Source organism: Ochotona princeps, chromosome 27 (assembly GCF_030435755.1).
Source record: "Ochotona princeps isolate mOchPri1 chromosome 27, mOchPri1.hap1, whole genome shotgun sequence".
Taxonomy (NCBI): domain Eukaryota; kingdom Metazoa; phylum Chordata; class Mammalia; order Lagomorpha; family Ochotonidae; genus Ochotona; species Ochotona princeps.
In genome coordinates, this window is record NC_080858.1 from 404368 (window position 1) to 548546 (window position 144179).

Below are 144179 nucleotides of genomic sequence, written 5' to 3' on the forward strand. Positions count from 1 at the left end.
TTAGAAAATTGACAAACAATTCTATGGAGAATCATTACCAATTCTATTTCTTCAGGATGAGAATTGTCTTGTATTTTTTTTCTATCAGCTAAATATACTATGAAATTAGGGCCTGGCACAGTAGCCTAGAGGCTAAAGTCTTCATCTTGAAGGTGCTGGGATCCCATATGGGTGCTGGTTCTAATCCCTGCAGCTCCACTTCCCATCCAGCTCCCTGCTTGTGGCCTGGGAAAGCAGTGGAGGATGACCCAAAGCCTCGGACCCTGCACCCGCGTGGGAGTCCTGGAAGAAAGTTCTTGGCTCTTGGCTTTGGATGAGTGCAGCATCGGCAGTTGCGCTCACTTGGGGAGTGAATCATTGGATGGAAGATCTTCCTCTCTGTCTCTCCTCCTCTCTGTATATCTGACTTTCCAATAAAAAATACATACATATATACATATATACATACATACATAAATCTACAAAAAATAAAACTATGAAATTAACAGTCCTTAGAAGATTTATTTATTTATATTGGAAAGGTAGATTTGACTTACAGAGAGGAGAGACAGAGAGCAACATCTTCCATCCACTGACAAATTCCCCAAATGGCCACGACAGCTAGAGTTGTGTTGATCTGAAGCCAGGAGTTAGGAGTTTCTTCTGAGTCTCCCATGCAGATGCAGGGTTCCAAAGACTTGAGCCATCTTCCATTGTTATCTCAGGCCATAAGCAGGGAACTGGATGGGAAGTGGAGCAGCCAGGTCATAAACCAGTGTCCACATGGAGAACCAGCACATGCAAGGCAAGGACTTTAGCCACCAGGCTACCACACCAGGTCCAATAATGTATCTTTTTTTTAATTACTTATTTTTATTTGAAAGGCAAATTTTCTACAAAGTAGGAGAGACAGAGAGAAGGTTCTATCCACTGGTAAAATCATCATATGGCTGCACTAGCCAGAGCTGAACTGAGCCAAGCAGAGGGCCAGGGACTGGTTCTTGGTCTTCTACTTGGTTGCAGGGTCAAAAGCACTTAGGCCATCCTATGCTGCTTTCCCAGGCCATAAACACGGAGCTGGATTGGAAGTCGAGCAGCCAGAACATGAACTGGTGCCCACATGGGATGCTGGCATCACAGGATGGATGCTTAGCCAGATGCACCACCATGCTAGTCCCATGCTCTACTTTCAACATAGCTCTCTGCTAACGTGCCTCAGAAAGGAGAAGATGGCTCAGATGCTTGAGCCTCCGCTTTCATGTGGGAGATCCAGATAAGGTTTCAGGTCTGGTTTTCACCTGACCTAGCTTCAAACACTGTGATCATTCAGGCAGTCAAATAGTAGGCAGATGATCTCTCTTGGCATCTCCTCCTCCCTGTAACACATTCAAATAATTATTTGAAATGTTTGTAAAAAAATACTCAGTATCACTGGTCATCAAGATATCATCTCAGTGCAATTGAAATGGCATAATAAAAAAGCAATAAGAAACACTGGTGACAAAATGAATTGAGTTTGCAAATATGCAAATTAGTATGTGCATTATGGAGAACAATATGGAGTTTCCTGTAAACCAACAAACAAAAAAACTAACTAAAATTGATCTATATGTACCACTGGTACTCATGTACTGACTATACCCAAAGGAAACAGAATCAGCATACCAAATACTCATTTGCATGCCTATGTTTTTTGCAGTACTATCCACACATCCAAGATGTGAAAACACCCTAGATATCAACGCAGCAATATATCAAAAGCAAAATGGGATGCACAGGCAAAATGGACCACTTAGACATGAGCAACACTTCATTTGCAAACAATGTAAATGGAAATCCCAAAGAAAAATAAGCCAAACAGAAAAAAATATGCTTAAACAAACAATTCTAAAATGCAGAAAGGGTTGGAGAGAAATTAAGTAGGTTGAATATACACAGAAACAACTAGAAGTATCAAGTTCCTAGGTTTCTCAGAAGAGTTGAACACAATGTTTTATGTATTATATACTGAGTATGTCATTTTGAAATATTTATTATTGAATGTATGGTAAGTTGAATAAAAGAACTGGAAAAGACTGCAAACACAAAGAAAACTAAAGGCTAAGTGCTTGGTTTGCTTGCATAAATTATGTATTTCTTTTTCATTTTTATTTTTGATGATGATTGCATGGTATATCAGGGTGGGAAGGATTGAGGATTATGGAAAAGTGGGTGAAATCATTGTTTCCAGATTTTCTATTTCTTCTTGACTCTGGGGGAAGGGGGAAGACGAAGGAGCAAGCCACAAGCAGCCTCTCAAATGTCCCAGTACTCAGGGATGGGGAACGGCCATCTGGTATCAACCCATGGCACCGATGTGCTGCATGTTCTGAGAGTTCGGATCAAGTGGTTTGGATAGTTCTGAGATGCTGTTGATTTTGTCATTGGCTAACAGAGTTGCTTCAAGTCTCCATTCACCCAGATTTTTGCTGTCATCGTTTGCTGGGGTAGTTGTCTAACTTTTTCTGTTCTTCCTCTGCTTTGGTACCAAATGGGCTACCATGTTCTCCATGTGCAACAGGCTCTGCATCTACTGCTCCATCTTTTTAACTCATAGGCAGGTCCAAGGACTTGTGCCAGGTGACCTGAATGCAAACAGATCCCCAGCTGCCAGGGCTCACTAACTTGGCACCCACCATGCAGGAAGGTCAAGAGACTAGGACAAGAACTGAACCCAGTCAGCTACCGTGCCCCTGGGGCTCATGAACCCAGCACCCACCTCGCAGGCAGAACCCAGGGCCCGGGCCAGGTGACCCGAGCCCTGCTGCATCCTCTGTACCCAGGTCTCATGTCCTGTCACTGAACTTGCTGGAAGGCCTGCTCCTGGGACTAATGAACCCGGCACCGACTGACTCCAGGCTGGCATGACCCACCTCACATTAGCATCCACTATGTCTTGCACAGCCTGGCTCAGTCCAGCAGGCCCCAGTTCCAGCTCTTACTGGTGAGTGCTGCAGCCTAGCCCAGTACAGCCAGAACCCAGTCCTAGCCCCAGTGTGAACTGGCTGGTGTTGCACCCTGACTTGGCCCTTTTCTCACTCTGTATTGGTTCTCAGATATGCAGTGGATGTTATGAACTGGCCCAGCCTGGTCTATGCCCAGATCTGACACACATATATGCCAGTGGGTACTATATCCTGATATGATTTGAGTTGCTCCTTGCCTTGGTTCTTTTATTCACTACATCCCAATGAAGGAGTTTCTCAAGCTCCTCTGTCAGGGCTCTTCCCAGAGGCAGATCTTGCACACACCAGTGGGTCCTTGGCCCAGGCTGACTTGGCCCATCTTCTGTCCTGGCAGGAATAGTGGCCTTAATCAGTCCACACCCATTCTGGTTCTTACTATTGGGTGTTGCAGTCTACCCATACCTTGTCAACACCCAGACAGCTTTTGCGCGGCCTGGCAGGGGCAAAGACCTAGCCCAGCCCATTCTACACCCATCCTGGGTCTCATGAGTACCACTGAGTGCTGGAGCGTAGCCCAGTATATTGCTCCCCAGTCCACACCCATGCCAAGGTAGGCTATAGCCAAGTCCAGTCCAGCCTGCTGCCCTCAGTCTGGCTCTCATGCTTACCAGTGGGAACCCCAACCCAACTGGGGAATCCCCTTAGGTACCCAGACAGGCCTGTTCCCATCCTCAGTTCTTAGGCATGCCAGTGGAGACTGCCATTCCACAGGGGTGAGCACACATCTCCTCCACATTCTGCCACCAGACCCAATTCTCTCACATGCTAATTATTGTCATGGCCCATCCTAACTTCACCCTTCCCCTGTTCTAAATCTCACTGGTGGTTAGTGTGATCTTACCCTGTCACATAGGCCCCAGCCTTAGCTTAAGAGTGTGCCAGTGAGTGTTATTTGGTGATGGTTGATGCTAACTACCTAACTACCGCAGCTCAGGTCTGCCACGTGTGCTGGTGCTTTGGACTGGTCTCTAAAGGTCTTCCCATTCCCCCCTCCAAACTACATGGTCTCAGCACCCTTGCTTACCTGAAAGTACAGTGGCCTTGTCTGTAGATGTCCCCCAGTAAGTCATTTCTCTCCTGGATGTGAACTCCAGTGTCTTGCTCAGTCTCACTTGTGTCATAGCCCATACGCCATGTACATCACACGTTCAAGTCCCTAGGGCATGATGCTGCCAGGTGGCCTCTGGACTTTGTCTAGTGCCACTGGTGCCTGGGCAGCCCAATCTGGAGTCATCTCTGCCACTGTTAAATGAGCATAAGCAGGAGGACCCCATGTGTACATCACCTGTTTCAAAAGACTTCTCTGGTCCATAAAAACACATAATATGTGCTCATCAAAGGTTGGACATGTGACCTAGAATATCTAGTGTTCCAAGAATGTCTGTTCTCAGTTTTCAAAAACCCTAGGGACAGAACTGGTGGCTGTTCAAGTGAATTACTGACTTCAAGGTTATAGGATTAGAGTTAGTGCTCTAAATCAAAAGTGGTGATTGATCTTGCCGCTGTTTTAATGGATTAGGCTCAAATATGCCAGTTTTCATAAGGGTCAGTTTCCCATTGGAGCAATAATACAGGAGACATGGCAGAGATCTCTGCCCTTCAAAGGGTATAATAGGCATCTCTGCTTCTTCCTTCCCACTCCAGAAAAAGCTGCATGTGTATTGTTCCTTAGTCTTCTGGATTTTCCCTGCATAGTCTGTAGGGTATAGGCCGTGGGTTTCCAGAACTAACTAGTATAACCTATACAATTCCCTAGAATCCTGGACTTCTGCAGTGTCAGCTGTGATTAGACATTCAGCTGTATACTATTTGGATCCACCGTGTGATCCATCTCTGATCATCCCTAATTCTCCTTTTCAAAACGTTGTTTTTATTTGGGTAGAACTCCCTTGTTAATCTCTATTTTGGCCTGGCAATGTCTGGCTGTTCAATGTTTAGCTGGCCTGAACCTGTCTTCTCACTTTTAAAGAACTGACCTTTGGTTGATCCTGCCAACTTGGGCAGAGCAAGAGCACCTGTTTATACTTTTCTCCCTCCTTCTTTTTAGCTGGCTGTGACTGTTTCAGTTCTGAACACCTCTACATGAAGAGGAAAGCAACTTTAAAGCACAACAGAACTTTGCTTTCATGTGTTTTTGCTTTGGAGGAATTAAATGTAAACAGATAAATAATTTTTACAAAGTTGTAAATTACTAATGTGTTTCCAACCCTAGGAATCTCAGAAAAATCTTGTGTTTTTAAAAGATTTATATATTTTTATTTGAAAGGCAGATATACAGAGAGGAGGAGAGACAGAGAGAAAGATCCTACATCCGATGATTCACTCCCCAAGTGACCGCAACAGCCCGGGATTAGACCCGACGACCATATGGGATCTCAGCACATGCAAAGCGAGGACCCTAACCACTAAGTTATCATGCCAGGCCCCCAGGAAAATCTTTCAAGCTAGAAGGCAAAGCATGTAAGTCTACAGTCAACAAATCTTGCTGAAAGACATAGTTCTCTAATTATAATTACAAATATATTCAGAAAATCAAACTGTGGATTAAGATTATTTTAAATGACCATGATCAAAAGAACAACTCAGCAGTTCACAGCATTAAAAAAAAAAAAAAAAAGGCATAGTTTTCCTGACTATTCTCTTATGTCTTAACACCTACACTGGAAAGCACTACTGATCACAAATGGAGATTAACAAAGTATACATTGGCCCCACTACTTTTAAAACAGAGGGACCAAAATAAGTGGGCAGAGAAGCGATCACAACCGGTCAGGTGAGAAAATCAGAACCTTTTGGATCACAATGACTAGAAGCTCACTTTTGCAAGAATGCAAAAAAAGAGAGAATTTAGATAAAATGGCCCTACAAGGAGACTTCTTGGTGGCAAAAAAAAAAAAAAAAAAAAAAAAAAGCCAGCAGTTTAAAATGAACCAGTGAATTATTCCTGGCAGTGGTCTTTTGTTTTTGTTTTTGTTTTGTGGCAGCAAGAGAGGAGGGGAAAATGAGGCATGTGTCATCTTTAGTACGGAGAACGAATAGAGACCAGACACTGGAAGCTGGTTTCACAGATGCAAAATTGCTCCATTTTTCAACATTTGAGATGAAAAGGGTTAGTGAGCAGGCACTGGCAGATCAGGGAAAAGAGCCGCAGCCACGAGGACACTGAGACACAGAAAGAGAAAGATAGATAGTTTGGAAGACACTAAGTTGTCCTTGCTCTCTTGTACGACAGTCATGCACAAGTTGGCACAGAAACCTTGGCTGCAACAGAGCATGTAGTAGCCTAGTGACTAGTTTCAAAGAAAGTGGCCTGTCTCCAAGAGATAGTGAGGAGACATTTTTGTTTGCCAGAATGCACACAGGAGAAATGAAAAACAACAGCTATTGGAACAATCGACTCAATTCCCCATTTTCCCCACAAAATCCCAAACTGTGGCAACAGGAGTTAATAAATAGCTAGTCTGCTCCATTGATCTTCTTCTCTATTTTTTTGCCAGTACCAGGCTGTTTTGATAACCACTGCCCTATAGTATGTCCAGAGGTCTGGGACTCTGATTCCCCCTGCTAACTTCCTGTTCTTGAGAATGGTTCTAGCTATTCGTGGTTTTTTGTGTTTCCAGATGAACCTTTGAATCATTGTTTCCAGATCTGTGAAGAATGTTTTGGGCAATTTGATTGGGATTGCATTGAATGTATATATTGCCTTTGGCAGTATAGACATTTTAATGATATTGATTTTACCTATCCAGGAGCATGGGATGTTACTCCATCTTTCTAGATCTTGTTCAATTTCTTTTTTAAGTATTTTGTAGTTTTCCTCAAATAGGTCTCCAACATTTTTGGTTAGGTTAATTCCCAGATACTTCATGCTTTCCTTTGTTACTTTGAATGGTATCTTGCTGGTTAGATCTTTTTCCAACTTGGGGCTGTTAGCATACACTATGGCTGTTGATTTTTGTTCATTAATTTTGTACCCTGCCACTCTACTGAAGTCTCGTATAAGTTCTAGTAGTCTCTGTGTTGAGCCTTTTCGCTCTTCCATATAAAGAATCATGTCATCTGCATATAGTGAAAGCTTGACTTCTTCATTTTCCATTTTGATTCCTTTGATTTCTTTTTCTTGTCTTATGGCCTCAGCGAGTACCTCTAGAACTATGTTGAATAGCAGCGGAGAAAGCGGACATCCCTGTCTTGTTCCAGATCTCATACTTACAGACTTAAGGGGAGACATAGATACACACACAATAATAGTGGGAGATCTTAACACCCCGCTAACAACTATAGACAGATCAACAAAACAAAAACTCAACAAAGAAACAACAGAGCTCGTACAAACATTAGAACAACTGGACTTGGTAGACATTTATAGAATTTTTTATCCTAAGACCACAGATTATACATTTTTTTCAGCAGTGCATGGCACCTTCTCCAGGATCAACCACATGATAGGACACAAAGCAAATCTAAATAACTTCAAAAAGATAGGAATCATACCATGTACCCTCTCAGACCACCACGGAATGAAACTGGAAATCAGCAATTCAAAATGCCCAAGGAAATACAGAAACTCTTGGAGGTTGAACAATATGCTATTAAACGAACAATGGGTCAGGGAAGAAATTAAAGATGAGATCAAAAAATTTATTGAAACCAATGAAAACTCTGATACAACATTCCAAAACTTGTGGGACACTGCCAAAGCAGTGCTACAGGGTAAACTCATCACAATTGGAGCTCATGTCAAGGCCCAAGAGAGGCGCCAAATACAGGAACTAACCACACACCTCCAGGAATTGGAAAAGCAGCAGCAGATGAGCCCCACACACAACAGGAAACAAGAAATCATCAAAACAAGGGAGGAAATCAACCAGATAGAAATAAAAAAAACCATACACAAAATCAACGAATCAAAAAGCTGGTTTTTTGAAAAGATAAACAAAATAGACACCCCGCTGGTCCGTCTGGCAAAGAAAAAACAAGAGAAAGCAAGAATTAACAGCATCAAAGATGAAAAAGGCAACATAACAACAGACATTACAACCATTAAGAACATAATCAGAAATTACTACAAAGCTCTGTACTCCAACAAATCAGAAGATCACCAAGAAATGGAAAAGTTCTTAGACTCACACAACCTGCCAAAACTTAGCCCAGAGGCAACAATCAACCTTAACAAACCCATAACTGAAGCAGAGATTGAATCAGTGATTAAAGACCTCCCAACAAAGAAAAGCCCAGGCCCAGACGGCTTCACTACAGAATTCTACAAAACATTCCGAACAGAACTAACCCCAATCCTCTACAAACTCTTCAAAACAATAGAAAAGGAAGCAACCCTTCCAAACTCATTCTATGAAGGCAACATTACCTTAATCCCAAAACCGGGCAGAGATCCTACAGAGAAAGAAAACTACAGACCTATCTCTTTGATGAACATTGATGCTAAGATTCTCAACAAAATCCTAGCCAACAGAATTCAAAAACACATCAGACAGATCATTCATCCAGATCAAGTAGGATTCATCCCTGGAATGCAGGGATGGTTCAACATTCGGAAATCCATAAATGTGATACAACACATCCAAAAACTGAAAAACAAGAATCACATGATAGTATCAATAGATGCAGAAAAAGCTTTCGACAAAATCCAGCACAACTTCCTGCTAAAGACCCTAACCAAGGTAAGCATAGATGGAAAAATCCACAACATAATCAAAGCAATATATGCAAAACCCAATGGAACCCACACAAATACAGCCAAATAATCTTTGACAAAAAGACAACGACAACCCAGGCAAATGGGAAGGTCTGTTAAATAAATGCTGTTGGGACAACTGGTTGACAGCCTGCAGAAACAAAAAGATAGACCCACATCTCTCACCATATACTAAGATCAAATCCAAATGGATAAAAGATTTAAACCTACATCCAGAAACCTTCAAACTTTTGGAAGAAAATGTTGGAAACACACTGCAACACTTAGGGGTAGGCCCTCACTTCCTAAAAAAGACTCCAAATGCAGTAGAAATCAAGACCAAAATAAACAATTGGGACCTCATCAAACTAAGAAGCTTCTGTACAGCTAGAGAAACAATCAACAAAGTAAAAAGGCAACCCACAGAATGGGAGAAGATCTTCGCACACGACTTAGGTGATAGAGGGCTGATCTCCAGAATATACAAAGAGCTACAAAACAACCAAAATGTCAAAACAAACAAGCCACTCAAGAAATGGGCACGGGAAATGGGCAAACACTTCACAAAAGAACAAACCCAAATGGCAAATAAACATATGAAAAAATGCTCAAGTTCCCTGGCAATAAGGGAAATCCAAATTAAAACATCAATGAGGTACCACCTAACGCCAGTAAGACTGGCCCACATGAATAAAAGCACCAACAACACTTGTTGGCAAGGTTGCGGGGAAAAGGGAACCCTACTCCACTGCTGGTGGGGCTGCAGGCTGGTACAGCCTCTATGGAAATCAGTATGGAGAACATTCAAACAACTCAAATACAACATACCGTATGACCCGGCAATAGCACTCCTAGGAATATATCCAGAACACTTGTTTTATGAGAAACCAACATGCACTCCTATGTTCATAGCAGCACAATCAGTAATTGCAAAAACATGGAAGCAGCCAAAATGCCCATCAGCAGACGATTGGATAAGAAAGCTATGGTTCATCTACTCCATGGAATACTACTCAGCTATTAAAAAAGCCAAAATGCAGTTCTTTGTGGCCAAATGGGCCAAACTGGAAACCATAATGCTAAGGGAAATGAGCCAATCCCAAAAGGTTAAATACCACATGTTTGCCTTAATTTAAGATGATATGATGTTATGTATGACAAGTTATGTTATGAATGTTATATGTTGTGTATAAACCAAAATCGAAATGTCAATGAGGTGGTCACAGAAGGTGGATAAGAAATCGCATTTACTTTTAACATATTGGTTACTCATTACTATGTCAATTAATTCCATAATGATGTAAATTTTTGCTGATGGTATGTTGGAGCTTTTAATTGATCGGGATGATACTCTGCTGGCTCTGTCTTCAGACCAGAAAGGGTATACCTAAGAAGCCGTTGAACTTGACTAGACAATAAGATGCTGGATTCTATGTGTTTGGTATACGCTTGCAATGGGGGAATCTCAACTGAACTTGAACTGTGGTTATGCAACAAGGTGGAGGAATCCACCATGGTGGGAGGGTTTGGGGAGGGGTGGGGAGAATCCCAGTACCTATGAAACTGTGTCACATAATACAATGTAATTAATGAATTCAAAATAAAATTTAAAAAAAATAAATAAATAGCTAGAATTCCACACCTCCCCACGTGAATAACAGCCAGGAGATTCCAGCTCTCCAGCCAAGAAAGCCCAGACCTCCTGCTCCTCAGGGTCCTTCAGAACGGGCGCAGAGCATTGTGGGAAATGTAGTCTTTCCCGATGACGTCACCTGCTCCCGGCCATGGAAAGCGTCTGCTGGGTCCTTCTGCGCATATGCCGCACCGCCCACTCCTGACATCAAATGCTTCCCGCTGCTTGGGCTGCTGGGCGGTCCTGGGGTTGGCGTCTGTTGTGGTCCCAGGTTCCTTCGCGAGTGAGGAGGGAGGCCCGCGGCCCTGATGAGCGGCTTGTGGGCGCAGGGAGGTGCGGGTGTGTCCGGCAGCGCTTCCTGGGCGGCAGCCGTGGGATCCCCAGGTGGGGCGCTCGGGGCGAGGTTCCCGGGTCTGCGCCCTGTGAGGATCGGGTCAGGAGACTGCGGAGGGCAGGTCGGTGGGCCCGGCCGACTTGGGGGAGCTGTGTCCGCAGGCTGCGAGGTGGCTGGGGCGGGGGAGCGTGCAGTGCCAGCCCCGCCGCTGCTGTGCAGCCCCTGCAGGGGCGCGGCAGGGCCAGAGAGCCCCGTTGCAGGCGGGACTCCCCAAGGGGCAGTTGGGTTGGTGAAGTTCCTGGTGCAACGGGGAGTCTGCGGGAGTGCGATTTGCTGTAGAGTTACTTTCCAAGGTCAGTGGGTTGCCAGAGGGCGAGTGCAAACTGGAAGTTGGTCCTGTCTTATTTGGGGTAGAGAAGGTGTGGCCAAGTGGGTGCACCTGTAGTTAGTAATCCCCCCCACCCCCGGAAGGAACATCCCTGGTGTCTGAACCTTCACTGGCTCCACAGAAGAGACAGAATGGGCACTCAGAAAGCTGGAGATCGCAGCGCTGCACGGCCCACGCAATTGTTAATCCCGAGACATGTCAAAGACTGAGCGACCTGGAAGATTGAGGCTAGTTGTCATAAATGGGGGATGCGGGTGACTAAGTGGAATAGGCAGGGACCTAGAAATGTGACCTACTTTAGGGGTGTTGAGGGATACAGGGCCTGCCTGCCAGGAGGAGCGCTCTCCAGGGTGTAGAATTCACTTCCAGGCATTCAGTGTTCCCTCATTGTGTCTGGAGGCAGAGTCTTCTCAGATCAGCTATCGCCAAATTTGGCTTCTTGGAATCTGTTACTAATGTTCCCTCTATGCTGGCTGTGTTTGTAGTAGTTAAGGGAAAGCTTGCCAGGCTCTTCTGCCATTTAAGAGGAATTTCAATTTATTCATTTTTTTTTCTTTGAAGGTTTACTTATTTTTATTGGAAAGGTGGATAAAGAGAGAGGAGGAAGACAGAGAGGAAGATCTTCCAGCTAGTGGTTCACTCCCCAAGCTTCTGCAACAGCTGGAGGCAAGAAAACAGGACTCCTGGAGCCAGGAACTGCTTCTGGGTTTCCCACACGGGTGCAGGGTCCCTAAGATTTGGGCCACTTCCCGAGGCCACAAGGCAGGGAGCTGGGACTAGAACTGGCGCCCCTATGGGATCCTGGCACATTCAAGGCCAGGACTTTAACTACTTCTCTATCGTGCTGGGCCCCAATGTATTGATTTATTTTTTATTTGAAAGAAAGAGTTGGAGACCTTCCATTTACTGGTTCACTCCACACATGTCCGCAACAGCTGGAGCTGAGCAAGTCCCAAGCCAGAAGTCCCCTCTAGGTCTCCCATGTGAGTGCATGGGCCCAAGGACTTCCAACATGCACCATTGCTTTCCCAGCCTGTAACCAGGGAACTGGATAGGAAGCAGAGCAGGCAAGACATGTGGAAGCTTAGCCTACTATACCATGGTGTTGACTCCCACATTTATCATTTTGATGTTTCTGTAAAAGAAAACAAGTGTCAGGTTTTGTGTGTTGAGATATGTCAGCATTTACTGTAAAGTGAACCAGCTGAGACTACTGACCAAAGAAAATCCAGTCTTCACTATAGATCTGTGGCTCCACATTTTGGGGTGGGCATGGCTGGGCAATTGGGATGACTAACTGAAGTGTTAGTGTTCTGGTGCCTAGGCTGATCCTGATAGATTAAGGCTGCTTCTGGTAGTCCCTGCTGGCTGCTGCATTCACAGTGCCCGCGCTGACGTCATAGTGTGTGTCCCAGAAGGCTAATGTCTCACTGGCAGCGAAGCCCAGTGTGAGACCACTTTGTGAGCACTCAGAGCTGTGACCGTGAGTGCCATCAAGGCAGAGTGTGTCTAGATGTGAGCAGGTGCTGTTGGGTTGCAGAGGGTTTTTCTTCGGGAAGAGTTGTAATAGAAAGACTCACTTGGATTCCTGGGTGGTTTCTCTGTATTAATAAGGATCTGTGGTTTCTCTAATCCAAGTATATTTCTCTAACATTAGTTTTAGTGATGAGTGTGTTTCTTCTGTTGTTTAAATTATTTAATTGTTTGGGGAATGATCATTTTTGCTGAATGAGTAGGTAATAGGTGTTTTAAGCAACCCAAATCAGTTATGTAGCTAAACTGGATCAAGTTATAGACTTGTGTGTATCGCTAGTGGGGTATTTGTTGCTTTGATTTGAGGCCTAAAAGATTGTTATTCCACAGAGAGGCTTTTCTGTTCATTGTTCCAGCTCATGTGTTGAGTTCTGGGTAAGAACATCTTGAACCACACCACACCAGTCTCTCATGGATATGGTCCATTCTCCTCCACTCCCAAGGATGCTTCCAGAGTTCTCCATGTGTTTCCAAGAAGAGCGAAAAATGTACACGTCTCTGGTGAGCTGTTTACTTATTTTTTGTTTTGCACTGTATTTTAACAACTTGTTAGGGCCTATGAGATAAAATGAAACATTTGAAGTAGGTCCATTTGAACTTTAGGGAGCTGGGCATAAGATGAAGTTGGCAGATAGATATAAGCAGGTTACAAGACCCTAGAGTCTTCCACGTTAGATGCAGATTTGGCTGAAAAGTGTCACACATGTAACGTGACTTGGTGGGAGTCTGAGAAGACAGCATGACACATCTAAAGAAGACTGGCTGGCCCTGAAGTCTTAAATGCCATCTTTTTTGCCCGCAAATCCGATGTTGTGGCAAGTTTTTCAGTGTTAATATGCAAAAGACCATTCTCCATTCTCTGCATTAGAAATGGTTATCGTAATGCTAAATGCAAGTAGAGTTTTCTCAAGTTTCTCCAGTTGTGTGGTGCCGGGCAGCTTTTGAACACAAATGAAACCTGGACTGTCTGAAGCATTCACTGGGCCACAGGGATTTCAGTAGTTCCATGCATGTCTCTGACGTAGAGGTGTGGGCAGGATATATAGTAGACTATTCAAAGTTACGTTTGTTAGGAACAGCCCCGCTGCCTGTCTATACTTAAAAACACCCAGTAAGTCTTATTTAGCAACAGCTTAATTGTCATTAAATCCAAAGACTGTTTATACAGTGCTTTCCTTGAGTCTTCTGCCACTTTGGAAGCTACCTTTCACACTACATGTGGCCTTTCAGCCATGACGTCAGAAAGAAATTTTTGTAGAAGGTCTTATTATGTGCCTGTGTGTACATGCCAGCTGGTGAAACTGCTCTCCGTGATCTGTTTCTGGGATTTCCGTTCGTTCCTGTTGCTTTGCTCTGGAGTTCTTTGCTGTCCCCCTGTGTCTGCTCTCTCCTGCTTCCTGTAGCTCATCCCGGTGTTCCAACCCGGCTCCCATCCTTCTCATTCTGCAGTCCTCCCAGACTGGCTCAACTTTTTGTGGTTTGACACCCCAGTTTCCAGCTGGTCCTTCTTTTCTACCTTTTAAGATCATAGCCTTCATTCCCTGTTAGGTAAGTTTTTGTAGCTATCCAAAGGATTTCTGAAGCTTAACAAATGGAAAATGAAAATTGTATCCTCCTCTTATCCCTTGCAGGTATTACAGATTGAGTATCCGTAGTCCCAAGTGTTTTGGACTGTGAGTGTGTCAGATTTTGGAGTATTTGCATAATTTGAGACTTCAAATGTGTTGGATTTGGCTTTTTAAGATTAGGGATGCTCAGTCAGTGACACAAATTGACAAGAGTGATTTCTTCTGGACTCTGCTCTCTCTCTCTCTCTCAGGAGTGATCTCATCTGATGTCAAGTCTTTTGTGTTTCTCCTTTTATTCTGGTGTTTGCATACAGTGTCAGCAGTACACAGGGAACAGCTGTTGATGCTGCATCAGAAATGTCACAGATGTGCCAGGGTGAGGTCCAGTCCCTCGAAGCCAGGCTTCTCTGCACAGAGAAGCCATTCAGAAATCACTGAGACTTGTTGAACAAGGGGTAATATGCAGTAATAATGCACAGAGCAAAAATAAGATGCAGGTATTTTAATAATGTGTACCTTTTAGTCATATATATTTATACTGATGATTCTGTAAAGAATGTGTTGATTAATTCACAGTTGTATGCTTCCCGCTGTCAGTGATTTGTCATGTTTTCACACTCCTAAAAAGCTGTTTAGATTTTAGTTTATTCCAGTTGGTTAATAAAAACTAGTTTAAGAAACATTTGTTGTTTGTGTGTATGTACAAGTACTATTGAAATGAAGAAAAACTTATTTAAAATTGTAGCATGTACATAAAATGTGCTGTGTTAGCCGTTTGTAAGTGTACAGTTGAGTAGGTTGAAATGTGTTCTCGCATATTTGCAGCTGTCACCACTATCCATCTATAGCATCTTTTTCATGTCACCTGACACTGTAAATTCTAAATCCATTTCTCTAGCCCAATCTTTGGCAATCACTCTGCCATTTGACTCTCTGAGTTTGTCTGTCCTGGGAAGTTCATGTAAGTGGAGTTATGTTAGTTTTGCTTTCCCTAAAATGTCTTTCCACTTCCTTCTCTAGAATGCCACTGGATATAAAGTCAGAAATTGAAGGTTATTTTCTTTTACCATTTTGCGTTCAACTTTTCCTTTTCATCATGTTGAGAGTAGCCGTATGTGCACATGGGTCTACCTGATATGCCATGTGCTGTTTTTCCTTTGGCTGCTTCCTGGGTCTTGTCTTTTACCTTTGTGTTTCAGCAGTTTGTCCCTTGCTTGGAGAAGTTTTCTTGGTGTCCGTCATGACTAGGCGTTATCACACCATCTTGAATCTATGAATTGATGTCTTTCACAAAGTTTTAACCATTTCTCTGCAACATGCATTTCCTAGTGAAACTACAGTTACGTGTATGTTGGATTGACTTCCAGACTGCTCCAGTATAAAGACATTAAGGTATCTCTTGATGTAATTTCAAGTTCCATTGTTTTCTTTTCAGTCTAGTCTAAGCCAACCAGTGAATTTCCCTTTTAGTTTTAACTCTAAAATGTATGTTTTTCGTGCTTGTTTTTTCTTTTCTTTTAGTGTCTGTGTAAAATACATTATTTTATAACTTCATGCAAAGACTTCAGGTCAATTATGAATGACGTAAGAATCTTTTGTGCTACTTGGAATATCTGGGTTAGCTTGGGTTTATTTCTACTTGTTTTTCCACTTGTATTGGAGTAATGTATTCAGACTTCTTTACAATGACTCTGAATTTCATCCTGTAAATTGTAAATCACATCTTTTCCACAGTGGATAGAGTTGGATTGTTTGGGAAAGTGCTTTTTGTTCAGCAAAGCAGTTCACTGGCTGGACTCTTGTTCCAAAATCAGCGTTGGCTTTTTGCTTTTTTGCTTGTTTGTTTTGTTTTGTTCTGCCACTATTATTAGTACCTGTTTCTCCATTTCTTTCAGTTTCCAGTGGTGCTTCTTTCTTTGGTCCTTTTGAGCTCTGCGGCATGTATGTGGTTTAGTCCTCTGTCAAGCATTTCATTGACGTTTAAATGCAAATGTGGGGACTTATGTTCTTGGCTTCTTCCCTTGATTAACTCATCCCCCAAACCCGTGCTTATCTTGCCATCTTTAAATTTTGCCCTCTTGCATTCCAAGCCAGTAAAGCTGTTTATTTCTTTAATCTGTATGCACAATGGTGAGCATTTGCTAGTAAAACACCCACAGTTTTCTAGGAGTTTGTACTTTAAGTATTCTTCCAATTCCGTTTCTGCTTTGCTTATATATTTTTTCTCTAGCTCCTCAAGTGGTCATGCTGTGAATTTTGATCAGATTTGTAAAACTTATTTCTATTTTATTTTGACAAACTTTCCATAGTTGATTAGGGTGCAAAGGGTCAAGAGCTATAGGAAAGTGGGTAAAACCTTTGTTTCCACATTGTTATTAGATCTGGGATAAGGGGAGAGAGAAAGTGAGAAGCCCCACCCAGCCTCCCACCCATCCCAGGTTGCTGATGTGAGGCATGCTCTGAGGGTCCTGCTCAAGTGGTTTTGATAGTCCAACAGTTCTGAATTTCTGCCGATCTCACCATTCCAAGCACGATGAAATCTCTCCAGAATCACTGTCAACACATGGCTGGGTTAGTTGGTTGGTTTGTTCTGTCTTCTTTCCTCTGTTGTGGTACTGGGTGTCCTCTGCAGGCTCTGATGGACTGCCATATCCTCCACGTGCACCTGGATTTGCTGTCTGGTGTTGGGTCTGAGGCTCTGAGGTGGCTCAGCTTTGACACTTGCACTCCGTGGTCAGACCATGGAAGCTGCACTTCTCTTCATGGTTGGGGTTCTGAGATCAGCAGTTCAGTTGGAGGGATTCTGGAAGAAACTTTGAGGTGATCCCACCTGATTCTTGTGTGCTTGCCAGTACAGGGTTCAGCAGAGTCTGTCACCCAAATTAGGTTCTGCATATGCTGGTGGTTACAATTGCTGGGTCAGTTCTGCTTCCAGCCCTATCTTTCACATGAAGCAAAGAGTGTTGCAGCCCAACGTGATTCTGCCCACCACACACTTGGCCCTCATGCAAACCAGTGGGAGCTGCAGGCTAGTCAGGGTGACCTGCAATAACCCCCACCAGAGCTGCTCCCTGCCCTGGTCCCTATGCTTGCTAGTATGTATAGCATACTGGTCCAGTCTGTCTCACATCCTATTGAGCCCTCCTTCATGTCAATGGGCATTGAAACCTAGTTCAACCTAATCAACCCCACTAACCAGCCACACAGAGGCTCTTGGGTGCCATTCTGTCCTGCCACCCCTGTCCCTGTCCTGGTTCTCATGCTCTCCAGTGTGAATGGTAACTCAAGAGCAAGGTGCCCACTGTTTCCCTCCTGGGCCCACTCCCACTCCCGGATCATGCACTTTCCAGGTGATTCTGCAATTTAGATTGACGGTATTAGTCCCCAGTGCCAGCATCTGCCAGCTGGTGCTGTGGCACAGCCCAGCCAACCTTCAACCACTCTGATTTATGTTTGCAGCAGTAGGAAGTCAGTCCAGTTGGCTTTTCCCTGATCTAGCTCACATGAGGCCCAAGGGCTTGGTAGTCCTGCCCGATCTGGTCTGCCCCATCCCAACTCACACTCTCCAGTGGGAGTTGTGTTCCTGCAGCAGATGCCTCACATTTCCCCTGGCAGCTTTACTCCTCCCCCGCAACTTGGTCTTGCGTGTGCTGGTTAGGTGCCATGACCCAGTCTGGCAAGACCTGCCTCACCTCAGCTTTTGCCCGTGGGTGCTGTAGCCTGGCCCAGCTCAGCCCTGTGAGGCCCTATGCCCAATTCCAGCTCAGGTTGGTGGAGGCTAAAGCCTAGCCCAGCCCAGCCGGCACCCAGTCCCAGCCCTCATCTGTACTGTCATGTGTTGCAACCGGACCCAGCCTGACCCACATTCCATTAATGTGCTTGGATTTGCCAGTGGGTGATGTGAACTGGCAGTCCTTGGTTTGCCCCTGATCTGTGCCAAATGTATACCTTTGGGTACCATTTGCTGGCTCTTTCTGGGCTGCTTCCTGTCGTGGTTTTTATACTCATCTGCATGGACTATGTGCCGATGGAAGAGTATCCCAGGCTTGTCTATCAGAACCATTTCCAATGCTAGATCTCACACACACGGGTGGGTCCAGGGGCCAGCCCTACTTAGTCCACCTCCTGATCTAGCAGGAACAATGAATGGCCTTTCCTGACTGGCTTTCAACCCAATCCAGTTATTATTGTTGGGTATCACAGCCCAGTCTAGCCTGGTGCACACACAGACACAGCTCACATCTGGCTCAACAGGGGCAAAAACCTAGCCTAGCCCATCCTACATCTACCTTGGTCCTTATGAGCACCAGTGGGTACTGGGGTCTAGCCAGCCCAGCACACCCAGCCCCAGTCCACACTTGTGCTAAGGTATGCTGTAGCCATATCCAGAGCAGAACATGGCTCCCATTCCAGCCTGAGTGGGAACCCTAACCCAGCCAGGACATCCCTTAGCTCCCCAACTAGCTGTGTTTCCAGTTACAGATCTTGCACTTGGCAATGGTTGCTCTGACCCAGCTTGGCCTAGTCCCTCACCTGCCATGACCTTTGTGTTTGGATGCTGTAGCCTGACCTGACCCAGCCTACCCCAATTCCTTCCACTCACTGGCAGGTGCTGGAACCTGGCCCTTCTCTGTCTGCTCCCCTCCACGTCTCATGCAGTCTGGTATGTGTGACAGCCTAGCTGAGCTTGACCTGTGCTCCTGCATGGTTTCTGCTCTTGCCAATGAAATAACGTTGACTTGCCCCTGCATGGTCACTCCCCCTACACAGCCAACCCACACATCAGCCAACAGTTGGAGTTACCCTGCTCAAGCTGTCCAACACCCAGGTCTGAAACACGTGCTCACCAGTGGGAGCTGTGACCACCAATAGATTCTCCATGTTCTCATGTTCCCCCAATGGTTCACTCCCCGACCCAGAGCTCACTTGTTCCAGGAGGTGCTAGGTTCTTGCCCAGCATACCCTGCTACTCCATCTTGGCATTTATGAACTGGAGGATGTTGTGGCCCGGCCTGCCTCATACCCTCTGGTAGGATGCACATGCAGGTGCTGCAGCCTGGACCTGCCCATGCTGTCACCAGCCCCAGCACCCATGAGTGTCGTTGGGATCCATAGTCATTCCTAGCTCAGCCCATCTCCACACCAACTCTTAAGCTGATCAACAGGAGTTGTATTTCCACAGGGTTGGGCCCATTTATCCCCTGGAGAATCTACCCCCGACCTGGTTCTGCCTTGAGCTGGTTGGTGTCATGACCCTTCCTATTTTGACTCCCTCCTGTTCCAACACTCAGTCAGGTACTGGGATCCAACCCTGCCAGACAGTCCCTCAGCCATAGCTTTTGTGTGGACTGGTATGTGTCAGTCAGCAGTGTTCTATGTTAACAGCCCATCTCAGGACTCCCATATGCACTGGTGAATCAATCTGACCGAAACAGATCATATGGACTCTCCCAACCAAACTCCCAGGTTTCAGTCCCCATTCTTGCCAGCAAGCTCAGTGACCCCATTGCTGGGAGTCACACAGAATTCATCCCTCACCTACATTCACATTGACCTAATCCATTGCTGTCTCTAGGTGCCAATTACGTACCCCAAAAAACCCTAGTACTCATCTCTGGGCGGCCAGCAGGTGGAGCCTGGTGTCCTTTGGGCGCACTGGCCTCCAACAGCCAGGACTCCATCACTGTGAGGTGATGGCGCCCATGGGCCAAGTCACACACATTGGGTCCTACCTGGCTCGGGTACTCTGTGCAGCCACCACACTGCAGAGGGCTCCTTTCACCTGAGATCTCAAGGTTGAACTCGATTAGATTCTATGATTGATTTGCTCAGCAATCATACAAAACCCTTTACCATGATTGCTACATACCTTGCTACATAGTTTGACTGTTTTTGTAACAATCTGTCTTTTCTTGATCTCTCTTGTGTGTCTGTGCTTAGGTTTTCTCTGTCAGTTGCTTCTGATTTCTGTCTTATCTATGGTATGCCAAATCAAGTCTTTCTTCTATGGGAGTAATTCGTACTAGACAGAAATAGGAGTATGGCCTGGGACTCCTTTGTTGCCCTAGTGTTTTTAACCTGTTTCATAGTTTTGTGATTCACAGAGTTCATCTTTGACTAAGAGTGTTTGTCCAAGTAATAGTATCCTCATTTATGAATTGTAGTGTATTTCCGCTGATCTCTTTCCAGCCTGTGCGCCATACTTACCATAACATGTTTTACTTTTTCAAGTTATAAAACCCATATCAGATTAGTATTGTGTCTCAAATAGATAGGAACTTTGAAAAGAGTTTGAAAATCAGAGCAAATAAGTATTGACTTACATTTACTATTCCAATGTCTGTTATTCTTCTGTATCTGCCCAAAATTCCGTCTCTTAGCATTTTTCAATTTGATTTTGGTGTGCATTGATGTGATTATAGTCATTTTTAGAAGTTTTTCTTTTCTGATTGAGAAATCTGACAGAAAAATAGAATCACGTGCACAACAATAGAGAGAGAAAGAGAGAGAGCTCTTCTATCCAGAGATATCTAGAGAAGAGGAGAGACAGAGAGGAAGATCTTCTTCCTGTTGATTCACTCTCCAAGTAGCCTCAACAGCTGGAGCCAAGCCGATCTGAAGCCAGGAGCCAGGAGCTTTTTCTGGGTCTCCCACATGAGTGCAGTGTTCCAGGCTTTGGGCTGTCCTCAACTGCTTTCCTAGGCCACAAGCAGGAAGCTGGATGGGAGGTGGAGCAGCCGGGATTAGAACCAGCACCCGTATGGGATCCTGCTTTTGGATTTTCTATATACAGAATAGTGTCATCTGCAAACAGGGATGTAGTTCTTGTATCCACAATACTCCTTGCTCTTCTACTTATTTTTTCTTTTGCAATTACTCTAAAACTTCCACTGCTGCATTGAGTAAAAGTAGGGAGAGTGTTCATCCTTATCTGGTTCCAGATCTTAAGCAATCCTTTTAGCTTTCCACTAGTCATACAATATGGGTCCTGGCTTTGTTATATATAGTATTTATTAAAATGAATTATGTTCGTTTTGTAGCTCATTTGTTGAGTATTATTCGGTTAAATTGTTCTCTGCATGTTTAAATAATCGTAATTTTCATCTTCATTCATTGCATTCCTGGGATAAATCCCTTTAGATTATGATGGATGATCTTTTTGATGTGTTGTTGGATTTGACTGGTAGTGTTTGGTGAGAATCTTAACCTCTCTGCTCACAAGGTTTTAATTGTGTTTTTGTTGTTGTCATGGTGTACATGTCTGGTTTTGACATTGACCTCTAAATGAGCTTGGAAGAGTTCCCTCCTTTGTTAGTATTTTGGGATATTGTTAGAAGAATGGTTATTACTCTGCTTGACTGACTCTGATATTCATTAGTAATGCTTCTCTGGTCCTGCACTTTGTTGGAAAGCATTTTATAACTGATTCCGTATTGTTCCTCATTGGCCGATCCATGTCTTCTGTGTCTTTGAGGTTCAGTTTTTGTAAGTTGTGTATTACTTGTAGATTTGCCTATCTTTTGGCATGTAAATGTTTCTAATGTTCTGTGGTAGTCTTTTGTTTTTCTGTGTTGTCTCCCTTTTCATATATGTTTGTAGTTATTTGTCTTTCTTTAATCTTTTGAAAAGGCATTCTTGGTTTACATTGTGGTTTTAGTTTCTGTTTAATTCTACAATGAATTTTTAAGGTTGCTTTTTCCCCAAGCTCTCTTTTTAGAAGACTTCTTTTACTTGAAAGAGTTAAAAACAGCATGAGAGACACACACACACACACACACACAGAGAGAGAGAGAGAGAGAGAGAGAGAGAGAGAGAGATTCCATCTACTCGGTTACTTCCCAAGTAATTACAGTGGTGAGTGCTGGGCTGATCTAGAGCTGGGGCCAAGAGTTTTTATAGGTCTCCTGGATGGATGCAGGAGCCCAAGGCCTTGGGCCATCTTTCTCTGTTTTCCCAGGTCACAGCAGATAGCTGGATCAAACCAGAGCACAAGGGACTAGAACTGGTGTCAGTAGGATTATCCTGATGTACTACCACATTGCTCCTTAGAGTTTTGTAATTTCTTTCCTTCTGTTAACTTTGGTGTGGTGGTTTGCAGTTTTCTAGGTCCTTAAGATAGCATTGTCACATCATTTGATATATTTCTGGGTTTTGATGTAGCTGCTTACTGTTATATACTTTCCTTTCAGTATTTCTTTTGCTGTATTCCATAAGTTTTCATATGTGGTAACTATCTTCATTTGGTTGGAGGAATTTCAAACTTTCCCCTTTGATTTCTTTAGTGTTAGCTTCCTTATTCCTTCACTAATGTTTATTTGTTTGCCGTGTATCTGTAATTTTTGAAGTTTCTTTTGTTGATTTCCAGTTTTATTCAATTTTGGGCAGAAAAGATATCTAATGTAAATTTTGAAAGATATATTTATTTGTATTGGAAAGGCAGATCTACAGAGAGGAGAGACAGACAGAGATTCCATTTGCTGGCCCAGCTCCCAAGTGGCCTCAACAGCAGGAGTCAAGCCATTCTGAAGCCAGGAGTCTCTTCTGGGTCTCCCACGCATGTGCAGGATCCCAAGGCTTGGGGCTGTTCTCCTGATGTCCCAGGCCACAAGCAGGGAACTAGATGGGAAGTGGAGCAGCCGGGACATGAAGTGGTGCCCATGTGGGATCCCAGTGCATGAAAGGCAAGGATTTAGCTACTGAGCCTTGGGCTGGGCCCTTCCCAGATCTTGTTAAGGTCAGTTCTCTGGTGATGAATTCATTGTGAAAGATACCCCTTTTGTGTAAGTAGTTTTTCTGGGTATAGTATTTTTGGTTGGGAGTGCCTTTTTTTTTTTTTCTTTCATAGCTTGGAATATATTGTGCTCTCTTTTTTAACATTAATTTTATTTGAAAGGCTGAGTTGAAGAGAGAGGTAGAGACAGAGAAGTATTTCAAGAAATTGTTCACCCCTCCAGTGACTGAGTCAGGCTGAAGCTAAGCACCTGAAATTCCATCCTGTTTTCCATTTCCATGTGGGTGGCAGGTTTCTGAATGCCTGGGTCATCTTCCACTGCTTTTCTGGGCGACTTAGCAGGGAAGTGGATTGGTGTAGAGCATCAGACTCAAGCCAGCACTGATGTGAGGTACTAGCCCAGCAGGCAGCAGTTAAACATTGTGCATTATTCTGTCTCCCCCTACTTTGCTAAGATGGTCTAATATTGGCTCACTTACATGTGACTGGACAGTTTTCTCTTGCAGATTGTAGAATGTTCTTTCTGTTCTTTCTGTGTTCCATTTATGACAGTTTAACTATAATGTGTCACAGGGCATTTTCTTTCTGGCCATGTCTGTTAGGACTGTGTACTGTGATGCTTACTTGCGTCTCTCTCCACATTGGGACTATTTCAGCTTTTTTTTTTTTTTGTGACTAGGTATTCTGTACTGTCAGGATTAATCAAACAGACAATAATAAGATGCTTAATGGAGAAATGCTTTTATTAATCTGCACTGCAGCCATCATCCACATATTCAGGATAGCACAATTTATTTGAGAATACACAGAGTTTTATACCAGAAAAGAACACAGGTGTTGCACAAAAGCTTTCATGGATTCTTTTTTTTTTTTTAAGATTTATTTTTATTACAAAGTCAGATATACAGAGAGAGGAGGAGGAGACAGAGAGGAAGATCTTCCATCCGATATTTCACTCCCCAAGTGAGCCGCAACGGGCCGGTGCGTGCCAATCCAAAGCCAGGAACCAGGAACCTCCTCCGGATCCTCACATGGGTGCAGGGTACCAATGCATTGGTCCATCCTCAACTACTCTACCAAGCCACAAGCAGGGAGCTGGATGGGAAGTGAAGCAGCCGAGATCAGAACCGGTACAAATATGGGATCCCGGGGCATTCAAGAGGAGGACTTTACCTGCCAGGCAATCACAGTAGGCCCAAGAATAATTTTTCTAAGAATTGCTAGCTTCACATAAGAATCCATGAAAGGGGCCCGGCGGCATGGCCTAGCAGCTAAAGTCCTCGCCTTGAACGCCCCGGGATCCCATATGGGTGCCGGTTCTGGTCCCGGAAGCTCCACTTCCCATCCAGCTCCCTGCTTGTGGCCTGGGAAAGCAGTTGAGGATGGCCCAAGGCCTTGGGACCCTGCATCTGCGTGGGAGACCCGGAAAGGACTTCCTGGTTCCTGGCTTTGGATTGGTGCAGCACCAGCCATCGCAGCCACTTGGAGAGTGAATCATCAGATGGAAGATCTTCCTCTCTGTCTCTCCTCCTCTCTGTACATCTGCCTTTCCAATAAAAATAAATAAATCTTTACCAAAAAAAAGAGAGATTTATTTATTTTTATTGGAAAGTCATTCATAAAGAGAAGGAGAGACAAAGTGAAAGATCTTCCATCTGAGGGATCACTTTTTAAGTGGCCACAATGGCCACAGCTGAGCCAATCTGAAGCCAGGAGCCAGGAGCTTCTTCCAGGTTTCCCATGTGGGTTCAAGGGTACCAAGATTTTGGTCCATCCTCTATTGCTTTCCCAGACCACAAGCAGAGAGTTGTATGTAGTGGAGCAGCTGGGACACAAACCAGTGAGCATAGTGGATCCTGGCAAATCCAAGTCGAGGGCTTAACCACTAGGCTGCTGCATCAGACCCACCAGAAATCTTTTCTCAGAGCACATTTTCTTTTCTTACTGATTTTAAAAACAAATCTAAAGGAAGAAAAAGAGAGATTGCCAATTGGCTGGATTGCTCCCCACGTGGCTGCAATGGCAAAAGCTGAGCTGATTAGAATCTGAGAGATTCTTCCAGATTTCTTATGTGGGTGCAGGGTCCTAAGGACTTGAGCCATCCTTAACTACTTTCTTAGTGCATAAACAGTGAACTGTTTGTTGTCATCATATGTGATGCCTGCACTACAGGCACAGGACAATCCTGTTGAGTACCATTCTGATCCCAAGAAAGAACTTTTGACCCCAAAGTTCAGAACATCACAGTTTATAAAGACAAGACTATAAATCGTGAATATTTCAAGGTTATCTCAGGTTGGGCTAAATGTGGAACTACCTTACGGGATGAAAAATTGTTAACTTAGTAACTATTTATGTCTTGGCAGATGGAACTCATTTGTTTTTCTAGTCATGGATAGGCAACCTCACTAGTGGTTCAAATATTGTGCCAGACAGGATGTGATTATCTTATTATCCTCCTAGCATGGCCACAGTTCATGGGTAGGATTGTATCTGACCTAACATGGAATGCCTAATATGAGGCATATTACTTTGCTATCAAAAACTCTGACTTTGCGTAATATGTTTCATGCTACCCAGGTAATTGGAGGCCACTTTTTTGCTTTTGAGATCCATCTAAGCAAACTATGTTGATTTAGAACATGACCCCACTGTGTTAGGATGTTTCCTTGGGGCCCAGTGCAGTGGTCTAGCAGCTAAAGTCCTCACCTTAAACACACCTGAATCCCATATGGGTGCCAGTTCTAATCCCAGCAGCCCTGCTTCCCATCCAGCTCCCTGCTTGTGGCCTGGAAAAGCAGTTGAAGATGGACCAAAACCTGGGGACTCTGCACCTGTGTGAGAGACCTGGAGGAGGTTCCTAGCTGCTGGCTTCAGATCAGCGTAGCACTGGCCGTTGTGCTCACTTGGGGAGTGAGTCATGTGATGGAAGATCTTCCTCTCTGTCTCTCCTCCGCTCTGTATATCTAACTGTGCAATGAAAATAAATAACTCTTAAAAAAAGAAAAGATGCTTCCTTGAAGATGCCAACCTATTCTTTTTCCAATACTTTGAATTGTGTGAATGTGATAGGTTTATAATGCAGTTTTTCTCACTTAGTATCAGTTATCTATTAATGACAAGCAGAAGTACTGCAGATTTTGGCATGAATTCATTTTCAATTATTTAAAAAAATAGAAAAGTTACTTTTACTACTACTACTAACAGAAATTTTGACATGAGTAAAACAAACTAGAGTGCCCAAACACCTGTAAAAAACATCACTTATAGAAATATCTTTGTGGTGGTGGCTCTTGGGGATCCCCTGGAGAGCCAGGTCAGACTCAGTGCTTGGGACCCTAGCCCCAGGTACCACTGCCAAGCAGTGGGTGAATCCGAGGCTTGCCTGGGCCTGAGTTTTCTCTTTTCACGGTAAATACAGTGTGAGGGGATCTCTGCCATTCAGATCCCTGGTTCTGCCCACTGCCACCATCTTGAGGGGGGATGTTTTGGTCAGGTGAGTTTGACCTTGGGGCTTGGGTGGAAAGACCTTCCAGCAGCATAGTAACTGCTGGGGGGTATCTGAGTGGTGGGCGAATTCTAGGGCTTACAGGTACAGTAGTAGAATATGCAGGGCATGAGTAGAAGCAACCCCATGGAAAATCAAGCTCTGCTGTATAGCTTAAGAGTTGGGGTGGTGATAGGATGAGCTAGGTGTGACCTTGGAACCTCCCAACACTCACAGGTACTGGGACCAAGAGTAGGTGGGACAGGTCCAGCCTGCAGCACCCATATGTGCATCCTAAAACAGGTTGTGGAGTAGCCCAGGACACAACATTCACCAGCTCACACAATGACAAGATGGAGGGGCAGGATATGCCTACAAGGACCTAACTCTTGCTGGCATGCATGAGATCTGGGTCTAGGAGTGGGCCGAGTCAGGGAACATGAAAACTCGCCTAGTGGGTCATAACGCCTAGGGCAAGCATGGGGTCCAGGCCTGGGGGTTGGGTAGACTGGGCAAGGTGGCACCACATGTTGGCAGATGTGTGGGTTGATTTTGGAAGGGGGCAGATTGGGCAGGGCCAAGCAGTCTTTACCTCACCAGCAAGTGTGGAAACCAGGCTGGAGCACAGGTCATACCAAGCTAGGCTGTCAGACTTCCTTGTTTGCATGAGCCAGGGATGGGACTGGACTGGGCAGGACCAGGTTCCAACACCTGCCAGCAAGAGTTCAGACTAGGGGCAGGTTGGGACAGGCCAGGTTACAGCATCCAAAGCCAAAGATCAAGACAGGTGAGGAACTATGTTAAGCTGGGTTAGAGCAACCATTGCAAACACAGGATCTATAGCTGGGAACAGGTCTGGTTGGGGAGCAAAGGGGACACACTAGTGGGATGTGGTTCTCATTGAATAGTACAAAAGCCAGAGTAGGGGCTGCGGTCTAATCTAGACATGGTTACAGTGTCCTTCAGCACAAGTGTGGACTGGGTCTGGAGTATACCAGGCTGGGCCAGACTCCAGCATCCACGGTGCTTGTGAGAACCAGGTTAGGTGTGGTACAGACTGGGCTAGATGTCTGCCCCTGCTGATCCAGGTGTTAGCTGTGTCTGCATGTGGACCAAGCTTGGCTGGGCTGTAACACCCAAGAGTAAAAAGTAGAATGGGTGAGGGCTGGTCAGGAAAGGCCACTGTTCCTGCTAGGACAGGAGGTGAACTAAGTAGAGCTGACCCATGGACCCACTGGTGTGCATGAGATCTGGCAATGGGAGAGGTTCTGATGGAGGAGCTTGGGAAACTCCTCTGTCAGGACACAGTTCCTGACGGTGAGCACAGGAACCACGATAGATAACAGCCCAGACCAGGCCAGGGAATGGTACCCACTGGCATACATTTAGCTCAAGTCTGGGGCAAACTAGGCTGAGCCAGTTCATATCACATGATGGCGAAAATGAGCACCAGAATGGAATGTGGGTCAGCTGAGTTGGGTCGCAACACAAGCCAGTACACATGAGGGCCAGGACTGGGGGCTGGCTGGGCTGAGCTAGGCTACAGCACCTACTGGCAAATGTCAAGGTGAGGTTGGCCATGCCAGACTGGGCCGCAGTATCCAACCAGCACATGTGAGACCAATTGCTGTGGTCCGTGTGATGGGTGTGGAAGACAGGAAGGTGTGAAGAGTATTGTTCCATTGCAGGCAGGGCCACAAGGAATTTTCCGCTGTGTGGCAGGGTCCCAGTGGATGTCTCTACGACCACATGAATGCAGCCCCACCTCCCTTTGTATGGACACCAGACAACCCCACTGAGATTTCTGTAATCTATTTAGGCATTGTCGGCCTCTGCGGAGTTAATGTATAGTACTGTTTGGTGTCGATGTGAGCTTGGAAGCTGATGTTGCTGATATCGTTTTTAGCCAAAAGGCCTTTTATTATTGCTGTCACAGCTGCCCCCCATTGACAATATGCTGATCAGGGGTGTTAACTCCCCCTTTGATCCTATGCTAATCAAAGGTATAGCAGAAACCTATGCTTAGGATACTCCTCCCCCATTGACCATATGCTAATCAAGGGTGTTCTGCCCCCAGGTGTGGTGGGAACCTATGCTTAGGGTCTTCCTCCCCCATTGACCATATGCTAATCAAGGGTGCTAAGTCTCCAGGTGTAAGGGAAACCTATTCTTTCCCTCTTTCTTTGATCTTTAGGTCCTGCCTTCTGTGATACATTTCCTCCCTTAGCTGATTCAAGACTAGTTATAGAATGAGGATTGCAGTAGGAATGTGTTACTGATTGATGGGTGCCAGGATGGATGACATCCTGCCTTAGGTGAAACAAATGGCAGAATTATCCTTAGAAACACCCACTTGACCATGACGTAAAAAGTCTGAGCCAGAGTTTGGTTTTGTATAAATAAAGTGGACAGCTTTCTCACATTGTCCACTATGATCATGGAATTGTAGTGGTCCGTCTCTCTTTCTTTGTGCCTCATCCATGCACCCTTCTCAAGTTCCGAACTCAGCTGGAGCTGGACTCTGGCCACCAATGGGGAAGGGGATGGTCAGGTAGGGGGCTGCATTGGGCTCTCCTGCTGGATCACCAGTCACACTGGAAAACACAAGTTGGTGGGGGCAGACCAACTCAGGCAGGGCTACAAACCTGTTGACCTCGTGTGAGCTGGATCAGGGGTAAGGCAGACTAGGCTGACTATTCCTACTGCTGCCTGCATACACCAGAGTGGGTGACAAATGGTTGGATTTTGCTACAGCATTAGCTGGCAGATGCTGGCATGTGGGGTAAATTCTGTCAACTTAAACTGTAGAACCACCTGGAGAGTGCAAGATCGGTGAATGGGAGTGGACCCAGTAGGGAAACAGTGGGCACCTCCATCTTGGGTTGCCACTCTGCCTGGTGATCATGAAACCAGAACTGAGACAGGCATGGCTAGACAGAGAGTGTCACCCACTGGCACATGTGTGGCTGGATAGTGGAACTGGTTGAGTTGAACCAGGTTTCAGTGCCCATTATCAAGTATAAGAGCTGAATGAGATTTGGGACAGACTGGAACAGCATGGGAACCAGGGCAGGGTTGGGCGTTGTGGGGATTATTGCAGGTCCCTCTGAATAGGCTATAGCTCCCACTGGTTTGCGTGAGTTGGTGGGATCAGGCTAGGCTCTAACACCCATTGGTTTGCATAGAAATCAGGATTGGAGACAGAAATGACCCAGCAATTGCAACTACCAGTGTGTGTAACAGACTGTGCCAGACCATGATTTGGCAAGCACACATGAGTCAGATCTGGGATCACCTCAAATGATGTTTCTTTGGGTATCCCCCCCAACTGAATTGCTGGACTCAGAACCCCAACCATGGAGAGAATTGCAGGTTCTGTGGTCTGACCGAAGAGTGCATTGTCAGTGGCTTAGATGGAGCAGTGGACAGCATATCCAGGTACACATGGAGGATATGGCAGTACATTGGAGTCTGCAGAGGACACCTGATAACCATAACAGGGATGGAGGACAGAACAAATTGATCAACTACCCCAGCCAAGAGTTGGCAGTAAAGAACTGGGCAAATGGAAAGTCTAATGTGAACTATGCAAACCAGTGGATTCTAAAGAGATTTCATTGTACTTGGAGTGGCGAGATTGGCAGTAATTCAGAACTGTTGAACTATCAAAACCTCTTGAGCAGGACCCTCGTGCCAGAGTCCAGCTCCTGCTGAGTTGGGAACTCACGAAGGGTGTGTGGATGAGACATAAAGAGGAAAGAAATGGACCACTACAATTTTATCATCATAATGGACAGTGCAAGAAAGCTGTCCAATTTATTTACGCAGAAGCAGTCAAACTCTGGCTCAGACTATTTACGTCATGGTCAAATGGGTGTTTCTAAGGATAATTCTGCCATTTGCTTCATCTTAAAGCAGGGTGCTATCCATCCTGACCCTGTGGTCAGGAAGTTCTCAATAGATGGTGCATATCAATCAGTAACACATTCCTACTACAGTCCTCATCCTACAACTTGATCTTATATGAGTTAAGGGAGGAAATGCATCACAGAAGGAAGGACCTAAAGATCAAGGAAAGAGGGAAAGAATAGATTCCTACTACACCTAGGGGATAATACCCTTGATTACCATATGGTCAATGGGGGCAGCTGAGACAGCAATAAATAAAAGACCCTTTGGCTAAAAAGGTATTAGCAACATCAACTTCACATAGGTAATAAACAACTCCCGCAGAGGCAGACAATGCCTAAATAGATTACAGAATACTCAGTGTGGTTGTCTGGTGTCCTTGCAAAGGGAGGTGGAACTGCATTCAGGTAGTTGTGGAGACATGCGCTGGGCCCTGCCATGCAGCAGGAAATTCCTTGTGGCACTACCTCCAATGGAACAATACTCTTCACACCTTCCTGTCTTCCACACCCACCACATGGACCCCAGCACCCTCGGAGTATGTCCCACTTCAGGGATGCTGGGATGGTGTTGGGTGGCTGTCCTTGATCCTAAAATGCAGAGGCAGTTTGGAGGTTGAGTGTGCTTCTTTCCTGTCTCTTTCCTCCCCCCAGATATAGGAAGGAAAAAAAAGAGAATGTGAAAATGTTGATTTCACCCACCTTCCCATAACGCCCCCCCTTTTTTTTTATTGGAAAGCCGGATATACAGAGAGGAGGAGAGACAGAGAGGAAGATCTTCCATCTGATATTTCACTCCCCAAGTGAGCCGCAACGGGCTGATGCGCACCGATCCGAAGCTGGAAACCAGGAACCTCTTCCAGGTCTCCCACGCAGATGCAGGGTCCCAAGGCTTTGGGCCATCCTCGACTGCTTTCCCAGGCCACAAGCAGGGAGCTGGATGGGAAGTGGAGCTGCCGGGACCAGAACTGGCGCCCATATGGGATCCCGGGGCATTCAAGGTGAGCACTTCAGCCACCAGGCCATGCCGCCGGGCCCCTTCCCATAACCCTTGACCCTTATCACTCTAGTCAGCTATGTAAAAATCACCAAAAATAGAAACAATTAAAGGAAGTAAATGTCTTTGTGAAGCTCTCTTAATTGAATTTGAAATGTAATTCTTTATGACTCACCAACATATCCACAAATCAACCTGAAATATATAGTTTTATATACAGTATGTTGCTTTGTAATTATTTTATAAATGCAATATTTAGTTGAAACATAGATTGCAGAGAGATGAGAGCTATTCCATCACTGGTTGATTCACGCTCAGGGCTCTGCCATGCTTAGTCCGGCAACAGGAATCCATCTAGGTTTCCTGGGGGTCCTGGAACCCACCCACTGTGTTCCAGGCACAATAGCAGGATACTGCATTGGAAGTGATAAATGGCCAGTAGGCATGGACAAGGCATTTGGGGATCAGACGTGATCTGTCCCAAGCAGAAGCCCAACTTCATGTATCATGACATTCACTCCTCTAAGTCTAATAATTTTCTCTGGCTTTTGAAATAACTATTTCATGAGGTAAAGTTTTTTTTTTTTTAAATAAGTTTTTCTTAAGATTTATTTATTTTTATTGTAAAGTTACACATGCAGAGAGGAAAATCTTTCATCCAGTGATTTATTCCCCAAGCGGCTGAAATGGCTGCAGCTGAGCCAATTGAAGACAGGCTCTGGAGCTTGTTCCTGATCCAAAGCCAGGAGTCCAGAGCCTCTTCCGGGCCTCCAACACAGGTGCAGGGTCCCAAGGCTTTGGGCTGTCCTTGACTTCTATCCCAGGCCACAAGCAGGGAGCTGGATGGGAAGCGGGGCTGCTGGGATTAGAACCGCACCCATATGGGATCCTGGTGCATGCGAGGCAAGGACTTTAGCCACCAGGCTACTGTATCGGGCCCAAAAATATTTTTCAAACAATGTTGCTGCCATATTTATGGATTTCCTATGGGCTATGACAAATTAAATGACAAAGTCAAGTGTCATAGAGGGTTTTTAAACTGGGAAGTGTCATTGAAGTCTTATGAACTTTCATTTGGAATAATTACTAACAATCTGTGTAGAATACTTATATCTGTATTTCCTATGTAGGTGTAGACAAAAGAACTCTTGACTGAAAGATTTCTGCCTTTACATAATTTTAGTATAAACTGCAAGCAGTGTTCTAATGGAAATCCTTATGCAGCTCCTCTATAGAATAGGGAAATACTTAATACCCAGTTATTTTGCTGCAGTAACAATTTTAGTAACTGATGTTTTTCTATGGTGTGTTGTAGTCTGAACAATGGTTGTTAAAAAATAAGTTAGTACTTGGCAGTAACATTGTTATTTTTAAATAAGTAATAAATGTTGGAATTAAGCTAACGAGCACTTAATTTAATTAATCACTGCCAATTATTGAAATTGTTGATGCTGTTTCAAGGAAGCCTTCCTGGCACTGTCCTCTGTAAAGCACTATTCTTGCCCAGGGAAGATGATGGATTTTGTGTCCCCAGCCATTGTGTCTGGTTCCTGTCTTGACATTACTTAGCACAATAGGAGCCACTAAGGAGACTAGGAACAAGCAAGACCAATTCCTAACTCCCTCTCCCCACCTTCTCTTGCAGGTGTAGCCCTGCAGCCCACCACATACTTCCAAGACATGCTTTCAAACACATCTTCAGTAAGTTGTCTGTTTACTTCTCAGCTTGATTTACATTGTATTGTAGGGGCTTTATGATGTTTCATAAACTCAAATGAAAAAGCAAGAGGGAAAGAAGGTAAAATTGTCATAACTAATACATTGGGGCGGTTAAAGCTGAGTGAAACTTTCCCCATTTTCTGATGCCATAGACAGACATTATTTACATGATTCAGTTTTTTTTTTCTTTATGTTTGACAATCATCACATGGTTAATTAGGGCACAAGGGTTCAAGGGCTATAGAAAAGTGTGTAAGACTATCATTTCCACTTTCTCTTTTTTTTTTTCTGTATCTGGGGTAAATGTGGAGATAAAGGGAGAAGCCCCACCCAGCCTCCCACTTATCCAAGGTCCTCACTGTACATGATTCAGTTTGAAACTAAAATTGTTAATTACTGTGGAATATCAAGTTTGAAATGATTTTTGCACACCTTATACATGATACAATCAAAATGACTGAGTACCAACCTGACAATAAACGCTCAAGCATTTTATTTGGAGTAGTAAGAATTTCCACATACATATATTCATTATTCATTTTTTTTTGCCTTTTTTGGAATGGCTGAAATAGTGTGATGGCTAATAACATTTGGAGGATATAGTATATTCATGAGCTGCTACAGGGATGTGTGGAGAATGAAATACGCTACATTTTTTGTTAAATATTTAAATAAATCCTATTTATTTACTTATTTAAAAGACTGGGTTACAGAAAGAGGAGAGAGAGAGCTATCTGCTATCTGCCAGTTGTATCTCCAAGTGGTTCCAATGTCAGGGCTGGGCCATGTCAAAGAGAAGAACCAGGAGGTCCAACTGAGTGTCCCACCCAAATACTTGAGCCATCTCCTACTGTTTCCAATGTATGTTAGCTTAGAACTGGATTGGAAATGGGGCTAATGGTAGCTTAATGTGCTGTACCATAATACCATTTCCTACTGCAGGGTGCTTTCTTTTCCTTCAGGATTTTTTAATTTGTAAAGCAGAGCTACTGAGGAAGAGGGAGAGATGGAGATAGATCTGCCATCTGCTGGTTCACTCCTCAATAATTGGAATGGCCAGAGGTAAGCAAGTCTGAAGCCATGAGCCAGGAGTTTTGTCCATGTCTGTGACTTGGTTACAGGAACCCAAGTGCTTGATCCATCCTCCACTTCCTTTCCAGGCCTGTTATCAGAGAGTTGGGTCAGAAGTGGAACATCCAGGCTTTGAACCATTGCCCATGTGGGATGTCAGTGGCTTTATCTACTAAACCACAGAGCTCTCCTTTGTGGCATTATGTTTGCTTTCTATTTGAATGCAGAGCAGTAGAAAAAAGGTGAGAGAGCGATAGAGATCTTCCATCTGTTACTTTACTCCCCACATGGCTACAATGGCAAGAGCCAAGGCAAGCCAAAGCCAGGAGCCACTTCAGACCTCACTCATGGGCAGAGGTGTTGAAGGAATTGAGCCATCCTCTGTTGTTTTCCCAGGGCAAAAGCAGGAAATTGAATTGAAAGTGGAACATGGTACCCAGCACTATAGCCCAGTGGCTAAAGTCCTTGCCTTGCTTTGCCTTGCAGGAGCCATGATCCAATATGGTCACCAATTGGTGTCCCAGCGGTCCCACTTCCCATCAGCTTCCCTGAGTTTGGCCTGGGAAAGCAGTGGATGTCTGCCTAAGGCCTTGGGTCTGCACCTACATGGGAGACCCAGAAGAAGCTCCTGCATCCACTCCGCTCCAGCCATTAACTTCTACTTGGGAAGGAACCAGAGGATGGAAGTTCTTTCTCTCTGACTCTCCTTCTCTCTGTAAAATCTGACTTTTCAATAAAAATAAATAAATCTTTTATAAAAAATAAATAAAAAAGGAACACCCAGGTTATGAACCGCACCCGTATGGGAAGCTCAGTCCACAATGCCACAGTTCATTCCACAGATACTGGCAACTTTGAAAGGAAACAGATTCAGACCGTGAGAACACGTGCTCCCTGCTTCTTTCACGTGATACCCCATACTGGTTCCAACATTGTGAGAATGTTAACATGCTGTCCTTGAGTACCATATTTCGTACTAGTTTCATCATTTTACACTTGCATAAGAAATGCCTAATTTTAGTTTTTCTTTGTGAACATTTGTTTATGAAGGACATTGCAATGGATATAAAGTGGCATTGATTATGGTTGCAATTTTCAATCACTTAATGATAAATCATCCTAAAAATCTGCTTGTTCTAATTAGCCATTTCTCATAAACTTGTTTTCCTTTTCACTCCTTATGGGAGTCTTGCAAAAGGGTTTCATTTAGTACTATTTTTAATATTTTCTTTTTTTTTCTCATTTTAGTTTTTATTGCTTAGTCTTTTAAAATTTTTATTTAACAATCATATTCTTATATTGCAGTGCACAATTATTTCTTTTGAAACTGATGAACAAATTAAATGGAGATTGTCCTGTAACTCTATCATCCATTGACCTTATTAACTTTTTCACAGTCCCAAATATACTTAATATTTCCTAAACAATTCTTAAAACCAGCCCACAGTGAATGTGCTATATATAATGTGTGAATAGAAGCGATTTTGATGATTACAAAACCAAATTGTAATGCCATTGTTAAGATACAATTTGTCAAGTATATTTTCTGATTTTCCTTCTGACTTTTTTCTCTAGGAGAATTTAGAATATTATTTCTAACTTAATTCTATGTGATCAGAGAACAAATTTCTAACTTGATTTCATGTAATCAGAGAAGCTACCTAATGATTTAAATATTTTGCCTTTTAGATCTTCTAGTCTTCATTTGTTTTAAAATATTGTTATTTACTTTTTATTGGAAAGTCAGATAATAGAAGGAGATACAGAGAGAAAGATTCTTTGTTCACTGGTTCAATCCCCATGTAACTGCAACAGCCAGAGCTGAACTGATCTGAATCCAGAAGCTTCTTCTGGGTCTCCCATGTGGATACAGGATCCCAAGTTTTGGGGCCATCCTGAACTGGTCTCCCTTGCCTACCATTATCACCCTGGCCCCAATGATTATACTTTTGACTTATAGTTAAGCATATGTTTTGTCATAGTTCCACAGAGTGAAGTAAAAATATTGTCATTTATGTTTGTAAATGATATTTTTATCAGTTTTTCAGTTACTATAAAATGAATACAAACTTTTTAACACTATTTGTAATTTTTTCATTTCTTATGTGTACTTTGTGTCATGTCTTTTAAGCCTTTGTTTTCAGACACATTTACTTCATAATTGTGTCATTCTGAGGCCTCGTCTGTTATGACATAGTGTTTCTATCTAGTGTGCATACATACATATATATACATACATTTGTATGTAGTGAGCAAATTTTACATATATCAAAAATACAGATTTTAGTTTGTTTTCCTTTTCTACCCTGTTTCCTGCCTGCATTAACTATTCATCTTCCTCTCTACTTTTTACAACAGCATACTTTGATTTCATTTCAGATTCACAATTATAACACTCCATTAGATAAATATATCAAGACATGCAAAGTAGATAATAATAGTAACGAAGAACAAAAACCTACTTTCTGTTCCTCAAGAGCTTAAACAAAGGATACATAAAATACTGACCGTCCAGAACATTACTCTCACATGGGTTACATTTTTTGGTATTAGTGATTAAAGACTAGAGATATTGTTGAAGACTGTATATATTTCTGGCAAATATGATATCCAGTGCCTTCAACAGTTAATTAGAATCAGAGTCATTACAGAGAACAATCGTACAGAATAATACCGTGTAAGATATTTTCATTTTCATTTTACTTTGTGATGTTTTATAGATTGTAAATTCAGCTGTACCCATTCAAGTGGCAACTTAAACATATATAGAATGCACTGTCAGTCTTTCTATGTAGTGATCCAGCACTGAGGAGACATGTGTGTTTCTAGGTGTTGTTGTCATTCGAAGACGTGGTTGTGGACCTCACCCAGGAGGAATGGCAGCACATGAACAATGCTCAGAAAACTCTGTACAAGGATGTGATGCTTGAAACCTATAGCCATCTGCTGTCCTTGGGTGAGTGAAATTCTGTCATGCCCAAACAGAGTATCTTCTGTAGAGTTGACAAACTAAAGAGTTTTGAAAGTTTAGGACTTGATAGGACTAGTATTTGAAGCTGTAAAGAACTTGAACATCTACCTGCCTGAGAATAATTCCTATTAGCCCTTTTGTGACACAGGTCCTGGAACCACGCTTTTCTCCTTGAAGTCCCCAAGTTAGTGCTTTCACAAAGGCTACATTATTTCTCATTAACAGGGTTCTGCATTGCAAAGCCTGATGTGATCTTCAAGTTGGAGCAAGAATCAGTGCATCGGACAGGGGAAAACTCTGTAAACCAGGGTGTTCCACGTAGGTCAGCAAAGAAGGCGGGGAGGATGGTAACATAGTTCAGTACATGTTGGCTGGGAAAGTTTCTTCCCAAAGGACAGCTAGTGTCATGCATGAGACACAGCATTCTATAGTCTGCATGTGCAGGTTTATTCTAACAGTGCTTTCAACTCTTAAAATTTGCCAGCTTAAGGTAAATTATGTGCAACTACATATTGATCTTTTACATGATCCGAACCACTTGAGTCATCATCTGCCACCTCCCAGGATATGTTTTCAGGAAGTTGTATTGGAAACAGAGTAGCCAAGATGAGACAAACTGGCTCTATTATGGGATGTAAGACATTCCAAGCATTAGTTAGAATTTCTGTACCACATTTTCTGCTCTACCACCATCAATTTAAAATAAAAAATTCCAAGTAATTGAAAATTACAAAAAAAGCTGTTATATTAATGTATTGAATGTACACATTTTACTGATGTTAAAGTCTTCTGTATCTAGAATGGCAAGAAACCTCATCAGCTTTACTTGAGCATTTGAACAGAAATACTTAGTTGTGATTCATGGATATGGTTACTCTTTTTTCCTCATTTCAGAGTCCTACAAAAAGAATGAGCTCCTTGAAGCTAATCAGGAAAGTAAAGAAATAATTTTCAGGCAAGTTGTAAACACAGAAAGTATATAATAACTCAAAAAGGAGTCGCATTACATAGATGCCTAATTTTAGCTCTGGCCATACTTGAAACATGCTATGGAAAGGGAAAGGGTACCAAAAAACTTGAGAACCATAATTCCTGTCTTTCTTTTCATTGCACCCAGAACTAGGCATTGGCTGGGGTTGGGTGGGTCGGCCCATGTTTATTCTTAGCCATCTGGTGCCAAGATTCATTTCCATAGTTTCAGTCCCATTTGACAAAAGGCATACCAACCTTGTGAAGTCTTCTCTTTGCTGAGAAAAATCACATGGTTCTGGTCTAAGACCCAGATATCTTACTCATCTTCTATGTTGGGAAGCAGAGCAAATGTACACAGGAAAGCTCTGTCGTGCTTTCTGCAGCTTAGCATGGAAGCAGAAACTGGGATTCAGTTGCAGACAGGACTTTCACTCCAAAAGAGACCCGGTGTATTTAGAATAGGAAAGGGCCAAACCACTTCCCAGAAGAGAGCTCAGAAATGAGGTGCTTCTTGAATGGTAGAGGAAAAGAACATGATTTATTTCAAAATGTGTCTTTTTCCTAGGAATCCTGATGCAACGACATTTGGAAAAGGGCATGCCTCTAATGTACCTGAGAATGGGAAAGCTTTTCATCAGAAGTCATACCTAATCAAACATCACAAAATCCACACATGGGAAAAACCTTATGAATGTAGCAAGTGTGGAAAAGCCTTTTGCCACAAGTTAGCTCTCATTACACATCAGAGAATCCACACAAGGGGAAAGCTGTATGACTGTAGAGAGTGTCCAAAAGCCTTTTGCCAGCAGTCATCTCTCATTAAACATCGGAGAATCCACACAGAGGAAAATCTTCATGAATGTAGTCAGTGTAAGAAAGTTTTTTGGCAGAAATCACACCTAATCACACATCAGAGAACCCACACAGGGGAAAAACCTTATGAATGTAGTGAGTGTCCAAAAGCCTTTTCTGACCCGTCATCTCTCATTAGACATCAGAGAATCCACACAGGGGAAAATCTTTATGAATGTAGTGACTGTGGGAAAGGTTTTAACAGGATATCATATCTAACTGTACATCAGAGAATACACACAGGGGAAAAACCTTATGAATGTAAGGAGTGTGGGAAAGCCTTTTCCCACAAGTCAGCTCTCATAATACATCAGAAAATCCACACACGGGAAAAACCCTATCAGTGCCCTGAGTGTGGGAAAGCATTTTGTCAGAAATCATACCTAATTAAACATCGCAAACTCCACACAGGGGAAAAACCTTATCAGTGTCCTGAGTGTGGAAAAGCCTTTTTCAGGCCATATGATCTCATTATACATCAGAGAATCCACACAGGGGAAAAACCTTATCAATGTAGTGAGTGTCCAAAATCCTTTTGTGGTCACTCATCTCTTCTTAAACATCAGAGAATCCACACATGGGTAAAACTCTATGAATGCAGTGAGTGTGGGAAAGCTTTTCACCAGAAATCATACCTAATCACACATCAGAGGGTCCACACAGGGGAAAAACCTTATGAATGTAGTGAGTGTGGGAAAACTTTTTCCCAGAAATCATACCTAATCACACATCAGGGAATCCACACAGGGGAAAATCCTTATGAATGTAGTGTGTGTGGGAAAGTTTTTGGCTGCGAATCATACCTAAGCATACGTCAGAGAAGCCACACAGGGGAGAAACCTTATGAATGTAGTGAATGTAAGAAATCCTTTTATAATAGGTCAGTTCTCATTTCACATCAGAGAATTCACACGGGGGAAAAGCCTTATGAATGTAAAGAGTGTGGGAAAGCTTTTGGTCACAAGTCAAACCTGAAGAAACATGAGAAAATCCACACACGAGAAAAACCTTATGAATGTAGTGAGTGTGGAAAAACCTTTTCCCACAAGTCAGCCTTCATTACACATCAGACAATTCATGCAGGGGAAAAACCTTATGAATGTAAAGAGTGTGGAAAAGCTTTTGGCCAGAAGTCATACCTAAACAAACATCAGAAAATCCACACAAGAGAAAAACATGTGCAACAATTGTGGAAAAGCCTTTTGCCAGCAGTCATCTCTTGTTAGACATCAGATAATACACACAGGGGAATAATTTTATGAATGTAGAGACTGTGGTAAAGCATTTTACTGGAAGTCACACTTAATCACACATCAGGGAATCTACTTAGGGAAAAAAAACTTATAAACGTGCTAAGTGTTGAAAAGCCTTTGATTAGATACCAGAGAATTCAGACATGAAAACATCAATGTGGTGAGTCTGGTAAACCAATACCAGCACTTGCCTCTCTTTAGGCGTAAGTCATACCTAATCACCTGTCATAAAATTCACACAACACAGGAACCTTTTTAACATGAGCAATATTGAAAAACCTTTTGCTGGCGTACAGCTTTTATTTACACATCAGCAAAATTATGAAGAGTATCATTGTATTTCACAATACAGGCTTTATGGTGCTAAGATATTTCAAATGCAATCTGTACTTGTTCTCCCTTTGTTATGAGTGAAAAAATGAATAAGTTCTGCTTTCATATCTTAAAATTTTAATGAATATTCACTGTATAACACTTGTTTCAAATATCATCTTTTTAATTTTCACTGATCTGATATAGCTTTTATACAATCTACTCGCACATTCTGTTACAGATTAGTATTGGGATCACAACTATTAGTTGAGGTATGTGGCAACTGTAATGCTAAATACTCAGGAATGAAAGATGTATCTTTCATCAGAGTGGAGATTTTCTTGTGATGTCTGGCAAAATGTTGTTCAGTTTTGGCCACTTTGTCTCCTCCTATACTCTTGGAAGTATATCCCAGAGATACGAGAATTATCTGCTATCAGATTGTTGGGATGTGGTAATGGGTAGTGGAATTTATGTGTCAGCTGCCAGAACTACTGCTCAGATTCACACTGATTTCATGTGTCATGGCTTTGCACAGCAGGTTTTTGTTTGCCACTGGATGAGTTGTTTTGCTGATATGAGCTTTGATCTTAAGTCTTTCAACCCTAAAAATAAGCTAGTGTTGTGGCATAGTAGGGAAAGAATCTATCTGAGGTGCTGGCATCCCAGATAATCCCCACTAGTTTGTGTCCTTGCTGGTCCACTTCTAGTTCCTGGAATCTGACTTCATATCAGCTCAGCTGCTGGTGCCTTTGCCGTTTGTAATGGGAACCAATGGATGGAAGATATTTGTCTGCCTCTGTTTCTCATTGTTCCTCTGCTCTCAGATTAAAAAAAATGTATTAAAAGTGCAAACTATGACTGATGTTGATGTAAGTCAAACGTTTAAGGTGAAGCCCATGGGTATGTTTCTCATCTGTGACAGCCTTGACGACGCCCACAGCTTAATGTTTAGGTACAAGGCTCTATCAAACCCAAAATTCTGAGCACCAAGTGCAAGAGAGGCAACTTTTTCTTGAGAATGTACTATGTAGCATGTAGTCAATGCCTTATAAATTGAAGAATGAAGTTTGTGCACTTCTAACTGCTCTCTGCCAGTATTTGCATGGGGCCCCAACATTCTCATGACGAAGATTGAAAATAATGGTCTCTGCAGGCTATCAACCAGTTGTCCCAACAGCATTTATTGAACAGACCTTCCCATTTGCCTGGGTTGTCGTTTGTCTTTTTGTCAAAGATTATTTGGCTGTATCTGTGTGGGTTTCCTTCTGGCGTTTCTATTCTGCTCCATTGATCTTCCTCTCTATCTTTGTGCCAGTACCACGCTGTTTTGATAACCACTGCCCTATAGTATGTCCAGAGGTCCAGAACTGTGATTCCCCCTGCTAACTTCCTGTTTTTCAGGATAGTTCTAGCTATCCGTGGTTTTTTGTGCTTCCAGATGAACCTTTGGATCATTGTTTCCAGTTCCATGAAGAATGTTTTGGGCAATTTGATTGGGATTGCGTTGAATGTATATATTGCTTTTGGCAGTATAGACATTTTAATGATATTGATTTTACCTATCCAGGAGCATGGGATGTTACTCCATCTTTTGAGGTCTTGTTCAATTTCTTTTTTAAGCAGTTTGTAGTTTTCTTCAAATAAGTCTTCTATCCACATCTCTCACCATACACTAAGATCAGATCTAAATGGATAACAGATCTAAACCTACATCCAGAAACCTTCAAACTTTTGGAAGAAAATGTTGGAAACACACTGGAACACTTAGGGGTAGGCCCTCACTTCCTAAAAAAGACTCCAGATGCAGTAGAAATCAAGACCAAAATAAACAATTGGGACCTCATCAAACTAAGAAGCTTCTGTACAGCTAGAGAAACAATCAACAAAGTAAAAAGGCAACCCACAGAATGGGAGAAGATCTTCGCACACGACATAGGTGATAGAGGGCTAATATCCAGAATATACAAAGAGCTACAAAACAACCAAAATGTCAAAACAAGCAACCCACTCAAGAAATGGGCACGGGAAATGGGCAAACACTTCACAAAGGAACAAACCCAAATGGCAAAGAAACATATGAAAAAATGCTCAAGTTCCCTGGCAATAAGGGAAATCCAAATTAAAACATCAATGAGGTACCACCTAACGCCAGTAAGACTGGCCCACATGAATAAAAGCACCAACGACACTTGTTGGCGAGGTTGCGGGGAAAAGGGAACCCTACTCCACTGCTGGTGGGGCTGCAGGCTGGTACAGCCTCTATGGAAATCAGTATGGAGAATATTCAAACAACTCAAATTCAACATACCGTATGATCCAGCAATAGCACTCCTAGGAATATATCCAGAACACTTGTTCTATGAGAAACCAACATGCACTCCTATGTTCATAGCAGCACAATCAGTAATTGCAAAGACATGGAAGCAACCAAAATGCCCATCAACAGAGGATTGGATAAGAAAGCTATGGTTCATCTACTCCATGGAATACTACTCAGCTATTAAACAAAACAAAATGCAGTTCTTTGTGGCCAAATGGGCCAAACTGGAAACCATAATGCTAAGGGAAATGAGCCAATCCCAAAAGGTTAAATACCACATGTTTGCCTTAATTTAAGATGACACGATGTTATGTATAACAAGTTATGTTATGAATGTTATATGTTGTGTATAAACCTAAATTGAAATGTCAATGAGGTGGTCACAGAAGGTGGATAAGAAATCGCATTTACTTTTACCATATTGGTTACTCGTTACTATGTCAATTAATTCCATGGTGATGTAAATTTTTGCTGATGGTATGTTGGAGCTTTTAATTGATCGGGATGATAGTCTGCTGGCTCTGTCTTCAGACCAGAGAGTGTATACCTAAGAAGCCGTTGAACTTATCTGGACAATAAGATGCTGGACTCTATGTTTGGTATATGCTTGCAATGGGGGAATCTCAACTGAACTTGAACTGTGGTTATGCAACAAGGTGGAGGAATCCACCATGGTGGGAGGGTTTGGGGAGGGGTGGGGAGAATCCCAGTACCTATGAAACTGTGTCACATAATACAATGTAATTAATGAATTTAAAATAAAATTAAAAAAAAAAAAAAAGAATATAGGTTAGATACCACATGTTTGCCTTAATTTAAGATGAAATGATGTCAATCTAGACAATAGTACCTGTAAATAACAATATTATTACAAACTCAAACAGCCTGTATCACATGTAATAAGCTATTGTGATGTAACCAATGAACCAGCAATCAATGAGAGTCAGATTGCCTGTAATCTACATCAAAGAACTGAAAAGCCTGATATGCTTTTAATACCCTATGTTATTCCGTAATGGGTCAGGAGAGCACAGAAATCTTCTACCTTCTTAGAGTGTGTGAGGAAGATGTTAAGTATAACCTATCAAGCTTGTAACAAGTAACTTACAGCAAACTCGAATCTGCATTAGACATTAGCAAAAACTGTAAAGACATACAGTGGGATCCAAAGCGATCCTGACAGCCTCTTAACAGGAGGTCATATACACAGAGCAGGAGGGGACCCCCAGAGTGGAGCAGGAGGACAGGAGGAGGCTTGTATCCCAACCATGGAGACTCCTGGATCCTCACCAAAGACCATCAGTATGGGCACCAAGGATTGTATCCCAACTGCCAAGGAGATCACAGGGAATTGGAGTGTCCTAGTAGGCAGAGAACTATGAGGTCAACCATTCCCTATTGGATCTCCCTCATGGGATGGAAGAAACCCAGATCCTTCTTCACAGGATCTAATGTCATCAGAACAACAGCCAGGAGCCCTGAGTGGTCCTCAGAAACAGAAGAACAGTAAACTTCCTTTGGGACTCGGGAGAGGAGCTTTCTCTGATCCTAACTCAGTTCCAACTTTGGCTCCCCTCCCTCTCTTGCAATGACCATCATGGTTGCTCTGGAATCCTCCCCCCCAAAAAAAATTAGATCAGATAAGCAGAGACCAATAAGGAAATCTTAAAACAGACAGGATACAGTCAGGTTGGACTCCCATATACCTAACTAGGTAGGACACAAAGATTAATTACTCACTAAGGTACTGAAGATTTCTCTGCACACCCCTCCTAAAACTGTCCTGCAACTCAATTGTTAACATATGGCTTGTCTGAGGTATAAGCCTGTTTGGACTATCCTAAATTTCATGTAGTTCAATAGAAATCACGCTTGACTACTTTAAGCTGCTAAATATATAAATGAAAATAGACACTAGACAGCTGAATAGTACTATATAACTATTTTAAGGTGTATAGCAGCCGGTTGTATATAAACTAAAATTGAAATGTCAATGAAGTTCAAGTCACAGGATGTGGTTAAGGACTTGCATTTTCTGACATACTGGTTACTCAATACCATGTCAATTAACTTCATGATGTTGTAAATTGTTGCTGAATTGTGTCGGGGCTTTTTATTGGATAGGATGATATTCTGCCAGCCCTACTTTCAGACCAGGGATGGTTTCCCAATGAAACTTGAATTTATCTGGACAATATGATGCTGGACTCCCTGCATGGTCCATGCCCGCAATGAAGGAATCTGACTGGTTATGATCTGTACTAATGTAATAATGTGGAGTAATTCAATGTGGGGGAGGGTTTGGGAAGGGGTTGGGGGAACCCAATAGCCTATGAAGCTGTGTCATAAAATGAAATAAATATAGTTAAAAAAAAAAAACAAAAAAAAAAAAAAAAAAAAAAAAAAGAAACATAGATTGCAGAGAGATGAGAGCTATTCCATCACTGGTTGATTCACGCTCAGGGCTCTGCCATGCTTAGTCCGGCAACAGGAATCCATCTAGGTTTCCTGGGGGTCCTGGAACCCACCCACTGTGTTCCAGGCACAATAGCAGGATACTGCATTGGAAGTGATAAATGGCCAGTAGGCATGGACAAGGCATTTGGGGATCAGACGTGATCTGTCCCAAGCAGAAGCCCAACTTCATGTATCATGACATTCACTCCTCTAAGTCTAATAATTTTCTCTGGCTTTTGAAATAACTATTTCATGAGGTAAAGTTTTTTTTTTTTTTAAATAAGTTTTTCTTAAGATTTATTTATTTTTATTGTAAAGTTACACATGCAGAGAGGAAAATCTTTCATCCAGTGATTTATTCCCCAAGCGGCTGAAATGGCTGCAGCTGAGCCAATTGAAGACAGGCTCTGGAGCTTGTTCCTGATCCAAAGCCAGGAGTCCAGAGCCTCTTCCGGGCCTCCAACACAGGTGCAGGGTCCCAAGGCTTTGGGCTGTCCTTGACTTCTATCCCAGGCCACAAGCAGGGAGCTGGATGGGAAGCGGGGCTGCTGGGATTAGAACCGCACCCATATGGGATCCTGGTGCATGCGAGGCAAGGACTTTAGCCACCAGGCTACTGTATCGGGCCCAAAAATATTTTTCAAACAATGTTGCTGCCATATTTATGGATTTCCTATGGGCTATGACAAATTAAATGACAAAGTCAAGTGTCATAGAGGGTTTTTAAACTGGGAAGTGTCATTGAAGTCTTATGAACTTTCATTTGGAATAATTACTAACAATCTGTGTAGAATACTTATATCTGTATTTCCTATGTAGGTGTAGACAAAAGAACTCTTGACTGAAAGATTTCTGCCTTTACATAATTTTAGTATAAACTGCAAGCAGTGTTCTAATGGAAATCCTTATGCAGCTCCTCTATAGAATAGGGAAATACTTAATACCCAGTTATTTTGCTGCAGTAACAATTTTAGTAACTGATGTTTTTCTATGGTGTGTTGTAGTCTGAACAATGGTTGTTAAAAAATAAGTTAGTACTTGGCAGTAACATTGTTATTTTTAAATAAGTAATAAATGTTGGAATTAAGCTAACGAGCACTTAATTTAATTAATCACTGCCAATTATTGAAATTGTTGATGCTGTTTCAAGGAAGCCTTCCTGGCACTGTCCTCTGTAAAGCACTATTCTTGCCCAGGGAAGATGATGGATTTTGTGTCCCCAGCCATTGTGTCTGGTTCCTGTCTTGACATTACTTAGCACAATAGGAGCCACTAAGGAGACTAGGAACAAGCAAGACCAATTCCTAACTCCCTCTCCCCACCTTCTCTTGCAGGTGTAGCCCTGCAGCCCACCACATACTTCCAAGACATGCTTTCAAACACATCTTCAGTAAGTTGTCTGTTTACTTCTCAGCTTGATTTACATTGTATTGTAGGGGCTTTATGTTTCCTAAACTCAAATGATAACCCAAGAGGAAAGAAAGTAAAATTGTCATAACTAATACATTGGGGCGGTTAAAGCTGAGTGAACCTTTCCCCATTTTCTGATGCCATAGACAGACATTATTTACATGATTCAGTTTTTTTTCTTTATGTTTGACAATCATCACATGGTTAATTAGGGCACAAGGGTTCAAGGGCTATAGAAAAGTGTGTAAGACTATCATTTCCACTTTCTCTTTTTTTTTTTCTGTATCTGGGGTAAATGTGGAGATAAAGGGAGAAGCCCCACCCAGCCTCCCACTTATCCAAGGTCCTCACTGTACATGATTCAGTTTGAAACTAAAATTGTTAATTACTGTGGAATATCAAGTTTGAAATGATTTTTGCACACCTTATACATGATACAATCAAAATGACTGAGTACCAACCTGACAATAAACGCTCAAGCATTTTATTTGGAGTAGTAAGAATTTCCACATACATATATTCATTATTCATTTTTTTTTGCCTTTTTTGGAATGGCTGAAATAGTGTGATGGCTAATAACATTTGGAGGGTATAGTATATTCATGAGCTGCTACAGGGATGTGTGGAGAATGAAATACGCTACATTTTTTGTTAAATATTTAAATAAATCCTATTTATTTACTTATTTAAAAGACTGGGTTACAGAAAGAGGAGAGAGAGAGCTATCTGCTATCTGCCAGTTGTATCTCCAAGTGGTTCCAATGTCAGGGCTGGGCCATGTCAAAGAGAAGAACCAGGAGGTCCAACTGAGTGTCCCACCCAAATACTTGAGCCATCTCCTACTGTTTCCAATGTATGTTAGCTTAGAACTGGATTGGAAATGGGGCTAATGGTAGCTTAATGTGCTGTACCATAATACCATTTCCTACTGCAGGGTGCTTTCTTTTCCTTCAGGATTTTTTAATTTGTAAAGCAGAGCTACTGAGGAAGAGGGAGAGATGGAGATAGATCTGCCATCTGCTGGTTCACTCCTCAATAATTGGAATGGCCAGAGGTAAGCAAGTCTGAAGCCATGAGCCAGGAGTTTTGTCCATGTCTGTGACTTGGTTACAGGAACCCAAGTGCTTGATCCATCCTCCACTTCCTTTCCAGGCCTGTTATCAGAGAGTTGGGTCAGAAGTGGAACATCCAGGCTTTGAACCATTGCCCATGTGGGATGTCAGTGGCTTTATCTACTAAACCACAGAGCTCTCCTTTGTGGCATTATGTTTGCTTTCTATTTGAATGCAGAGCAGTAGAAAAAAGGTGAGAGAGCGATAGAGATCTTCCATCTGTTACTTTACTCCCCACATGGCTACAATGGCAAGAGCCAAGGCAAGCCAAAGCCAGGAGCCACTTCAGACCTCACTCATGGGCAGAGGTGTTGAAGGAATTGAGCCATCCTCTGTTGTTTTCCCAGGGCAAAAGCAGGAAATTGAATTGAAAGTGGAACATGGTACCCAGCACTATAGCCCAGTGGCTAAAGTCCTTGCCTTGCTTTGCCTTGCAGGAGCCATGATCCAATATGGTCACCAATTGGTGTCCCAGCGGTCCCACTTCCCATCAGCTTCCCTGAGTTTGGCCTGGGAAAGCAGTGGATGTCTGCCTAAGGCCTTGGGTCTGCACCTACATGGGAGACCCAGAAGAAGCTCCTGCATCCACTCCGCTCCAGCCATTAACTTCTACTTGGGAAGGAACCAGAGGATGGAAGTTCTTTCTCTCTGACTCTCCTTCTCTCTGTAAAATCTGACTTTTCAATAAAAATAAATAAATCTTTTATAAAAAATAAATAAAAAAGGAACACCCAGGTTATGAACCGCACCCGTATGGGAAGCTCAGTCCACAATGCCACAGTTCATTCCACAGATACTGGCAACTTTGAAAGGAAACAGATTCAGACCGTGAGAACACGTGCTCCCTGCTTCTTTCACGTGATACCCCATACTGGTTCCAACATTGTGAGAATGTTAACATGCTGTCCTTGAGTACCATATTTCGTACTAGTTTCATCATTTTACACTTGCATAAGAAATGCCTAATTTTAGTTTTTCTTTGTGAACATTTGTTTATGAAGGACATTGCAATGGATATAAAGTGGCATTGATTATGGTTGCAATTTTCAATCACTTAATGATAAATCATCCTAAAAATCTGCTTGTTCTAATTAGCCATTTCTCATAAACTTGTTTTCCTTTTCACTCCTTATGGGAGTCTTGCAAAAGGGTTTCATTTAGTACTATTTTTAATATTTTCTTTTTTTTTCTCATTTTAGTTTTTATTGCTTAGTCTTTTAAAATTTTTATTTAACAATCATATTCTTATATTGCAGTGCACAATTATTTCTTTTGAAACTGATGAACAAATTAAATGGAGATTGTCCTGTAACTCTATCATCCATTGACCTTATTAACTTTTTCACAGTCCCAAATATACTTAATATTTCCTAAACAATTCTTAAAACCAGCCCACAGTGAATGTGCTATATATAATGTGTGAATAGAAGCGATTTTGATGATTACAAAACCAAATTGTAATGCCATTGTTAAGATACAATTTGTCAAGTATATTTTCTGATTTTCCTTCTGACTTTTTTCTCTAGGAGAATTTAGAATATTATTTCTAACTTAATTCTATGTGATCAGAGAACAAATTTCTAACTTAATTTCATGTAATCAGAGAAGCTACCTAATGATTTAAATATTTTGCCTTTTAGATCTTCTAGTCTTCATTTGTTTTAAAATATTGTTATTTACTTTTTATTGGAAAGTCAGATAATAGAAGGAGATACAGAGAGAAAGATTCTTTGTTCACTGGTTCAATCCCCATGTAACTGCAACAGCCAGAGCTGAACTGATCTGAATCCAGAAGCTTATTCTGGGTCTCCCATGTGGATACAGGATCCCAAGTTTTGGGGCCGTCCTGGTCTCCCTTGCCTACCATTATCACCCTGGCCCCAATGATTATACTTTTGACTTATAGTTAAGCATATGTTTTGTCATAGTTCCACAGAGTGAAGTAAAAATATTGTCATTTATGTTTGTAAATGATATTTTTATCAGTTTTTCAGTTACTATAAAATGAATACAAACTTTTTAACACTATTTGTAATTTTTTCATTTCTTATGTGTACTTTGTGTCATGTCTTTTAAGCCTTTGTTTTCAGACACATTTACTTCATAATTGTGTCATTCTGAGGCCTCGTCTGTTATGACATAGTGTTTCTATCTAGTGTGCATACATACATATATATACATACGTTTGTATGTAGTGAGCAAATTTTACATATATCAAAAATACAGATTTTAGTTTGTTTTCCTTTTCTACCCTGTTTCCTGCCTGCATTAACTATTCATCTTCCTCTCTACTTTTTACAACAGCATACTTTGATTTCATTTCAGATTCACAATTATAACACTCCATTAGATAAATATATCAAGACATGCAAAGTAGATAATAATAGTAACGAAGAACAAAAACCTACTTTCTGTTCCTCAAGAGCTTAAACAAAGGATACATAAAATACTGACCGTCCAGAACATTACTCTCACATGGGTTACATTTTTTGGTATTAGTGATTAAAGACTAGAGATATTGTTGAAGACTGTATATATTTCTGGCAAATATGATATCCAGTGCCTTCAACAATTAATTAGAATCAGAGTCATTACAGAGAACAATCTTACAGAATAATACCGTGTAAGATATTTTCATTTTCATTTTACTTTGTGATGTTTTATAGATTGTAAATTTAGCTGTACCCATTCAAGTGGCAACTTAAACATATATAGAATGCACTGTCAGTCTTTCTATGTAGTGATCCAGCACTGAGGAGACATGTGTTTTTCTAGGTGTTGTTGTCATTCGAAGACGTGGCTGTGGACTTCACCCAGGAGGAATGGCAGCACATGAACAATGCTCAGAAAACTCTGTACAAGGATGTGATGCTTGAAACCTATAGCCATCTGCTGTCCTTGGGTGAGTGAAATTCTGTCATGCCCAAACAGAGTATCTTCTGTAGAGTTGACAAACTAAAGAGTTTTGAAAGTTTAGGACTTGATAGGACTAGTATTTGAAGCTGTAAAGAACTTGAACATCTACCTGCCTGAGAATAATTCCTATTAGCCCTTTTGTGACACAGGTCCTGGAACCACGCTTTTCTCCTTGAAGTCCCCAAGTTAGTGCTTTCACAAAGGCTACATTATTTCTCATTAACAGGGTTCTGCATTGCAAAGCCTGATGTGATCTTCAAGTTGGAACAAGAATCAGTGCATCGGACAGGGGAAAACTCTGTAAACCAGGGTGTTCCAGGTAGGTCAGCAAAGAAGGCGGGGAGGATGGTAACATAGTTCAGTACATGTTGGCTGGGAAAGTTTCTTCCCAAAGGACAGCTAGTGTCATGCATGAGACACAGCATTCTATAGTCTGCATGTGCAGGTTTATTCTAACAGTGCTTTCAACTCTTAAAATTTGCCAGCTTAAGGTAAATTATGTGCAACTACATATTGATCTTTTACATGATCCGAACCACTTGAGTCATCATCTGCCACCTCCCAGGATATGTTTTCAGGAAGTTGTATTGGAAACAGAGTAGCCAAGATGAGACAAACTGGCTCTATTATGGGATGTAAGACATTCCAAGCATTAGTTAGAATTTCTGTACCACATTTTCTGCTCTACCACCATCAATTTAAAATAAAAAATTCCAAGTAATTGAAAATTACAAAAAAAGCTGTTATATTAATGTATTGAATGTACACATTTTACTGATGTTAAAGTCTTCTGTATCTAGAATGGCAAGAAACCTCATCAGCTTTACTTGAGCATTTGAACAGAAATACTTAGTTGTGATTCATGGATATGGTTACTCTTTTTTCCTCATTTCAGAGTCCTACAAAAAGAATGAGCTCCTTGAAGCTAATCAGGAAAGTAAAGAAATAATTTTCAGGCAAGTTGTAAACACAGAAAGTATATAATAACTCAAAAAGGAGTCGCATTACATAGATGCCTAATTTTAGCTCTGGCCATACTTGAAACATGCTATGGAAAGGGAAAGGGTACCAAAAAACTTGAGAACCATAATTCCTGTCTTTCTTTTCATTGCACCCAGAACTAGGCATTGGCTGGGGTTGGGTGGGTCGGCCCATGTTTATTCTTAGCCATCTGGTGCCAAGATTCATTTCCATAGTTTCAGTCCCATTTGACAAAAGGCATACCAACCTTGTGAAGTCTTCTCTTTGCTGAGAAAAATCACATGGTTCTGGTCTAAGACCCAGATATCTTACTCATCTTCTATGTTGGGAAGCAGAGCAAATGTACACAGGAAAGCTCTGTCGTGCTTTCTGCAGCTTAGCATGGAAGCAGAAACTGGGATTCAGTTGCAGACAGGACTTTCACTCCAAAAGAGACCCGGTGTATTTAGAATAGGAAAGGGCCAAACCACTTCCCAGAAGAGAGCTCAGAAATGAGGTGCTTCTTGAATGGTAGAGGAAAAGAACATGATTTATTTCAAAATGTGTCTTTTTCCTAGGAATCCTGATGCAACGACATTTGGAAAAGGGCATGCCTCTAATGTACCTGAGAATGGGAAAGCTTTTCATCAGAAGTCATACCTAATCAAACATCACAAAATCCACACATGGGAAAAACCTTATGAATGTAGCAAGTGTGGAAAAGCCTTTTGCCACAAGTTAGCTCTCATTACACATCAGAGAATCCACACAAGGGGAAAGCTGTATGACTGTAGAGAGTGTCCAAAAGCCTTTTGCCAGCAGTCATCTCTCATTAAACATCGGAGAATCCACACAGAGGAAAATCTTCATGAATGTAGTCAGTGTAAGAAAGTTTTTTGGCAGAAATCACACCTAATCACACATCAGAGAACCCACACAGGGGAAAAACCTTATGAATGTAGTGAGTGTCCAAAAGCCTTTTCTGACCCGTCATCTCTCATTAGACATCAGAGAATCCACACAGGGGAAAATCTTTATGAATGTAGTGACTGTGGGAAAGGTTTTAACAGGATATCATATCTAACTGTACATCAGAGAATACACACAGGGGAAAAACCTTATGAATGTAAGGAGTGTGGGAAAGCCTTTTCCCACAAGTCAGCTCTCATAATACATCAGAAAATCCACACACGGGAAAAACCCTATCAGTGCCCTGAGTGTGGGAAAGCATTTTGTCAGAAATCATACCTAATTAAACATCGCAAACTCCACACAGGGGAAAAACCTTATCAGTGTCCTGAGTGTGGAAAAGCCTTTTTCAGGCCATATGATCTCATTATACATCAGAGAATCCACACAGGGGAAAAACCTTATCAATGTAGTGAGTGTCCAAAATCCTTTTGTGGTCACTCATCTCTTCTTAAACATCAGAGAATCCACACATGGGTAAAACTCTATGAATGCAGTGAGTGTGGGAAAGCTTTTCACCAGAAATCATACCTAATCACACATCAGAGGGTCCACACAGGGGAAAAACCTTATGAATGTAGTGAGTGTGGGAAAACTTTTTCCCAGAAATCATACCTAATCACACATCAGGGAATCCACACAGGGGAAAATCCTTATGAATGTAGTGTGTGTGGGAAAGTTTTTGGCTGCGAATCATACCTAAGCATACGTCAGAGAAGCCACACAGGGGAGAAACCTTATGAATGTAGTGAATGTAAGAAATCCTTTTATAATAGGTCAGTTCTCATTTCACATCAGAGAATTCACACGGGGGAAAAGCCTTATGAATGTAAAGAGTGTGGGAAAGCTTTTGGTCACAAGTCAAACCTGAAGAAACATGAGAAAATCCACACACGAGAAAAACCTTATGAATGTAGTGAGTGTGGAAAAACCTTTTCCCACAAGTCAGCCTTCATTACACATCAGACAATTCATGCAGGGGAAAAACCTTATGAATGTAAAGAGTGTGGAAAAGCTTTTGGCCAGAAGTCATACCTAAACAAACATCAGAAAATCCACACAAGAGAAAAACATGTGCAACAATTGTGGAAAAGCCTTTTGCCAGCAGTCATCTCTTGTTAGACATCAGATAATACACACAGGGGAATAATTTTATGAATGTAGAGACTGTGGTAAAGCATTTTACTGGAAGTCACACTTAATCACACATCAGGGAATCTACTTAGGGAAAAAAAACTTATAAACGTGCTAAGTGTTGAAAAGCCTTTGATTAGATACCAGAGAATTCAGACATGAAAACATCAATGTGGTGAGTCTGGTAAACCAATACCAGCACTTGCCTCTCTTTAGGCGTAAGTCATACCTAATCACCTGTCATAAAATTCACACAACACAGGAACCTTTTTAACATGAGCAATATTGAAAAACCTTTTGCTGGCGTACAGCTTTTATTTACACATCAGCAAAATTATGAAGAGTATCATTGTATTTCACAATACAGGCTTTATGGTGCTAAGATATTTCAAATGCAATCTGTACTTGTTCTCCCTTTGTTATGAGTGAAAAAATGAATAAGTTCTGCTTTCATATCTTAAAATTTTAATGAATATTCACTGTATAACACTTGTTTCAAATATCATCTTTTTAATTTTCACTGATCTGATATAGCTTTTATACAATCTACTCGCACATTCTGTTACAGATTAGTATTGGGATCACAACTATTAGTTGAGGTATGTGGCAACTGTAATGCTAAATACTCAGGAATGAAAGATGTATCTTTCATCAGAGTGGAGATTTTCTTGTGATGTCTGGCAAAATGTTGTTCAGTTTTGGCCACTTTGTCTCCTCCTATACTCTTGGAAGTATATCCCAGAGATACGAGAATTATCTGCTATCAGATTGTTGGGATGTGGTAATGGGTAGTGGAATTTATGTGTCAGCTGCCAGAACTACTGCTCAGATTCACACTGATTTCATGTGTCATGGCTTTGCACAGCAGGTTTTTGTTTGCCACTGGATGAGTTGTTTTGCTGATATGAGCTTTGATCTTAAGTCTTTCAACCCTAAAAATAAGCTAGTGTTGTGGCATAGTAGGGAAAGAATCTATCTGAGGTGCTGGCATCCCAGATAATCCCCACTAGTTTGTGTCCTTGCTGGTCCACTTCTAGTTCCTGGAATCTGACTTCATATCAGCTCAGCTGCTGGTGCCTTTGCCGTTTGTAATGGGAACCAATGGATGGAAGATATTTGTCTGCCTCTGTTTCTCATTGTTCCTCTGCTCTCAGATTAAAAAAAATGTATTAAAAGTGCAAACTATGACTGATGTTGATGTAAGTCAAACGTTTAAGGTGAAGCCCATGGGTATGTTTCTCATCTGTGACAGCCTTGACGACGCCCACAGCTTAATGTTTAGGTACAAGGCTCTATCAAACCCAAAATTCTGAGCACCAAGTGCAAGAGAGGCAACTTTTTCTTGAGAATGTACTATGTAGCATGTAGTCAATGCCTTATAAATTGAAGAATGAAGTTTGTGCACTTCTAACTGCTCTCTGCCAGTATTTGCATGGGGCCCCAACATTCTCATGACGAAGATTGAAAATAATGGTCTCTGCAGGCTATCAACCAGTTGTCCCAACAGCATTTATTGAACAGACCTTCCCATTTGCCTGGGTTGTCGTTTGTCTTTTTGTCAAAGATTATTTGGCTGTATCTGTGTGGGTTTCCTTCTGGCGTTTCTATTCTGCTCCATTGATCTTCCTCTCTATCTTTGTGCCAGTACCACGCTGTTTTGATAACCACTGCCCTATAGTATGTCCAGAGGTCCAGAACTGTGATTCCCCCTGCTAACTTCCTGTTTTTCAGGATAGTTCTAGCTATCCGTGGTTTTTTGTGCTTCCAGATGAACCTTTGGATCATTGTTTCCAGTTCCATGAAGAATGTTTTGGGCAATTTGATTGGGATTGCGTTGAATGTATATATTGCTTTTGGCAGTATAGACATTTTAATGATATTGATTTTACCTATCCAGGAGCATGGGATGTTACTCCATCTTTTGAGGTCTTGTTCAATTTCTTTTTTAAGCAGTTTGTAGTTTTCTTCAAATAAGTCTTCTATCCACATCTCTCACCATACACTAAGATCAGATCTAAATGGATAACAGATCTAAACCTACATCCAGAAACCTTCAAACTTTTGGAAGAAAATGTTGGAAACACACTGGAACACTTAGGGGTAGGCCCTCACTTCCTAAAAAAGACTCCAGATGCAGTAGAAATCAAGACCAAAATAAACAATTGGGACCTCATCAAACTAAGAAGCTTCTGTACAGCTAGAGAAACAATCAACAAAGTAAAAAGGCAACCCACAGAATGGGAGAAGATCTTCGCACACGACATAGGTGATAGAGGGCTAATATCCAGAATATACAAAGAGCTACAAAACAACCAAAATGTCAAAACAAGCAACCCACTCAAGAAATGGGCACGGGAAATGGGCAAACACTTCACAAAGGAACAAACCCAAATGGCAAAGAAACATATGAAAAAATGCTCAAGTTCCCTGGCAATAAGGGAAATCCAAATTAAAACATCAATGAGGTACCACCTAACGCCAGTAAGACTGGCCCACATGAATAAAAGCACCAACGACACTTGTTGGCGAGGTTGCGGGGAAAAGGGAACCCTACTCCACTGCTGGTGGGGCTGCAGGCTGGTACAGCCTCTATGGAAATCAGTATGGAGAATATTCAAACAACTCAAATTCAACATACCGTATGATCCAGCAATAGCACTCCTAGGAATATATCCAGAACACTTGTTTTATGAGAAACCAACATGCACTCCTATGTTCATAGCAGCACAATCAGTAATTGCAAAAACATGGAAACAACCAAAATGCCCATCAACAGAGGATTGGATAAGAAAGCTATGGTTCATCTACTCCATGGAATACTACTCAGCTATTAAAAAAGCCAAAATGCAGTTCTTTGTGGCCAAATGGGCCAAACTGGAAACCATAATGCTAAGGGAAATGAGCCAATCCCAAAAGGTTAAATACCACATGTTTGCCTTAATTTAAGATGATATGATGTTATGTATGACAAGTTATGTTATGAATGTTATATGTTGTGTATAAACCAAAATTGAAATGTCAATGAGGTGGTCACAGAAGGTGGATAAGAAATCGCATTTACTTTTACCATATTGGTTACTCATTACTATGTCAATTAATTCCATGGTGATGTAAATTTTTGCTGATGGTATGTTGGAGCTTTCAATTGACTGGGATGATACTCTGCGGGCTCTGTCATCAGACCAGAGAGGGTATACCTAAGAAGCCATTGAACTTGACGGGACAATAAGATGCTGGACTCTATGTTTGGTATACGCTTGCAATGGGGAAATCTCAACTGAACTTGAGCTGTGGTTATGCGACAAGGTCGAGGAATCCACCATGGTGGGAGGGTTTGGGGAGGGGTGGGGAGAACCCAAGTATCTATGTAACTGTGTCACATAATACAATGTAATTACTGAAGTTAAATAATAAATAATTAAAAAAAAAAAAGAAAATAATGGTCTCACTCACACTTCCCTAGCCCTACAGTCTTCCTACTCTGGTCAAAATGTAAATGTCAATTTTACAATAATAAACTTTTTACACCAAAATTTTAAAAAGACTCATTTTTTCCTTGTCACCTAAATGTAAATATCATGCAAAGAGTATACAGATGTACCAGTTGGCTTTCTTTTTCTTGAGAATGTTATCATAGAAAGATTCAAAGTGGAATTTGTAAATGAATGTTTCCAGTGATTGAAAGAACCTATAACAATTTTTACTGAAACTTGGATTTTTCCTTGGAAGTGGTGTATGTAAAAGTGTGGTCTGTTAGCGATTATGCATCACTTAATAAAAGAATAAGCATTAACCACCTGTTCTTTTTTTTTTTTCCAAGTATAAAGTCCAGCTATTTATTGTCCAGATGGGTTGAACAGTCTCTTGGGGAGACCATTTCTGGCCCGTTGTTAGAGCTGGCAGAATATCATCCCATTCAACCTAGAGTCCCGACATAACATCAACAGCAATTTGCAACATTATGGAATTGACATGGTTGTGAAACCACCTGTTCTTAAAGACAGAGAGGGATAAAACATGCTTATAATGTGTCTATGTGCTTGTGATGGTTATCAGGTCTCTATGCCACAAGAAGATGATAACCCATTATTGTGTGCTGTTCTCAGCCCCATCACCTCCACCCTGTTTCCTCTACATTGGCAGTTCCCATAGTGCACTGTTCCTTTGAATCTTCTTCCCTGGAAAACACTGGACAGCTGTCAATATTGGAAGGCATCTCATCAGGGACAGTTACACAGCTTCTCCCTTGATGGTTGTGGGGGTGGTCCCTGGGGGCAATGTTTCTCAAAGCATTGGTTTCCAAATCGAAAAGAAAAACCGCAGCCAGAAGCCCAGAGCCTCTTCCAGGTGTCCCATGCAGTTGCAAGGTCCCAAGGACTAGTGCCATCCGCGACTGTTTTCCCAAGACGCAAGCAGGGAGCTAGATGGGAAGCAGGGCCGTGGGGATTAGAACTGGTGCCCATATGTGATCCCAGCACATCCAAGGTGAGGACTTAGCCACTAGGCTACTGTTTGGGCCCAGTCTAAAATACTTTAAAAAGTAATCAATCTGGCTGAACTGGATAAATACTAAAATGTGATTCCATTCATTCACCATGCATTGCTCTCATTTTAACACCTTCACAATTGTCTTTTTTTAAAATATGCATGTGTTTATGTTTGATATATATATAATTTAATTTATTTTGAACGCAAATAAATTATTCAGGGAGAGTGTGTGTTTCCTCCGAGATGTCAGCTGTGTGTTTGATTGGGGTTCCTCTATAGGTCACTTGATTTTTCTCACCTGCACATTTAAGGATTTTATCTTTATGTTCATCTGAGGATAGCTTGATTATCATGTCTTGGTGATGTTTGCTTTTGATTAACTCTATTAGGAGTTCTGTGCCCCTCCTGCATATTTTTTTCCAATTCTTCAGATTAGGACAATTTCCGTTTATTTTCATTGAATAAACCTTTAATCCCAGTTTCTCTTTCTGTACCTCCAGGGATCACCATAGTTCTTACATTGGGTCTTTTAATCATATCTTTTAATTCTTGGGTAGTTTTTTACTTAATCTTAGCTCAGCTTGTAGCTTTGTGTTTGTTCCCCTGTGGTGACAGGAAACATCTTCCAATTTTGATATTCTTTCTTCTGCTTCATTCAGTCTGTTTTTGAGACTCTCCACTGTACTTTTAATTTGCTCCACTCTATTCTTAACTTCTGAAATGTCAGTTTTCATTTGATTCATATCTAGTGTGACAAATTCTTTTAAGTGTTTGCTCTTGTATTATGTACTTCTCATTGTTGGTCAGAAGCTTTATAATATATTTTCTGAATTCTGTGTCCCCCATTTTGTCAACGTCTTTCTCAGTTGACTCTGAGGGTGGTAGAGGTTTTTTCTCCTTTTCCAGGGTGTCTTCATTAACATTCATTGTGCCTCTGCCACTTTTTTTAACTTTTGACATTGCAATCCTGTTTGGCTTTTTCTCCTTAGTGCAGATTCCCAAGATGTATTAGCTATAGGTCAACAAGTTAGTTTTTATGTACAATCGGTGTGCTGGGTTAGGACGATGCCAACTGTTCCAGATAACTGGTTTATCATTGGTGCTGGTCTTGTCTAAACCCACAAGATGACACCCAGTCGCCCTGCCAGAAAGCCAGTGTTGTTGGCCTTCAGATCCGGGGAACACACAGTTCCTGCAGGGTGTGAAGCTGGTGCTGTCCTTCCCATAGGATCAGCTGGATGTGACTAACTTCAAATGCGCCCACTCTGGCATTTGATCCCTGTGCTGTTATCACCGACCCACTGCCAGTCTGCCCTGTGGAGTCTGCAGCTCCTTTCCATTCATTGCTGGGCCAAAGTATTCATCATGATTGGCCAGTCCCAGCCTGCCATCACCTCCTGAGCTCCCCATGCCAACCCAGGCTCCCACCTTGCTGCTGCAAGGGCTGATCTGTGGCCACCACTGGATCCCTGGTTGTTGCTGGAATTTGGATCACAGCTTACAGGTGGCTGGTAGGTTTTCTGTTCCCTGTAACACCTCTCTGCCATTCTTGCCTCTTCCCTGTGTCCAGGGTGGTCTCCAGGTACCTCCTTGTTGACTGCCTGACCCCTATCTTTTTCTGTATTCTACTCTCTGTTCTTTACCTTAATGATTCTCTGTCATCTTGAACATGTCTGCAGCCGTTGCCTTCATCTTGGTTCTCCCCCTACTTGCTTGTAAGCAGATAAAGGTCTCTGAGTATGATATGTCCACTCAAAGTGAATTTACATGGAGAAATAATCAGGAAGTGATTTGAACAAAGATAGTAGATAAATCTTTGGTCAATTTCCATGGAAAACAAAGCAGTTATTGATTAAAGTAAAAAAAAAGCAGCGATTAGCTGAAATAAGCTTAATTAATTCAGGAGTTCCTTACTTAACATCAACAATGGTCAAGGGAGTGTTTCAGAACAGAATTGAGGAGAGAATAACTGCAACAATAAGTTGTTGCTGGAGAGCTCACCCATGAAGACAAACAAGTATAACAATGGTTTGATTCTGCATTGATAAGTTCAGTTATATTTCTGCACCATTCAACTATTTAGCTCATCATAAACTACTTTCCTGGAGAAAATGAGGCATGTGTATTGTGTATTCATGTCAATTACTGTCCCAACCTGCAGGACACGATGCTCAAAACCTGAGGGTGGGCTGGGAATGCTGGGCTGCTGGCCCAATAAGCACACAGACACACATACTTGGTGAAAGAGTGCCAAAGCCCTTTATTTTATTCCTCATATATACCTTCTTATACCTTCTTATACCTCATTATGCCTTCTTCTCTAGGAGAGGAGGAGAAGGGAAGGGGTTTCCTGGAACTAATTATCTTCATCGAAACAGGGAAGGAACTAATCATCTATATTGAAGCAGGGGAGGAACTAATTGTTTGAACAGGAGCAAGGGCGGAGGTTCTGTTCTGCTTGCTTTGCACAGGGTGTTCTTGCCACAATATCCTGCTTGCTGTGGCCCTGCTTGCCCAAGGTAGGTTTTGAAAGGAAGCAGGCTGTCAGGCATGCCAAGTCTAAGGCCCGTAAGTCTGTGGCTCCTAACAAGTTACAGAAATGAGTCCTCCTTTGTCTAAGTTGTCACTTGCTGCATGAATGGTCCATTAAGAAACTGCAGTAGAAGTGCATCGCTTGGAATATAGCAGCTACTTTAATATAAAACAGTTCATTTAAGCAATTGTTCAGTAAATAGGTCTATTATGTTAAAATGTGGTTGTTATTTTTAGCACTCTAAATTCCAGACAAAAATGTAAGTAATGGAGTATAAGTGTTGCTATTTGTACAAGTTCTTCAAATAGTTAAGCATGATATGAGCTTGGGCTTCTTTTTTAAAAATAAGTTGTTAAAGGATACAGAGATGAAAGCATTTGCTCCTAGATGAAGTTAACACAATGATATGATCTACATAACCCCTCTATAAACTACTATGGTATGATAAGTTTCTATTTTCTATGTTTCTAGGTACTTCTATAATCAAATGGAGTGTATTCTTGATTGCCATTTTTGTTTTGCTTTGGATCAGGAATTAAAATGCAAAAACTCAATGTGTAGCTTCTAAGAAATATCTAGCTGATAATCATATAACAAGCACTATTTTCATTTTTGAAGTAGAATTTTAAAACATTCATTGCTGCTTCATTAGTTCCATTATTTGTAAGTTTTGTTTAATTCTTCAAATAATTTTAGTAAAGACATGGCATGTGAAGAAATAAAGAGTTAATGTGTGCTTCAAACATAAACGTGGCCAGAAAAAGCTCACAGATCCTAAAAAGATCTCAACATCAAGAATTTTGGAGGAAGGGACAATATTTACATGACAGTGAAAAAAGTGACTACTACCAGGGTTGTGATGAAAAACCGCTGCAGCCATCCATAAGCAGGGACTGGCTCAGAGCTGAATGGTCTGCACACCACACATAGGAACTTACATTGATTACTTATTTTTTTGTATTCATGTATTTAAAAGGCAGAGTGGTATTAGCAAACAAAGAGATGGCATCTTGTTATTTATTTAAGAGGGAAAAAACAGGGTATGCTGCATTCTATAAAACCTAAACATAAAAGTATGAGGATGGAGTGGCAGAGGAAAGCAAAGCAGGAAAGATATCAGAGCAGGAAGAGGCAGAAGGAGAGAATAGACTAGGAAAATGGGATTGAAAAGGTCCAGCTGGATTCCCTGGAAGGGATGCAGAATTTTTGCACTATAAGAGACACCTACTAGAGTCAGACATGTTCCATGTAAGGTCTAACCAAAGTCATAAATATCCACAGATTGTTGTGCCCAGATTTTGAGATCCCCAGAAATCACCAGGAGTCTGAAGTTGATGCAAGTACACAAGGACGGTTTATTCAATATTCAAGCTTGGCATGTCCAAGCTTGGGTTCTTGGTTGAGCGTGAGAACCGACTAACTAAGTGCCAACACCTCTTACTGGAATACATCCCCAAATAGCACAATCACAGGGCAGTCCACAATAGATTGAAAAGCAGCAATTCACAATAACCTGCAAGGTGAGGAGGAAATACCACAATATCCTTCCTGTTTCAGCTGGACAGACCATGCCTCCAGCAATTAAGATTAACCACCCACATGTGAGCCACATGTAAGATAACCAGATTTAGGTGGGCCTTGATTCATGAAAATTGGAGCCCATTGGTGCTTCAGGTCACGTAGGCCATTTGGCCTGCAAACTCACACAGTTTCATAGTAGCAATGAGCCATTGACAAATGGTTGGGACTTTGATCCTGAGGTTCCTCAGATGAGAAGAGAAATCCTGCAAATGAGGAAGCAACTTTAATTATCTCATTTCCTTTTTTAATATTTATTTCACTTCTTCAAAAAGCAGAGTTACAGTGGAGACATTGAGGGACACACCCCCAACACATATTTCCATTCACTGATTCACTCTCCCAATGAGAAACAACTGCCAGCACAGAGCCAATCTGAAGGCAAGGGGCCAGGAGCTTCATCCAACTCTACCATATGGGTGCATGCATGCAAGATCATTGGCCATCTTCCATTGCTTCTCCAGATATATCAGCAGGGAGTTGACCCATGTTCCTTTCCCTCTAAGTGTATTCATACTGAACTGCTCATCAGTCTCCTTACATTCCCTCCTTTTTGTCTAAGAGAACTCTCTTTGTCAAATGTATTCATCTAGGAAGTCAGAGTTACAGACAGAAAACAACTTTGAAAATGCACCCCATTCGCCTGTTCGCTGTCCAGCAACGATGGACTTGGTGCAAGGAGCCTAGAAATAATACGCTAATAATACATGTGACCTACCGATTAGTAATCAATAGCCAAACTTTATTAGTGGCATCAGACTTTATAGACCAAGGGTCATATAGGATAAGGGAGGAGGTATTGCGCTTATCTACAGAACCCATCGATTTTATTAAAGGGTATTCAGGTTCTCTTTATATTTTTAAATTTTTTTTAACTTACATAGTTGATAAGGGTACAAAGGGTCAAGGGCTACAGGAAAGTGGGTAAGACTATTGTTTCCATGCTAATATCATCTTTTTCTGTAACTGGGGTAAGGGGAGGAAAAAAGTAAGCAGCCCCACCCAGCCTCCTACTCATCCCAGGTCCCTGAGCATCCCAGGATGCTCCAAGGGTCCTGCTTAAGCAGTTTTGATAGTTCAAAAGTTCTGAACTGCTGCCAATTTTGCCATTCCAATCACGATGAAATCTATTCAGAATCTGCTGGCTGACATAGTTTCTTCATGGTTGAGGTTCTGAGATCAGTAGTTCAGTTGAAGCGATCTCCAAAGAAACTTTGTTTGAGGTGATTCCAGACCTGATTCTTGTGTGTTCTTGTCAGTACAGGGTCCGGCACAGTCCGTCACCCCAATCAGTTTATGCATATGCTGCTCATTGCAATTGCTGAGTCAGTTCTGTTTCCAGCCCTGTCTTCCACATGAACTGATGGTTGCTGCAGTCCAGCCCAATCCTGCCCACTTCATACTCGGCTCTCACGCAAACCAATGGGAGCTGCAGCCTATTTGGGTCGACTCCCTCTAACTCCTACCAGGCATGCCCACTACCCTGATTCCCATACTTGTCAGTATGTACAGCAGACTGGTCCGGTCTGTCCCACATCCCATTTAGCTCTCATACATGTCAACGGGCATTGAAGCCTAGTTCAACCAAACCAACCCTACTATGGATGAGCCTCGTCTGGGCTGAAATATCTAACGGTAAGAACCGAAATGGATTGAAAGTGAGTTAGGGAGGCTGGCCCATGGATCCACCAATATGCACAAGACCTGACATAGGAAGAAGTTCTGATGAGGAGCTTGGGAAACTCCTCTTTTGGAACACAGTCCCTACAGGTGAGTGCAGGATCCATGATACGGAGCAACCCAGACCAGGCCAGAGAAAGATATCCACTGGCATACATTTGGCATAGGTGGGGAGCAGACCAGGCTGAACAAATTCACATCATCCACTGGTGAATCTGAGCACCAGAATGGAGTGTGGGTCAGGCCAGGTTTGGTCGCAATACAAACCAGTGCACATAATGGAATGCCAAGAAGAGGTGAGCCTTACCAGATGTGGTTGTAGCACAGGTGAGAACTAGGGAGGGAGAGGGCAGAGCCGGCAGGGGGAAAGTGGGCTCCACTGCTGGACAACCACTTTCACTAGAGAGCATGAGTTGGGATGGGGACAGACCAGACGAGGCAGGGCCTGCAACATTTGTGGGCCTCATGTGAGCTAGATCAGGGAAAAACCAGGTTGGGTTGACTGTTCCTACTGGTACAAGCAAAAAATTAGAGTGGGTGAGGGTTGGTTGGTTGGGCTTAGCTGCAGCATCAGCTGGCAGAGGCTGGCACTGGAGACTTAATCTGTCAAATTCAACTCTAGAACCACCTAGAGAGTGCATAATCCGGGCGTGGGAGTGGCCTGGTAGGGAAATAGTTGGCTCCTCCCTCTTGAAATACCACTCCCACTGGAGAGCACAAAAACCAGGATAGGGACTGGGGTGGCTAGACAGAAAGGCACCCGCCAGCATGTATGAAACTCGTTTGTATATCCCACCAAGTGCTCTTATTTACATGCTATCCACTCAGTTCTCATACAAACGATATCCATTTAGTTATACAAAAGATATCAATTCATTTTCTGTCAGTAGGATGAAAGGTTCGATAGATGTCAACTAAATCCATTTGCTCTAGAGTTTGAATGAGTTCTGTTGTTTCTTTGTTGAGTTTCTGGTTTTTTGATCTGTCCATTTGTGTTAATGGGGTATTAAGGTCCCCCACTATGATCGTATTGGAGTCTATTTCTCTCTTTAATCCCATTAATATTTGTTTCATGTAACTAGATGCTTTGGCATTTGGAGCATAAACATTTATTATGCTGATCTCTTCTTGCTGGATGCATCTTTTGATCATTATATGGTATCCTTCTTTATCTCTTTTGATGCTTTTCACATCAAAATCTATGTCATCTGATATAAGAATGTCTACTCCTGCTTGTCTTACCTTACCATTTGCTTGAAATATCTTTTTCCACCCTTTTACTTTCAATTTTTCCTGATCTTTATTGGTGAGATGCGTCTCCTGTAAGCAACAGATAGATGGATTTTGTTTTTTGATCCAATCCTCCAATTTATGGCATTTAATTGATGAGTTTAAGCCATTTACATTCAGCGTTATTATAGATAAAGAACAATTTGGTCCTGTCATTTTGGCCATGTGTTGTTCTAAATTAGGTCTTGTGTTAGCATTTTGTTGGATGTTCTCCACATTTGTCTTTGTTTCTGATGGTTACTATTACTTTTTTCTTTCATAGGAACTTCCTTGAATATCATTTGTAGGGCAGGTTTAGATGAGACAAAATCTTGAAGTTTTTCTTTATTGTGGAAGAATTTTATTTCATTTTCAAAGACCAAAGAGAGCTTTGCAGGGTAAGTTATTCTGGGCTGAAAATTTTTCTCTTTTAGAATCTGGAATATGTCACTCCAGTCTCTTCTGGCCTGTAACGTTTCCTCTGAAAAGTCAGCTGTAAGTTTAATTGGGGTTCCCCTATATGACACTTGATTTTTTTCTCGTGCACATTTAAGGACTTTTTTCTTTTTGTTCAACTGAGGAGAACTTGATTATCATGTGTCGTGATGAAGTTCATTTTTGATCAACTCTGTTGGGAATTCTGTAGCCCTCCTGTATATTATTTTCTAATTCTTTGCTCAGTTTAGGGAAGTTTTCCTGTATTATTTCATTGAATACACCTCTAATCCTAGCTCTCTTTCTGCACCTTCTGGAACACCCATAACTCTTATGTTAGACCTTTTAATCATATCTTTTAATTTTTGGATATTATTTTTAGCTTGACCTAGCTCTGCTTCCAACTTTTTGTTTGTTTCTTCGTGATGGCAGGAAATATCTTCTAATTCTGAAATTCTTTCTTCTGCCTCATTCATTCTGTTTTTGAGACTCTCCACTGTAGTTTTAATTTGCTCTACTGTGTTCTTCATTTCTGATATATCAGCCTTAATTTGATGTATTGCTGCTATTTCTTCTTTGAACTCTTGTTTGTACTTCTCATTGTTGACCAGGAGCTTTGCAATGAGTTTTCTGAGTTCTTTGTCCTCCATTTTCTCAATGTCTTCCTCAGTTAACTCTGAGAATGGGCGAAGCTTTTGCTCCTTTGTTGGAGAGACTTTAGCAACATTCATAGTGTTTTTTTCTTGTCTTTTCCTTTTGAAATTGTCAATCTGTTTGACGACATCTCTCTGGTCTGTTACCTCAGGTGTATAAATTAACTTTAATATTCAATCAGTACCCTGGGTTTAGGAAACACAACTGTCCTAAATAATTGCTTTGCGTGGCACTGATTTTATAGGCAGGACTGAGCTTATTACCCCCTGCTAGCCAACACGTCTAAGTACCTCCTGAGGTCATCCTGGGCAAACTTGGTGGCCAGAAAGATCAGGGGGCTGTCGCAGTCAGCTCCAGGGACTACACAGACCCCCCAGGCTGCAAGACTATTGCCGTGGGCTCAGTTCTGCGCAATCAACCAACAACACACCCACTCTGGATCTCCACTCAGGGCTCACACCTGCTATCCTGCCACCCGATATGGCTCCAGGTGGAGAACCGCAGCTGCTAGCTTTCAGCTCCAGGTACCACACCGACCCCACAGGGAACAGAACCAGTGCTCCCCTCCACCCCCAGACCAGATCCGCACAAAGAGTCAGAAAGGGGCCCGTGTGCCGTTCTGTCAACTCCGCCCTGCGCCTCTCCACACAAGTCCCCGACTCCCTCCACGTGCAGCTGTTCCCAATCACCAAGCTCAAACTGTCAGGTCCTGGACCACACTCGCCCTCCCAACCCCCCCACACAGACCCAGGCTCCAACCTGGCAGTCACAACGTCCCTGTGGAGGCCACCGGCGGATGTCCAGCCGGCACTGGAAATGAATCGCTGGAGTCCGGACCACCGGAGCCCACGGCCCCAAAGGCAATATTCTCAGAAATAGAAAAGATGATACAGAAGTTCATCTGGAACCACAAAAGACCATGAATAGCTAAAGCTGTCTTGAAAAATAGAAATCAAACCGGAGGAATCACAATTCCAGACCTCAAGACATACTATAGAGCAGTGGTTATCAAAACAGTCTGGTACTGGTACAGAAACAGAGAAGAAGATCAGTGGAACAGAATAGAAATACCAGAAGGGGATCCACACATGTATAGTCAACTAATCTTTGACAAGAAAACAGAAAACAATCCAGGTAAAAAACCTGGTCTATTCAATAAAAACTGTTGGGACAACTGGATAGCAGCTTACAGAATAAAGAAGCAGGACCCGTACCTGTCGCACTATACAAAAATCAGCTCTAATTGGCTCAAGGACTTAAATCTATACCCAGAAACTATTAAACTACTAAAGGAAAACATAGGAAGCACACTCCAAGATATAGGAACAGGGAAAGACTTTTTAGAAAAGACGCCTAAAGCAACGGCGATCAAATCCAAAATGAACAAATGGGAGTATATCAAACTAAAAAGTTTCTTTACAGCAAAAGAAACAATTAAAAAAAAGTGAAGAAACAACCTACACAATGGGAAAAAAAATTTGCATTCTACACAAGTGACAGGGGACTGATATCTAGGATCTACAAAGAGCTTCAGAAACCCAAGGATAGTGAAAAAATAAACCCTGTAGCAAAATGGGCAAAGGAAATGAACAGACGTTTCTCAAAAGAACAGATACAAATAGCTAATAAATATATGAAAAGATGCTCAGGCTCTCTAGCCATCAGAGAGATACAAATGAAAGCCACCTTGAGGTACCACCTAACTCCTGTGAGACTGGCCTACATTCAGAATTCGAAAAACAACACATGCTGTCGTGGATGTGGGGAAAAAGGTACCCTCCTTCACTGTTGGTGGGAGTGTAGGCTAGTACAATCATTGTGGAAATCCATATGGAGAGTGCTTGGAAAATTGCAAATAAACCTGCCATATGACCCAGCAATCCCGCTCTTAGGAATATACCCAACAGAAGTGAAATCTGCATACGAGAAGGGGATCTGTAACCCTATATTCACAGCAGCACAATCCACAATAGCAATGTCATGGAAACAAACCAGATGTGCGTCTAAGGAAGAATGGTTAAAAAAACTGTGGTACATCTATTCAATGGAATATTATTCAGCTGTCAAGAAGAACGATACTATTCTATTCAAAACCAGGTGGTCCCAACTAGAAACTATTATGCTCAGCGAAATGAGTCAATCACAAAAGAATAAATACCATATATTCTCTCTCATATAAAAAAGCCAACATGGAAAGGTAGAGTTCATCAAGTGCCCATGGAGTTCTGATCTAAATATAGATTGCTGCAAGTCAGGTCCCCTGGCAAGAGATGGTGAAAATTCTCTGTTCTAGGCATGTTGACATTTCATGGATGAAGGAACAGCAGAGTATATTTAGCATGTTGTGAACATGAATATGGCAAATTGGCAGTTTCCGTCAGTTGCTGGCAATAGTTTAGAGTGATGACAAATATTATTTTGATTTTTTTCGTGTTATTTAATTATGAGGAAAGTGTACGGTAAGCAGTCCATTTGATGGTTTACTAATTTCCTTGTTGTAGAAAGTCTGAGTTGATTATGTATTTAATATGATAACAATTTGTGTGCTGTGAATTGCATTAAGAGTTATGTAGGGCAGAGATGATGCTTACTAAATGTACAAAATGGATTGATGAGATTAGCCAGTTAAATCTTTTCACCAGTAAGGCACTCAACAGCCCATGAGATATTTATTAAAAATGTCAAGTAAATCCTCTTATTTTTGTATCATAGTGTCAAATAGCAGTAAAATAAACATGTTAAGATCCTTAATCTACTGCTATGTTTCACTGTAAAATTTACCTTTGTTAAAATTTGCTTCTGTTCAAATCTGTTGAGATTGCACGTAAAAGTATCCTAATATTACTTGGCTGGTATTTTCTAATTACTGTATAATATTTTGGGAATGTAAATTTTATTTGAATGTCAACTACAGTTAAGCATGTGCCGTTTGTTTCTCTTGCTCAGGTTTTGTAATTTGATCGAATGTTTTTATTATAGTTTAATAAATGTTTGCTTTAAAAAAAAGATATCAATTCATTTGATCTCATACAAATGTTACCCTATCAATTACAATCCTGTGCACCTGACCTTCTAGGGTAACAAATTCCTTCTACAAATCCCCCTTCTGTGTTTTGTAAATTAGGCCTGAAAGATGTAGCTAGGGAGAACATGCTCTTGGAAGGGCAGAAAATTGGGAGAAGCAATATTATATATTGTACAAGGATGACTTCACCAGGTACCACTTACCCTAACTGCGTATTATCTCATCTAACTCCTTAACATCCTTTTTCCCAGGAGGATTAACCCCAGTTGCTGTCAGGAATAGGGACCAACAACCACTTGGGCTGCTTCATGCTAAAAAGCGGTGGAGAGAGGGGGCCACAATAGCCAAGTATTCTCTAGGGAATAGATCTAGAGGTCTCTGGTAGAAGGTATAAAATAACATAATTTCTCCCAAATTAGCATGTTTTTATTTTTAAAATAAAAGATGCCATGTTTAAATCTTTGTCAGAGCAAACATGGACCCTGAACACCTTAATTTAAGATGTATAAACAACTCAATAAAGGCAACAAAATACATGAAACTTTCCTGATCTGCATGAATAGTAGCCTAAATCTGAGTGGCGCAGGAACAGTGAAAGGATCAACATTAACATCTATCATATATAACAGGTGAATACAAATTTAACATCAAAGTTTCTTTGCAGTTACATCTTGTTTAGCATTAACAGTTTTTAAGTGGTGAAAGTTTTTTTGGGGAGAATCTTAACACATAATATTTTAAACCTTGCAGCTTGTAGTATTCAAGCATGATTTGATAGAACTTCGTGCATTTTAGGATAATCAAAACAGTTTTATAATTCTAACAAGCTATATATTAGCAATTAAAGAATAGAAAAGTCTTAGACAGGTGAGCAGAGAAATCACCAATAATTTAGCAAGTGAGGAATAACTAAACTCTACATTCTACATGGTAAAGACTAGGAAAGGCCAAATAGGAAGCCTGATCAGTAAGGTACAGGCTGAGTGATTATTGGCTAGGTTACCTTTTATTAGTCTCTCTCCATCTGAACTAATTTTGGGGTTCCTGAGCAACCCTAATGGTCAATGTAAGAGAGAGCTTGAAACCAAGGCTGCAACTATGTAAGGACCAGAGAAAGCTCCTCTTCTGAGTCCAGAAGAAAATTTATAATCCTTTTCTCTCTGAATTCCACCTGGGGCTCCTGGCTGTAGTTCCAATGTCATCAGGCCCTATGAGGAGGGTACTGGGCTGCTTCCATTCCTTGTGGGAAGTCTAGTAGGCAATGACTGACCTTGGAGTTCTTGGCCTACGAAGGCACTCAAATTCCCTGTGATCTCCTTGGCAATTGGGATACGATTCTCAGTGTCCATCCCACTGCTTCTGCAGGAAAAGCACTTGGGAGGTCTCTGGGGCTAGGATACAGATCTCTTATCCTCCTACTCTGCTCTGGGGTCCTCTCCTGCTCTGTACACACAACCTCTTTTAAGGGAGAGTCAGAGTTGCTCTTGGATCCCACAGCAAGTTTCTATGCTTTTTTAACATCTAAGGCAGTTAAGAATCTGTTATCTATAAATCATCTGTTACAATCTTAATAAATTATACTTAAAATCTTCCTCAAACATTCTAAGAAAGTGGAAGAATCTGGCAGATTATCTAGGATGACAGACCCCATCTTTTGCATTTCCAGTGCTGCCCAAGTCCACAAAACAACTGGTGTAAATGTTACCTCTCTAATTCTGCTTTTCTGAAAGTCCATTGGCTCCAGCATTGAAACTGGAGAAGCTGAAGCTCTCTGTCATGGCAACTCCCAGTTCCACGGTCCTCATGGAAACACCACAGCTCTTTCTCAACAATTACCCATTGCACAATCCCCACATCTTTGTTAAGGGAAGGCATGAAGAGACCCTTAGAACTCCTTTCATGCCTTGCTCTTTTCTTCTGAAACTGAAGGGCACTTGGAAAAGCTCATGTGGATAACTGGAGTTAGAAGACCAGTGTATTTTGGTGCAGGACAACTTTTAAGTCAAGGCACACTTCCCTCACCCACAATATGCTTTTGTCACCATCATTTTGAAGCATGTTATACTTGTGATTGCTTTAGTTCACCTGCCAAGGCAAATCCCTGCCATGGCAGATCCCTGCCAAAGTTCATCCCAAAAGCCACAGAGACTCCAGAACCAGAGAATTTGGGGTTGGGTTTTCTCCAAGATCTCTCAAACCCTGGAATTTGGACCTGTGGAGTGGTCTGTAGTCAAAACAATCTTTCCATCATTTTTCTGTTCTGGAAGAATCCATATCACATCTTGTCATCTTTACCTAAGAATTTGACCCATTCTTATTCTGATAATTTCAGAAGGGTCTGACACAATGGCTCAATTGCCTAATTCCCCACCTCCAAGTGCCAGGATCTCATATAAGTGCTGCTTCATGTCCAGGGTGCTCCACTTCCCATCCAGTTCCCTGCTTGTTGTGTGGTGCTCTGGCCAGCAGAGCAAGGAACGTGGACAGAGGGTGTCCCGTCCAGCAGGACAGTCAATGGGGTCGCAGCCACCTAGGAGAGAATGAAGGGACAAGAGACACGAAGAATGAACAGCAAGACAGTAGGTCTGATCAAGCTGTCAGTTTATTGATTTCAACTGAGGGTTTTTATATTATTCAGTAACTAAGGCTCAGGGAAAGAGAAACTGGGACGCAAGCCATGGTCTCAAGACCGATTGTTCTTGAGCAGCCACCATATCAACAATAGTAACCAACATATCAACAATAGCATAGGTAATCAGTAACAAGATGTTGGTAAGTACAGCATCAATCACATTCTGAAACAGTTGCTAGGAACAATTGAAGCTAAGCGTGTGATTAGTTTCATAACTTCTTTCCCAAGCATCTAGCCAACCGGGGGTTTTCCACTGTCCCATAGGTCTATATTCAAAATGGCTTCAGTGTGGCTATAGCACATGGTTCCTGACATCTCCCCCTTTTTCTATATATCAATTAAAGCGGCAAAAAGAGAAACGTTCGTGAAGCAAGATAAGCGCTGCCTGTCTTAGGTTCATTCTGAGGGACCCTCAGCTCTTACCCATCTCTGGGCAGCCCTGCCAGTCATCCAGGACTCCCTGTCTTAGGTTGGCGGGGTATCAGAAAGGTGCCTGTCATTTGCTACACGCTTACTAGAAAAGGGGCCATGTAGCAATTCATACCTGGAGCATGTATTCCCCGGCAACGCTGCCGTGAATGACAGCCCTGTTGGGAAACACTGCTCCAACCGCAAATGGCCACATTACCTTAGACTAACTGGTTAGAAGACTGGAGCCGCGCATTACAACGTGGGGGTTCACTTCTTGAGGAGTCAGGTTTCTCCAAACACAATCTATCTTCTAGAGCTAAGCGGTGATAATATGCTTGAATAGGTTTAGAAGCTAAATTGTCAATTTGCTGCTTTATCAAATTAGTGAGTTTAGTAAATGCCCAGGGACCAAAGGAAACTAAAAGCAATAATCCAACTAGGGGCGCCAATATAGTGGGTAATAAGGTAGTGAGCCAGGGGGATAAAGAGAACCAATTTTTATACCAGCTTTCCTCTTTTTCCCTTTCTTGTTTTCATTTTTTAAGGCCTTCACGAATCTTTTTCATGCTCTCTTTTACAACACCTGTTTTATCTACATAAAAGCAGCATTCTTCTTTAAGGGCGGTGCATAGGCCTCCTTGCTGCAAGAACAATAGATCTAAGCCTCGGCGATTTTGTAACACTATTTCAGCTAGGGAGGAGAGGGAGTCAGATAAATCATCAATGCCTTGTTGTAAACGTTGTATTTCCTCATCAATGGTGGAACGTAGCTCGGCATACCGGTTCTGGGAAAGAATGAGAGAGGAAATGCCGGTGCCAGCGCCAACAGCAGCAAGTCCTAACAGAACAGAAATTGTAAGGGCAGTGATAGGCTCGCGCTTTGAACGGGAGAGGGAAGTGGGATTGGATTCCCACAGTTGTAAAAATTCCTCAGAGGCATAATAGGACAAGCGAGGAACTAACTGGACTAATATACAAAATTCCTTATGAAATGAAAAAACCTGATAGGAAAGGCAGGGGGTGAGACTGCTGGTGCAGGCCCACCAAGCATCACTGGGGGGAAGAAGGTATTGAGAATGGGCTGCTGCAATAATGGTGGAATTACACAAATAAGAGAAGGAATCTAAATGGGGGGATCTATGGGAAGTAGTCAAGCAGAGACCTAAACCAACAACCTGGGTTAAAGACATACCAGACCAATCGCTGCTGGTCCACCTGCAAGAGGAGGAAGAGGTGGAATAATAAAAAACATCAATTAAGGCAATACCTTCATAAAATGGGGGATGGGCATTTGTGCAAAGCCAACAGTCATTCATAAATTCAGGTGAAGACTCATTAACTGTTAAGGCGGTTTGGTTAACCAAGGTCAAAATGAGATTGTTAGGGAGGAGGGCAGGGAGATTAAGACGTAAAGGAGGAGATGGTGAGGGAGGCAGGGAGTGAGAAATGACAGAAGATGGGAGAGGTTGAGGGGTTGGGGAAGGAATGGGAGGTCGGATTGCCAGGGTCCGTGCAGTAGGTGTGAATGACGCAAAGGTGTGAAGAGAACAGCTCCCTGCATGGCAGGGCCCAGGGAGCTTCCAGCTGTTTGGCAGGGCCCAGCGGATTTCTCTCTGACCACCTTGATGCAGTCTCACCACCCTTTTGCATGGACACTCAAGCACCCCACTAAGAATCCTGTAATCTATTGAGGCATTGTTTGCCCCTGTGAGATGGCTTTGGCAAATAATATCAGCTTGAGAGTTAATGTTACTGATAATGTCTTGGTGAGTGAGCCTTTAACTGCACACAGGAGTACAATCAAGCCCATGCTGTTTCCAGACACCTTATTGTGTACCTACCCATTGCCATAAAATCTGGCCTGGACATTTAGCATGCTTTCTGGGAAATGGCTTGATAAGAATTTTACAAACTAATGGAAATGATGGGAGTATGGGTTAAAACTGCCATGACAAAAAATATAGCTACTGGGATCCTAAAAGCTATCTTGTTACTGGGACCCTAAAAGTTATCTTGTTACTGTGACCCTAAAGGCTATCGTGTTACTGGGACCCTAAAGGCTATCCTGCTAAAGCAAAAAATATAGTTACTGTGACCTTAAGGGTTAGCCTTTCCTTGCAACTCTTTAGAACATAGAAACTGCAGTTGCTTTAGCTGCTTTCATAATTTCTAACTAGAGGAAATATAGGCTGATTTCACTAACATCACAAAGATATACTTTTGATTATTGTTTGATCACTTATGAGGTTGTAGAACCTGCAGTTGTAGAGGAACTTAATGTTTGAAACCTTTTGTCTCAGATCTTTGTTTTTTTCTCTTTTGATGTATTCCTCACATTAAGTGATGGTTAAGTTGTAGAATAAGAATTGTAGCAAGAGTGTATTACTGAATAAGATGTGTTGCCTACTGAGAAATTCTTGGCTGCAATGTTGGAATGGATAATGCCCTGTCTTAAGGTGAAACAATTTGTAGAATTATCTTTGGAAACACTCACTTGTCCATTGTAGAATTGAAACTTATATGGAGTAAACTTGGCTCATTGCTAATTACAATTCTTTCTGCCGTTATAACTCTTGCTTTACTTGTTCAGATAACAAACTGTGTGAGCTTGCTGACCTAATGGTATTTAGTGCCAATGGCCCATAATCCCCATACACCAAGACCCCGGACTTACTAACCCATACATAATTCAAGGTAGGGGCCTGGTTGTCACAGGTGGTGCCAAGGTTAGAGCCCAGACCTGAGGAGAGCGGATGAAGACTGACAAACCAAGATAAGCAAGGAATGTGGGACCCTTCCTCAATCGTTTCTCAAGAAGTTGTAAATTGTGCCCCCCTGAAGCTATGTCAAAATGCCCCTAAAAGAAAACTTTGTACTGCTTCTGTATAAATAAAGCGGACAGCTTTCTTGCAAGGTCCACAATCATCAAGGAATCCTAGTGGTCCGTCTCTCCTTTCTTTCTCTCTTCTTCTTTCTACGCCTATCTCACGCACCCTTCTCGAACTCCGAACTCTCGGCTGGAGCTGGACTCCGGCATCGGATAGGAGGTTGGGGTAAAGGAGGCTTATATGCAATAACATTATTTGGTCCAATATTGTCAGGAGAGTTAGCATTAATAGGTTCTTTTAACAATTTGATAGAAAATAATACGCCCGTATCTATTCCTGACTTGTACAATCTAAGTCCCCAATCACGGCTTCTCATCCAAGTCTCTTCTTGGTCGGTGTACGCTCTAGGGGTGAACTGGATTTTTAAAGGGGTACACCAGCCTTTTGTGTCGGGATGATTGGGATGGCATACAGTGGTGTCATCGTAATAGGAGGAAAGGAAGGTGAGGCCATTGACTGCTGTAGTTGGGTAGCTGAAATTGCGTCTGACTGTAATCAAGTCCTTGTTTTCTGAGTTTTTAATCCAGTCAGCAGTACCTGTAGTTTCACATCCCCAAGAAGCACAGAAATAATCAGCAGAGCCACCACATTTATGAAGGAGATGATGATCACGATGGCTTCCAGGGCACACATAAAAATTGGTGGCTTGGAGAACTCATTGTCGAGTGTCGGCACATCCAGGGTCAGGCAGTTGGTTAGACAGTTCAGGTGCTACAGAAAGTCCGAGGAGAGTACTAAGCCCCTAAGATTTGACAGCCCCAAGAGCAAGCTTACATAAGTCCGGAGTGAGGACTTCTGGCCGCCATACATGAGGGGTGATCCGAGATGTTGACCAAACAATATCACGTCGCTCAGATAGCACGACCCAGGTGTAATTCCATGGTTGGTGTGGATTATGGAGTTGTGGTCTAAGGTTGTTAACAGTTGTCTGTGCCCATTGGGTCAGAATCCACAGGACCCAGAGGTTGTAAGGGGTCACCATCAACCACGTTCGTAGAAGTAGCAGCATCTGGAAAAGAAGGAGAGGAAGATGTCTCAGAGAGGGGGTTGGCCTCCTTTCTGGACAGCGATGAGTTAACGGCTCTAAGAAGCCGCTCTGGTAGCCAGCGTGGTTCTGCATTTTCCCTGTCATACACGCAGGCAGAGCCTCGTCCCCAGATAAGCACTGGGTCTGGTCCTTTCCATGCTCCTGTGAGGGGATCTTTCCACATGGCTAAGGCATGTGAATCCTGGGTTGTGGAATGCCAATGTCGATCAGCAGCAGATTGATTATTATCATCTAGGGTTAAGAAATTTATAATAAAAAGGGCTTATTCAATCTATTCCTGTGAGTAGGTGTAATAGATAAATCTGTGGAGAGTTCTAACTTCTTAAGCATATTTTTTAAGGTCTGATGTGTCCTTTCAATAATTCCTTGTCTTTGTGGGTTATGAGGAATGCCAGTAATATGTTTAATTTTCAGTTGAGAGCAGAATTGTCGGAATTTAGCTCCTGTATATCCTGGACCATTATCAGTTTTAATGCTGTTAGGTTTGCCCATAACTGACAGGCTTTGTAGCATGTGGTTAATAACATCTTTGGAAGCTTCTCCAGTTAGTGCTGTGGCATAAATAAAACCACTATAGGTATCCACTGTTTCATGGACATATTTGAGTCTGCCAAAGGATGGGAAATGTGTGACATCCATTTGCCATCTATCGTTTGGGATTAAGCCTCGGGGGCTAACTCCTAAATGAGGTACTGGAGAAAACTGAGCACAGGAGTTACAACTTTTAACAATTTCTCTAGCCTGTTCTCTAGTGATCTTGAACATCTGACGAAGTGTGAGCGCATTTAAGTGATGTAAGGCATGTGCTTGGTGGGCTTCAGACACAGAGGGATCTATGGTTAGGAAAACTAGCCATGTGGCAGCATCGGCTTGGGCGTTTCCTTCAGCCAAGGGTCCCTTGAGTCCTGTATGGGCTCTCAAATGTCCTATAAAAAAAGGAATCTCTTCTTTTTCTAATTAAGGATTGTATCTGAACAAAAAGCTGAAGAGCTGCAGAGGTGGTCTTAATATATGGAACTGTCTCTAACAAAGGAACGGAGTGGGCTATATAAGCACTATCTGTATATAAATTAAAAATGGTTGTTGGAAAACTTTTAAAAACCTGAAGCACAGCAAACAATTCAACTAACTGAGCAGACACATAAGGGGATTTTATTGGGAAAGATTGGCCTTGAACGACGTAAGCAGCCGTTCCGCTTGATGAGCCATCTGTAAAAACTGTAATTCCTTTTTTCAGGGGGCTATGAGAAGTAACTTTGGGGGAAACAAAGGAATGATTTCTCATAAATTGTATTAAGGGGACATTTGGATAATGATTATCTATTACACCTGCAAAGCACGCACAGCTAACACCCCAATCATTATTAACTTGGAGTAGCCAGTCTACTTGTTCTGAGGTGTAAGGCACAATTATAATATCTGGATCTTTTCCAAAATATTGTATGGCTAATTTTCTTGCTTTTAAAATTAAGGTGGCTACGAGGGAAAAGTAGGTGGCAAGGACTTTGGCTGGTTTTGACTGTAGGGGCACCCACATTAGGGGGTGTCCTGAAGGGGACTTGTTCATTTCTTTTTGCCAGAAAACTCCTAAAGGGGCATGTGTCGTGGCACACACAATAAAGCTTAAGGGAAGAAGGGGATCATACTGGAAAATAACTTGGGAAGAAATGGCATCACTTATTGTCTTAATAGACTCTTTTGCTGCTGATGTAAGGGTGCGAGATGAAAAGGGATGAGGGTCCCAGGCAGTAAATCATGAAGGGGCAAAAAAATTTCAGGTGCAATCTTTAAGTATGGTCTTAAAAATTGCTGGTGGGGCTGCAGGCTGGTACAGCCTCCATGGAAATAAGTATGGAGAATATTAAAACAACTCAAAATCAACATACCGTATGATCCAGCAATAGCACTCCTAGGAATATATCCAGAACACTTGTTCTATGAGAAACCAACATGCACTCCTATGTTCATAGCAGCACAATCAGTAATTGCAAAAACATGGAAACAACCAAAATGCCCATCAACAGAGGATTGGATAAGAAAGCTATGGTTCATCTACTCCATGGAATACTATTCAGCTATTAAAAAAAACAAAATGCAGTTCTTTGTGGCCAAATGGGCCAAACTGGAAACCATAATGCTAAGGGAAATGAGCCAATCCCAAAAAGTTAAATACCACATGTTTGCCTTAGTTTAAGATGATATGATGTTATGTATAACATGTTATGTTATGAATGTTTTATGTTGTGTATAAACTAAAATTGAAGTATAGGTGAGGTGGTCACAGAAGGTGGCTGGGAACTCGCATTTACTTTTAACATATTGGTTACTCATTACTATGTTAATTAATTCCATAATGATGTAAATTTTTGCTGATGGTATGTTGGAGCTTTCAATTGACTGGGATGATACTCTGCTGGCTCTGTCTTCAGACCAGAAAGGGTATACCTAAGAAGCCGTTGAACTTGACTGGACAATAAGATGCTGGACTCTATGTTTGGTATATGCTTGCAATGGGGGAATCCCAACTGAACTTGAACTGTGGTTATGCAACAAGGTGGAGGAATCCACCATGGTGGGAGGGTTTAGGGAGGGGTGGGGAGAACCCAAGTACCTATGAAACTGTGTCACATAATACAATGTAATTAATGAATTAAAAATAATAAATAATAAAAAAATTGCAAATTGCCTAAAAGGGATTGAAAATCATGAAGGGTTTTTAGGGCAGACAAAACAAAACTAATTTTGGGTGTATAAATTTTTCCTTGATTTAATTGATATCCCCAAAAATTATAAGGATCTTTGACTTGAACTTTCTCAGGGGCTATCAATAACCCATTGTTCTGAAGAACATACAGCATCTGTTTAAAGCAAGAAAAGGTGGCTGCCTCAGAGGGTGCTGCAATCAAGATATCATCCATATAATGCAGAATATAAATTTCAGGCCACTTATTTCTTACAGGTTTGAGAGTTTGAGCAACATATTTTTGGGCTAGGGTAGGGCTGTTTGCCATACCTTGTGGAAGGACTCGCCACTGATAGTGGTCCATGGGTCCCTGAAAATTTATCTGAGGGAGGCTTAAAGCAAAATGTAGGCAATCATCCGGATGCAAGGGGATGCTAAAGAAACAATCATTAAGATCAATAACTATCTTAAATAAATTACTGGGTATTGCTATGGGGGCCGGGAGGCCATGTTGTAAGGCTTCCATAGGCACCATGGCTTTATTAACCATTCTTAAATCTTGTAATAATCTCCACTTTCCAGATTTTTTCTTAATAACAAATATGGGGGTATTCCAGGGGGATGAGGAGGGCTCAATGTGTCCTGCAGTGAGCTGTTCCTGCACCAGCTTCCTAGCTGCAATAAGTTTTTCTTGGTTCAGCAGCCACTGATCAACCCAGACAGGCACACTAATATTCCATGAGATCTTATCAGCATGTCTGGATGGGGCAGGATGAACAGTGGTAGCTAGGAAAAATTTTGTACGCTCTCATTAGGTGAAACTGAAAAGCCTAAACCTGTTTTATCAGATTTTTGTGTAACCTGTATTGGCTGTTTAATTCCTTGAGACTGTTTTTCTAAGCCCTGGCCAGGGAGAAAACCTTGTCTAAGCATCTGTTTTGTAATAGCTTCATTGGGGCTACACATGATGACATTCATTTGAGAGAGAATATCTCTCCCCCAAAGATTAACAGGCAATTCTGAAACAACATATGGTGTAACAATACCCAAGTTCCCTTCTGGATCAGTCCAGGTCAAGGCTTGAGAGCTTACTTGTGGACTATTAGCCTGTCCTATGCCTTGAAGATGAGTGATTGAATTCTTCAAGGGCCAGGCCTTTGGCCAGAACCTGAAAGAAATAACTGGAGCATCAGTGCCAGAATCAAGGAGGCCTGTAAAAACTTTGCCATTTAACTTGAGAGTCAGGGTTGGCCGAGTATGAGGGGAAATTTTATGTGCCCAAAAAACCTCAGCTACACCTGTTTCATTACTCTTTCAGGAAGATTGATAGTAAGGATTGAAAAATTTTGGGAAAATGGGCAAAATAATTAACTGTGCCAATGGGAAACAGGGGGTGATAACTAAAACGCCTTCAAAGATTCTGGCAAGAACTTTTAATTCTCCAGCAAATGTTGGTTCAATTGGGGTAGGAGTAATGTGAAGGCCCTTGTTGGCCAATGTAAATCAGCCCACTATTAAGCCAAATGTATTAGGAGGAAGAGGGCCAAAAACACCTGCGGGTATAGCTTGTACGCCATCTTCTGGCTTTAATATTGTACTGGAGGAGGAACAGAGGTCCAATCCTGGGCTTTCTTTTGTGGCTCTCCATAATTGGGAAGCGCATTTTTTGTCTGAGTTACCGGCTGTGGTGGGAAGGCAGTTTGGGATGGGATGAACCTCACACCCCTGGGGTTCATCCGAGACCAGGGGGCCGGGAGCTGCCCCCATTGGGAGTTTCTCGAATAGAAGGGAAAGAGGGGCCGTCCATTCCCATCAGCGTGGGAGCGGCACTCATTAGCCCAATGGCGGCCTTTATGGCAGCGTGGGCATAACATAGATGGCCGTTCTTGAGAGCCTCCTTTTTGAGGACAATCTCTTTGAAAATGACCAGGCTGCTTGCAGTAATAGCAAATGTTATTAGCGCCTGTTCTTTGCAGGGCTGCGCCTACAGCAAGGCAAGGAGTAGCAGCTCCAGAATAGAGATGGACGTATTCTGCCAGAGTCTTACTACGGTGGTGCTTTAATATATCTTGGCAAATGGTATTAGCGTTTTCAAAAGCAAGTGTTTAAGAAATGGGCTGTCTAATTCTTGAGGGCTGAATAAGCGCTCTGCTGCCTCCGTCAGGTGGTTAATAAAGGAGCTGTAGGGTTCTTCTGGGTCTTGTATAATTATGGTGAGTTTAGATGATGAATCCACTTTATCTGGCAATCGCTTCCAAGCTGTAAGACAAACCTGACGGACCTGGGAGAGCAACCCAGTAGGGTACTGCATTTGTGCTTCTAAGGTGTTAAAGGGCTCTTTTCCTAAGATTCGTTTAGCTGCCCAATCTCGGGATTCAGGATGTTGACGATTTTTTGCCTCTACTTCTTGGGCTGCATCAGCTGCCTCGGACTTCCATAACACAAAATCTCCTCCAGAAAGGGAGGCTTTAGCTAAGTGCACAAATTCTCTTGGTGTTAGCCAGCCTTCAGTATAGGATTCTAACAATGCTAGAGTAAAGGGAGCAACTGGGCCATAGGTAATAACTGCTGCCTTTAACCTTTCTAAAATTTTTGCATCTAAGGGTTGGTAAACATAAGGCAAATGGGGTAAATGCCCCTGTGCTGGAACTTGAGGTCGCTGATTTCCAGTCTCAATGTCTCGATGGGTATCCGGCTCATGGCCTTCTGACTGATTTTCATCCTCAATGCCACCCTCACTTCTTTCCTCTATACTTTTAGGTGGGCTTTGTTCTCTTGGAGGAAGGGAAGAATCCCTAGGGACTCTAGCACCACTACGGAGGGACAAGGGAAAGGCTAAAGCTTTTGGATTGGCATTGACCTCTGGCTTAAGTTTAAGTTCAGTTAATTTATTTTCTAAGACTTGCAACTGTTTTGTGAGTTCAACCTGGTTTTGCTTAGCCTTCACCATTTGGCACAGAAAAGTGAGTTCATCTGCCATTTCTCATGGCTCAGAAGCTGCTGGGGGTTGATTATAGGATGGTGGGAGAGAGAGAATGAAGGCATCTCCCTCTCCCCTGGGGCACTTGGTAGGGAGGTGTGAAATAATTTTGGTGGGTCATGGTATTGATCAAAGTCACACTTGGCTGCTTCATTTTTTAAGGCAGCCTTCTCAAAGGGAGAAAGATTATCATGGGGAAAACCGCCAACTGTGGGGAGAGATGGATAGAGGCGTCGTGATTGGCTATCAATCTGAGAGAGTATAATTTCTGGGGCAGAGTGATCAAGGGGTTTTGCATCTGACTCTGCCTCCATATCTATAATGACAGAGGATGGTCGAGAAGCAGGGGAAGGTGAGGGAACAGGTGTGGACAGCCAAGAGTGGCTCTCTTTAAGAGATCGTTCTCCCTCAAAAGCCAGATTCTGTAAATCTGGATGTTGAGACTTAATCTTTAAAATATCATAAATCAAAGTCCAATAATTAAAAGCAGTAACAGAAATTTTCTCAGCTCCAAAAACCTCATAATAATCTTTAAAACAATCACCTACTCTACACCAAGTTTTCTCATCAATAGAACTGTCCTGGGGATACCAAGGACAAATCTGACCTACAAAATCCAAAAAGGTTTTGAGGTCTTTCTTTTTCACCCTAATTCCTCGTGTCTTGAATGAATCTATAAGACCTTGCAAGAATACTTCTTGTTGTGATAATGCTTGTCCCATCTTACCTTGGCTCCCTAAGATTTGCACCGTGAATACTTCCCATGAGCTCGACTTCCGGCGGGTCAACTGTGAAACTGCTCAACCGGTGTTCCTTTCAACACCACGAGAGGCCTCTCCATGAATGATGGCACGGCGTTCTCTCTGTTGGTGGTCTGCACACATCCACGTTGGGCGCCAATTTGTCCCATCCAGCAGGACAGTCAACGGGGTCACAGTCACCTAGGAGAATATGAAGGGACAAGAGACACAAAGAATGGACAGCAAGGACAGCAAGACAGTAGGTCTGATCAAGCTGTCAGTTTATTGATTTCAACTGAGGGTTTTTGTATTATTCAGTAATTAAGGCTCAGGGAAAGAGAAACTGGGACACAAGCCATGGTCTCAAGACCAATTGTTCTTAAGCAGCCACCATATCAACAATAGTAACCAGCATATCAATAATAGCATAGGTAATCAGTAACAAGACGTTGGTAAGTACAGCATCAATCACATTCTGAAACAGTTGCTAGGAACAATTGAAGCTAAGTGTGTGATTAGTTTCATAACTTCTTTCCCAAGCATCTAGCCAACCGGGGGTTTTCCACTGTCCCATAGGTCTATATTCAAAATGGCTTCAGTGTGGCTATAGTGCACGGCTCCTGACAGACATTGTCATGCCAGTGTGTAACTGTGTGTCTGTGTGTGTGTTTCTGAATGTGTGTGTGCATGGCATTGCCAGGGTGTTTGGGTGGGGCATTCATCGTGGTGCCAGGTTTCTTTGTGTGTGTAGCAGGCATTGTGGTCCAAGGGTGTGTGTGTGTTTGTATGTGTTTGTGAGGTATTGTGATGCCTTAGTGCTTGAGTGCAAGGCATCTTTGGCCAGTGTGTGTGTGTGTGTGTGTGTATGTGTGTGTGTGATATTGTAGTCCTAGTGAGTGTGGAGGGGTCAGGCAATGTGGTGCCAAGCTGTGTTTGTATGTATATGACATTATGGTGCCAGGGTGTTTGGTTGGGACTTTCGTTGTGGTGCCAGGGAGTGTGTGTGTGTGTGTGTGTGTGTGTGTGTGTGTGTGTGTGTGATTGTGGTGCCAGGATGTGGGTTGTGTCTGTCTGTAGCATTCATTCCCAGGATATATGTGACGTGAGGCCCTGGACCCTGGGCAGTCGGGAGGAGATGCTGGACCCTGGCCCATGTTGCCCTTAGAAGGAGGTGGGAGTGGCTGGGCCTGGGATCCCCAGGAGCGGGGAAGGAGCCACGGGCCGCGCTGGTGGTCAAGTCCGCGGGGGTCTCGGGGGTCGCAGGTATCTCTGGCTCTGTGTGTGTTGGGGGGGCACTCCTTTACGTCCTGCATTTTCCTCGCAAGTAATTGCTTGTGATGCAAGAGGGACTTGGGAGCACTCTAACTCAGACGCTGTTTTTGGCTTTTGATTTCCTACCCAAGGGAAAAACGTTAGTGACCACACCCCTACCCCCAAGCTCCTGGTTTCTCCTGTGTAAACGAGGCACAAGGAAGCCCACGCTGTTACTGACAGTGACAGACTGTAATTAGCTCTCTCAGTTTTGGGATCAGGCTGTGAGCTGGGAGGGGGTCCTGTTGTCACCCCCCCTCCTGTTTCACAGATGAATATCCCATGCATGGTCCGAGGGCCCAGGGATGGAGGGATGGCCATCGGGACCCTGCTGTGAACACTTGAAAGTAGATGTTTATATCTGTGGGGTAGTTGGGTACATCGATTTCTCTGGACCTGCCTTGGGCAAGGCTTCCACATAGGTCCTTGGGTGGGCAGAATTCTGGTTGTCAGTTGCTTTATTGTTTGGGCAGTTTTCTTAGACTCTGCTGTGTGTGTGTGTGAGTTAGGCCACCTTTAGAGATGACTGAGGAAGGAGGTTACCTGTTCTGCCTTTATAAGACTACAAATACAATGCTCATATTTTTAGATGATCTTGCTTCACTGATCAGTACTAAATGAATGCTTGGAGAGTTTAAGTGATAAATAGGAAACACATAAAACAGATTGATGTTTTGCTCTGGGCACTTGGGGTTGGGGGTAAAGCGATTTTGCTTGGCAGAAAACTGGGTATAAAGTGAATAATGTTCATACAGCGCTGGTCTAAAACATAGGGAATGTGGTTAATGCCTTGCCATGTAAACAGAAGGCTAATGAACTCCCTACCAAACTTCATCTATGTTGATTGCATAGACCTGCAATTTTAAGTAGTCATGATGTTGATTTTTCTTTTAGGAATGTGAAATTCCATTTTAAGGTTTTTTTTTTTTAATCTCCAAATTCTGTGCATGCGCAATCATTAGCTGGAGCAGTTTCAGCCTTCAGACTGCTTCGCTCTGGTTTTATAAGGAGTGCGATTTAGATCACGGCTGTCGTCACTGAATGGAAGTGTTAGTCGTACCTTGGTGTTGCTGAATCCACACTTGCAGGAGACGCACTTGGTGCTCATGAAAATGAATCATCTTGTTTACTATTGTGGGAGTTGTCATGAGAATTCCTGCCGTTTGTGATTTGCTTATTTGCTTCTTGCTGAGTAAGTGGTGCCTTGCGGGAGGGGAGAGTGGTGAGGGATTGAAGAAAATGTCTCTCCGTTCACCTCAGTTGACTGGTTTGCTCTGAGCTCATCAGGGCTGCAGCGACAGCTTTTGAGTTGGTTTAGATCTGTGTTGAGATGAGAGAATTTGAGTGCGCCTTGGCTAAGCCCCTGGAGGGGCCTGTGTCCCGGCAGCAGTGTGTTCTGAGGGCTCTGTGCTTGAGAGGATATAGATATGGGATCCCAGGGCTCCTGAGTTGATATGTTGCTGTGGAATGCTACAAGATAACTAATGAACTAAATATATAAATTCAGAACCTTTGCCGATTAAGAATGGTTTGGCAGATCGGTGGGAAAAAAGGTGGTTTTCTGGAAAAAGTTTGTGTGAAAAGAGCGCAACAATGTTTTGTATTTTTCATTGCTTTGGAAATGGCTATTTATAAGACATACACCAACTGAACTTTTATGTATAAAATAGCACCGTGTGACTTTTTAGAGGTCAGCTTTAAACTTTATTTTTGGTTTGTGGATTTAGAAGGTAAGGTGGGGCCCGGCGGCATGGCCTAGCGGCTAAAGTCCTCACCTTGAAAGCCCCGGGATCCCATATGGGCACCGGTTCTAATCCCGGCAGCTCCGCTTCCCATCTAGCTCCCTGCTTGTGGCCTGGTTGGGAAAGCAGTTGAGGACGGCCCAATGCATCGGGACCCTGCACCCGCTTGGGAGACCTGGAAGAGGTGCCTGGTTCCCGGCTTCGGATCAGCGCGCATCGGCCCATTGCGCCTCGCTTGGGAAGTGAATCATCAGATGGAAGATCTTCCTCTCTGTCTCTCCTCCTCTGTGTATATCTGGCTGTAATAAAATGAATAAATCTTAAAAAAAAAAAGAAGGTAAGGTGAATTATACCAGAAGTAACTTCAGAGAGTGCACATGACCTCATCATGAGATGCGTAAGTGCGAAAGAGAAGCTGCTTCAGACACACACAAGGTGTGCAAACACAAATTAGGAGAGTTGTAATTTTGCATAGTCCCAAAGCAGCCCCTCAGATAAGGTATCAGATTATTCAGGGTGCATAATACACATTTAGGCCTACTATTGTGAGTATCTTTGAATCTCATTACTTCAAGGCTTAGCATTTTATTATGATGAATAATATTGTAAGCTATAATGGTATTGAAGCATATGTGTTTTCACTTGCAACTGTGCATATATTTTGAGTACATGAATACCTTTCCAAATGTTTGCAGGCCAAAAGTGTGGGAGCACAAAGCCTTGGAGAGCTCTTGTTGAATGTGGATGGTTTGATTGGGAGCACACGAGCTGTGTCGAAGGAGCGAGACTTGTGGTGTCTGAGGTCAGGGGAATAAATGGCCCAGTCACCCAGATAAGCAGTGTGCTGGCAAAGGGAGCTGTCTGGCTGAAGGGAAGGGGCGATTCTCTTGCTGGTGGACATGTGTAAGAAAGTCTAGGGTGTATTCAGGTGCACAGGTTGGGAGGTTCTGCCTTGGGAATTCTTAGGCTGTAGATGCTGACAGCCCAAGAAGGCAGAGGAAGGAAGGAGAGTGTGTGGAGAGCCGGCAGCCAGAGAGCGTTAACAATGCTTGGCCCAGAGTGGCTGGGAGAGGAGAAATGTAGGAGAGGTTTTTGTTTGCTTCATTTCTTCTCTGGACTTTACTTCCTTTGGATGATATTTCACTGAGTGAGTGAGGCCCTTGTAGGATTTTCCAGTGACTGTGTACTTGAGAAACAAAAGATGTGACATTCACGTCCCTCTGCAGTGGTATTGTTGGTGTGTTATGAGAAAAGCACTTTGGGAGGAAGTAACCGGGTGTCAGCGCAGGCCCTGTTGCTGGGTTTATCTGTGACTTTTGTCCAAGAGTGTGACCCCCCCATGGCTTTACTGTGTGTTTGCACTTCACCATGGTCTCTTGATCTTCTTGGGTCTGCCATCCCAGGCCTTGAAGGACAGTGTAGGGTCCATTCTTCTCCTGCCAGCAGATCATTTTCTCCTGACAGACCCTCAAGAGGGCAGGAGTGTGCTGTTGTGTGTTACACTTTTTTTTTTTTGTATTGCAAAGTCAGATAACAGAGAGGAGGAGAGACAGACAGGAAGATCTTCTGTCCAATGATTCACTCCCCAAGTGACTGCAATGGCCAGTGCTGCACCGATCCGAAGTCAGGAGCCAGGAATTTTGCTCCAGGTCTCCCATGTGGGTGCAGGGTCACAAGGCTTTGGGCCATCCTCGACTGCTTTCCCAGGCCACAAGCAGGGAGCTGGATGGGATTAGAATTGGAATCCCTATGGGATCCAGGCACGTTCAAGGTGAAAACTTTAGCTGCTAGGCCACCATGATGGGCCTTGCTGTGTTACACCTAAGGAATGTATGCCAGAACTGTCTAGCCCCTCTTGCATGGTAGGCCCTCTGCAGGACGCAGCTGCATTGCATGTTGCATGCTAGTCTATCAACGTGTGGCATTTGAGGCACCTGCAAGAACCTCTGCTGAGTGGGTGTACATCAGGAAGTTGGCCTGGTGCCTGATGTTGAGTATTGTCTGTCTACCTGGAACAATTTGTGTCTACTTTAAAAACTGAACAACAACTGCTAGAGCATTAGTTGAAGGGCAGAGACAGAGAGAGTGTGAGTGAGCTTCCATCTGTTATTTCGTTCATAGAATCTCAAGAGCTGAGCAGGCCAAACCAAGGAGCTACAGTTTCCATCTGGGTCTCCTGTGTGGGTGACAAGGACCCAAGTACTTGAGCCGTCCCCTGCTGCCTCCTGAGGTGAGCAGTAGCAGGAATTCAATAAACCATACTAGAACCTAGGCATTCTGACCAGGGATGAGAGTGTTCCTAAGTCGGTGGCTTAGCCAGCTCTGTCCCAATGGCATTGGCCTAAGGGAAGACTGCTGGAGATTGGATTTGAGCTTGGAACAGTGATGGGCAGACAGAAGGGGGCACCTGTCTGTGGGATGAATTTTTCTTTTAAGGGTTTATTTTATTTTTATTTGAAAGGCAGATTTAGAAAGAGAGTGGGAGAGACAGTTCCTCTATCTACTGGTTCTTTCTTCAAAGCACCACACTGGCCAGAGCTGGGGTGGTCTGAAGCCAGGGGCCTGGAGATTGTTCTGCTTTTCTCACATGGGTGTAGGGACCCAAGGACTTGGACCATCCTCCACAGCTTTCCCAGGCCTCTAGCATGCAGCTGAATGGGAAGTGGTGCTGCCAGGTTGGGACTTGAACTGGTCTTCATGTGGGATCCTGGTAGCACTAGCCCCAATTGGAGATATATATATATTTGAAAGGCAGATTTGATGGAGAGAGATGGAGATGTCTTTGATGTCTTTGATCCACTGCTTCACTCCCCAGATGGGCACAATGGCTAGAGCTGAGCTGATGGAAGCTGAGAGCCAGGAACTTCCTCTGTGTCTCCACTGTGGGTACAGGGTCCCAAGGACTTGGGCCATTCTCTGCTGCCTTCCTATGCTGTGATCTGAGAACTAGATGAGAAGCGGAACAGCCGGGACATGAACTGGGGCCCACCTACAATGCTGGCACCACAGGGTGGAGAATAAGCTTGCTGCACTGCTGAGCTAATGGAGCCAGTTTAAATGTTCCATGTTTAGTTGATCACTCAGCTGCATGTCGCTGTGAAGTTGTATGTGTGTGCAGGTATATGCCATGAATGTCCAAATTCCAGCGTTCAGCTCTGCTCTGTTTAGCCATGGACATGAATAGAATAACTTACAGCCAGTGCTTGATTAATACCTAGACAGTGGACCTGGCACGATAGCATAGAGGCTAAATCTTCACCTTACATTCACTGGAATCCTATATGGGCATCAGTTGTGTTCCAGCTGCTCCACTTCCCATCCAGCTTCATGCCTGTGGCCTGGGAGAGCAATTTAAGATTGCCCAAAGCCTTGGGACACTGCACACATGTAGGAGACCCAGAGGAGGCTCCTGTGTTTTTCCTTCAGGTTGGCTGAACTCCGGCCATTGTGGCCACTTGGGAAGTGAACCAGCTGATAGAAGATCTTTCTCTTTGTATCTCCTCCTCTCTGTATTTCTGCCTTACCAATAATAATTGTAATGATAATCTTTAAAAAAGCAAAACAAAACAAAACCCTACACTGTGTTACTGGGCATCATTGAATGTTTGTCACCCAGGGACTGTTAGAAATGTGCATTGGATTCAGAAAGAAGTAGTTTTTGTGGCTGTTTAATTAGAGACGACGAACCAGTAAGAGCTAAAAAAAAGAAAGGTATGAGAGAGATTATCTTTCTTTTTGTTGAGGATCAGGCATGTACCATTTGACGCGTGGAAGTCCTTTTAGTGCATTTGCACTGATTCAATTTACTGAAAGCTTAGATTTTGTGAAATTGGGCAAAGCGATTTACTGTCATTCCCCCCTGAAACCAATATTCCAGTTCTTTTTTGTGTCAAAATGTCAGTGCTTGTAAAAGAGGTAGTTGTTCAGTCCTATCTGACCGTTAGGGAAGAAGTTACAGTTTGAGTGAACACATTTACACTTAGTATTATACTGTTATGCCCGGGTGCTTTAAGAAGTTTGTAGAAAGTGCATACTATATAAAAGCTGTACAAGGATTTAAAATTCTTATGCATCAGAATAAATTTAGCTTTTAATTCTATTTTCCCACAACCTTCTAAGTATCCTCATATTAGGCAAATATAATAAAATTACAATTTATAGAAAATAAAATCGATGCTAATTAAAGAAGTATGAGTTAAAGACTGAGTAATATGTATCAAGTTTACTCGGGTTCTTATTGTAGAGGCTTTTGGCAAGTGAATGAGTTGATGAAGAAGATGGAGCAGGCTTGGCGGCGTGGCCTGGTGGCTAAGGTCCTTGCCTTGATCCCATATGGCTGCTGGTTCTGATCCCGACAGCTCCACTTCTTCTCTGTCTCTCCTCCTCTCAGTATGTCTGACTTTGTAATGAAAATAAAATAAATCTTTAAAAAAAAAAGAAGATGGAGCAAGCAAGTAGATTAGGAGCTGAAGATCGCTATAAAGATGTTTTTTGACCCAAAGCTTTCACAGTCATAATCCTGTGCTATTCTCCTGATGAGCAAAATGAAAACTTAAATGACATCTTCCTCCCTGTGCATCGTTCAGTTTTGCATGTGGAAGACACAGCCAGTGCTGTTTTTGTTCCTGATTGGATAGGACAGAAGATTTTGACCTGCATTAGTTTGGTCAAGATAGGGTGTTTGAATGGTCCTACCTGAACAGTGGGTGAGATGGTGCCGTTTGGGGACATGACTCACAATTCCTGACAAGTTCTATGGAATACAAGTGCCTATGGTTATCATTAATCAGGAAGTCCCTTCTGCCTGCATTCTCTAGCATCTTTGTAAGCTTGCTCCAGAGTAAGCTTTCTGAACTCAAAACTCAAACACTTGCTAACTTTGTTTCTTCTCTTGGGGAAAGGCCAACACTATTCTTAGAAAGTGTCCACAAGAGCAGCCTGGGTTTGGTTTAACACTCCTCGGCTTAGGTGCTCATCTTCCTGGAGCTGGAGGGACTCACTGGCTCAGCCCTGGGGGCTTGGATAGCTTTGTTTGGCCTGCTTGTTTTGCCTTTCCTTAGGCTAGCTATCCTCCTGCTGTTTTGAATGTATTTTGTATTCCCTTTCTTTGAATTTCATGCTTAATTTCCCCCCCTTGTACTTAAGGCTATGTTGGCGGGAGAGGGTGGTTAGGTGGTTGACCAGTTGTTCCTTTTTTTGGTTCACGTTGATTGGCTTGAATTTTGTACATTTTCCTTATCTGATCTTCCTTTTGTGCTGGTTGATGTTTGAGTTCTGTAGAGGATCCTGATGTACATTTCCTTCCTTCCTTTTCCTCTTTTTTGTGGTCTTAATGTTTTAATCACTGGGGTACGATGTATTTGAAGTTTCCCAATTCCCTAAAGAACAAAATGAGTTCATGTAGATTTCCTTCTTCCCGAGAAGATTCCTCCCTCACTCTCACTTTTTGTCCTGGAAAAGCAGTACATGGTGTGTTGTCATCCTGTGTCCACCATGCCCCAGTGTTCCCAACCTCTGCCTCTGTTTACCTCTTGGGCCTCTTGGTCGCTGACCTGGCAGCATGTCCCACTGTGCTCCTCGTGCTTGTGGACTGGTTAGTGGTTAGTAGTGGCTGACCTTGCCTGGTGTGCCATTTCCTGGAGAAGGTGGTTAGGGTAGGCACCAGGGAGGAAGGTGTTTGCAGTCTGTTGCTGTGTGACTTTTGAGTCTCTAGCCCTGTTACAAGCTGCTGTCAGATTTCAGACTTTGGCTGTTGGAGCTCATTAACTCAGGCCAACAGTAACTCTGGGTGCAGAGGTGTTGGTACACCTTAGAGAGTTTTTTCAACAGGGTGAGGATATTGAACTGTAGGAGGTTTCCAGTTCAGACTGCTGTTCGTGGAGTGGTGGGCGATGGGCTTCAAATGGTCGCTCACCCAGGCTTTTTGTCTTCTGTGTTACACAGCCTCTTGTCATCCTCTTACTCATTCATTCACTCACTCATTCGTTGTGGTTCCTTTTCTGTCCTTCCTGTTACATTTTGTTAATCATTAATCCTTTAATGTTATTTGGACCACAAACATGTCTAGTCATCACCATACCTCTTCCTGCCAGACAGAAGGGAAATTTTACTCTTCCTATAAGGGGAAGGGTGCTCTGACCAAGGGTGATGTCATCCCCACGCCTCATCTCCAAACGCTACAAAGCTCAGTGAGCTGTCTCGGTTTCTCACTTTTGTTCCCGTTTGACTCTCTTTGTGGAATAAGTGGGAACTACCATAGAGTGGTTCTAGACTCATCAAGTCTGTTCCAGAGTACACTAATTTTTATTTTTTTTTAATTTTTTAATTTTTTTTTTATTTTGTTTTGACAATCTTTACATAGTTAATTAGGGTAAAAAGGTTCAAGGGCTATAGAAAAGTGGGTAAGACTATTATTTCCATATTTTTTCCTTCATGTCTCTGAGGTAAAGGGGGATATTGAGGGAGAAGCCCCATCCAGTTTGCCGCCAACCCCAGGTCTTGGATGTGGGGCGTGCTCTGAGATTTACACTGATTTTTAAAACTCTCTTTTAAATGTTGTATTTTTGATTATACAGTACAAGAGGCCCACGGTTTTCATCCCTTCTGCCCTCTGCATTCCACCCACACCCCATTTTCCCTTATGTTATCACAGGAGTGTAGTCCTTCAGCAACAGTCATAAGTCCATCATTCTGCTACTGAAGTATATCATGATATTTTTAAAAACGTTATTAACATAAAGAAGCAGGTCTAAGAAGATAACCTCTTTCATGCCCTTCCTCAATCTCCCCTTCCTTTTTTCCTTTAATTTTTACAAAGACATAATTTCAGCTAACTGTATAATCACAGACTTAATTCACTAATAACTAATATTTAAGTAAAAAGTAAGACCATTATAATCACTGAAATATGCCAGTCTCAAAAAGATAAGCGTGATCTGTTTTCTTTGATATGTGGCAGTTAACATAGGATACCAAAGAAGTATAGGAATGAAATTGGTATCTTGTGATGTTTTTAGCTATTGCTTATTACTCCTATGGAACTAAGATCTTTCTACCTTCTACACTGATTTTTAAATATTAAAATCCATTACTGGCCTTTTTCTTTTTTCCTGCTTTAAACTGTATTAGTCATGCCCAGTGTAATGGCTCAGTGGTTAAAATACTCACCATATGGGCACCGGTTCATATCCTGTTTTTTCTACTTCCCATCCAGCTCCCTGCTTGTGGCCTGGGAAAGCAGCCGAGGATGGCCCAAAGCCTTGGGACCCTGCACCCACACAGGAGACCTGGAAGAAGCTCCTGGTTCCTGGCTTCAGATCAGCTCAGTTTTGGCTGTTATGGCCACTTGGAAAGTAAAACCAGTGTGTGCAAAATCTTTCTCTGTAAATCAGACTTCCCAATAAGAATAAATAAATCTTTTTTTTTTTTTTTTTTTTTTTTTTAAGAAAAGGTGTCTGATTAGGTTCTCTAGAGGTAGAGAATTCGTAGGAAATCAAGTACGTGAAGGGGAATATACTAGGGGGTTAGCGCCTGTGAGTGTGGCAGCTGACAAGGTCCTGGCATGTTCACTCCACATCTATGTCAGTCCAGGGCCTCAGGACCAGGGGTGCTGAAGATGTGTCCAAGAGGGCGGGAGGTTGGAATGTCAGCCATGGGGCTCCCGGGTTTGGTCTTGGAGTCCAGATACCTGTACCCACAGCTGACATGTGAGACAGGGGTCAGCTTGCCTCTGTGCTCACAGTCCAAATTGCAGTCCCATTCTTTTTCTTCAGATACCTGGCCATTGAGGATGCCCACGCATATGGAAGCCAGGTCTGCCCACCCAGCACAGTCAGTTTGCATGCTAAGCTTACGTGGAAGCACCCTCACAGACACAATAATGCTGCCCAGGTTTCAGAGTATTCTTTACCTGGTCAGGTGGGCACCATAAAATTACCTACCCAAAAAAGCAAATACAGGAAGTTATAATAGTGGGGTGACTATTTGTGGCAGTTAAGATCTGGTTTGAGAAGCCTGTATCCCATATCTGAGTCTTTGAGTTTCAGGTTTCAGCTCTGCTTCTGATTCCAGCTTCCTGCTAATGTGCACTCTGGGAGGCCGCAGATGACCAGCCAGATACTTGGGCCCCTGCCACCCAGATGGGATACCTGGGTGGAATTCTTGCCCTTGACTTCAGCCTGGCTTAGCCCTGCCTCTTGTGGGCATTTTGAGGAGTGAAACAGTTAGATGGATGATGTCTTTTCACTCTGTCAGTTGGCTTGCTCAGCTTTCAAATGAAAATAAAAATACATAATAAAAATGTAGGAACTACATTTCAAAGTGTGAGCAAATAAAATAGAAATAAATATATTTTTTAAGCATAGGGGTTGTGTAGGAAGAAATCTTGTGGATTACTTCTTGTGTGGGTTAGTTTTTGGAGATCTTACCCTGAAACTTTGATGTAAATGTCACTTACCACGATTTTTAATAGTTAGACTTTTCTGTGAAGTGTAATTGCTTAATTTCTAGAACAACAGCATAGAATGAGCACTCTTAATCTGAAATTCCAAACTCTAAACTGTTGGAGGATCTGAAAGGTGAGCTGATACCCTGAGTGGAAGATTGTGCACCTGAGCTGGGGCAGGGTTCGCAAGCTGAAGGTACGCTAACAGTACTGCAGATCATCTCCTTCGGCTGTATATGAAAGATGTGTGCAATGAATTTTATATTTAGACTTGGGTCCATCTCTAATATATCTTGCTGTGCAAGCAGGAGTTTTAAAAAGTTAATGAAAAATTTGAATTATCATTTAATTCCATTTTCTACAAGCTTTTACCCCCCTCCCCATACACACTTCACTTCAGAATCCCCAAACCTCTGAAATCCAAACCTTTCTGGTCTTAGGCATTTCAAATAAGGGATTTCAACCTGTACATGCAGTTTTAAAGTTGTCTGCAAATGTAAAACAAAAAATGCCAGGTGAGTTAACTGAGTGTGTATTTAAAAGCTTTAGCAGAATATAAAACCATCTTTAACCTTCATGAATATAGATGCTTGTACTGTGAGGATTAAGACAATTGGGCACAATTTTCCTGACAGTAGCAGCATTGCACCCATTTGCTACTATTAACCATTAAGATGAGATCAGTGTGTGGGAGGTGCCTAAGATTATTGTTCAGAAGGTGAATTGTGACCCCGTAGATAAAATTGAACATGAGAGAAAATGACCTCAGAGTGAAATATTCTGGTGGGAATGGGACAAAAACCTTGTGTCTGTATTTGTGAAGTAGCAAAGTTAAAATAGCTCTTGTTGGCTTCCAGTCAGCCTGAGAGGCCACAGGATCAACTCATCGAGCATAACAAGCTCTTTACATTTCTGCACCCTGAGTCAGTTCTAACATGATGTTGCTTCCTTTAAAATAATGATTAAGCAAGCCTTCAAAAACTCAGAGCTAATGACGTTCGTATTCAGACCGCATCTGGGCTCAGGTGGTCTGGTTTCAGTCCCACCCGTGCTAGTTCCTTACCTTGTCTGTGGCGTGGTTTCCCAAATAATGACTCCTGAACCTCACTGGGTGACTGGAAGATATAGATGCTATTATTATTGTCATTGTTTCTGTTACTTGAAGATGTTTGAATAAAAGCCTAGTATTGAAAGTTTAAGTGAAGTAACTCATGCATTCAAGTACTTGAATCTCTAGAACACATCTCCTGTGTTCCTGGGGAATGGCCTGTCTGGCCTTGTCATGGAACAGGTCTTTCCCACAATGTCCAATGTGGGCAGCAGGGGCCCTCCGTGAAATCCAGTTGTGGCTTTGAGTGATGTCCCATGGTCTCTACCAGGTGACCAAGTGGGACCTTCTCAGGTGGGCACTGCGTGGAAGTGTAGAGGAGCAAGTGCTCCTTGAGCAAGGCCACAGTTTCCCTGCAGGAGCCTGGAGTTGAAGAGGTGCTTTGCACTGATGCTCCTCTGAGGGCACATTATTGCTTTGGATGTCAAGGTTGAGCCTCCAGGTGCCCACTCTGAGATAAATACCCGCGTGTTGGTTTTTTCCTCTTTCTATTGATTCACTCTGTTTAGTACCTCTCCTCCTGAGGTCAACTTCCAGATCAGACTGCTGTACCCTCATTGCTTTAAGAGGCAAGGGAGCCCTCATGCTTTGGTTCACTAGTGTCTGCCATGGCGGGGCAGGGCTGGGCTGGGTTGAAGCTGGGAGCCAGAAACTCTGGTTTGCTGTGTGGGCGGCAGGAATCCAACCACTTAAGCTTTCACTGCTGCCTCCCAGAGTGCATTAGCAGGAAGTTGAGTGGGGAGCCAGAGCCCACATATGCAGGCCCCAGTCTCCCAAGGGTTAACTCCACAGCTTAGCTTGTTTCTCACAGGGTAACAGGATGGGCAATTTCGGTCTGATACATCTAGCCACTGGCTTAACCGCAAGTTCCTGCTTCCTATTTGTCAAGTTATCTGCCAAGGGATTGGATAAACACTGGGAGGAACTCAAGGGATTTAGGGTGGCCACTAGAGGATTGGATAGACACTGAGAGGAACTCGAGGGATTTAGGGTGGCCACTTGAGGACTGGATAAACACTGGGAGGAGCTAGGCAGAGCATAAAAGAAAGCCTGGAGTTTCAATAAAGATCATTCACATTCGGCATTCTCCTGACAAGAATGGTCCACTGCGTGTTGTCTTTTTTGTAACCATAGTCCCTCCGCTCGGCTCGGGGTACATGGCGACGCGGGCGTTGCCAACACACATACTCCAGTGTGGGTGTGGATGTCTTAATCACTAGGCCAGATGCCCACATCTCTTTTATTCTGTGCTGCTGTCATCTCTGTTACTTTCCTCCATTTCCATTGCCTGGAGGGAAAGCCTGGCCTTTTCCAGATGTCATCAGCTAGTGAGCACACCTATTTCTGGCCTGTACCTCAGCATTCGCAGGAGAGAGGAGTTGAATGCTGGGACTGTTACAGACCTCTCATGGGCTCATCTGCTCTCCTGTGCCCATGTTGGCCTCACCTGGTTCTGGATTGGGAGCTTAGCAGACAGGAGGGTTTCAGAAGGTGCATCTTTGGCTTGTCAAGGTTTATTGAAGGAAAAAGGCAGTGTTCCTTAAAGTGATGTTTTAGAACTGATAGTCTTAGAATAATATTAGGACATATTTTCTGTTGCCTGGTACACTTATTCTAGTAGCAATTCTTGGAATTCTGTGGCCATTAAAGTAGCCTGGGTAGTATCCCAAATGTGACTCCATTTATGTAGTGGCTAGTCTCCATGCTCACTGTGTGTGGAAGCTACTCAGACATCTTCATCAGGCAGTGTGTGTCCACATGGCTCCATGAACTCATGCCCTTGGAATTGTCAGCATTAGTTGGGTTGTATAGATTTCTAGTCTGTTCTGATGGACTGCACATTTCAGGCAGGCCTTAGAAGGTGAACTGCTGTATGCTTTCCACTTGCTACCCTACCCTTCTGCTGTTTTCTTGGATGTAGTCACAAGGAATGTGTGAGCAAAACTAATCTCGAGACATGACAGAAGCAAGGCTTACATCATTGATGCCTGTGCAGGTTTTCCTTGTGTTTCCCTTGGAGGAGCCAGCCTGGAGCAGGGGTGGCATAGGTGTTGCTGATGCGTATGGCACCGTGGCATGGGAATACACCCAGGAGGGAGAACATTGGGCTTGGAGTTCAGTTAGCTCTTTGTTACTGGCCAAAACTTACCAAGAAACAAGATTAATTGTTTTCATTAAAAAGCAATGTGACAAATGAACATGTGAGCATGCATGTGTTGTCTTCTACACACACACACACACACACCCTGCTGTCTTCTGTGGTGTTGTATCTTCTCCAGGCGTCTTGCTTGGTGGTTCATATGTTGTCACTTCTGCTTTCCTCTTGTGTCTGTGTGTCCACTGTGTCCTGTGAATGTGGTGGCATCCTGTCCTTTTTCCAGCTGAGTGTCCACTGCTCTAATGCACTTCCCTGTCTCCTCTTGTCAGTGTCCTGGATGGGAAGCAGGGCTGATGGGATTAGAACTAGCATCCATATTGGATCCTGGCCCCTGCAAAGTGAGGTCTTTAGCTGCTAGGCTATCTTGTGCTGGGCCCAGAGACTGTGGCTTTTTAAAAGAATTGTTTTGCCTAATTTTCAGACCTGCAAAATGTAGAGAATTAATATTTTAATTATTTTACCCACATCTAATTAAAAAAATTGATGGGAACTCAGATACGAAAATTTATTTGGGACCTTCTGCAGGTTTGTTGATTTTGACCTGCAAAGGGATGAAAACTCTAGAAAAGTTGCAGAGGGGCCATCTGGATCACGATGTGTTTGCTCACACTGATGCTCAGCCTTGAGGGTGAGCAAGGTGACCATGCCTAGTGCTCTGACTAGGCCTTTGGGTCCTCCCCCTAGAGCTAGGAGAGCCTTGGAAATTATTGTGCTAGTGGGGGAGGGGCTGACAATGGCTATAAAGGTTTATAAAGTCAGGAGATGGACTGGAACATTTTGTACTAAATGCCTACCACGAGTTTCTTCAGACAGAATTTAACAGTGGTACATCTAAACCTCTTATTCTCCTGTTTCTGGAGGGAATATGCCTGACATCTCTTTCTCTTCTTTTCCATCCTCATCATTTCAATTCATATCCTTGTCACCTCCCTCTTGAATGTTTCCTATTATTTGTTAACTAGCTTTTCTATCTATAATACAATTTAAAGACTATTCCTAAGTTTTCTAAAGTAAAAATAATATTTGGTGACTGACATGCATGTGGTGGCTTCCTGGGACCAACTCCTGAGGTTTGCTAAAACTCCAATCTCCGTCCATCCTAAGTCAGTTAGGAAAGTTAATTTTTGAGACACAAGCTACCTAGTATGGGTTGGGCATGCTGTTTATTTCATCTTTGTACCCGCAAGGCCTCGTGTGTGAAGTATTTGTTGATTGAAATTGAGTGTAGACTCAGTGAATTGTTTCTAGAAATCTCCAATTTTTGTTGATTTTCAGTGTTTGCCAGGGTAGACAGATTTGCTTGGTTTTCTCTATTTGCTCTTTTTTTAAAAAGATTTATTTATTTTATTACAAAGTCAGATATACAAAGAGGAGGACAGACAGAGAGGAAGATCTTCCATCCAATGATTCACTCCCCAAGTGAGCCGCAATGGCCGGTGCTGCGCTGATCTGAAGCAGGGAACCTGGAACCTCCTCCAGGTCTGCCATGCAGGTGCAGGGTCCCAATGCATTGGGCCGTCCTCAACTGCTTTCCCAGGCCACAGGCAGGGAACTGGATGGGAAGTGGAGCTGCTGGGATTAGAACCGGCGCCCATATGGGATCCCAGGGCGTTCAAGGCAAGTACTTTAGCCGTTAGGCCACGCTGCTGGGCCCCCATCTTAAGCAGATATGTATAATTGGTGAACGCTACTGGGAAAGCCCAGGAGCCCCTTTCCTCAGCTTGACCTGGAAACACAAAACTGGGAATCAGTTGCTTGCTAAGATTATTGGCTCAGCTTTCATCAGGAAACAGCTGAAATTTGAAATAATTGGGTGGTGAGTAGACAGGGCAGTTTTCTTGAAGCTTTGTGAGAATTTGTAAACTGAGGCTGTTTTTCCACACTATATTTATTCTGAAATTGCCATTTATATATATATATATATAAGTCAGGGAAGTTTTAAGGAAGAAAATAGCTAAAACAGCAGAGGATGCAGTGATGCAGATCATGAGTGAGGGAAATAAGAGAGGGCCAAGAAGAGAACATAGGCTGTGTTCTGAAAACCATAAACCAGGGCCCATGCCGTTGGTGTAGAGAGCCAAAAATAACCTTGCAATCATTTCCTGAAGAATCAAGATGGCAGAATAGAGTAAGGACATGTTTAAACAGATGGAGAAATATTAGCCAGAGTGAAGCATAGAAGGCACATTCAAAGAAACAGAAGAGGACAGAACAACAGCAGAGAGGTACCTGGAGACTGACAGACACAGAAAGGCAGTGGATACAATGGTGCAGTGTTGCAGTGACTGATACCCCAGCAGCATTCAGCTAATGGTGATCTGAACTCCACTGGCAGAGGTGAACACAAAGAACAACCTATCCTGCTGGTCTGTTTGATTTGACCAGGAACAGAGAGAGAGAGTGGCAGTCCAGATGGGTGGTGTGGGTACAGGGTAGATGTCATAGCCCAGTCCACCTCCTAAAGCCAAATTGGGCGCCATTTTGTTTATGGAGGCAAGGGCTATGGGGCAGGATTGCGCATTCACTGAGCTGGGAGTGAACTCATTTCTGACTCAGTGAACTACAACATGGCATCCTACAGGTTCCACTTAAGAGAGGTCTAGGTAGCCCTCAGACCTGACGTCAAACAGATCAATAACTCTAGCAATGGCACATCAGGTGCCTTTTCTTACAATGTGCCAAAGAATTTAAGACTTCAGGGGACAACACTGAGCTGCAAATGCACTGAGTTCAGCGAGAACTCACTGGGCTCAGTGCATTGCACTGGTCCCAAGGAAAATAATACCAACTATGACTACATATGGGTCAAAATAGGTCTGTATGGCCCCCAGACATAATGGCCAACAGGTTCCGGCAAGATCAGCACCAACAACAACCTAGCTATAGAAGACTCCTAGTGTCTCCCTAAGCCTGGGACCTGTTCCAACCAGAAGTGGGAGAAAGGTTGTACAAACAATGGTGAAGCCTCAGCAGTATCATAGGAGGTGGAGTGTGGTGAGCCAAGAGCTGGGGCTACAGAGACCATGGTGGAAATTTAATATAAGAACTCAGACCTGGAATTCGCTGGAGAGAGTGGCACAATTGGCTGCAAACAAAGAGCCATGTAAGAACTGCAATAAGTAAAACCGAACTGTAGACCTGTGGGTGACACAGCTTAGAAACCTGCCCCAAGGAGAAGATTCTGCTAAACATAAGTATAATGATCAAGAGCAAATGAAAGGACAAAGGCAAAATGATTATTGCTGAAGACTCCCCTGCAAAGGAGCAAAACCCTATGCCAACCTCAGAGTTCACTGAGGGAGACATCGAGAAAATGGGCATACAGAGTTCAAAACAGTTGTTATAAAACTTCTTATCAACGAGAAGCATGTACAGCAGGCATTCAAGGAATTCAAGGAGTATATCACACTGGAAATGAATCAGATGAAATCTGATATATCAGAAATGAAGAATACAGTGGAGCAAATTAAAAGTACAGTGGAGAGTCTCTAAAAGAGAATGAAGAAGGTAGAAGAAAGCATCTCAGAATTAGAAGATATTTCCTGCCACCAAGGGGAAACAAACAGAAAGCTGGAAGCAGAGCTGGATCAGGCTTAAAAAAAAGTATTCAAGAATTGAAAGACACTATTATGACACCTAATATAAGAGTTTGGGGAGTCTCAGAAAGTGCAGAAAGAGAAGCTGGGTTTAGAAATATATTTAATGAAATAGTAAGGGGAAATTTTCCTAATCTACAGGAAGAATTGGGATACAACATCCAGGAGGGACACAGAAATCCCTACAAGGACCAAGGACCAAAAGCAATCTTCATCATAACATGTAATAATCAAGTTCTCTTCAAACATAAGGAAAAGATCCTTAAATGTACACGTGAAGAAATCAATTGACATGTAAAGGAATGCCAATTAAGCTCACAGGAGACCTCTCACAGGAAACTCTGCAGGCCAGAGGTTAATGGAGCCACACATTCCAGATTCTAAAACCAAAAAATTGTCAGCCCAGGATAATGTATCTAGGAAAACTTTCCTTTGTCTTTGAAAATGAAATAAAATTCTTCCACATTAGAGAAAATTTAAAAGAATATGCCTCTTCCAAACCTGCCCTACAAATGATACTTCAAGATGTTCTCTTGACAGAGAAAAGGAATAGCGCCCACCAAAATCAAAGGCAAATGCAAAGAACATCCCAGTAAAATAACAACAGAGTACTAAATCAATTAACAACCCACTGCTAAAATGACAGAACCAAATTACGACCTATTTGTATTAACCCCGAATGTAAATGGCTTAAACTCATCAAGCAAACGTCATAGATAAGCAGACTGTATTAAAAAACAACACCACTCTATTTGTTGCCTGCAGGAGACATATCTCTGCAACAAAGATCAGCAGAAACTATATCTCATGGATTTTGATATTTTTGGTTAGTTTCATCTCTTTAAAATACTTTCTTCTGATTAAATTCTTGACTGACTCATAGATCATACAGTAGGTTCAAGGAGATTCTTGATTTTCTTTTTCATTTCTTCAGCGACACATTAGTCATTCAGTAGCATGTTATTTATCCATGGTCTTGCTAATTTCTCTTTCTTTCTTCCTGTTGTTTATTTTATTTGTGACCTTTCATTTAAGAGGATGTATAGTAACTGTGTAATGGAGACTATCAAATCTAGCAGCATGTTATTCAACTTCATGGCATTGTAAATTTCTATTTTTCTCCTGTTGTTGATTTTTACTGTGGCTTTTCATTTCAGGGGATATATAGTAACTGTGTAATGGGGACTATCATATCCAGATGTGGGGATGCAATGCAGTATGCATCTCTACTTCCAGACAAAGATGGACTCCCAATGAAACTGTTTACTATATCATGACAATAGGATGCTGGACTCTGCCATTGTCCATGCCTGCAGTGATGGACATATTACTGTGCATACAGAACTATACCATAGTAACTATAGTGATGGAGGAGAGAATTGGGGAGAGGATAATGGAAGTCCCAGGGCCTATGGAACTGTACCATGAAATGATAATAATAAAAAGAAGTAAAATAAAAAATAATAACCTTGCATGTCTTAGGGAATTTATCCTGATTCTGGAGTGTAATGGACGCATTAATTTAAGCATCATAGGGATGTACTGAGTAATTGCCTTATTCTAGACATCAGGCTAGTTACTAAGCGTAAGATGCTGAGAAAGATAGGTGATATTTCCTGCCTCACTTGATCTTACACTTGAGTTAGCAGTTGCAGAATATTATGAAAAGTGCTCTGCCATTGTCCTGCAGTGATTGACTGGGTGCATGGAGTCGATAATAACATGCATGGACTACTGACTGGTGGTCAACAGCTGAAGTTTATTAACAGCACCAGATTTTTAAGAGAAGGTTGTCATGTAGGCTCCCAGAGAGAAGGAGCTTGAGCCATTTACATCTCAACAGCAAGGTACAGTTTCCAAAACGCAACTTGTTTATACCTAAACCTGTAAACCAGGTTTCCTGTTCATTCACCTTCATATGAATTGCTCCTGGCACCTTTAGGGGAGATGCAACTTGCTATGTCTCCCACAATAGCAAAGATTCTGAATGTCCTTCTACAGTGCTCCAGTAGGGGAAGTACAAATCATCATAGGGTTCAAGTGTTCATTTATAAAGCAATACGGTTTGAGGGTTAGAAGCAGCTTTCAGGTTTAGTCATTTGCACCTGCAGATTGTATCTGTAATTTAGGCTTTAACCATTTGAAGAGCAGTGCTGATGTGTAGGTTTTTTTTAAAATTTATTTATTAATTACATTGTATTATGTGACACAGTTTTATAGGTACTGGGATTCTCCCCACCCCTCCCAAAACCCTCCCATCATGGTGGATTCTCTCACCTTGTTGCATAACCACAGCTCAAGTTCAGTTGAGATTCCTTCATTGCAAGCAAATACCAAACATAGAGTTCAGCATCTTATTGTCCAGTTAATTTCAACGGCTTCTTAGGGAGACCTTCTCTGGTCTGAAGGTAGAGCCAGCAGAGTATCATCCCAATCAATTAAAAGCTCCAACATGCCATCAGCAACAATTAATAATGTTATGCAATTAATTGACATAGTATTGAGTAACCAATATGTTAAAAATAAATGCGAGTTCTTAACCACATCCTGTGACTACTTCATTGACATTTCAATTTTAGTTTATATACAACGGGTTCTATACATCTTAAAACAGCTATAGATTATTGTTCAGCTGTCTTGTGTCTATTTTCATTATAATATTTAGCCTTTTATAGCATTGAATTCAATCACAAAAAGGACATAGTGTGAGGATCTGGTGGCTTTTAGTTCCTGGGTATTTGGGGCTGAAATCATTAGACTTGCATCTACACTTGGGGTTGGAATTTTTCTTCCAGTATAGCTTCCTGCCTCCTTAAAAAAAGCAATCATCCATGTTATTATTTTTTGCTCCATTTCCATGGGCCTGCATCTGTTAATGTGACTCTATCCAGTGTCACCTCATGCAGCTTCTGGCTCAGGAGGTAATCACTATGATAATCTGTGTCCTCTGCTGTGAATTGGCAGCTGACTCACTCTCTTTGACATAGCATAAAGGACCTCACCTAGGATTGAGCACAGGACTGGAAGAATCCTCTCACACTGACAAGCAGTAAGAGAAAATCGGTTCAGGGAGAGGCAGCAACACAGAATCATAGACTTTGGGCTCTCCCTCCTATAAACTCTGAGTAAATCAGATAGTGTTAGCATCAACTACTGCTATCTAAAAGGGGAGCTGGCAAACAATCCGTGTCATACCTTTTTCTCCCTTTGTGGGATCCATTCCTCCCACCATTTTCATTTCACTGTGGATGCTCATAAGTCCCCAGGCTGCTTGCAAACTAAAGAGCATCCCTGTGTTCTTGATAAAGTCTAGATCTGGAACTTTTAGACTTTCTTTTATATTATTTCACTTCTATTTTTGTCCCACTCCCACCAAAAAGGAGCAATGAATGAAACTCACAACACATTGACTCAAAAAAAAAAAAATTGTATCAAGTACATTGTGAGGAGTCAGACTGGTTATTAGGCAGTTAGGGTGTTCTGGGTCCGCGAATCAATTTTCTCAAATATAAAATTGTATTTTCTCCACTATGTCTAAATTCACTAGAGCACATGTCTTCCAAGAGACAAGTGCATAATGAACATATCAAGAACATGCTTCCTCCAAGAAATAAGAATGAAATTAACATATCAGTTCCCCATCTAAAGTGCCCACCCAATTCCATCTCTGTGTAGTGTCAGACTGGTCTCTTTATCATTAGAATGAGACCGGGGAAGTTAACTGGTAACACCTTTTTGGGCCTTTTGTCCCAAAGCCATGTATCATGGAAACCATGAATTTTCCTTTGTTTTTAGAGAAACTCCTTTGAAGCAAAATTTTAAATGATGCCAATAGCCCCTGTGCACAGGTCTCCTTTCTTGAAGCCCCTTCCGGTTCCAAGGATGGGAGCATATTTTCTCCTTTCTTCTAACAAATCTTGCTTGAAAACTAAACTGTCTTCAAGAAAATGATTTTTTCCTGGGAGACAAGAATTGAGGTTGTTGCTGTATTTTATGTCAAAAAGTCCTACAATAGTATGAGATTTAGAAAAAAAGAAAAAAGAAACTTCACTTTTAACAAAAGGCGATACAAAGCAAGGTGATTTTTCTTCATGGATATATCAATAGGAATTTATTTATTCTCACAATATGCCCAAGATTAAGTCTTTCCAGCTTTCCGGATCAGCTTTTTCTGTTGGTTCAGAAGTGTGGCAGGTTTAAAGGTTAAGAAAGAGTACCTGTTTTCTGTTCAGTTTGGAGAGCTTCAGGAAACTATAAGGGAAGTCCATGAGCATGTAAAAAGATTGTTGGGAGAATGAGGAATGTAGAGTGTTAGTGGGAAATGAGCACAGGACAGCCTTTACAGGGAAGCATGGTGAAACAAAAATCAAAAAGCAAACCAAGTGTGACCAGAGAGCTACAAAGAAGGAAAGAGAACCTGAAGGCGAAGATCAGAAGAAAGGGGAAAATTAGAACAGATAGAGACCAATAAGGAAAGCTTAGAACAGACAGGAAACAGTCAACTTGGACTCCCATATACCTTACTAGGAAGGACACAAAGATTAGTTACTCCTCATTAAGGTACTAAAGATTTCTCTGCACACTCCTCCTAAAACTATTCTGCTTCTCAATTGTTAACATATGGTATGTTTGAGTTATAAGCTTGTTTGAACTAACCTAAAGTTCATGAAGTTCAGTGGGAATCACACTTGAATACTATAAGCTGCTAAATATAACAATGAAAATAGACACAAGACAGCTGAATGGTACCCTATAACTATTATAAGGCGTATAGCAGCCGGTTGTATGAAAACTACAACTGAAATGTCAGTGAAGTAGTCACAGGATGCGGTTAAGGACTTGCATTTTCTAACATTTTGGTCACTCAATACCATGTCAATTAACTTCATGATGTTGTAAATTGTTGTTGAAGTTGTGTAGTGCCTTTTCATTGGAGGGGATGATATTCTAGCAGCTCTACTTTCAGACCAGGGATGGTCTCCCAATGAAACTGTTAAATTTATCTGGACAATAAGATGCTGGACTCTCTACGTGGCCCATACCACAATGAAGGAATCATGACTGGATACAAACTGTACTACTGTAACAATATGGAGCAAATCAATTCGGGGGGAGGGCTTTTTGGAGGGGCTGGGGGAACCCCAGAGCCTATGAAACTATATCATAAAACAAAATTAAAAATTTTTTAAAAAGGAAGAAAATGGAAAATTTGCAGTGCCTGAAGGAATTCTAAGTATGTCTGACAGTATACACTTGCTGACAAAAAGGTAAGAAACAGGCTATTGGACTCACATTGGTAAGACTGTAATACCATAAAGTTTCTTTGAAGGTTACTTTGTCACAACTCTCTAAAAACCTCTTTACATGCAAATGTCCTTTGATGGGATTCAACTGTAGAAATTATCTTGCATATATTTGGTCCTATAGAAACACCAGGTTTTTATATTATTATGGGAATAAAACAGAAACAATCAATCTGTGTCAACAGGGGATTGTTAAAATACATGAAGACAAATTTATATAATACTATGTATGCAGTGATTGAAATACGTTCTAGTGGCAAAGTGGAAAATAAAAAATGTTGGACAAAGTAATAGAATTATATATCGACTAAGATACTTCAGAAAGTTCCTAGAAAATTAAGCTTAAAATGAGCTTATTTGGGCCAATGCCATGGAACAGATTTTGTTTTTCCAGGTACATAATTTAATGTACAAATTGAATTACCACAGTTGAGTTGAATTAGCTTCTCCAGGCATGAGGGCAGATGGGGAAACAATTTGTAATCGAGTTATGTTGCTTTCACAGCTGGAATTTTTAGACCTTAAGCTGAAGTACATAACCAGCAAAGCAATGCCTCCATATGTGGCTAGTACACAATTCATTCTGCTTGTGAGCATGTAAGAGTTGAAATACGTTTTGATTTCAGTGAACTGGAATTGGGCATCAGGTTCTGGACCTGCCATGATATCAATCTTCTCAGAGCTACCAACTCCTCAGCTGACATCCTTCAAGGCCCACCGACAGTGAACTGGCCCCAGTCGGAAGCAATGGTACAGATTGAGCTTTTATCTGTCACGCTAGTGTCAAATGTGGGTACTGGTTCCAGTCCTAGCTTTTCCACTGCCAATCCAGCTCTTTGTTTATGGACTAGAAAAGCAGCAGAGGATGGCCCAAATCCTTGGGTCCCAGCAAAAACATTGGAAACTTAGAAGAAGTTTCTGGCTGTAGATATTTCCCTTTGTAGAAATCTGTCATTCAAAAAAAAAAAAATTCTTTTAAACAATGAAGTTATTTTAATGCAAAAATCAAAATTCATTGAATCCTTTTTGTGTAATATGCCTTATACACAAGCGTTTTAAGAGTCCCTAGCATGAATTTCATGGTTTTGATCGGGATGATACTCTGCTGGCTCTGTCTTCAGACCAGAGAGGGTATACTAAGAAGCCGTTGAACTTGACTAGACAATAAGATGCTGGACTCTATGTTTGGTATATGCTTGCAATGGGGGAATCTCAACTGAACTTGAACTATGGTTATGCAACAAGGTGGAGGAATCCACCATGGTGGGAGGGTTTGGGGAGGGGTGGGAGAACCCAAGTATCTATGTAACTGTGTCACATAATACAATGTAATTAATGAATTTAAAATAAAATTAAAAAAAACAATTTATATATTTTATATTATTATCTTTATGCTACACTTCCACATGTACAGGGATTCCTCCCTCCACCCTTCCATAGCTTCTCCCAGTTCCCCCTGTATTATAACAATAATACACTCCTGGTGGATTCCTCCACCTTGATGCAGTATTACAGTTCAAATTCCATCAAGATTCTTTCCTTGCAAACATATACCCAGCATAGAGTCCAGCTACTCATTGTCCAGATGGGTTGAACAGTTTGTTGGGGAGACCATTTCTGGTCCAAACTCAGAGCTGGTAGAATATCATCCCAGTCAATTAAGAGTCTCAATATAACATTAACAGCAATTTGTAACATTATGGAATTGACAGGGGGGAGGGGTGGGGGGAGGGGTGGGGGGATTCCCAGAGCATATGAAACTGTCACATAATGCATAATAATTAATAAAAAATATTAAAAAAAAAACAATAATACACTCCTTCAGCTACAACCTTAAGTCCTACATTCTGCTATTTCAATATATTGTGGCACTGTAATTATAGACAATTGTACATAGTCTAGTATGCTACTGTAAAGTTACATGTATCAAGTTTTCATTGGGATTCCTCCTTTTATAAAGGAACAGACATGTATACTGCAATATATCTTCACTTCGGATATGCTAGTCTCCATCATATAGCTCACCTATAAAATGTTTTTTTAAATTTTATTTTAAATTCATTAATTACATTGCATTATGTGACACAGTTTCATAGATACTTGGATTCTCCCTACCCCTCCCCAAACCCTCCCACCATGGACCTATAAAAGTGTTTCTACATTTATTCACTAATGTATTTCGTGAATTTTAAAGAAAAACACTAATCTTTTAAGTCCATTCTCATAGTGTTTTAAAGTAGCTGTATGTGTATGTGTGCATATGGGATTCTTGAAAAGGCCTGTAAGAAACTGTTAGAGACCTTGTTCTGGGAAACATAACAGAAAAAGAAGTAAGCAGTGTGGAGATTTATTCATTGTGGAGATTTGCCCCTGAAAACCCAGATCACAATGGCTGAGGACCCTGAATCTTAACTCTTTAAGGCAGTCAGAATGCTGCAGGGAGCAGACTCCCTACTGAGATTGCAGATAAACCTTGGGCTGGTTAACATGTCTGGGGAGGTGTGAGGCATCTTCATAATCTCCCTGTTCCTTCAGTGATTGTGGCCTAAACATATCTGAGCACAAACACAATTCTGTTGGATTCTATTTCTAGCTAAATCTGTTTGTTTATCAGTGTGGGTTCCTGTAATTCATGTTTACTTATCCAGCTGTTTAGAGCCTTGTGATTGTTTCCCCTAATCCCTTGTAACCTATTGGTGAAGTAGTTTGCTTACCACTGTTCCATTAACTTGTAACTTTTACAAACCTGCTTGACTGAAAAAAAAATTGGTATAAGACCTGAAAAATTCAATAAAGTGTGCATTCATTCATCACACCTGTGTACCCTGTATCCCAAAGTTCCTCTCGGAGTGGATGTCACACTTTAAGTTCCAGTCCCCACTAGAGAAAGAGGTACTTTTATGCTCTCCTGCAGAATTTTATAGTAGGTTAAACCTTTCCCTTTGATAGACAGGCATGCTATATGGTGGACAGATCAAATCCAATGTGCTCCACTACTAATTCATCTCCCGGTTAATGCATGTGGGAAAACAGAGGAAGATGTACCAAGTGTTTGCATCCTGAATTCATTTGGGCCCCTGGGATGGTTCTCCTCATGTCTGGCTTAAGATTGGGTTCAGACAGGCTCAGCTAGGTGTGAACCAGTAGATAGAGGATTTCTCTCTCCTCACTTTGTAGCTCTGACATACAAATGAAAATATTTTTAACCGATGTAAACTTTTTAAAAGGCTATAGAACAGAGAGAAAGGGAAAGAAAGAAATTTGCTGGTTCAATTTCCAGATGGTTCATCCAGAGCTTCATCATGGTTTCCCACAAAAGTTAATCAGCATCTTAACTAGTAGGGCAAAGCTTCATTCCTCATTTTTTAGTTGAAAAATAATTTGTCTTTACATCATTCAAATATTTACAAGTAGAGTACCTAATTATTAAAAAATGAAAAACAACCTGAAATCACAAAGTGATTTTTAGACTCATTTTAGACACAAAGGTTTGAGTTCAAGAGACAAAATTATAACTAGTGGAAACATGTACGGGAAAAACTAGCTCATTAAACTGCTACTAGCAAAGCCAAACAAGCTTTTACATCAATTACGATCACATAATAAAGCATAAATTTGCACTCACATTACCCTGCCAACTTAAGAAGTGCGCTTTCTGCAATAAAAACATAACCTTAGGATTGAAAATATGCCCAACTATAAGACTATGTGAAAAAAAACTTATTGTATGCATGTAACAGTAGATTAATAAAAACACAGTAACTTCACATTCTAGAATAAAATCAAATGCAAATAAATTCTCATAAGATTTATATTTAAATGATCTTTATTTAAAAGTTGCAAGATGGTTCATTGTGAGCAAAAAAGACACATAAGTAAGAGCCATTACTAAAAGAGAAAACTTGAGAGACTACAAGACTATATTGGCTGAGTGATCAAAACAATTTTGATTTCCTTCTTGGCTTGTGATGTTCCGGAGCTGGTTAAAGATGGAGTATTAATTAAAATTTATTTGCTTGTAGAGTGTGGGTGTGAAAAAATCCAGAAAAAAAAGAGATGAACGACGATAATCCCTTAATGAAAATATTTTGCAGTGCTGAAAAAAATTGGAAAAAAAAGGTTTTGATTAGTTGTTTTAATTACAGATTGTATAAACCATAAAAGGAAAAACAATTTTCTAAGCAACATTTAAATAGAATCATACCTTAAAGTAAATCTTTAAGAATACTAACAAAACTATAACATCTTCAAGCAAAATAGAGGAATGTATCTGGGAGGAAAAAAATTACTAATCTAAAACTATGAAAAAGAATTTTTGTGAAGCATAGAATACAGTAAATGCTATCATCCAACAAATAACACATGGCCAAAATACACAAACTTATAAAACAAAGATAACCTGAAAATCATTTCACACTACATGCTAAAAACATTTTCAGGAAACTTGGTATTAAACAACAAAATGGAAAACAGTAAAATAACTCAAGCAATTTATTAGTCATTTCACCAGTTTTGCAAACCATTTGCCATTGATGCAAAGAGTACTGGAAAACAATTATAATAAAATTAATTTTAAAAATGAGTAAATATCCAAATACTGAGCAGCAGAAACAAAAAGCTAAAGAGAAATTACTTGAAAGAATAACTGCTAGAAGAAATTAAGAATTAAATCACACAAACACTAAGATTAGATTCAAGGGATGCAAAATATTCAACAAGAGAAATCAGGGGTAAAACAAACAAAAATTGCTAGATTCAAAAACAGTCATAAACAATAAATTTCCTAAGAAAAAATGGGGGAGGCAAGAATTACGCTTACAAAATAATTAGGTTTAAAATTGTACCAATTCCCTAAAAATAAACAAATCTTAAAAAAAAAAAACAAAAATAAAACCACAAAAAAACCCAACAAAACAACCATTGCAACCATGGTGCCTATTCCCTGTAGCCCTCCTTTTCAGGTAAAGAAAAATAACGTTACCAAATCCCCCATTTCCTGTACGCAACTGCCCCTCATTCAGGTGATTCACTTTAAGGCTGTCTATGGCTGGCTGGCTCCCTTCCCAATCTGAAAAGTCACGCTTCATTCCCATGGCATTAGAGCCAAAATCTTTGGCTCTTGCTTACCCTCTTGTGACTAGATGAGCCTCGGTCAAGTGAGCATCTCCTTCACGTACAAAACTAGTGTTTCAACTTCGTAGCTTTCAAGGAAGAGGGGGAAAAAAAGCCCTGACAAACCAAATCACATACCTCCTACACGCGGTGGTAGTGGCCCTAGGTCAGGAGCACCCGTAGGCAAAAATTTGGTAGCACGGGTGGCTGGCTGCGTTCCTGCAGGGGGGCGAGCGTGAGGAGGCCCTACCCTCCGGAATGGATTCGCAGGACCAGTTGGCCCTTGGGGTGGATGAGCCGAAGTTGTTGCTGCTTGGCCAGCACCTGGTTCTTTCCCCTCGCAGGGAACTGCTGATGCATTTATGGTACTGCTCTGTAACAAAATCACATAAATCTGACATCACTAACAAGAAAAAAATGCAAAACTCATACACAAATAGTTAGGGACAGAATGCAAAGAAATCCATGATATACAGAGAAAGTGCTCCAGAGAAACATCAGATGGGTTTTAGCGATCACAACTGTGTGGTGAAAGAACAGAAAGCAGGTTTCGTCAACACAGCAATATTCTGGCTAAGGAGAATGCACAGACACAGGCCAGGAGAACCCCGACGTAGACTACCTAGCACGCTTATCCCGAGAAGGCAAAGAACAAGTGGGCAGCTTACTCCAGATGTGGCTGAGGAACAAACTGAGAAACTCAGGAAAGTAGATTCTCAAAACATTATGCCCACTGATTCCAATGTACATCCGAAGGGGGGAGCCAAATGCCCTGCTACACTGGTGTACTCCCTGAGAGGTGTTGACTCAGAAAAGAAACAGATTTCTAGAGAAAACAAATGACCAGGGCCATGTCTGTTCTGCAAAAAAAGGAGGGATCACAAAGCTCCCGCACACACACGGGTAAAATTACACTGTCAGGACTTACCTCCAGTTTGTCTTGGTTAGCTGCCTGGTTGGAGTCTTGCTTGGAAAATAGGTTTGGACCTACACATTCTTAAAAAGAAAGAAAGAGAAAAAGGAAACCATGAACATCGTGGGTCTTAGCATTTTGTTCTTGGGACGTTTCTGGATCGCAAGGGACACTGTGATATCTCCCACATCCAGGTCGGTGCATAAGCCAGCTTGACACCTGCCTCCTTATCCATGGCCACAAGAGCACCCTGAGGCTGCTGGAACTCCTGCTATGCCAAATGCTCTACAGCCAAATGAAGTTGAGGTCTCTGCAGCTGGCACTTAGCAACCCACCTGCTGCAGCAGCACTGAGAAGCTGTCGAGAGAGTAGCACCTCCCTTCTTCCTGACATTCTGCTCCTGCTTCCTGATTCTTCCTTCAATGAATACTGGCCAGCACGAGACCCCACTGGGCAATACGTGTTCCTGGACTCTATGATCGGGAACTGCTCAGCGTCCGAGGACATCCATTCACACATCCCTCCTGGGAATACAACTCTTTGACCCTTCCCTTGCTTTCTCGGCTACTCACTCACACTGCAGCTCACTGGGTGCTCGCACCAAAGTGCTAGCTCTCCGACCTCTCAGCGTCCTCACTTGCTCAATCCTCTCCCGATTCACCAGACTCCACAATCTGTCAGGTCAGCCAGTTGCCAACAGCCTTGTCCTAGAAGTCATGTTCATTTTGTACTTGACTGACACCGTGCTAAGCCTACATCAATCTGGGGCTCACACATCACTTTACCTTCACCTGAGCCACTTGGACAGCCAGAAGAGATGGAAAACTAAGAGCCTTCAAACTCCCCGCCCTGGGAAAACACACTCACTCACTCACTCACTCACTCACTCACAACAACCCACATCGATGACAACTGGAACCTGAACATTTCAACCTGATCATCTCCTTCAACATACTGCCAGCTTCGTAGTGCCTGGCCTTCCATCTGTTGACATGGAAGCAAGGTTCCTCCTCAACAACTGACAACATCCATCCTCCTGAAACACACCTACACTCGCTATGTGGCCACTGAATGGTGAAGAGTGTGAGATGGCACATTTTGAATGCACAACGTGTCAGATGCTTCATATCCAATAAGTACAGACTTCACCAACATACTAATGGCCACCATGGGGAGCACTGGCTGCTGCTCTCTTTTCTAATCCCGCTTCCTGCTTCCAAACCAGGAAAACCAGCAGAGGCAGGCCCAAGGCCAGCGGACCCTGCAAACACACGGCAAACTCGGAACACACTCCTGGTTCCCACCATCACAACAGCCTCGATTTGGCTGTGGTTTGTGTGGAGTCGGGCAGAGGATGCAAGCTCTCTTGGCACTTCTTTTCTCTGTGTGACTCTGCTACCTCTCCCCTAAACAGCAGCTACTCTCTAAACCACAAACAAACACAAGAATCCAGAAACCCAACATGCAGCCCACACACCCCTGCCGCCTCTTCCCTGTAGCCCTGCTTTTCAGGTAAAGAAAAATGAGCCTTACTGAATCCTCGATTTCCTAAACAAATATGCCATGGCTTGTCCAACGATACAGTGTGTGAACACGCCCACTGCGATGCCATCACCTCTTACGCCATGCCATCGCAGCCATGGGCTCACTGATCCAAGGGTCCAAGATCACCTCTGACCCTCATGCTCACTCTCATAATGCTTGTCCGTTAAATCGTACAACCGACAACAACACAACAGAAACCCAATATGGCCACCGGATCTCCGCATGCTTCCCACACCAATACACAGCCTTTCCCGAGGGAATCTCTTATCAATGTTTTCCTTGTCTTTCAAAAGTTCTTCCTCTTGTCCACTCACCACGGATACCCGCATACCTAGATTGACCAACTTCAGACAGTGCCGTGAGGCTGTTGAAGGAAATGAGTGACGGGAAAACAGTAGTTTGGCTCGGGACATCTTAGCCAAATGCAAGTAGGACTGGCTGAAAGGTGGGCAAACACTTGGCTGCATCCAAAAGTGTATCTGAAAAAATCCCCCAGCCCCTTCCACAAAACTCATTTTCCTTGGCCTTCCATTTCCAAAGCACGGGCAGAAATGTCATCAGACAAGACAGTTCACGGGCCTTGGCCCAGCATTTGTCACACGACCGTTCATTCTCCAGTCACCTGGTTCTTTGTGAATGGTAGGTGAGAAGAGTCAAGCAATCAATTTCCCCCAGCGCCACCCACCCCACAGCTTTCTCTTTATTTGTTGCTTATCTCAAGTTACCCACAAAAGCCAGAAGAGTCAGGAATAATGAGGCCAAACAGGATCGAAGCAGCCTTACACTCACTAGGTAGTAAATAGACTAGGACTGCACAGCAGCTGCTCACGAAAGACCATTTCACCGAGTCCTTTTGTGGACAAGGGAAATCAGGATCATCTTCAGTAGCAGCCAGCATAATTGGTTTCTATCAACTAATAGAGAGTGAAATAATGCCCGTGTTAGTGTAAGAGGGAAAAAGGAAGCAAGTGGTTTTCTCAAGTATTACAATCTGTATGCAACTGCCCCTCATTCAGGTGATTCACGTTAAGGCTGTCTATGGCTGGCTGGCTCCCTTCCCAATCTGAAAAGTCACGCTTCATTCCCACGGCATTAGAGCCAAAATCTTTGGCTCTTGCTTACCCTCTTGTGACTAGATGAGCCTCGGTCAAGTGAGCATCTCCTTCACGTACAAAACTAGTGTTTCAACTTCGTAGCTTTCAAGGAAGAGGAGGAAAAAAAGCCCTGACAAACCAAATCACATACCTCCTACACGCGGTGGTAGTGGCCCTAGGTCAGGAGCACCCGTAGGCAAAAATTTGGTAGCACGGGTGGCTGGCTGCGTTCCTGCAGGGGGGCGAGCGTGAGGAGGCCCTACCCTCCGGAATGGATTCGCAGGACCAGTTGGCCCTTGGGGTGGATGAGCCGAAGTTGTTGCTGCTTGGCCAGCACCTGGTTCTTTCCCCTCGCAGGGAACTGCTGATGCATTTATGGTACTGCTCTGTAACAAAATCACATAAATCTGACATCACTAACAAGAAAAAAATGCAAAACTCATACACAAATAGTTAGGGACAGAATGCAAAGAAATCCATGATATACAGAGAAAGTGCTCCAGAGAAACATCAGATGGGTTTTAGCGATCACAACTGTGTGGTGAAAGAACAGAAAGCAGGTTTCGTCAACACAGCAATATTCTGGCTAAGGAGAATGCACAGACACAGGCCAGGAGAACCCCGACGTAGACTACCTAGCACGCTTATCCCGAGAAGGCAAAGAACAAGTGGGCAGCTTACTCCAGATGTGGCTGAGGAACAAACTGAGAAACTCAGGAAAGTAGATTCTCAAAACATTATGCCCACTGATTCCAATGTACATCCGAAGGGGGGAACCAAATGCCCTGCTACACTGGTGTACTCCCTGAGAGGTGTTGACTCAGAAAAGAAACAGATTTCTAGAGAAAACAAATGACCAGGGCCATGTCTGTTCTGCAAAAAAAGGAGGGATCACAAAGCTCCCGCACACACACGGGTAAAATTACACTGTCAGGACTTACCTCCAGTTTGTCTTGGTTAGCTGCCTGGTTGGAGTCTTGCTTGGAAAATAGGTTTGGACCTACACATTCTTAAAAAGAAAGAAAGAGAAAAAGGAAACCATGAACATCGTGGGTCTTAGCATTTTGTTCTTGGGACGTTTCTGGATCGCAAGGGACACTGTGATATCTCCCACATCCAGGTCGGTGCATAAGCCAGCTTGACACCTGCCTCCTTATCCATGGCCACAAGAGCACCCTGAGGCCGCTGGAACTCCTGCTGTGCCAAATGCTCTACAGCCAAATGAAGTTGAGGTCTCTGCAGCTGGCACTTAGCAACCCACCTGCTGCAGCAGCACTGAGAAGCTGTCGAGAGAGTAGCACCTCCCTTCTTCCTGACATTCTGCTCCTGCTTCCTGATTCTTCCTTCAATGAATACTGGCCAGCACGAGACCCCACTGGGCAATACGTGTTCCTGGACTCTATGATCGGGAACTGCTCAGCGTCCGAGGACATCCATTCACACATCCCTCCTGGGAATACAACTCTTTGACCCTTCCCTTGCTTTCTCGGCTACTCACTCACACTGCAGCTCACTGGGTGCTCGCACCAAAGTGCTAGCTCTCCGACCTCTCAGCGTCCTCACTTGCTCAATCCTCTTCCGATTCACCAGACTCCACAATCTGTCAGGTCAGCCAGTTGCCAACAGCCTTGTCCTAGAAGTCATGTTCATTTTGTACTTGACTGACACCGTGCTAAGCCTACATCAATCTGGGGCTCACACATCACTTTACCTTCACCTGAGCCACTTGGACAGCCAGAAGAGATGGAAAACTAAGAGCCCTCAAACTCCCCGCCCTGGGAAAACACACTCACTCACTCACTCACTCACTCACTCACAACAACCCACATCGATGACAACTGGAACCTGAACATTTCAACCTGATCATCTCCTTCAACATACTGCCAGCTTCGTAGTGCCTGGCCTTCCATCTGTTGACATGGAAGCAAGGTTCCTCCTCAACAACTGACAACATCCATCCTCCTGAAACACACCTACACTCGCTATGTGGCCACTGAATGGTGAAGAGTGTGAGATGGCACATTTTGAATGCACAACGTGTCAGATGCTTCATATCCAATAAGTACAGACTTCACCAACATACTAATGGCCACCATGGGGAGCACTGGCTGCTGCTCTCTTTTCTAATCCCGCTTCCTGCTTCCAAACCAGGAAAACCAGCAGAGGCAGGCCCAAGGCCAGCGGACCCTGCAAACACACGGCAAACTCGGAACACACTCCTGGTTCCCACCATCACAACGGCCTTGATTTGGCTGTGGTTTGTGTGGAGTCGGGCAGAGGATGCAAGCTCTCTTGGCACTTCTTTTCTCTGTGTGACTCTGCTACCTCTCCCCTAAACAGCAGCTACTCTCTAAACCACAAACACAAGAATCCAGAAACCCAACATGCAGCCCACACACCCCTGCCGCCTCTTCCCTGTAGCCCTGCTTTTCAGGTAAAGAAAAATGAGCCTTACTGAATCCCCGATTTCCTAAACAAATATGCCATGGCTTGTCCAACGATACAGTGTGTGAACGTGCCCTCTGCGATGCCATCACCTCTTACGCCATGCCATCGCAGCCATGGGCTCACTGATCCAAGGGTCCAAGATCACCTCTGACCCTCATGCTCACTCTCATAATGCTTGTCCGTTAAATCGTACAACCGACAACAACACAACAGAAACCCAATATGGCCACCGGATCTCCGCATGCTTCCCACGCCAATACACAGCCTTTCCCGAGGGAATCTCTTATCAATGTTTTCCTTGTCTTTCAAAAGTTCTTCCTCTTGTCCACTCACCACGGATACCCGCATACCTAGATTGACCAACTTCAGACAGTGCCGTGAGGCTGTTGAAGGAAATGAGTGATGGGAAAACAGTAGTTTGGCTCGGGACATCTTAGCCAAATGCAAGTAGGACTGGCTGAAAGGTGGGCAAACACTTGGCTGCATCCAAAAGTGTATCTGAAAAAATCCCCCAGCCCCTTCCACAAAACTCATTTTCCTTGGCCTTCCATTTCCAAAGCACGGGCAGAAATGACATCAGGCAAGACAGTTCACGGGCCTTGGCCCAGCATTTGTCACACGACCGTTCATTCTCCAGTCACCTGGTTCTTTGTGAATGGTAGGTGAGAAGAGTCAAGCAATCAATTTCCCCCAGCGCCACCCACCCCACAGCTTTCTCTTTGTTTGTTGCTTATCTCAAGTTACCCACAAAAGCCAAAAGAGTCAGGAATAATGAGGCCAAACAGGATTGAAGCAGCCTTACACTCACTAGGTAGTAAATAGACTAGGACTGCACAGCAGCTGCTCACGAAAGACCATTTCACCGAGTCCTTTTGTGGACAAGGGAAATCAGGATCATCTTCAGTAGCAGCCAGCATAATTGGTTTCTATCAACTAATAGAGAGTGAAATAATGCCCGTGTTAGTGTAAGAGGGAAAAAGGAAGCAAGTGGTTTTCTCAAGTATTACAATCTGTATGCAACTGCCCCTCATTCAGGTGATTCACGTTAAGGCTGTCTATGGCTGGCTGGCTCCCTTCCCAATCTGAAAAGTCACGCTTCATTCCCACGGCATTAGAGCCAAAATCTTTGGCTCTTGCTTACCCTCTTGTGACTAGATGAGCCTCGGTCAAGTGAGCATCTCCTTCACGTACAAAACTAGTGTTTCAACTTCGTAGCTTTCAAGGAAGAGGAGGAAAAAAAGCCCTGACAAACCAAATCACATACCTCCTACACGCGGTGGTAGTGGCCCTATGTCAGGAGCACCCGTAGGCAAAAATTTGGTAGCACGGGTGGCTGGCTGCGTTCCTGCAGGGGGGCGAGTGTGAGGAGGCCCTACCCTCCGGAATGGATTCGCAGGACCAGTTGGCCCTTGGGGTGGATGAGCCGAAGTTGTTGCTGCTTGGCCAGCACCTGGTTCTTTCCCCTCGCAGGGAACTGCTGATGCATTTATGGTACTGCTCTGTAACAAAATCACATAAATCCGACATCACTAACAAGAAAAAAATGCAAAACTCATACACAAATAGTTAGGGACAGAATGCAAAGAAATCCATGATATACAGAGAAAGTGCTCCAGAGAAACATCAGATGGGTTTTAGCGATCACAACTGTGTGGTGAAAGAACAGAAAGCAGGTTTCGCCAACACAGCAATATTCTGGCTAAGGAGAATGCACAGACACAGGCCAGGAGAACCCCGACGTAGACTACCTAGCACGCTTATCCCGAGAAGGCAAAGAACAAGTGGGCAGCTTACTCCAGATGTGGCTGAGGAACAAACTGAGAAACACAGGAAAGCAGATTCTCAAAACATTATGCCCACTGATTCCAATGTACATCCGAAGGGGGGAAACCAAATGCCCTGCTACACTGGTGTACTCCCTGAGAGGTGTTGACTCAGAAAAGAAACAGATTTCTAGAGAAAACAAATGACCAGGGCCATGTCTGTTCTGCAAGAAAAGGAGGGATCACAAAGCTCCCGCACACACACGTGTAAAATTACACTGTCAGGACTTACCTCCAGTTTGTCTTGGTTAGCTGCCTGGTTGGAGTCTTGCTTGGAAAATAGGTTTGGACCTACACATTCTTAAAAAGAAAGAAAGAGAAAAAGGAAACCATGAACATCGTGGGTCTTAGCATTTTGTTCTTGGGACGTTTCTGGATCGCAAGGGACACTGTGATATCTCCCACATCCAGGTCGGTGCATAAGCCAGCTTGACACCTGCCTCCTTATCCATGGCCACAAGAGCACCCTGAGGCCGCTGGAACTCCTGCTATGCCAAATGCTCTACAGCCAAATGAAGTTGAGGTCTCTGCAGCTGGCACTTAGCAACCCACCTGCTGCAGCAGCACTGAGAAGCTGTCGAGAGAGTAGCACCTCCCTTCTTCCTGACATTCTGCTCCTGCTTCCTGATTCTTCCTTCAATGAATACTGGCCAGCACGAGACCCCACTGGGCAATACGTGTTCCTGGACTCTATGATCGGGAACTGCTCAGCGTCCCAGGACATCCATTCACACATCCCTCCTGGGAATACAACTCTTTGACCCTTCCCTTCTTTCTCGGCTACTCACTCACACTGCAGCTCATTGGGTGCTCGCACCAAAGTGCTAGCTCTCCGACCTCTCAGCGTCCTCACTTGCTCAATCCTCTTCCGATTCACCAGACTCCACAATCTGTCAGGTCAGCCAGTTGCCAACAGCCTTGTCCTAGAAGTCATGTTCATTTTGTACTTGACTGACACCGTGCTAAGCCTACATCAATCTGGGGCTCACACATCACTTTACCTTCACCTGAGCCACTTGGACAGCCAGAAGAGATGGAAAACTAAGAGCCCTCAAACTCCCCGCCCTGGGAAAACACACTCACTCACTCACTCACAACAACCCACATCGATGACAACTGGAACCTGAACATTTCAACCTGATCATCTCCTTCAACATACTGCCAGCTTCGTAGTGCCTGGCCTTCCATCTGTTGACATGGAAGCAAGGTTCCTCCTCAACAACTGACAACATCCATCCTCCTGAAACACACCTACACTCGCTATGTGGCCACTGAATGGTGAAGAGTGTGAGATGGCACATTTTGAATGCACAACGTGTCAGATGCTTCATATCCAATAAGTACAGACTTCACCAACATACTAATGGCCACCATGGGGAGCACTGGCTGCTGCTCTCTTTTCTAATCCCGCTTCCTGCTTCCAAACCAGGAAAACCAGCAGAGGCAGGCCCAAGGCCAGCGGACCCTGCAAACACACGGCAAACTCGGAACACACTCCTGGTTCCCACCATCACAACGGCCTCGATTTGGCTGTGGTTTGTGTGGAGTCGGGCAGAGGATGCAAGCTCTCTTGGCACTTCTTTTCTCTGTGTGACTCTGCTACCTCTCCCCTAAACAGCAGCTACTCTCTAAAACACAAACAAACACAAGAATCCAGAAACCCAACATGCAGCCCACACACCCCTGCCGCCTCTTCCCTGTAGCCCTGCTTTTCAGGTAAAGAAAAATGAGCCTTACTGAATCCTCGATTTCCTAAACAAATATGCCATGGCTTGTCCAACGATACAGTGTGTGAACGCGCCCACTGCGATGCCATCACCTCTTACGCCATGCCATCGCAGCCATGGGCTCACTGATCCAAGGGTCCAAGATCACCTCTGACCCTCATGCTCACTCTCATAATGCTTGTCCGTTAAATCGTACAACCGACAACAACACAACAGAAACCCAATATGGCCACCGGATCTCCGCATGCTTCCCACGCCAATACACAGCCTTTCCCGAGGGAATCTCTTATCAATGTTTTCCTTGTCTTTCAAAAGTTCTTCCTCTTGTCCACTCACCACGGATACCCGCATACCTAGATTGACCAACTTCAGACAGTGCCGTGAGGCTGTTGAAGGAAATGAGTGACGGGAAAACAGTAGTTTGGCTCGGGACATCTTAGCCAAATGCAAGTAGGACTGGCTGAAAGGTGGGCAAACACTTGGCTGCATCCAAAAGTGTATCTGAAAAAATCCCCCAGCCCCTTCCACAAAACTCATTTTCCTTGGCCTTCCATTTCCAAAGCACGGGCAGAAATGACATCAGGCAAGACAGTTCACGGGCCTTGGCCCAGCATTTGTCACACGACCGTTCATTCTCCAGTCACCTGGTTCTTTGTGAATGGTAGGTGAGAAGAGTCAAGCAATCAATTTCCCCCAGCGCCACCCACCCCACAGCTTTCTCTTTGTTTGTTGCTTATCTCAAGTTACCCACAAAAGCCAAAAGAGTCAGGAATAATGAGGCCAAACAGGATTGAAGCAGCCTTACACTCACTAGGTAGTAAATAGACTAGGACTGCACAGCAGCTGCTCACGAAAGACCATTTCACCGAGTCCTTTTGTGGACAAGGGAAATCAGGATCATCTTCAGTAGCAGCCAGCATAATTGGTTTCTATCAACTAATAGAGAGTGAAATAATGCCCGTGTTAGTGTAAGAGGGAAAAAGGAAGCAAGTGGTTTTCTCAAGTATTACAATCTGTATGCAACTGCCCCTCATTCAGGTGATTCACGTTAAGGCTGTCTATGGCTGGCTGGCTCCCTTCCCAATCTGAAAAGTCACGCTTCATTCCCACGGCATTAGAGCCAAAATCTTTGGCTCTTGCTTACCCTCTTGTGACTAGATGAGCCTCGGTCAAGTGAGCATCTCCTTCACGTACAAAACTAGTGTTTCAACTTCGTAGCTTTCAAGGAAGAGGAGGAAAAAAAGCCCTGACAAACCAAATCACATACCTCCTACACGCGGTGGTAGTGGCCCTAGGTCAGGAGCACCCGTAGGCAAAAATTTGGTAGCACGGGTGGCTGGCTGCGTTCCTGCAGGGGGGCGAGCGTGAGGAGGCCCTACCCTCCGGAATGGATTCGCAGGACCAGTTGGCCCTTGGGGTGGATGAGCCGAAGTTGTTGCTGCTTGGCCAGCACCTGGTTCTTTCCCCTCGCAGGGAACTGCTGATGCATTTATGGTACTGCTCTGTAACAAAATCACATAAATCCGACATCACTAACAAGAAAAAAATGCAAAACTCATACACAAATAGTTAGGGACAGAATGCAAAGAAATCCATGATATACAGAGAAAGTGCTCCAGAGAAACATCAGATGGGTTTTAGCGATCACAACTGTGTGGTGAAAGAACAGAAAGCAGGTTTCGTCAACACAGCAATATTCTGGCTAAGGAGAATGCACAGACACAGGCCAGGAGAACCCCGACGTAGACTACCTAGCACGCTTATCCCGAGAAGGCAAAGAACAAGTGGGCAGCTTACTCCAGATGTGGCTGAGGAACAAACTGAGAAACTCAGGAAAGTAGATTCTCAAAACATTATGCCCACTGATTCCAATGTACATCCGAAGGGGGGAACCAAATGCCCTGCTACACTGGTATACTCCCTGAGAGGTGTTGACTCAGAAAAGAAACAGATTTCTAGAGAAAACAAATGACCAGGGCCATGTCTGTTCTGCAAAAAAAGGAGGGATCACAAAGCTCCCGCACACACACGGGTAAAATTACACTGTCAGGACTTACCTCCAGTTTGTCTTGGTTAGCTGCCTGGTTGGAGTCTTGCTTGGAAAATAGGTTTGGACCTACACATTCTTAAAAAGAAAGAAAGAGAAAAAGGAAACCATGAACATCGTGGGTCTTAGCATTTTGTTCTTGGGACGTTTCTGGATCGCAAGGGACACTGTGATATCTCCCACATCCAGGTCGGTGCATAAGCCAGCTTGACACCTGCCTCCTTATCCATGGCCACAAGAGCACCCTGAGGCCGCTGGAACTCCTGCTATGCCAAATGCTCTACAGCCAAATGAAGTTGAGGTCTCTGCAGCTGGCACTTAGCAACCCACCTGCTGCAGCAGCACTGAGAAGCTGTCGAGAGAGTAGCACCTCCCTTCTTCCTGACATTCTGCTCCTGCTTCCTGATTCTTCCTTCAATGAATACTGGCCAGCACGAGACCCCACTGGGCAATACGTGTTCCTGGACTCTATGATCGGGAACTGCTCAGCGTCCGAGGACATCCATTCACACATCCCTCCTGGGAATACAACTCTTTGACCCTTCCCTTGCTTTCTCGGCTACTCACTCACACTGCAGCTCACTGGGTGCTCGCACCAAAGTGCTAGCTCTCCGACCTCTCAGCGTCCTCACTTGCTCAATCCTCTCCCGATTCACCAGACTCCACAATCTGTCAGGTCAGCCAGTTGCCAACAGCCTTGTCCTAGAAGTCATGTTCATTTTGTACTTGACTGACACCGTGCTAAGCCTACATCAATCTGGGGCTCACACATCACTTTACCTTCACCTGAGCCACTTGGACAGCCAGAAGAGATGGAAAACTAAGAGCCCTCAAACTCCCCGCCCTGGGAAAACACACTCACTCACTCACTCACTCACTCACTCACAACAACCCACATCGATGACAACTGGAACCTGAACATTTCAACCTGATCATCTCCTTCAACATACTGCCAGCTTCGTAGTGCCTGGCCTTCCATCTGTTGACATGGAAGCAAGGTTCCTCCTCAACAACTGACAACATCCATCCTCCTGAAACACACCTACACTCGCTATGTGGCCACTGAATGGTGAAGAGTGTGAGATGGCACATTTTGAATGCACAACGTGTCAGATGCTTCATATCCAATAAGTACAGACTTCACCAACATACTAATGGCCACCATGGGGAGCACTGGCTGCTGCTCTCTTTTCTAATCCCGCTTCCTGCTTCCAAACCAGGAAAACCAGCAGAGGCAGGCCCAAGGCCAGCGGACCCTGCAAACACACGGCAAACTCGGAACACACTCCTGGTTCCCACCATCACAACGGCCTCGATTTGGCTCTGGTTTGTGTGGAGTCGGGCAGAGGATGCAAGCTCTCTTGGCACTTCTTTTCTCTGTGTGACTCTGCTACCTCTCCCCTAAACAGCAGCTTCTCTCTAAACCACAAACAAACACAAGAATCCAGAAACCCAACATGCAGCCCACACACCCCTGCCGCCTCTTCCCTGTAGCCCTGCTTTTCAGGTAAAGAAAAATGAGCCTTACTGAATCCTCGATTTCCTAAACAAATATGCCATGGCTTGTCCAACGATACAGTGTGTGAACGCGCCCACTGCGATGCCATCACCTCTTACGCCATGCCATCGCAGCCATGGGGGCTCACTGATCCAAGGGTCCAAGATCACCTCTGACCCTCATGCTCACTCTCATAATGCTTGTCCGTTAAATCGTACAACCGACAACAACACAACAGAAACCCAATATGGCCACCGGATCTCCGCATGCTTCCCACGCCAATACACAGCCTTTCCCGAGGGAATCTCTTATCAATGTTTTCCTTGTCTTTCAAAAGTTCTTCCTCTTGTCCACTCACCACGGATACCCGCATACCTAGATTGACCAACTTCAGACAGTGCCGTGAGGCTGTTGAAGGAAATGAGTGACGGGAAAACAGTAGTTTGGCTCGGGACATCTTAGCCAAATGCAAGTAGGACTGGCTGAAAGGTGGGCAAACACTTGGCTGCATCCAAAAGTGTATCTGAAAAAATCCCCCAGCCCCTTCCACAAAACTCATTTTCCTTGGCCTTCCATTTCCAAAGCACGGGCAGAAATGACATCAGGCAAGACAGTTCACGGGCCTTGGCCCAGCATTTGTCACACGACCGTTCATTCTCCAGTCACCTGGTTCTTTGTGAATGGTAGGTGAGAAGAGTCAAGCAATCAATTTCCCCCAGCGCCACCCACCCCACAGCTTTCTCTTTGTTTGTTGCTTATCTCAAGTTACCCACAAAAGCCAAAAGAGTCAGGAATAATGAGGCCAAACAGGATCGAAGCAGCCTTACACTCACTAGGTAGTAAATAGACTAGGACTGCACAGCAGCTGCTCACGAAAGACCATTTCACCGAGTCCTTTTGTGGACAAGGGAAATCAGGATCATCTTCAGTAGCAGCCAGCATAATTGGTTTCTATCAACTAATAGAGAGTGAAATAATGCCCGTGTTAGTGTAAGAGGGAAAAAGGAAGCAAGTGGTTTTCTCAAGTATTACAATCTGTATGCAACTGCCCCTCATTCAGGTGATTCACGTTAAGGCTGTCTATGGCTGGCTGGCTCCCTTCCCAATCTGAAAAGTCACGCTTCATTCCCACGGCATTAGAGCCAAAATCTTTGGCTCTTGCTTACCCTCTTGTGACTAGATGAGCCTCGGTCAAGTGAGCATCTCCTTCACGTACAAAACTAGTGTTTCAACTTCGTAGCTTTCAAGGAAGAGGAGGAAAAAAAGCCCTGACAAACCAAATCACATACCTCCTACACGCGGTGGTAGTGGCCCTAGGTCAGGAGCACCCGTAGGCAAAAATTTGGTAGCACGGGTGGCTGGCTGCGTTCCTGCAGGGGGGCGAGCGTGAGGAGGCCCTACCCTCCGGAATGGATTCGCAGGACCAGTTGGCCCTTGGGGTGGATGAGCCGAAGTTGTTGCTGCTTGGCCAGCACCTGGTTCTTTCCCCTCGCAGGGAACTGCTGATGCATTTATGGTACTGCTCTGTAACAAAATCACATAAATCCGACATCACTAACAAGAAAAAAATGCAAAACTCATACACAAATAGTTAGGGACAGAATGCAAAGAAATCCATGATATACAGAGAAAGTGCTCCAGAGAAACATCAGATGGGTTTTAGCGATCACAACTGTGTGGTGAAAGAACAGAAAGCAGGTTTCGTCAACACAGCAATATTCTGGCTAAGGAGAATGCACAGACACAGGCCAGGAGAACCCCGACGTAGACTACCTAGCACGCTTATCCCGAGAAGGCAAAGAACAAGTGGGCAGCTTACTCCAGATGTGGCTGAGGAACAAACTGAGAAACTCAGGAAAGTAGATTCTCAAAACATTATGCCCACTGATTCCAATGTACATCCGAAGGGGGGAACCAAATGCCCTGCTACACTGGTGTACTCCCTGAGAGGTGTTGACTCAGAAAAGAAACAGATTTCTAGAGAAAACAAATGACCAGGGCCATGTCTGTTCTGCAAAAAAAGGAGGGATCACAAAGCTCCCGCACACACACGGGTAAAATTACACTGTCAGGACTTACCTCCAGTTTGTCTTGGTTAGCTGCCTGGTTGGAGTCTCTCTCGGAAAATAGGTTTGGACCTACACATTCTTAAAAAGAAAGAAAGAGAAAAAGGAAACCATGAACATCGTGGGTCTTAGCATTTTGTTCTTGGGACGTTTCTGGATCGCAAGGGACACTGTGATATCTCCCACATCCAGGTCGGTGCATAAGCCAGCTTGACACCTGCCTCCTTATCCATGGCCACAAGAGCACCCTGAGGCCGCTGGAACTCCTGCTATGCCAAATGCTCTACAGCCAAATGAAGTTGAGGTCTCTGCAGCTGGCACTTAGCAACCCACCTGCTGCAGCAGCACTGAGAAGCTGTCGAGAGAGTAGCACCTCCCTTCTTCCTGACATTCTGCTCCTGCTTCCTGATTCTTCCTTCAATGAATACTGGCCAGCACGAGACCCCACTGGGCAATACGTGTTCCTGGACTCTATGATCGGGAACTGCTCAGCGTCCGAGGACATCCATTCACACATCCCTCCTGGGAATACAACTCTTTGACCCTTCCCTTGCTTTCTCGGCTACTTACTCACACTGCAGCTCACTGGGTGCTCGCACCAAAGTGCTAGCTCTCCGACCTCTCAGCGTCCTCACTTGCTCAATCCTCTCCCGATTCACCAGACTCCACAATCTGTCAGGTCAGCCAGTTGCCAACAGCCTTGTCCTAGAAGTCATGTTCATTTTGTACTTGACTGACACCGTGCTAAGCCTACATCAATCTGGGGCTCACACATCACTTTACCTTCACCTGAGCCACTTGGACAGCCAGAAGAGATGGAAAACTAAGAGCCCTCAAACTCCCCGCCCTGGGAAAACACACTCACTCACTCACTCACTCACTCACTCACAACAACCCACATCGATGACAACTGGAACCTGAACATTTCAACCTGATCATCTCCTTCAACATACTGCCAGCTTCGTAGTGCCTGGCCTTCCATCTGTTGACATGGAAGCAAGGTTCCTCCTCAACAACTGACAACATCCATCCTCCTGAAACACACCTACACTCGCTATGTGGCCACTGAATGGTGAAGAGTGTGAGATGGCACATTTTGAATGCACAACGTGTCAGATGCTTCATATCCAATAAGTACAGACTTCACCAACATACTAATGGCCACCATGGGGAGCACTGGCTGCTGCTCTCTTTTCTAATCCCGCTTCCTGCTTCCAAACCAGGAAAACCAGCAGAGGCAGGCCCAAGGCCAGCGGACCCTGCAAACACACGGCAAACTCGGAACACACTCCTGGTTCCCACCATCACAACAGCCTCGATTTGGCTCTGGTTTGTGTGGAGTCGGGCAGAGGATGCAAGCTCTCTTGGCACTTCTTTTCTCTGTGTGACTCTGCTACCTCTCCCCTAAACAGCAGCTACTCTCTAAACCACAAACAAACACAAGAATCCAGAAACCCAACATGCAGCCCACACACCCCTGCCGCCTCTTCCCTGTAGCCCTGCTTTTCAGGTAAAGAAAAATGAGCCTTACTGAATCCTCGATTTCCTAAACAAATATGCCATGGCTTGTCCAACGATACAGTGTGTGAACGCGCCCACTGCGATGCCATCACCTCTTACGCCATGCCATCGCAGCCATGGGCTCACTGATCCAAGGGTCCAAGATCACCTCTGACCCTCATGCTCACTCTCATAATGCTTGTCCGTTAAATCGTACAACCGACAACAACACAACAGAAACCCAATATGGCCACCGGATCTCCGCATGCTTCCCACGCCAATACACAGCCTTTCCCGAGGGAATCTCTTATCAATGTTTTCCTTGTCTTTCAAAAGTTCTTCCTCTTGTCCACTCACCACGGATACCCGCATACCTAGATTGACCAACTTCAGACAGTGCCGTGAGGCTGTTGAAGGAAATGAGTGACGGGAAAACAGTAGTTTGGCTCGGGACATCTTAGCCAAATGCAAGTAGGACTGGCTGAAAGGTGGGCAAACACTTGGCTGCATCCAAAAGTGTATCTGAAAAAATCCCCCAGCCCCTTCCACAAAACTCATTTTCCTTGGCCTTCCATTTCCAAAGCACGGGCAGAAATGACATCAGGCAAGACAGTTCACGGGCCTTGGCCCAGCATTTGTCACACGACCGTTCATTCTCCAGTCACCTGGTTCTTTGTGAATGGTAGGTGAGAAGAGTCAAGCAATCAATTTCCCCCAGCGCCACCCACCCCACAGCTTTCTCTTTGTTTGTTGCTTATCTCAAGTTACCCACAAAAGCCAAAAGAGTCAGGAATAATGAGGCCAAACAGGATCGAAGCAGCCTTACACTCACTAGGTAGTAAATAGACTAGGACTGCACAGCAGCTGCTCACGAAAGACCATTTCACCGAGTCCTTTTGTGGACAAGGGAAATCAGGATCATCTTCAGTAGCAGCCAGCATAATTGGTTTCTATCAACTAATAGAGAGTGAAATAATGCCCGTGTTAGTGTAAGAGGGAAAAAGGAAGCAAGTGGTTTTCTCAAGTATTACAATCTGTATGCAACTGCCCCTCATTCAGGTGATTCACGTTAAGGCTGTCTATGGCTGGCTGGCTCCCTTCCCAATCTGAAAAGTCACGCTTCATTCCCACGGCATTAGAGCCAAAATCTTTGGCTCTTGCTTACCCTCTTGTGACTAGATGAGCCTCGGTCAAGTGAGCATCTCCTTCACGTACAAAACTAGTGTTTCAACTTCGTAGCTTTCAAGGAAGAGGAGGAAAAAAAGCCCTGACAAACCAAATCACATACCTCCTACACGCGGTGGTAGTGGCCCTATCTCAGGAGCACCCGTAGGCAAAAATTTGGTAGCACGGGTGGCTGGCTGCGTTCCTGCAGGGGGGCGAGCGTGAGGAGGCCCTACCCTCCGGAATGGATTCGCAGGACCAGTTGGCCCTTGGGGTGGATGAGCCGAAGTTGTTGCTGCTTGGCCAGCACCTGGTTCTTTCCCCTCGCAGGGAACTGCTGATGCATTTATGGTACTGCTCTGTAACAAAATCACATAAATCCGACATCACTAACAAGAAAAAAATGCAAAACTCATACACAAATAGTTAGGGACAGAATGCAAAGAAATCCATGATATACAGAGAAAGTGCTCCAGAGAAACATCAGATGGGTTTTAGCGATCACAACTGTGTGGTGAAAGAACAGAAAGCAGGTTTCGTCAACACAGCAATATTCTGGCTAAGGAGAATGCACAGACACAGGCCAGGAGAACCCCGACGTAGACTACCTAGCACGCTTATCCCGAGAAGGCAAAGAACAAGTGGGCAGCTTACTCCAGATGTGGCTGAGGAACAAACTGAGAAACTCAGGAAAGTAGATTCTCAAAACATTATGCCCACTGATTCCAATGTACATCCGAAGGGGGGAACCAAATGCCCTGCTACACTGGTGTACTCCCTGAGAGGTGTTGACTCAGAAAAGAAACAGATTTCTAGAGAAAACAAATGACCAGGGCCATGTCTGTTCTGCAAAAAAAGGAGGGATCACAAAGCTCCCGCACACACACGGGTAAAATTACACTGTCAGGACTTACCTCCAGTTTGTCTTGGTTAGCTGCCTGGTTGGAGTCTCTCTCGGAAAATAGGTTTGGACCTACACATTCTTAAAAAGAAAGAAAGAGAAAAAGGAAACCATGAACATCGTGGGTCTTAGCATTTTGTTCTTGGGACGTTTCTGGATCGCAAGGGACACTGTGATATCTCCCACATCCAGGTCGGTGCATAAGCCAGCTTGACACCTGCCTCCTTATCCATGGCCACAAGAGCACCCTGAGGCCGCTGGAACTCCTGCTATGCCAAATGCTCTACAGCCAAATGAAGTTGAGGTCTCTGCAGCTGGCACTTAGCAACCCACCTGCTGCAGCAGCACTGAGAAGCTGTCGAGAGAGTAGCACCTCCCTTCTTCCTGACATTCTGCTCCTGCTTCCTGATTCTTCCTTCAATGAATACTGGCCAGCACGAGACCCCACTGGGCAATACGTGTTCCTGGACTCTATGATCGGGAACTGCTCAGCGTCCGAGGACATCCATTCACACATCCCTCCTGGGAATACAACTCTTTGACCCTTCCCTTGCTTTCTCGGCTACTCACTCACACTGCAGCTCACTGGGTGCTCGCACCAAAGTGCTAGCTCTCCGACCTCTCAGCGTCCTCACTTGCTCAATCCTCTCCCGATTCACCAGACTCCACAATCTGTCAGGTCAGCCAGTTGCCAACAGCCTTGTCCTAGAAGTCATGTTCATTTTGTACTTGACTGACACCGTGCTAAGCCTACATCAATCTGGGGCTCACACATCACTTTACCTTCACCTGAGCCACTTGGACAGCCAGAAGAGATGGAAAACTAAGAGCCCTCAAACTCCCCGCCCTGGGAAAACACACTCACTCACTCACTCACTCACTCACTCACAACAACCCACATCGATGACAACTGGAACCTGAACATTTCAACCTGATCATCTCCTTCAACATACTGCCAGCTTCGTAGTGCCTGGCCTTCCATCTGTTGACATGGAAGCAAGGTTCCTCCTCAACAACTGACAACATCCATCCTCCTGAAACACACCTACACTCGCTATGTGGCCACTGAATGGTGAAGAGTGTGAGATGGCACATTTTGAATGCACAACGTGTCAGATGCTTCATATCCAATAAGTACAGACTTCACCAACATACTAATGGCCACCATGGGGAGCACTGGCTGCTGCTCTCTTTTCTAATCCCGCTTCCTGCTTCCAAACCAGGAAAACCAGCAGAGGCAGGCCCAAGGCCAGCGGACCCTGCAAACACACGGCAAACTCGGAACACACTCCTGGTTCCCAACATCACAACGGCCTCGATTTGGCTCTGGTTTGTGTGGAGTCGGGCAGAGGATGCAAGCTCTCTTGGCACTTCTTTTCTCTGTGTGACTCTGCTACCTCTCCCCTAAACAGCAGCTTCTCTCTAAACCACAAACAAACACAAGAATCCAGAAACCCAACATGCAGCCCACACACCCCTGCCGCCTCTTCCCTGTAGCCCTGCTTTTCAGGTAAAGAAAAATGAGCCTTACTGAATCCTCGATTTCCTAAACAAATATGCCATGGCTTGTCCAACGATACAGTGTGTGAACGCGCCCACTGCGATGCCATCACCTCTTACGCCATGCCATCGCAGCCATGGGCTCACTGATCCAAGGGTCCAAGATCACCTCTGACCCTCATGCTCACTCTCATAATGCTTGTCCGTTAAATCGTACAACCGACAACAACACAACAGAAACCCAATATGGCCACCGGATCTCCGCATGCTTCCCACGCCAATACACAGCCTTTCCCGAGGGAATCTCTTATCAATGTTTTCCTTGTCTTTCAAAAGTTCTTCCTCTTGTCCACTCACCACGGATACCCGCATACCTAGATTGACCAACTTCAGACAGTGCCGTGAGGCTGTTGAAGGAAATGAGTGACGGGAAAACAGTAGTTTGGCTCGGGACATCTTAGCCAAATGCAAGTAGGACTGGCTGAAAGGTGGGCAAACACTTGGCTGCATCCAAAAGTGTATCTGAAAAAATCCCCCAGCCCCTTCCACAAAACTCATTTTCCTTGGCCTTCCATTTCCAAAGCACGGGCAGAAATGACATCAGGCAAGACAGTTCACGGGCCTTGGCCCAGCATTTGTCACACGACCGTTCATTCTCCAGTCACCTGGTTCTTTGTGAATGGTAGGTGAGAAGAGTCAAGCAATCAATTTCCCCCAGCGCCACCCACCCCACAGCTTTCTCTTTGTTTGTTGCTTATCTCAAGTTACCCACAAAAGCCAAAAGAGTCAGGAATAATGAGGCCAAACAGGATCGAAGCAGCCTTACACTCACTAGGTAGTAAATAGACTAGGACTGCACAGCAGCTGCTCACGAAAGACCATTTCACCGAGTCCTTTTGTGGACAAGGGAAATCAGGATCATCTTCAGTAGCAGCCAGCATAATTGGTTTCTATCAACTAATAGAGAGTGAAATAATGCCCGTGTTAGTGTAAGAGGGAAAAAGGAAGCAAGTGGTTTTCTCAAGTATTACAATCTGTATGCAACTGCCCCTCATTCAGGTGATTCACGTTAAGGCTGTCTATGGCTGGCTGGCTCCCTTCCCAATCTGAAAAGTCACGCTTCATTCCCACGGCATTAGAGCCAAAATCTTTGGCTCTTGCTTACCCTCTTGTGACTAGATGAGCCTCGGTCAAGTGAGCATCTCCTTCACGTACAAAACTAGTGTTTCAACTTCGTAGCTTTCAAGGAAGAGGAGGAAAAAAAGCCCTGACAAACCAAATCACATACCTCCTACACGCGGTGGTAGTGGCCCTAGGTCAGGAGCACCCGTAGGCAAAAATTTGGTAGCACGGGTGGCTGGCTGCGTTCCTGCAGGGGGGCGAGCGTGAGGAGGCCCTACCCTCCGGAATGGATTCGCAGGACCAGTTGGCCCTTGGGGTGGATGAGCCGAAGTTGTTGCTGCTTGGCCAGCACCTGGTTCTTTCCCCTCGCAGGGAACTGCTGATGCATTTATGGTACTGCTCTGTAACAAAATCACATAAATCCGACATCACTAACAAGAAAAAAATGCAAAACTCATACACAAATAGTTAGGGACAGAATGCAAAGAAATCCATGATATACAGAGAAAGTGCTCCAGAGAAACATCAGATGGGTTTTAGCGATCACAACTGTGTGGTGAAAGAACAGAAAGCAGGTTTCGTCAACACAGCAATATTCTGGCTAAGGAGAATGCACAGACACAGGCCAGGAGAACCCCGACGTAGACTACCTAGCACGCTTATCCCGAGAAGGCAAAGAACAAGTGGGCAGCTTACTCCAGATGTGGCTGAGGAACAAACTGAGAAACTCAGGAAAGTAGATTCTCAAAACATTATGCCCACTGATTCCAATGTACATCCGAAGGGGGGAACCAAATGCCCTGCTACACTGGTGTACTCCCTGAGAGGTGTTGACTCAGAAAAGAAACAGATTTCTAGAGAAAACAAATGACCAGGGCCATGTCTGTTCTGCAAAAAAAGGAGGGATCACAAAGCTCCCGCACACACACGGGTAAAATTACACTGTCAGGACTTACCTCCAGTTTGTCTTGGTTAGCTGCCTGGTTGGAGTCTCTCTCGGAAAATAGGTTTGGACCTACACATTCTTAAAAAGAAAGAAAGAGAAAAAGGAAACCATGAACATCGTGGGTCTTAGCATTTTGTTCTTGGGACGTTTCTGGATCGCAAGGGACACTGTGATATCTCCCACATCCAGGTCGGTGCATAAGCCAGCTTGACACCTGCCTCCTTATCCATGGCCACAAGAGCACCCTGAGGCCGCTGGAACTCCTGCTATGCCAAATGCTCTACAGCCAAATGAAGTTGAGGTCTCTGCAGCTGGCACTTAGCAACCCACCTGCTGCAGCAGCACTGAGAAGCTGTCGAGAGAGTAGCACCTCCCTTCTTCCTGACATTCTGCTCCTGCTTCCTGATTCTTCCTTCAATGAATACTGGCCAGCACGAGACCCCACTGGGCAATACGTGTTCCTGGACTCTATGATCGGGAACTGCTCAGCGTCCGAGGACATCCATTCACACATCCCTCCTGGGAATACAACTCTTTGACCCTTCCCTTGCTTTCTCGGCTACTCACTCACACTGCAGCTCACTTGGTGCTCGCACCAAAGTGCTAGCTCTCCGACCTCTCAGCGTCCTCACTTGCTCAATCCTCTCCCGATTCACCAGACTCCACAATCTGTCAGGTCAGCCAGTTGCCAACAGCCTTGTCCTAGAAGTCATGTTCATTTTGTACTTGACTGACACCGTGCTAAGCCTACATCAATCTGGGGCTCACACATCACTTTACCTTCACCTGAGCCACTTGGACAGCCAGAAGAGATGGAAAACTAAGAGCCCTCAAACTCCCCGCCCTGGGAAAACACACTCACTCACTCACTCACTCACTCACTCACAACAACCCACATCGATGACAACTGGAACCTGAACATTTCAACCTGATCATCTCCTTCAACATACTGCCAGCTTCGTAGTGCCTGGCCTTCCATCTGTTGACATGGAAGCAAGGTTCCTCCTCAACAACTGACAACATCCATCCTCCTGAAACACACCTACACTCGCTATGTGGCCACTGAATGGTGAAGAGTGTGAGATGGCACATTTTGAATGCACAACGTGTCAGATGCTTCATATCCAATAAGTACAGACTTCACCAACATACTAATGGCCACCATGGGGAGCACTGGCTGCTGCTCTCTTTTCTAATCCCGCTTCCTGCTTCCAAACCAGGAAAACCAGCAGAGGCAGGCCCAAGGCCAGCGGACCCTGCAAACACACGGCAAACTCGGAACACACTCCTGGTTCCCAACATCACAACGGCCTCGATTTGGCTCTGGTTTGTGTGGAGTCGGGCAGAGGATGCAAGCTCTCTTGGCACTTCTTTTCTCTGTGTGACTCTGCTACCTCTCCCCTAAACAGCAGCTTCTCTCTAAACCACAAACAAACACAAGAATCCAGAAACCCAACATGCAGCCCACACACCCCTGCCGCCTCTTCCCTGTAGCCCTGCTTTTCAGGTAAAGAAAAATGAGCCTTACTGAATCCTCGATTTCCTAAACAAATATGCCATGGCTTGTCCAACGATACAGTGTGTGAACGCGCCCACTGCGATGCCATCACCTCTTACGCCATGCCATCGCAGCCATGGGCTCACTGATCCAAGGGTCCAAGATCACCTCTGACCCTCATGCTCACTCTCATAATGCTTGTCCGTTAAATCGTACAACCGACAACAACACAACAGAAACCCAATATGGCCACCGGATCTCCGCATGCTTCCCACGCCAATACACAGCCTTTCCCGAGGGAATCTCTTATCAATGTTTTCCTTGTCTTTCAAAAGTTCTTCCTCTTGTCCACTCACCACGGATACCCGCATACCTAGATTGACCAACTTCAGACAGTGCCGTGAGGCTGTTGAAGGAAATGAGTGACGGGAAAACAGTAGTTTGGCTCGGGACATCTTAGCCAAATGCAAGTAGGACTGGCTGAAAGGTGGGCAAACACTTGGCTGCATCCAAAAGTGTATCTGAAAAAATCCCCCAGCCCCTTCCACAAAACTCATTTTCCTTGGCCTTCCATTTCCAAAGCACGGGCAGAAATGACATCAGGCAAGACAGTTCACGGGCCTTGGCCCAGCATTTGTCACACGACCGTTCATTCTCCAGTCACCTGGTTCTTTGTGAATGGTAGGTGAGAAGAGTCAAGCAATCAATTTCCCCCAGCGCCACCCACCCCACAGCTTTCTCTTTGTTTGTTGCTTATCTCAAGTTACCCACAAAAGCCAAAAGAGTCAGGAATAATGAGGCCAAACAGGATCGAAGCAGCCTTACACTCACTAGGTAGTAAATAGACTAGGACTGCACAGCAGCTGCTCACGAAAGACCATTTCACCGAGTCCTTTTGTGGACAAGGGAAATCAGGATCATCTTCAGTAGCAGCCAGCATAATTGGTTTCTATCAACTAATAGAGAGTGAAATAATGCCCGTGTTAGTGTAAGAGGGAAAAAGGAAGCAAGTGGTTTTCTCAAGTATTACAATCTGTATGCAACTGCCCCTCATTCAGGTGATTCACGTTAAGGCTGTCTATGGCTGGCTGGCTCCCTTCCCAATCTGAAAAGTCACGCTTCATTCCCACGGCATTAGAGCCAAAATCTTTGGCTCTTGCTTACCCTCTTGTGACTAGATGAGCCTCGGTCAAGTGAGCATCTCCTTCACGTACAAAACTAGTGTTTCAACTTCGTAGCTTTCAAGGAAGAGGAGGAAAAAAAGCCCTGACAAACCAAATCACATACCTCCTACACGCGGTGGTAGTGGCCCTAGGTCAGGAGCACCCGTAGGCAAAAATTTGGTAGCACGGGTGGCTGGCTGCGTTCCTGCAGGGGGGCGAGCGTGAGGAGGCCCTACCCTCCGGAATGGATTCGCAGGACCAGTTGGCCCTTGGGGTGGATGAGCCGAAGTTGTTGCTGCTTGGCCAGCACCTGGTTCTTTCCCCTCGCAGGGAACTGCTGATGCATTTATGGTACTGCTCTGTAACAAAATCACATAAATCCGACATCACTAACAAGAAAAAAATGCAAAACTCATACACAAATAGTTAGGGACAGAATGCAAAGAAATCCATGATATACAGAGAAAGTGCTCCAGAGAAACATCAGATGGGTTTTAGCGATCACAACTGTGTGGTGAAAGAACAGAAAGCAGGTTTCGTCAACACAGCAATATTCTGGCTAAGGAGAATGCACAGACACAGGCCAGGAGAACCCCGACGTAGACTACCTAGCACGCTTATCCCGAGAAGGCAAAGAACAAGTGGGCAGCTTACTCCAGATGTGGCTGAGGAACAAACTGAGAAACTCAGGAAAGTAGATTCTCAAAACATTATGCCCACTGATTCCAATGTACATCCGAAGGGGGGAACCAAATGCCCTGCTACACTGGTGTACTCCCTGAGAGGTGTTGACTCAGAAAAGAAACAGATTTCTAGAGAAAACAAATGACCAGGGCCATGTCTGTTCTGCAAAAAAAGGAGGGATCACAAAGCTCCCGCACACACACGGGTAAAATTACACTGTCAGGACTTACCTCCAGTTTGTCTTGGTTAGCTGCCTGGTTGGAGTCTCTCTCGGAAAATAGGTTTGGACCTACACATTCTTAAAAAGAAAGAAAGAGAAAAAGGAAACCATGAACATCGTGGGTCTTAGCATTTTGTTCTTGGGACGTTTCTGGATCGCAAGGGACACTGTGATATCTCCCACATCCAGGTCGGTGCATAAGCCAGCTTGACACCTGCCTCCTTATCCATGGCCACAAGAGCACCCTGAGGCCGCTGGAACTCCTGCTATGCCAAATGCTCTACAGCCAAATGAAGTTGAGGTCTCTGCAGCTGGCACTTAGCAACCCACCTGCTGCAGCAGCACTGAGAAGCTGTCGAGAGAGTAGCACCTCCCTTCTTCCTGACATTCTGCTCCTGCTTCCTGATTCTTCCTTCAATGAATACTGGCCAGCACGAGACCCCACTGGGCAATACGTGTTCCTGGACTCTATGATCGGGAACTGCTCAGCGTCCGAGGACATCCATTCACACATCCCTCCTGGGAATACAACTCTTTGACCCTTCCCTTGCTTTCTCGGCTACTCACTCACACTGCAGCTCACTGGGTGCTCGCACCAAAGTGCTAGCTCTCCGACCTCTCAGCGTCCTCACTTGCTCAATCCTCTCCCGATTCACCAGACTCCACAATCTGTCAGGTCAGCCAGTTGCCAACAGCCTTGTCCTAGAAGTCATGTTCATTTTGTACTTGACTGACACCGTGCTAAGCCTACATCAATCTGGGGCTCACACATCACTTTACCTTCACCTGAGCCACTTGGACAGCCAGAAGAGATGGAAAACTAAGAGCCCTCAAACTCCCCGCCCTGGGAAAACACACTCACTCACTCACTCACTCACTCACTCACAACAACCCACATCGATGACAACTGGAACCTGAACATTTCAACCTGATCATCTCCTTCAACATACTGCCAGCTTCGTAGTGCCTGGCCTTCCATCTGTTGACATGGAAGCAAGGTTCCTCCTCAACAACTGACAACATCCATCCTCCTGAAACACACCTACACTCGCTATGTGGCCACTGAATGGTGAAGAGTGTGAGATGGCACATTTTGAATGCACAACGTGTCAGATGCTTCATATCCAATAAGTACAGACTTCACCAACATACTAATGGCCACCATGGGGAGCACTGGCTGCTGCTCTCTTTTCTAATCCCGCTTCCTGCTTCCAAACCAGGAAAACCAGCAGAGGCAGGCCCAAGGCCAGCGGACCCTGCAAACACACGGCAAACTCGGAACACACTCCTGGTTCCCAACATCACAACGGCCTCGATTTGGCTCTGGTTTGTGTGGAGTCGGGCAGAGGATGCAAGCTCTCTTGGCACTTCTTTTCTCTGTGTGACTCTGCTACCTCTCCCCTAAACAGCAGCTACTCTCTAAACCACAAACAAACACAAGAATCCAGAAACCCAACATGCAGCCCACACACCCCTGCCGCCTCTTCCCTGTAGCCCTGCTTTTCAGGTAAAGAAAAATGAGCCTTACTGAATCCTCGATTTCCTAAACAAATATGCCATGGCTTGTCCAACGATACAGTGTGTGAACGCGCCCACTGCGATGCCATCACCTCTTACGCCATGCCATCGCAGCCATGGGCTCACTGATCCAAGGGTCCAAGATCACCTCTGACCCTCATGCTCACTCTCATAATGCTTGTCCGTTAAATCGTACAACCGACAACAACACAACAGAAACCCAATATGGCCACCGGATCTCCGCATGCTTCCCACGCCAATACACAGCCTTTCCCGAGGGAATCTCTTATCAATGTTTTCCTTGTCTTTCAAAAGTTCTTCCTCTTGTCCACTCACCACGGATACCCGCATACCTAGATTGACCAACTTCAGACAGTGCCGTGAGGCTGTTGAAGGAAATGAGTGACGGGAAAACAGTAGTTTGGCTCGGGACATCTTAGCCAAATGCAAGTAGGACTGGCTGAAAGGTGGGCAAACACTTGGCTGCATCCAAAAGTGTATCTGAAAAAATCCCCCAGCCCCTTCCACAAAACTCATTTTCCTTGGCCTTCCATTTCCAAAGCACGGGCAGAAATGACATCAGGCAAGACAGTTCACGGGCCTTGGCCCAGCATTTGTCACACGACCGTTCATTCTCCAGTCACCTGGTTCTTTGTGAATGGTAGGTGAGAAGAGTCAAGCAATCAATTTCCCCCAGCGCCACCCACCCCACAGCTTTCTCTTTGTTTGTTGCTTATCTCAAGTTACCCACAAAAGCCAAAAGAGTCAGGAATAATGAGGCCAAACAGGATCGAAGCAGCCTTACACTCACTAGGTAGTAAATAGACTAGGACTGCACAGCAGCTGCTCACGAAAGACCATTTCACCGAGTCCTTTTGTGGACAAGGGAAATCAGGATCATCTTCAGTAGCAGCCAGCATAATTGGTTTCTATCAACTAATAGAGAGTGAAATAATGCCCGTGTTAGTGTAAGAGGGAAAAAGGAAGCAAGTGGTTTTCTCAAGTATTACAATCTGTATGCAACTGCCCCTCATTCAGGTGATTCACGTTAAGGCTGTCTATGGCTGGCTGGCTCCCTTCCCAATCTGAAAAGTCACGCTTCATTCCCACGGCATTAGAGCCAAAATCTTTGGCTCTTGCTTACCCTCTTGTGACTAGATGAGCCTCGGTCAAGTGAGCATCTCCTTCACGTACAAAACTAGTGTTTCAACTTCGTAGCTTTCAAGGAAGAGGAGGAAAAAAAGCCCTGACAAACCAAATCACATACCTCCTACACGCGGTGGTAGTGGCCCTAGGTCAGGAGCACCCGTAGGCAAAAATTTGGTAGCACGGGTGGCTGGCTGCGTTCCTGCAGGGGGGCGAGCGTGAGGAGGCCCTACCCTCCGGAATGGATTCGCAGGACCAGTTGGCCCTTGGGGTGGATGAGCCGAAGTTGTTGCTGCTTGGCCAGCACCTGGTTCTTTCCCCTCGCAGGGAACTGCTGATGCATTTATGGTACTGCTCTGTAACAAAATCACATAAATCCGACATCACTAACAAGAAAAAAATGCAAAACTCATACACAAATAGTTAGGGACAGAATGCAAAGAAATCCATGATATACAGAGAAAGTGCTCCAGAGAAACATCAGATGGGTTTTAGCGATCACAACTGTGTGGTGAAAGAACAGAAAGCAGGTTTCGTCAACACAGCAATATTCTGGCTAAGGAGAATGCACAGACACAGGCCAGGAGAACCCCGACGTAGACTACCTAGCACGCTTATCCCGAGAAGGCAAAGAACAAGTGGGCAGCTTACTCCAGATGTGGCTGAGGAACAAACTGAGAAACTCAGGAAAGTAGATTCTCAAAACATTATGCCCACTGATTCCAATGTACATCCGAAGGGGGGAACCAAATGCCCTGCTACACTGGTGTACTCCCTGAGAGGTGTTGACTCAGAAAAGAAACAGATTTCTAGAGAAAACAAATGACCAGGGCCATGTCTGTTCTGCAAAAAAAGGAGGGATCACAAAGCTCCCGCACACACACGGGTAAAATTACACTGTCAGGACTTACCTCCAGTTTGTCTTGGTTAGCTGCCTGGTTGGAGTCTCTCTCGGAAAATAGGTTTGGACCTACACATTCTTAAAAAGAAAGAAAGAGAAAAAGGAAACCATGAACATCGTGGGTCTTAGCATTTTGTTCTTGGGACGTTTCTGGATCGCAAGGGACACTGTGATATCTCCCACATCCAGGTCGGTGCATAAGCCAGCTTGACACCTGCCTCCTTATCCATGGCCACAAGAGCACCCTGAGGCCGCTGGAACTCCTGCTATGCCAAATGCTCTACAGCCAAATGAAGTTGAGGTCTCTGCAGCTGGCACTTAGCAACCCACCTGCTGCAGCAGCACTGAGAAGCTGTCGAGAGAGTAGCACCTCCCTTCTTCCTGACATTCTGCTCCTGCTTCCTGATTCTTCCTTCAATGAATACTGGCCAGCACGAGACCCCACTGGGCAATACGTGTTCCTGGACTCTATGATCGGGAACTGCTCAGCGTCCGAGGACATCCATTCACACATCCCTCCTGGGAATACAACTCTTTGACCCTTCCCTTGCTTTCTCGGCTACTCACTCACACTGCAGCTCACTGGGTGCTCGCACCAAAGTGCTAGCTCTCCGACCTCTCAGCGTCCTCACTTGCTCAATCCTCTCCCGATTCACCAGACTCCACAATCTGTCAGGTCAGCCAGTTGCCAACAGCCTTGTCCTAGAAGTCATGTTCATTTTGTACTTGACTGACACCGTGCTAAGCCTACATCAATCTGGGGCTCACACATCACTTTACCTTCACCTGAGCCACTTGGACAGCCAGAAGAGATGGAAAACTAAGAGCCCTCAAACTCCCCGCCCTGGGAAAACACACTCACTCACTCACTCACTCACTCACTCACAACAACCCACATCGATGACAACTGGAACCTGAACATTTCAACCTGATCATCTCCTTCAACATACTGCCAGCTTCGTAGTGCCTGGCCTTCCATCTGTTGACATGGAAGCAAGGTTCCTCCTCAACAACTGACAACATCCATCCTCCTGAAACACACCTACACTCGCTATGTGGCCACTGAATGGTGAAGAGTGTGAGATGGCACATTTTGAATGCACAACGTGTCAGATGCTTCATATCCAATAAGTACAGACTTCACCAACATACTAATGGCCACCATGGGGAGCACTGGCTGCTGCTCTCTTTTCTAATCCCGCTTCCTGCTTCCAAACCAGGAAAACCAGCAGAGGCAGGCCCAAGGCCAGCGGACCCTGCAAACACACGGCAAACTCGGAACACACTCCTGGTTCCCAACATCACAACGGCCTCGATTTGGCTCTGGTTTGTGTGGAGTCGGGCAGAGGATGCAAGCTCTCTTGGCACTTCTTTTCTCTGTGTGACTCTGCTACCTCTCCCCTAAACAGCAGCTTCTCTCTAAACCACAAACAAACACAAGAATCCAGAAACCCAACATGCAGCCCACACACCCCTGCCGCCTCTTCCCTGTAGCCCTGCTTTTCAGGTAAAGAAAAATGAGCCTTACTGAATCCTCGATTTCCTAAACAAATATGCCATGGCTTGTCCAACGATACAGTGTGTGAACGCGCCCACTGCGATGCCATCACCTCTTACGCCATGCCATCGCAGCCATGGGCTCACTGATCCAAGGGTCCAAGATCACCTCTGACCCTCATGCTCACTCTCATAATGCTTGTCCGTTAAATCGTACAACCGACAACAACACAACAGAAACCCAATATGGCCACCGGATCTCCGCATGCTTCCCACGCCAATACACAGCCTTTCCCGAGGGAATCTCTTATCAATGTTTTCCTTGTCTTTCAAAAGTTCTTCCTCTTGTCCACTCACCACGGATACCCGCATACCTAGATTGACCAACTTCAGACAGTGCCGTGAGGCTGTTGAAGGAAATGAGTGACGGGAAAACAGTAGTTTGGCTCGGGACATCTTAGCCAAATGCAAGTAGGACTGGCTGAAAGGTGGGCAAACACTTGGCTGCATCCAAAAGTGTATCTGAAAAAATCCCCCAGCCCCTTCCACAAAACTCATTTTCCTTGGCCTTCCATTTCCAAAGCACGGGCAGAAATGACATCAGGCAAGACAGTTCACGGGCCTTGGCCCAGCATTTGTCACACGACCGTTCATTCTCCAGTCACCTGGTTCTTTGTGAATGGTAGGTGAGAAGAGTCAAGCAATCAATTTCCCCCAGCGCCACCCACCCCACAGCTTTCTCTTTGTTTGTTGCTTATCTCAAGTTACCCACAAAAGCCAAAAGAGTCAGGAATAATGAGGCCAAACAGGATCGAAGCAGCCTTACACTCACTAGGTAGTAAATAGACTAGGACTGCACAGCAGCTGCTCACGAAAGACCATTTCACCGAGTCCTTTTGTGGACAAGGGAAATCAGGATCATCTTCAGTAGCAGCCAGCATAATTGGTTTCTATCAACTAATAGAGAGTGAAATAATGCCCGTGTTAGTGTAAGAGGGAAAAAGGAAGCAAGTGGTTTTCTCAAGTATTACAATCTGTATGCAACTGCCCCTCATTCAGGTGATTCACGTTAAGGCTGTCTATGGCTGGCTGGCTCCCTTCCCAATCTGAAAAGTCACGCTTCATTCCCACGGCATTAGAGCCAAAATCTTTGGCTCTTGCTTACCCTCTTGTGACTAGATGAGCCTCGGTCAAGTGAGCATCTCCTTCACGTACAAAACTAGTGTTTCAACTTCGTAGCTTTCAAGGAAGAGGAGGAAAAAAAGCCCTGACAAACCAAATCACATACCTCCTACACGCGGTGGTAGTGGCCCTAGGTCAGGAGCACCCGTAGGCAAAAATTTGGTAGCACGGGTGGCTGGCTGCGTTCCTGCAGGGGGGCGAGCGTGAGGAGGCCCTACCCTCCGGAATGGATTCGCAGGACCAGTTGGCCCTTGGGGTGGATGAGCCGAAGTTGTTGCTGCTTGGCCAGCACCTGGTTCTTTCCCCTCGCAGGGAACTGCTGATGCATTTATGGTACTGCTCTGTAACAAAATCACATAAATCCGACATCACTAACAAGAAAAAAATGCAAAACTCATACACAAATAGTTAGGGACAGAATGCAAAGAAATCCATGATATACAGAGAAAGTGCTCCAGAGAAACATCAGATGGGTTTTAGCGATCACAACTGTGTGGTGAAAGAACAGAAAGCAGGTTTCGTCAACACAGCAATATTCTGGCTAAGGAGAATGCACAGACACAGGCCAGG

At 43.6% G+C, this 144179-nt stretch overlaps 2 protein-coding genes and 2 pseudogenes across 2 annotated transcripts; 3 read left to right on the forward strand and 1 right to left on the reverse strand.

Annotated features, from left to right (window-relative positions):
• The first annotated feature begins 12943 nt into the window (after nt 1-12943).
• LOC131478135 (KRAB domain-containing protein 4-like) lies at nt 12944-51648 on the forward strand. Its single transcript, XM_058656045.1, has 5 exons — nt 12944-13068; nt 32904-32959; nt 50486-50612; nt 50853-50945; nt 51522-51648. The coding sequence occupies exons 2-5, from the start codon at nt 32939-32941 to the stop codon at nt 51608-51610; spliced, it is 330 nt and encodes a 109-aa protein (XP_058512028.1). The 5' UTR covers nt 12944-13068; nt 32904-32938; the 3' UTR covers nt 51611-51648.
• Nucleotides 38440-40221, forward strand: LOC131478134 (zinc finger protein OZF-like; annotated as a pseudogene).
• A 499-nt stretch (nt 51649-52147) lies between the features above and the next one.
• LOC131478079 (zinc finger protein OZF-like) lies at nt 52148-53798 on the forward strand. The gene is given in 2 exon segments (XM_058655666.1): nt 52148-53628; nt 53630-53798. Coding segments are annotated over 2 exon segments (1650 nt in total).
• A 53084-nt stretch (nt 53799-106882) lies between these two features.
• Nucleotides 106883-107077, reverse strand: LOC131478144 (ATP synthase membrane subunit K, mitochondrial-like; annotated as a pseudogene).
• Between the last annotated feature and the right edge of the window lie 37102 nt (nt 107078-144179).

Bases quoted from the DNA above. Each gene is read 5' to 3' on its own strand.
- LOC131478135 (XM_058656045.1), top strand. From the start codon at position 32,939: ATGCTTTCAAACACATCTTCA. The intron at 32,960-50,485 runs GTAAGTTGTCTG...GTGTTTTTCTAG, and splicing joins TGCTTTCAAACACATCTTCA to GTGTTGTTGTCATTCGAAGA. The intron at 50,946-51,521 runs GTAGGTCAGCAA...TCCTCATTTCAG, and splicing joins TGTAAACCAGGGTGTTCCAG to AGTCCTACAAAAAGAATGAG.